The sequence below is a fragment of the Vicia villosa genome, linkage group LG4 (genome assembly GCF_029867415.1).
Source record: "Vicia villosa cultivar HV-30 ecotype Madison, WI linkage group LG4, Vvil1.0, whole genome shotgun sequence".
NCBI lineage: Eukaryota > Viridiplantae > Streptophyta > Magnoliopsida > Fabales > Fabaceae > Vicia > Vicia villosa.
Window position 1 is genome coordinate 193,322,388 of NC_081183.1, and position 144,179 is coordinate 193,466,566.

The following is a 144,179-nucleotide window of genomic DNA, read 5'->3' on the forward strand; positions in this document are numbered from 1 at the left end:
ATGCGTTCTATGTAATTTTTTTAAGTTTTGATATTGATGAATTGCTTATTCTTATTGTTTGTTTTATATTGGCTACCTAAAACATACTTTCATAACATGCCTTGATATTCAAAAGGTACAATCACTAACAAATCCAAAATTTTCATCTATTGGATATGCTAAAGTCTAAACATATATTTAGGTTTAGTATTAGGATTAACTATTGAAACTTAATGTTGTCGTATTAGTTAATAGTTTGAGAAACTACAATTAAATAATAGGATTGATCTCATGTCGTTGACTTAGTCACGAGTTGCAAAGAGAACAATGTGTGGTAATATTAATATTTGATTAAAATTATAAATTAACGATCATGTACATTACATAAGAATAGATCAATAAAATCTAACCCCACGACTTTTTTTAAAATGTTATGACAACTTTTTGAACGAAGATGTGATAGAGATATGACAACTTTTTCTTATGATCCTGGAGCATTAGGGAAAATAGATGCTCTAACTTTGTGTTCACTAACTTTATCTAACTTTAAGCATTTTTCTTAAGAGAGAAGTGAAAAACGATGAATAAAGGGATGAAAAACCAAATGAAATAGATTGTTGTTGTGAATTCAATGCCAAGAACAAAGTATAAACCAAAGAAGAATAAAGGACAAGGAAGAAGAAGAACACACGAATTGGTTATAACTGCTATTCTTTTACTTTCTCTTAAAACAAGATTACAAGTTTACAAGAATAACAAATAACCTCTCTCACCCTAAATTAGGATTTGCAGCTTAGCAATGATGAGAGACTAGTATGCTATTTATAATAAAACCTAACATACTAACTAATGGGCTTTTTCCACAAGGCCCATTACACAAGCCAACTTAATAAACAAGCTAACTTAACAAATTAGGGTTTAAACACTAAAACCTAATTTAACATGCTAACAACCCTAGCATCTTCGACACAAGCATGTGAACAACCTTCGGCATCATGCTTAACCCTGTCGAACCAAGAAGCTACCTTTCGGCCATACTAGAGTTCGATCCAATATCTCACAAATCTCCACCTTGGATCTAACTCTACAACATCAAGGGAACACACTAGCTTTCTTCATGCAGCTTTATCAACTGCATACAGTGGAAAAACTTGCAACTCGGCAATGTCTTGGTGATCATATCAGCAGCATTGTCTTCAGTCGAAACCTTCAGCACTTGGACTTCTCCACGCTCGATTACTCCTCTGACGAAATGCAGCCTCACATCAATGTGCTTAGTTCGCTCATGATAGGCTGAATTCTTCGACAGGTGTATTGCACTCTGACTATCACATTTAACAGTAATACTTCGACCTTGAAGTTTCAGCTCCTTTGCAAAACCTTCAAGCCACAATGCTTCTTTCACAGCTTCAGTTAAGGCAATATACTCCGCTTCAGTGGTTGATAGAGCAACAACCTTCTGAAGTGTTGCTTTCCAACTAATTGCAGTGCCAAACATAGTGAAAACATATCCAGAAATAGATTTTCTGGAATCCATACAACCTGCATAATCAGAGTCGACATATCCTTCGATTACTGCTTTACTATCTTCACCTAAGGCTCCACCATAAATTAGGACTCTATTCAGAGACCCATTTATGTACCTTAAAATCCACTTCAATGCTTGCCAGTGACCCTTTCTAGGATTCGCCATGTACCTGCTTACAAGACTTACTGCGTATGCTATGTCGGGTCTAGTACAAACCATAGCATACATCAAAGAACCAACTATATTAGCATACGGAATGCTATTCATATAGGCTCTTTCGACATCAGTACTGGGACACTGATCAATACTCAGCTTGAATTGAGGGTTTGTTGGAGTCACAACTGGCTTCGAATTCGACATACCAAACTTTTCAAGAATCTTCCGTAGATATGCCTCTTGAGATAGACATAACTTCGACTTCTTTCCATCTCTTCGAATGTCAATTCCAAGAATCCTGGAAGCAGCTCCCAGATCCTTCATATCGAACTCCTTATTGAGTTCAGCCTTCACCCTCATCACATCTTCAACATTGTTGCTTGCTATGAGAATATCATCCACATAAAGCAACAAAATAACAAATGAATTACCAGGTTGAAATCTGAAGTAAACGCAGTGGTCGAACTGACTTCTAATGAAACTTATGCGTGCCATGAACTTGTCGAATCTCCTATTCCACTGTCGAGGAGATTGTTTCAGCCCATACAAAGATCTCTTTAACTTGCACACATAATCTTCCTTCCCCTTTTCGACATACCCTTCAGGTTGCCTCATCAGGATCGTTTCATCTAGATCACCATACAAGAACGCAGTCTTCACATCCATCTGTTCCAGTTCAAGATCGAACTGTGCCACCATGGCAAGCAACATTCGAATGGACCTATGCTTCACAACAGGAGAAAACACATCATTGAAGTCGACACCTTCTTTCTGAGTGAAACCCCTTGCAACTAACCTTGCCTTGTATCTTTTCGACGTCACTCCTTCAATTCCTTCCTTAACTTTGAAAATCCATTTACAGCTGACTAACCTTGCCCCAGCAGGTTTCTTAATCAGTTCCCAAGTATGATTATCATGAAGAGATTTCATCTCATCATCCATGGCCTTCAGCCATTCAGTCTTATTTCGACTCCTCATAACTTCCTTATAGTCTCTAGGTTCTTCGTCTAGAACCTCACTTGCAGAGATTAAGGCATAAGCTATAAGATCTGCATATCCAAGTCTCTGAGGTGGCTTGATGACTCTTCTCGACCTATCTCTCGACAATAGGTAGTCATCGTCAGTTTCCTCAACTTCAGCATCTTCTGGTTCTTCTTCGACTTCATCTGGGATATGCAATTCAGCATCAACATGCTCCACCTCAACAGGAATCTCTACCTGTTCCAGCTCTTCGTCAGATGTTTCTGTACTTCGACCAACATCATCAGTTTTCTTAAAAGCCATTTCAGCTTCATTGAAAACTACATCTCGACTGGTGATACACCTCCTGTGACCTGGCTTTAGGCACCATAGCTTATAAGCTTTGACTCTTTCAGGGTATCCCATGAACATGCATTTCAGAGCTCTAGGTTCGACCTTGTCTTGCCTAATGTGAGCATAGGCTACGCAGCCAAATACTCTCAGTTTGTCGAGATCTGGTGGATGTCCCGACCAAACTTCTTCAGGTGTCTTCATATCTAACGCTGTCGAAGGACATCTGTTTATCAGATATGTTGCTGTCGAAACAGCCTCAGCCCAGAACACCTTTGTTAACCCCGCACTAGTCAACATGCATCTGACTCTCTCCAAAATAGTTCGATTAAACCTTTCAGCCAAACCATTTTGCTGTGGAGTACCTGCAGTAGTTCTATGCCTTGCAATACCAGAGGCAGCACAGAAACTGTCGAATGCCTCATTGCAAAATTCAAGGCCATTGTCGGTTCTCAACCTCTTGACCTTTCTGCCAGTCTGATTTTCAACCAGAGTCTTCCAACTTTTGAAATTCTCAAAAGTTTCATCCTTAGTCTTCTGGATGAATACCCATAATTTTCTGGAATAATCATCTACTATGGATAGAAAATACCTTGCTCCTGAATGTGATGGACACCTTGCAGGCCCCCAAAGATCAGCATGGATGTAATCAATGGATCCATGTGTTCTTTGTTTGCCTTTGTTGAACTTCACTCTGCAAGATTTTCCAAGTACACAGGGTTCACAAAACTTCAGCTTTTCGACTTTGTCTCCACCAAGCAGATTTTGTTTCCCTAATTCGACCAGACCCCTTTCACTGACATGGCCCAATCTCATGTGCCAGATTTTTGTTTTCGACAAAGGTTTCATGGATGCAACATTTGTCGAACCACTTACAACTTCAGCCTCAAGGGTATACAAGCCTTGTTTCTTCACGCCTCTCAAGACTTCCTTCGAACCCTTCATGACTCTTAGGATACTTTTCTCTCCTTGGAAAACATATCCTTTCTTGTCGAATTCACCAAGAGAAAGCAGATTTCTCTTCAAATCAGGAACATACCTGACTTCAGTCAACAACCTTATTGACTCATCATGGAGCTTGAATCTCACAGATCCAACACCTGCAATCTTGCAAGCCTTGTTGTTTCCCAGCAATACTGATCCACCATCTTGATCACATAATTCCTCGAACAAGTCTTTGTTTGGAGTCATGTGCCAAGTGCAACCTGAATCCATAATCCACTCCTTCTTAGAGTCACTGCTTGAAACCACAAGAACATCAGATGATTCGAAATCATCTTGAACAATGGCAGCGTTGCCATTATCCTTACCTCCATGATATTTCAAGCGTTCAGGGCACACCTTTCTTGTGTGACCCTTCTTCTTACAATGGTAGCATCGAATGCCAGATGCTTCGCCACTGTAAGTCTTCGACTGGCTTTTGCCTTTCTTCTTGTCGAACTTACCATCCTTTCGTAAGAGTTTTCCTTTAACGGCCAAACCTTCGCCAACAGTCGAAGGTTTATGCTCCTTTCGTTCATTCAAGTCCTTAGAGTACAAGGCCGATTGAACTTCTTCAAACGTCAGGGACTCCCTTCCATACAAGAGAGTTTCTTTGAAGTGAGCATGTGATCGAGGCAAAGAACACAATAGTAACAGCGCTTGATCTTCATCATCGATCTTCACATCAATATTTTCAAGATCAAGAATCAGCTTGTTGAACATATCCAACTGCTCAGCCAATACTTTGTCTTCAATCATCTTGAATGAATACAAAGCTTGCTTCAGGTAGAGTCGATTTACCAGCGATTTGGTCATATACAAACTTTCAAGTTTCACCCATAACCCTGATGCCGTCGTCTCCTTTGATACCTGCCGGAGAACCTTATCACCAAGGCTCAACAAAATTGCGCTGTGTGCTTTCTCGATCATATTTGTCTTCTCCGCTGCCGTTAATTCTGCATTCATGGCTGCCTCTCCCTTCAACGCTTCCAAACAACCCCGCTGAACCAGTAGGGCTTTCATCTTCAAGCGCCACAGACCGAAATCATTCACTCCGGTGAACTTTTCAATCTCATACTTTGTTGAAGGCATCTTCTCCACGCTCACCGCACCAATTTGTTGTGAATTCAATGCCAAGAACAAAGTATAAACCAAAGAAGAATAAAGGACAAGGAAGAAGAAGAACACACGAATTGGTTATAACTGCTATTCTTTTACTTTCTCTTAAAACAAGATTACAAGTTTACAAGAATAACAAATAACCTCTCTCACCCTAAATTAGGATTTGCAGCTTAGCAATGATGAGAGACTAGTATGCTATTTATAATAAAACCTAACATACTAACTAATGGGCTTTTTCCACAAGGCCCATTACACAAGCCAACTTAATAAACAAGCTAACTTAACAAATTAGGGTTTAAACACTAAAACCTAATTTAACATGCTAACAACCCTAGCATCTTCGACACAAGCATGTGAACAACCTTCGACATCATGCTTAACCCTGTCGAACCAAGAAGCTACCTTTCGGTCATACTAGAGTTCGATCCAATATCTCACAATTGTAATAGAGAGGGATAGAGAGAAAGTTCAGGTGCAGTTTCCGCAAAAAAGTTAGAGGATCCAGATCCATTTTTTTAAATGTTATGACAGCTTTTTGGACGAAGATGTGACAGAGATATGACAACTTTTTCTTATGATCCTGGAACATTGGGGAAAATGGATCCTCTAATTTTGTGTTCACTAACTTTCTCTAACTTTAAGCATTTTTCTTGAGAGAAGTGAAAAACGATGAATAAAGGGAGAAAAAACCAAATGAGATAGATTGTAATGTTAGAGAGAGATAGAGAGAAAGTTCAGGTGCAGTTCCCGCAAAAAAGTTAGAGGATCCGACTCCAATATTGGGTGTGTTGCTGCTCTCGAGTATCTCATACTCTCAATATTCTTTCCTAAAAAAAAAATTTATTTCATTTATCAATTGTAATATTTTTAAGGCTATTGTATTTTATAAATTTTGTGAACCCACATGTATCAAACATCTTGATTACGGAAATTTTCTAAAATGTATTTCTTAAAAATATTAAGAAAGAATAATTTTCAACACATTTTTTGGACAGAATAATTTGAACACATTAACTCTTTCATTTAATAAATTCCTGTATAGATAAGGAGAAAAGGAACCTCAATACTCCCCAGCTTTTCTCTCTCTAACTCACCTCAACTCTCTCTCTCTCTCTCTCTCTCTCTGTCCATATTATCTCAGACCTCAGCAGCTTCCATAAATAAATACTAGTACTACCCTTTTTCACTAACCTTTCTCTCAAACCACCATCCCCAAAAATACTCTGAATTTTTCTCTTCCTCTTCATTTAATCTCCCCTTTTCTTTTTTCATAATCTCTTCTGACTAACTCACTACTAGTCTCTGAAAAATTTAATTCATCACTGCTACCTAATAATAATATTATTAAAAATTCAAACACACTTCTTAAATTAACCCTAGTTGAATTCCTATATATCCTACTTTAAAAGCCTATAGTTATAGTATATACCTCATCAAAACCAATGCAAATAATGAGTCACTCATGATGATATAATCACTCTTTTTCACTCTCTTCCTTCATTCATTCTTTCCTTCCTTCCTTCATTCATTCCATTCTCTCATATCCATCATCATTATCATTATGCAAACTCTATTTTCATCTTCCATAGAACCTGACCTTTCTTTAAACATAAGTCCACCTTCTATTTCAGATTCTCTAGTCCAAAAAATGGAAAACTATAACAAAGGAATAACAAAAGCACTTTATCATCATCATCATAATGATAATAATAATAATATATGTTCAATATCAACTACTTCTGATTCTGCTAGTAGTGAAAGTGAGTTAAGCCATGAAAATCCCTTCATCCATAATCATCATCATCAATATCATCATGAGCCAACATTGAGATTAGGTTTTGGAAACTCAGATTTGATGAATCCACATCATCATAACCATCATCTTCACCATCATCAAGCTCACGGCGTCTCGAGAAACTTCATCCAACCTCACATCTACGGCCGCGATTTCAAACGTAATACACGAACCGGTGTCAAAAGAAGTGTTAGAGCTCCGAGAATGAGATGGACTACAACTCTTCATTCTCATTTCGTTCACGCTGTTCAACTTCTTGGCGGTCATGAAAGTAAGTACTAGTTAACTGAACCATAAGATAAAACAGTATCATTTTTTTCATTACGAAAAATGAATCTATCTAATTATGGAGGATTCGTGATTAAATTAACTTGCAGGAGCAACACCAAAATCGGTGTTAGAGTTGATGAATGTGAAGGATCTAACCCTAGCACATGTCAAGAGTCACTTACAGGTGGGGTAAATTATTCTTCACCATCCATAGTCTTTGAGATTAATGAGTACTTTCTGAATGAAGTTTCCATTTTCACCTTTAAATTATTTTCTGACAAAAGAAAGAAAGTGTTATAAGAGTTGGTTCCATCCAGTAGTGGAGAAAGTAGAACAAGCACTAAGGACAAAAGGGTATCTAGCTATAGAAATTCTAAATGTTAATCTTTAACTTTGTGGACTTTTCTCTTCATCATCATCTTCTTCTTCTTATTCTTGATCTCATTTTTTTATTTTATTTTTCATGCAGATGTATAGAACAGTGAAAACCACTGACAAATCAGGAGCAGGTAATTATGTTTTCATAATTTCTATATTAGTATTATGATTTTTAAATTCAAAAAGCATGATGTGATGAATAATTAAGGTGATTGTTGTGTCTGATAAAGGAAGAACAATGGCTATATGTTTGTTGATGCAGGTCATGGGATGCTACAGACACAAGGGATTATTAATAATGTTCCTTTGCATGGATCAGCTTGTGAGAGAACAATTTTACCACAACAAAGGTAAAACTTTACTATATGCTAATTTTCTATATATTTATGTGAAAATATCGAATAAATAAGGACACGTCTGAGTCCTTAAAAATATTGGTGTATGATAGTACTAACATAACATATGTGATTATATTTAATTTATTTATTTGTTTTAAATTTTTTATCAGTATCGACGTGTCAGAGTCGTGTTTTAGAATCTAGATCAATTTCTTTGATTACTAGTATTGAGTTATTACTACTGCATTATTTAACACAGGGCTATTAAAAGCTATATTAATGTACATGCACAAATATTCATACAAATGCCTTGTGTTTGGCCTTTTTTAATAGAAAAATATATATTTCCTGTTTGTTTTTAGTTTTTTTTTTCTGTTTATTTTTTTTATTACGAGTTTCTATGACAAGAAGTGTACTGGAACACATTGAATTTGATGAAAAGTGCCTAGGGCTTTTATAGGTATGTGGGTTGTCATTTTTTTACAATGATACTTTTGGATTACTCATTCATTACATCTTCAATGTCTTGATCCCAATTTGTAGCAAAAAGTCTTGCTTTTGGTGCACATTTCCATGAATTTAAAAAAAAATTGTTTTAGGTGATAAATAAACTGTTAAAGGTTTACTACAAAATACTTTCCCTCTAGTCTTTAATATGATTTTTTTTTTAAATTCATAATTAATGTATCTGAATTATATATGATACAGATACATTAATTCTTTAATAAATTTAAAAAGTAAAATTTCTTTTTATATTAAAGATCAAGAGATAGTTTTTTTTTTTTTTTTGCACCAACTACTTAACATCTTAAAAACAAATAAATATTTTTTTAAAATATAACTATTTCTACGATTTTTATGCTATGAAATAGCTACAATGAATCATTTTTCGTCTTTATGTAATTTGAACATTTTTAGAACATAAATAGAATATTATCTCATCATTTTAAATTTTAAGATTATCAACAATGTTTGTACTATTTGTTTAGATTCATGTTTCACTTATCAAAATTAAGATTATCAACAATGTTTGTTAAATCTAACTAATAATGAGGATTGCTTTCATAGTTCAAAAAAAAAAAACTAAAACATGCCTAAATTTTTTTTGAATATTTTGATGTTGACAGTTAAAATAATCCATCACATATATACCTTCAATAGCCAATCACAAATTTCTGGCGATGCCATTTTGAACTTTACATATTTGGAATTGGAATTATGATTTTCAAATTTGAGTTTTATTTACAATATTTAATTTATAAATTAATTCAGGACATCATGGCAAGCATCAATAGAGACAAATACAAACAATACTGAAGAAAAATCTGAAATTGGTTTGACGTATTCACATTTCAAGGAAAATGATACCATGGTAAGTTTTGTGACATATATATAGGACCAAAAACTGGTTCTACCATGTGGCTTTGTTTTTTAATATTGTTTTTTGAATAGTTTATGACATTAACATTAGTGTATATACTATTTATTAAACAGGTGAAATGTTCAGACTCTATGATTGACTTAGAATTCACACTTGGGAGACCAAATTGGGAAAAAGAAAATGGTGAATCATCAAGAGAATTACCTCTTCTTAAGTGTTAATCAAAGACTAATCAATTAATTAATTAACTTTTAATTTCTTCTTTGTTGTTACATTGCTAGGAAATATTCCATGTGAATGGCTTAAAATATTTATATCTAAGTTTTGTATGAAAGGGAAATGAGGAATATTGAGATGAATATTGCTAAAAAACATATGCTTGAGTCCAAAGAATTTCAGGGTTTGTCTTTGATGTCATTTTCAGTGCAAGGTATGTAACATTAAAAAAAAAAATAGAAGGGCTATTTCATAATATGGACCATGACTGTTAGTTAGGCAAAATAGGACCCATTTGGGACCTTATATTGGACATGTGGGTCACGGTTTATTGTCACACTAGCTATCATAACATCGTTCTCAATATATATGTAATGTCTCAAGAGATTTATATAATATAATATTGAGGTTAGAATCAATTCAAATTGTTTCTCATGAGGATATCTTTAGAGAGGATGTTGGTAATTGATACAACATTTCTTTTATATATTTAATGTTGAATTTTCATATTTTAATGCAAAATTGTAATATATATATATATATATATATATATATATATATATATATATATATATATATATATATATATATATATGAAATGGAAAATAATTAGAATTTATAGAATATCTTATATTAGGGGACAAACAAGTTAATTTTCTTAATATGGTTTTACAATTAGAAAAAGAGAGAATAAAAATTGAATGAAATGCTTATGTGAAGAGGAGAAGTGGATATAATGCTATTTTAGCTTTTAAGGTTGGAGAAGGTTGGATCAAAGGGGTGTTCGATGTTAAGGGAGAAGTTGTGAAGCAATTCTCAAATCCGGTAGACTTTGTCTTGATGGTGTTTTTTTTTTCTTTTTTTTCGAAAAGAAGATAATTTTGCTTTGACAACACCATTTAATCTCTAGGAGTTAGATCTTGTTGTGTCTCGTTGTGAGAGCAATCAAAGTCTAAATCCGGATGATTTTAATTTCTCTTTCTACAAAAGAGAAGAGATGGGTATCATGTTTGATTTGTTCTATTGTTTTGCATTTCTATCTCGTATTTTTGCATCCTATTTTGTGACTTTGATTTCTAAGGTTAAGTCCTTATCTCAGTTGGGTTACTTTAGACCAGTTTCTTTGATGGGATTTTTATATTAGTTGGTGGGCAAAGTGCTGGCGGCTAGGCTATGTATGGTGGTTAATAACTTTTGTTGATGAGCGGTGTCTATCAATGATGTGGTGTACTAGGCTAAGAGATATAAGAAAGTTTGTATTACTTTTAAGGTGGATTTTGAGAAAATGTATAATACAATCACTTGAAGTTATCTTAATTATATGTTTATGAGGTTTGGGTTTAACGTGAAGTGGTTTTGGATGAGATCTTGTGTGTAATCTTGATGTGTTGGTTAACGGGTGCCCCATCCAAGAGATTAGAATTCAAAAGGATTTGAAATAAGATGATTCTCTACCTCATTTCCTTTTCCTGTTTGTGGCTAAGGGCTATCCTTAGAGGTTTCAAGCAGGATTCAGGTTTTCGGATAAGTGGAAATGGAAGTTACTTATAGGTAATTTAGGTTTTTGGTATGATATTCTGGTTGCTAAGTATGGTACTTCGATGGTTTCTTCTCTTTGGGTGTGAAGGTCATCGTGTTTTCGTTCTACTTTCTCTGTATGAAAAAATGTGTCCCTTCTTGGGTCCAACGAGCATGACCCATCTGACGGGTTAGCTAAAGGTTTCCTAAAGAAAGTGGGTTCAAGCCTCCAGACTTATTTTTGGAAGGATTCGTGGCTGGATTTCATTCACTTAAAGGATAAGTTTCCTGGTCTATTTTCAAATTCTATTCAACCTGATAGATTAGTGGAAGAGATTGTGCGGGTGGTAAATAGGGGGCTTAATTTGAAATCTTAGGTGGAGGAGACCATTCTTTCTTCGTGAGTTACTGGTGGTTGATAATCTTCTTTCTAGGCTCCAAGGCGCTACTTTCTTTTAGGAAAGAGATATGTGGATTTGGACTCATTCTAGAAATATTATATTATTTGTTTCCTCTGTTTACCTTGTCCATATGGCTCTTTTTATTCCTTCTTGAAATTATGTTCTTTAGAAGGAAAGATGTGAAACATAATACCTGGCATAATGTGTACAACAAGATGATTACGTAGTAGACATAATTAAAGTAAAATATAAATAACACGTGAATCAGTAACTCGGTTCATTGCAAAATCACCTACGTTTGGATGGCGTTAATCCAATGAAAGAAAATTCACTCTTAATAGTCAGAAGTAAAATTTGGTCTTAGTTAAACCCAATTGGTTCAATACCTCTTTTCCTAATACTACCCATAAATTTCTATTCAGGACTTCCTATAGAAAGAACTCCACTCTTAATTGTCAAGAGTACAATTGGTTTTATCTAAATTCACTTCGTCCAACAACGCTTTCTTAATACTACCTGTGAAAATTTGATTAGGGCTCCCTCTGAATCTGAGACACCTCTCACTTTCACTGAAACACTCTCTCAAGTGTTTGAAAAATTATAACAATATAACATGGATGGTTTAAAAACCTTACACTTCAATACTCTAATCAGCTAATTTAGAATTAATTCCTAGGAATATAATTTACAAAATACAAACAAAAACAAAGACTCAACTAAAATGAAATTTTCCTAATGAGTAGATATTTTCTCTTGAGGCCCAAGGCTTCTAAAAGAAGATTGCCTCCTTATATAGTAGCATGAAGTTCACCTCCAAAGTCTTGTAGGATCTTCATCTTATATATAGTTGATCTTTTAAAAACCACAACAGGTAAATATTGAATAATGTAGATTTCGAATCTTGATTTACCGTTTCCAAATTAATCTGAATCTCTAAATCAATATTGTTGCATTTTGTCCAAATCATATTTCCTAAAAACTCACATAATCAATCAAATCTTTATTATGAAGATTGAGATCCTTGATTGATACAAACCTTGAACAAATAAGCACTCCAAATGCAACCTTGCTAATTAGATCTTTTACAAATCCAAACACATGCTAACACACTTATATCTTTGTTATAACAGAAGAGGAAACAAATATTAAAAGGAAAATATATACTTCAATTTATCTTGCTCTCCAAGAAACCAATCTCAGATAAGATGTCTCATAGATCCTGGAACATTTGGATTGACATCTGTCCACTTAACAAATTTCTGAATCTTGAACAAATCAAATAAAATTTTAACTTGATATAAATCACAATTCCAACTTCTCAAGTAAAGGATTCAGAATAAATCTATTGATTAAATCTTTGATTGGATATAAAAGGAAACAAATTTCCTTTAAATAAATATGTTCCAAATCTTTTAATAAATGCAAATTCAAATGTCTTGTTTAAACCATATTCAATTAAGATATTCTCCAAATAAATATATGATTTAATCATATATTTGACCAAACTGATTTGGATTAAAATGCATCTTTTTAAATGCAATTTCAGCTGATTTTTGGAAGGATTAAAACTTAACAAATTTTGAATAAAATTTGAAGTGAATCAGAACCCAATATGTGAAGAATATGTGCCAAGATGTCACATTACATGTTCAGAACATCTTGCTCAAAAAGTTGCTTACAACCAAATCTTTCTTTCAAAATAACTTCAGTAGAAACTTGAACTAAACAAACCTGAACTAGCTATTGTAATAACCTCTAGAATTAAACAAAGAACCAAATAAGCTAAGATGTGCTGAACAACTATCGCGACATCTTAATTTTCATTTTACCTATAAAAATAAGTCAATTTAAATGTAATAACACTTTCTTACACTCCCACCTGGTAGGGAATATGACCATTCCCCTCACCTTGGTTAGTTGGTTTCCTCCTAAGGTAATGATCTTTTCTTGACAGCTTGTGCAAGATAGCTCCCTTCTAGAGAGAATCTCGTTATAAAATGGTGATAGTTGGATCTAGTGGGGTCGTTTGTCATATGTGTGGGATTTTGAGTGAGTCAATCTCCCATCTTTTTGTCAGATGTGAGTTATCTATGTTAGCATGGTATATGATCTTTTAGTGGTTAGGTTGACAGTGGTTTTCCCTAATTTCTATGGACTTTTTTTTAGTTTTTCTTTTCTTTAGGTGGTAGGCTCAGTCTAGGAGTAGATTTGGTATGATTTGGCACGCTGTAGTTTGGTCTATTTGGAAAGCTGTAATAATGTTATTTTTAATGATGTTTCAACAAATGTGAAAGAGATGGAGGAGAAGTGTATTTTTTAATCTTGGAATAGTTTCTAGGTAGATCCTAGGTGTCTCACGCCCTTCCCCTTTCTGGTTTCAAAACTCCTACCTCTACATTAACCATTAGCAAATTAAGTGTTTTCGCTTGATTTTAAGGTTGGTTGTGGCATTTGTGATTTTCTTGTTCTCTTGGTAGTTTTTGATCAGTTAATGGTGGTTGTTGCAGTTTGAGCTCTAATTCGATTCCTATGGGGATTGTTTTTAGTTGCTTGGACTATTATTAGTTGATTTTTTTTCTGACCTACGTTGTTGTTTTGTTGATTTTCTATTTTGTTGGCTGCGGGTTTATTCAGTTTATGTAGTTTATTTTTTTTCTCTCTTAATAGTTCTTGTTGCACTTCTTGTACCATTTGCTACCTTTACTTTGTACTTTGGCGTATTCACCTTTTATCTATATATTGTTTTGTAAATCTTGACATGAATTATACATTATCAATATCAAGTATACTAATATGATATTTTATAAAATAAAGTTTTTCTCATTTATTATTGCGCACTAGAACAACAAAGGAATGATATACTATGACAGTAGTTTGAGTCATATAATATGGATTTTTATGTCTAAAAAATATTCTTATTTATAGAGAAACTCACAACAATTAGTGATTGAAAACAACCTTTGAAACACCATATGATCAAAGTGAACAATTATATATTAACAATGTTGATTTTATATGAACCACTGCAATGGTTTAGTGGCTAGCATGTGTCTAAGCATTTCCTTGATACATGACAACTAAAGTTGGACATCAGCTAGAGTCGGTTCGGGCCCCAACCCCTTAACCGATTTTAACCTCGGGTGTAAAACAAAGACCCAATTCCAATCAATTTCAATTTCAATTTTTTCAAGTTCGGTTTGAATCGGGTTCGATTAGTTTGAATTGGTTTTTTTTAGTAGTGCAAATCAGGTTGATTCAGGATTCCAATTTTTTTTGTTTATTGTAGGTTGGGTCTGTATGAGATAGACATGATCCAAAATTTTAATTTTTTTAGTTTATTGTAGGTTGAGCCATTTGCAATTCAAGTCCAAATCCAAACAAAATTAAATCTTTTTTATATTTATAAATTGTGATTGAATAACTAAATCATTTTTATCATAAAAAATTGGGTTATTTTTATATAAATCATTAGTTCTTTACAACAAAATAAAAATCATAAATATAATAAAATATGCGTGTGCGTGGTCTAGTGATGAAAGTTTGGGTTTTGAGAGTGTGCTTCCCTCAATATCTCAGGTTCAAATCCGACTAGGAACAAATTGTCTACTAAAAAAAATTAAAGTATAATATCTTCTATAATAAACTTGAGAAAGCATATTACCACTATGTGGAGAATTGCCACAATCTTTCATATAACTTCATACTTTATATTTGTGATTGACAATTCCCATATATTTGAAAAAAAAAAGAGTATGGCAAATATAGTATTTCTCCTATAGTGCAAAATCTACAATTAAAATGTAGTTCTTTTAAAAAAAAAAATACAAATTGTCATATATATAACTGTTTCTACAATATTTTTTCTAATGAATTGCTAAAAAAAATTATTAAATTTTACAATTTATATACATAATTATTATTTATTATTAATTTTTGAAATTTAACTAAAATACACTGAAAGTGCGTCAGTGAATTATAATCGTTAAATTTTTATAGATGTTTGACTTTTTCTTTAATTACATATAAAGTGTTTCTTATGAATGATTGTGATGTATTAACTGAATAAAATATTTTATATTCACATTGCATAATAATTATTATATATATATATATATATATATATATATATATATATATATATAGAGAGAGAGAAGAGAGAGAGAGGAGAGGAGAGAAGAGAGAGAGAGAGAGAGAGAGAGAGAGAGAGAGAGAGAGAGAGAGAGAGAGAGAGGAGAGAGGAGAGAGAGAGAGAGATGAGAGAGAGAGAGAGAGAGAGAGGAGAGAGAGAGAGAGAGGAGAGAGAGAGAGAGAGAGAGAGAGAGAGAGAGAGAGAGAGAGAGAGAGAGAGGAGGGTTATATTTACTCCAGGAGTAAGTTATTATAACTTACTCCAAATCTAGACCATTGATTCTTCTGAATCTAATGGTTAAAAATAATAAGTAATAGTTTTCTCTCTCCACATTTAATTACTTATTATTTTTAACCACTAGATCAGAAAGAATCAATGGTCTAGATTTGGAGTAAGTTATAATAACTTACTCCTGGAGTAAGTTATAATAACTTACTCCTGGAGTAAATATAACCCTCCTCATATATATATATATATATATATATATATATATATATATATATATATATATATATATATATATATATATATATATATATATATATATATATATATATATATATATATATATATATATATATATAACTGAATCAAATTACACTTGAAGAGTCATGATTTACACTCGTTGAATAACTTCACATCGAATAATTATTTTTTAAAATCATTCGTTGGATTGAAACATATCATATAGTTCATTCGTATAAAGATTGAGATTAATCTATAATGATTTACTAGGCCATCAAGATACACAAAGATTAATGTCAAAATATACTTTCATATAACGTTAATTTTGATATAATTCGATGACATAGTAAATTATTATAGATTAATCTCAAACTTTATACGTATGATCTATATGATAATATGTTTTAATCCAACGGTTAATTTTAAAAATAATTATCTGAATAACGTCAATTTATTGAGCGAATGTAACTCATTGTGTAACTATTTGGGTATAATTTGATCTCTTATTTATATATATATATATATATATATATATATATATATATATATATATATATATATATATATAATCACATTGGTACAAATCCAAATAAAGTAAAATATTTATGGATTAAATAGTATGTTGATCCATGCAAGTTAACGTGTTTTTGGTTTTAGTTTCTAATTTGAATTTTTTAAAAACAGTTCCCGAATGTTAATTTTTTGTTTGTTTTAGTTTTTCAAGTTAAAATCCGCACGCAGGTTTTTTGAAATTAAGGACTAAAATTAAAAAAATTTAAAATTCAAGGACTATTTAAAAAGTATGAAGTTTTGGATAAAGTTTGGATTACCTTGCCCTCTAGGTGTAGAGGGCTATTTATAATGTTCTCTTTTGTGTTGGACTAAGTCTACCTATATTTGTGGGTCTGGGCGTAATTTTAGAGCCCAGAATATAGGAAACCGTTGAACATGTCTTAGTTTTCCGAGCAAAGGGAACTAGCCGTTGGCGGGGAGGGAGACCTAGCGTGCTCGGATAACCCTATGTTATGGGGAACCCACTGATTAGCCGTGCTCGGTCGAAAGGGAGATTTGCCCTCTGCTTGCTCCATGGAGTGAGCCAATGCTTATTGGACCTCTTCACACTTATGAGTAGATTAGGCCAATTAAGATAACCGGGCTAGTCCAAAACACAAATAATTTAAAAAATTCAATCTGGTTTGACAGTTAATATGATCATTAAAGATTGACAGTGTAAAATTAATTTACATTATTATCACATCATCCTTTTTTTCTAAAAGTTATATTGTCATAAAAAAATCATTTAAAACAAGTATTTCTTTAAAATATTTTTGACATAAAAATAGAACATTTATAATTTTTTTTTACATTTCAATATTTTTAGTTTTTATCCTCTAAATGAATTATCAAAAAATAATAGTCAGAGCATACAATTTATAAATTGAATAATTTTTTAATGAAATTAGTTTATTAATTTTTATATCTTAAAAATAAAAATTAATAAATAAAATATAATTTACTAAAAAAATTCATACATAATACAAAAATTTATCACAAAAAAATAATTAAAACTAATATTTTTATACAGTCGGATTATAAGTAAGAATAATATCGTACACCAACTATAAATGAGAATAATTAAAATACAATGAGTATAATATTTTTTATTTTTGAGTTTTTTTAAATAAGTCGCTAAAGAATCCTTTTTTCTAAAAATTATATTGTCATAAAAAATTAATTTAAAATAAGTATTTATTTAAAAAAATTTGACATAAAAATAGACCATTTATAATTTTTTTACATTTCAATATTTTTAGTTTTTATCCTCTAAGTGAATTATCATAAGAGTATAGTCAGAGCATACAATTTATAAACTGAATAAATTTTTAACACAAATTAATTTATTAATTTTTTATATCTTAAAAATATAAAATATGAATTAATAAATTAAATGTAGTTTATTAAATAAATCATATATGAGACAAATATTTATCATTAAAAAATTAATTAAAATTAATATTTTATATTGTCGCCTTATAAATAAGAACAATACCGTACACCAACTATAAATGAGAATAATTAAAATACACTGAGTATAATATTTTTCATTTAAATATTTTTAAGTTTTTTTAAATAAGTCGCTAAAGATGTTATTGATACATATGATTCATACTTTAGAAAAACATCTAATAAATTTTTTGTATTTGTATACTAGCTATTTAATAAAAATTAGAATAGTTGTATAATTTAAGTTTATTATACAAAGGTTTAATAACACTTTTGGTCTTCGTGTTTTGACCAACTCACGAATCCGGTCCTTCCATTTTAAAACTGAACAAAGCAGTCTCTAATCTATGTTGTTGGTTGCAATGTTGGTCTTATTCCTCATTTCCCCTCCAAAAACGCTGATGTGTCCAAATTTTAGATGACGTGGTAAATGAACCCCTCCACAAGTATTGACATGTCATTAAAATCAGAATATGATATTAAATAAACACAAAGATAAAAATTCAGAAATTAAAACAAATAAAGTTAAAAAACAATTGATATTTAATTAATATTTAACTAGAAGATGGATCTCCATCTTCTCCAACCACCTGCAACCTTTGGAAATTGAGAATCACCCTAAAGCTAAACTGAACACTTCCAAACCTCCACCAACACATAGATCTGACCCCTCTTATTGCTAATTCAACCTTTAAATTCTCAAAACAAACAATCAAAACAAAAACCCTAATCTTCAGATTTAGATGTCAGTGAGACGACACAATCAAAAATCAAACACACATGATTTCTGTTAGAGCTTCAATGATATTCTTCAATTTCTGTTTATACTTGGTTGTCGTTGAATTCTTGATGTATTAGTGATTCTATTCTCCTATTTAATTAGTTCAACTTCACCTTGACTCTGATTGTTTAGGGATTGAAATTTCTTCTCTGAATCTCACTCTATGTTGGTTGATGTTATGTTTTGTTGTTGTTGGATTTGAGGTTCTGGATTTTTTTCTTTTGAAATTGGTAATAGATTCGGTTTTGAAATCAAGATTTGGTGAGGTTTTTTATGTTATTGTTTGTGTGTTTGATTTTTTTACTGGTTTCCATGGCCGTTTTTCTCGTACGAAGAAGGAGACGATACAGAGGAAGAGAAATTTGTTCTTATGTGAATATATCACATTTCTTGTGTTTTTGTTCCTTTTTTTTTAAATAAAATTCAATATTTGGCATATGCTAATTGGTTGTTATGAATCCAATAAAACCAACAATTTATAAGAAAATTTAGAGGGAAGTTGGGACGTAGAGTTCCTATTTTTTCTCCCATTTCTTTTATTTTTTATTTTTTTAACTTTATTGTTTTAATTTAGAGGGAGGTTGGGATTGTTTTTTTAACAATGGACTATTTTTTTAAAGAAAAAGAGAATTTTAATGTTGATATATGAGATGTAAAACAGGTCAAATTAGGCAGAAGGCACAATCTTTTTTAGCTATGGACTCAGAAGAGGTTCTAGGACCTCAGATTAAGCATGGAAATCTTCTAGAAGATCAATTGATGAAGAATAATATTGAACAAGGAGAATCATATCACAAAATGTTTATTATACAAGTCATACACAAGACAAATATTTGATACTGCAAAATAGTTAAAATTAATAATGTTCCGAGCTGGAAAGGCAATGGAACAAAAATAAATAAAATTTTCACTTTGATTGATTGATTGATGTGATGTCAAATAGGTTACTTTAGGTGAAAGACATCACCTTTCCAACAATGAAATCATGGAAGGTTCTGGAACCTCGGACTAACCATGGATATGCCCTAGAAGAAAACCGATGAAGGAAAATGATTGAACGAGGAGACTCGGATTACAAACTAAATAACATTCAAACAGCTGTCTCTCATTGGACAAATTTTTGTCTCTTCTTAGATAAATGTTTTGCATAAAAGGTTTTAGGTTCTCAAAATCCCAGGACCTTAATATAAAAAAAATATGTAAGACGTCAAATCAAAATAGACATACTTTTACTCTAGAATATATATCTCTCTCTATTAATGATCACTTACTTGAAGGTAGAATTGTTTGCATGTACCACCCATTGACGTCATACCAAACTTAGAGAACATATGCGAATTCCCAAAATTCTCCATTTTATCTGACTCGTTTTTCACTCTCATAAGTAAATTTATTCTTCATAAGATCGTTAGTGTAGTCTATGAAAACGTTCATCAATGTTTTACCACATCATCACCATTTGAATGATGAATCACATGATAAGAACTACTCATAACTCCAATTGCCCCTGTCAAATTGTTGCTAGCAAAATTATTTGGGTCAACCACAACCATAAAAATGAACTCACATTGTCCTCTTCACACCATAGAGTGTCGATCTTACCATCGACAATTAAGGTGCTCCCTACCTATAATTTGCATCTTTCACTTTCGACAATCTTCATACCAAATTAAATCATTTTTAATCATAACAATTAAATGTATGTTTTCAAGATAAACACATGATGATCATAATAATTCAATTCAATTGTTATAAAGAAGTTAAGTTGTTTGATCAAAAGCACTTGCTATTATTTATTTTTTATTTTCATCATATCTATTTATTTAATTAAATCAAATATATTTATTATTCTAAATTTTATAAAATTTAATATAATAATCATATTAATGACAAACCTGTGCGATAGCACAAGTATTTTCCTAGTTTAACATAATATTGTTGATCAAATAGCCAACATAAATGTAACAACACAACCAACATAATATTGATTCACATCTCTCATTTCAAGTTGAATTAAATAACAATGCTTCAACTTGATTGTTCTCCTTAGACATTATGTAAAAGAAACAACAGGTGACAATTACTTCACATAAAATCATGTATTGAGTGAAATAGTATAGTTATTACATAAGCTCAACTATTGTAAAATACTTCGGTCGGTAATATTTACTACATAAGCTTTGGTTATTAATAATTGAATTAAGGTATAAGAATTAAGTACAATCACTACTATAAATAATATATTTTATGATAAAGTTTTTACCTTAACCCATCAATAACCGAGGTATATGTTCGGAAAGCGCAATCATTTATTATTATTATTTTTAAATATATACAACTTATAGCTCTGATTATTACCAAAATCAAAAGAATATAACTATGAGGGAGTTCGCTTCGAATCCCAGTTACTGTATTTTATGTTTTATATTTATTTTTAATTAGTTTATGGTCACATGACGCTTTTCTCTTTTCCTTTTTTTATTTTTTTATTTGTATTACCCTCAGTTATATTGGCTAGCCGAGGGATAATATCTTTTACATCAACATTTTCAAATACTTTTTTTTATTTTTTTATATTATTTTTAATTATCAATTAATTTAATACTTCAGTTTTGTCTAAAAATCGACGTGATAGTTATTTTAAATGAATTCTTAGAATATGAGGCATTTATATATATATATTTTAAATTTTTAATTGAGATATTCCCTCGATTTTGTCCAAAAAACTGACTTGTTCGTTCTTTTACATGAATACTTCAAAGAACTAGACTCTAACTTTTCATTTACCTATCAACAAACACTTTATCATCACTCTCTTCACAAGAACCCTAAGCGATATTCATCAAAACTCTTCCAACATCAACTCGATCATCATTTCTTTTTAACGTCAACTCTTTCAACATTAACTTGAACATCATCTATTTTCATAACTCGTTGAATCTTTGTCATCACGTTTAAGGTGCGTAACTCACCAAAGAAATGTTCATAGAAATGGTAATACCGCTGAAATGTTGTTAAAAATATTGTTACCACGAAATTGTTGTTTGATAATGTGTTAGAAATGTAATACCACTGAAATATTTCAACATCACCAGAAAGGCTTCACATATATCAACATGACAAGGCACCTATGGATCAGGTTGATCATGTGCCTCTGTATCAATCTCTAGAGCGACCAGCTTAACCAGAAAGGCTTCTGCCTCCTCAATGTCAACCTCTAAAGCGACAAACTCTACCTCATCTACAACAAAGACTACGCGGTACCCTAGTTTCTTGGATCCTTCAAGGATGAGAACCAGTAGGAGCTACTCTATTGGCCCTATTACGCAAATGACTGTCTCCATCATCCCCGTCATTTTTGCTAGAGCTCTCAACAACATCCCTAACGCATTTTTCGCTTAACCTTCGTAGATGCTGTCATCACTTCCTTTTGTCCTCACTTAAAAAACAAACAATTAAAAAAATGAAAAATATGATACCTATCAGGTTTTTAAAAAATTCAGAGTATCGAAATTTCCAAATATCTAGTTGAATATGTGTAATCATTGATCCTATTTTTTTAAATGCCGATATAAACCATATGAATTCCATCGAAATTTTTGAAAAATCCGATATAACTTACAAAATTCTATTAGCAATTTTGAAAACTGCAGTAAAACTTAATAATTCGATACCAGTATAAAATTCGGTATAAATCTATCAAACACCAAAAAAAAAACATGTTTGCTTGTGAATATTTGATAAACTCCTAAAAATGCCGATATGTTACAATATTTTTAGAAATAATGAATTTTACTTTTATATATTCACCTATTTTTATTTAAAGAGTATTTTGATCATATAACCTAATTTGGGAGGTGTCAGGTTGAATTTGAGGGTGTGTCAGGTAGAAATCTCTCTATTTTGTCTAGAGTCCAAGTCCAAGCAGAAGGCCACGCCCATATGTTCCTTCTCATGAGGGATGGACCTAAGTTATGCATGTTGTGGCCTGTGGGTTAGAACCCCACTATATTTTTGAAATAAAAAGATTGATACTCTAATAGAAACATTTTTGTTTTCGTTATTGTTTAATTATTTACCTAGCCTAATATTCTCTAGGCCTGTCCCGGCTTCTCATCATGTCATATATGAATTTTAACATATTTTTTTGTTCAAAATAAATAGATCAAATCATGTGTAAGGTCCTCTAATTTTATTTCCTTTGGATTTATCATTTATATGATATTATGTTAGCACTGTTAGACTTTTAATTATGTCTTGTTGCTTTGTCATCCTCTATGCTACATTATATATTCATGCAAATCACAAGTTTTGTTCCAAAATTAAATATTAACTAAATTCATGTGTCCATTCATTATACCTCATATTAGAGATGAATGACTCACTTATTTGGGTTTGTAAATTTGAATAATTGCTCTTGATAAAAACATTGTTGAAAAAAAAAAATTAAGTATTCTGATTTTAAAGTTGAAAAAAAAAATTAAGTATTCTGATTTTAAAGTTAGATCATTTTATTTTAATAAAAGTTAGGTCCGTTTATTTTTAAAATTATAATAGAGTTTAATTGACAGTATAAAATAACTTTACGCTTCGTCCAATAAAAATTCATCAATTTATCATGTCATATTACTAATTTAAAAACATCAGTATAATTTACAAAAATATATAATAATCATTGAATAATAGTATAAAATTATTTTCCCAAAAGATGAACATCTTTATTTTCTGTTAAAACATGATCATAGTAATATTGTAAATATGTAATAATTGGAGTCAAATAGATTCATAATATTCATGATATTGCTATTGTTTGAATAAATTATTGTTGCAGTCTATCTATTATATCAAACCACCAAACTATAATTGATCATATAAAATTGAACATTCCTTTTCCCATTTTTGCAGAATGAACAACCCAAATTATAAAGTGTCAAAATAGTTGTACCGGTTATTAGATGAATGTTGCAATATTTGTGAAAACCCATATGTTTTAGAGAAATATATATTTGTGAATTTTTTTGTCACAAGGCTCAATAGAGAAAAGAAGAGAGAAGAAAAATAAAATTTTTGAAAATAAAATTTCTTCAACCTGCTGCAAGGATATTGATCAATTTGGAAGGAATATCAATGTTAGCCAATGTGTCGTATTTTACCCTAAAATTAACATTTTACTTAAATTTTCAAAGGGTGTGAATAACTCTGCATTATATTCTCATTTAAAATATTTTCTTTTAATGGTTTTTTTCTGAGTAACTATCTAAACACATATGACAAAGTAATCACGAGTAAAGATGTAAAACAAACTTAAACTACAAACTCTTATTTAGTAAATCTCATATTCAACCTCTTTTTTAGTCTCCACTCACTAATTATTAATTTCTTTTGAAACTTAAGCAAAAGACTTAAGACTCCGTTTCTTTGAAAATATTTATTTAGAATAAAATATTTTAGTTTTTTTCTTTCAAAAATAATAGTTTTCTTAATTATAAAAAAAATTGAATAGGATAAATTTATTTCAAAAATACTTTTTAATTATATTGGTTTGAATAGTCTTTTGGTCCATGTAAGTTGGCGTGTTTTTGTTTTACGTCGCTGTATTTTTATTTTTGGGGATAAAGTCCTCAAATGTTAAATTTCATTTGATTTTAGTCCCTAAAGTGAAAATCCGCAGGAAAATTTGCAGGTTTCCTGCAAATTTTCCTTTGAATTTTCCCGTGAATTTCAATTTTAAGGACGAAAACTAAAAGGATTTTAACATTCAGGGATCATTTCCAAGAAAAATAAGATATAGAGACAAAAATAAAAAATACGCCAACTTACCAGAACGAAAAACTATTTAAGCTTTTTTTTTTTTAGAAAAAGTTAAGTTTGTTCTAAGAAAACAATTTTCAAAAAAAATAAATTAAAAGATGTGACTATAAGTCTGTAATAGCACGTGTATCTCGAATTGTAAGGTAATACAATCCCTCTATGAGCTCCACCCTACCTTCAAACTCTTCATTTCATGTATTCAACATTTATCAAAACATATATAAGGATGTAACTGTTATCAAGACAAAGTTTAGGAATAAAAATCAAATATGAATTGAAATCAATGTCCTCTGTCTTCTCCATGGAATTTATCATATATAAGTGTTGTGAATTCAATGTCACGAACAAAGTATAAAATAAATGGATGAATAAAGGACACGGAAGAAGAGGAACACAATAATTGGTTATAACTGCTATTCTTTTACTTTCTCTTAAAACAAGATTACAAGTTTACAAGAATAACAAATAACCTCTCTCACCCTAAATTAGGATTTGCAGCTTAGCAATGATGAGAGGCTAGTATGCTATTTATAATAAAACCTAACATACTAACTAATGGGCTTTTTTAGCAAGACCCATTACACAAGTCAACTTAATAAACAAGCTAACTTAACAAATTAGGGTTTAAACACTAAAACCTAATTTAACATGCTAACAACCCTAGCATCTTTGACATCTGCATGCTAGACCCATCTTCGACTACAGCATGCACACTTCGACACCAGCATGTGAACAATCCTTCGACTTCATGCTTAACTCTGTCGAACTGTCGAACCAAGAAGCTACCCTTCGACAATACTAGAGTTCGATCCAATATCTAACAAATCTCCACCTTGGACCTAACTCTACAACGTCAAGGAACAAACTAGCTTTCTTCATGCAGCTTTATCAACTGCATACAGTGGAAAAACTTGCAACTCGGCAATGTCTTGGTGATCATATCAGCAGCATTGTCTTCAGTCGAAACCTTCAGCACTTGGACTTCTCCACGCTCGATTACTCCTCTGACGAAATGCAACCTCACATCAATGTGCTTAGTTCGCTCATGATAGGCTGAATTCTTCGACAGGTGTATTGCACTTTGACTATCACATTTAACAGTGATACCTCGACCTTGAAGTTTCAGCTCCTTCGCAAAACCTTCAAGCCACAATGCTTCTTTCACAGCTTCAGTTAGGCCAATATACTCCGCTTTAGTGGTTGATAGAGCAACAACCTTCTGAAGTGTTGCTTTCCAACTAATTGTAGTGCCAAACATAGTGAAAACATATCCAGAAATAGATTTTCTGGAATCCATACAACCTGCATAATCAGAGTCGACATATCCTTCTATTACTGCTTTACTATCTTCACCCAAGGCTCCACCATAAATTAGGACTCTATTCAGAGACCCATTTATGTACCTTAAAATCCACTTCAATGCTTGCCAGTGAGCCTTTCCAGGATTCGCCATGTACCTGCTTACAAGACTGACTGCGTAAGCTATGTCGGGTCTAGTACAAACCATAACATACATCAAAGAACTAACTATATTAGCATACGGAATGCTATTCATATAGGCTCTTTCGACATCAGTACTGGGACACTGATCAATACTCAGCTTGAATTGAGGGTTTGTTGGAGTCACAACTGGCTTCGAATTCGACATACCAAACTTTTCAAGAATCTTCCGTAGATATGCCTTTTGAGATAAGCATAACTTCGACTTCTTTCTATCTCTTCGAATGTCAATTCCAAGAATCCTGGAAGCAGCTCCCAGATCCTTCATATCGAACTCCTTATTGAGTTCAGCCTTCACCCTCGTCACATCTTCAACATTGTTGCTTGCTATGAGAATATTATCCACATAAAGCAACAAAATAACAAATGAATTACCAGATCGAAATCTGAAGTAAACGCAGTGGTCGAACTGACTTCTAATGAAACTTATGCGTGCCATGAACTTGTCGAATCTCCTATTCCACTGTCGAGGAGATTGTTTCAGCCCATACAAAGATCTCTTTAACTTGCACACATAATCTTCCTTCCCCTTTTCGACATACCCTTCAGGTTGCCTCATCAGGATCGTTTCATCTAAATCACCATACAAGAACGCAGTCTTCACATCCATCTGTTCCAGTTCAAGATCGAACTGTGCCACCATGGCAAGCAACATTCGAATGGACCTATGCTTCACAACAGGAGAAAACACATCATTGAAGTCGACACCTTCTTTCTGAGTGAAACCCCTTGCAACTAACCATGCCTTGTATCTTTTCGACGTCACTCCTTCAATTCCTTCCTTAACTTTGAAAATCCATTTACAGCTGACTAACCTTGCCCCAGCAGGTTTCTTGATCAGTTCCTAGGTATGATTATCATGAAGAGATTTTATCTCATCATCCATGGCCTTCAGCCATTCAGTCTTATTTCGACTCCTCATAACTTCCTTATAGTCTCTAGGTTCTTCGTCTAGAACCTCACTTGCAGAGATTAAGGCATAAGCTATAAGATCTGCATATCCAAGTCTCTGAGGTGGCTTGATGACTCTTCTCGACCTATCTCTCGACAATAGGTAGTCATCGTCAGTTTCCTCAACTTCAGCATCTTCTGCTTCTTCTTCGACTTCATCTAGGATATGCAATTCAGCATCAACATGCTCCACCTCAACAGGAATCTCTACCTGTTCCAGCTCTTCGTCAGATGTTTCTGTACTTCAACCAACATCATCAGTTTTCTTAAAAGCCATTTCAGCTTCATTGAAAACTACATCTCGACCGGTGATACACCTCCTGTGACCTGGCTCTAGGCACCATAGCCTATAAGCTTTGACTCCTTTAAGGTATCCCATGAACATGCATTTCAGAGCTCTAGGTTCGACCTTGTCTTGCCTAATGTGAGCATAGGCTACGCAGCCAAATACTCTCAGTTTGTCGAGATCTGGTGGATGTCCCGACCAAACTTCTTCAGGTGTCTTCATATCTAACGCTGTCGAAGGACATCTGTTTATCAGATATGTTGCTGTCGAAACAGCCTCAGCCCAAAACACCTTTGTTAACCCCGCACTAGTCAACATGCATCTGACTCTCTCCAAAATAGTTCGATTAAACCTTTCAGCCAAACCATTTTTCTGTGGAGTACCTGCAGTAGTTCTATGCCTTGCAATACCAGAGGCAGCACAAAAACTGTCGAATGCCTCATTGCAAAATTCAAGGCCATTGTCGGTTCTCAACCTCTTGACCTTTCTGCCAGTCTGATTTTCAACCAGAGTCTTCCAACTTTTGAAATTCTCAAAAGTTTCATCCTTAGTCTTCTGGATGAATACCCACAATTTTCTGGAATAATCATCTACTATGGATAGAAAATACCTTGCTCCTGAATGTGATGGACACCTTGCAGGCCCCCAAAGATCAGCATGGATGTAATCAAGGGATCCATGTGTTCTTTGTTTGCCTTTGTTGAACTTCACTCTGCAAGATTTTCCAAGTACACAGGGTTCACAAAACTTCAGCTTTTCGACTTTGTCTCCACCAAGCAGATTTTGTTTCCCTAATTCGACCAGACCCCTTTCACTGACATGGCCCAATCTCATGTGCCAGATTTCTGTTTTCGACAAAGGTTTCGTGGATGCAACATTTGTCGAACCACTTACAACTTCAGCCTCAAGGGTATACAAGCCTTGTTTCTTCACGCCTCTCAAGACTTCCTTCGAACCCTTCATGACTCTTAGGATACTTTTCTCTCCTTGGAAAACATATCCTTTCTTGTCGAATTCACCAAGAGAAAGCAGATTTCTCTTCAAATCAGGAACATACCTGACTTCAGTCAACAACCTTATTAACTCATCATGGAGCTTGAATCTCACAGATCCAACACCTGCAATCTTGCAAGCCTTGTTGTTTCCCAGCAATACTGATCCACCATCTTGATCACATAATTCCTCGAACAAGTCTTTGTTTGGAGTCATGTGCCAAGTGCAACCTGAATCCATAATCCACTCCTTCTTAGAGTCACTTCTTGAAACCACAAGAACATCAGATGATTCGAAATCATCTTGAACAATGGCAGCATTGCCATTATCCTTACCTCCATGATATTTCAAGCGTTCAGGGCACACCTTTCTTGTGTGACCCTCCTTCTTACAATGGTAGCATCAAATGCCAGATGCTTCGCCACTGTAAGTCTTCGACTGGCTTTTGCCTTTCTTCTTGTCGAACTTACCATCCTTTCGTAAGAGTTTTCCTTTAACGGCCAAACCTTCGCCAACAGTTGAAGGTTTATGCTCCTTGCGTTCATTCAAGTCCTTAGAGTACAAGGCTGATTGAACTTCTTCAAACGTCAGGGACTCCCTTCCATACAAGAGAGTTTCTTTGAAGTGAGCATGTGATCGAGGCAAAGAACACAATAGTAACAGCGCTTGATCTTCATCATCGATCTTCACATCAATATTTTCAAGATCAAGAATCAGCTTGTTGAACATATCCAACTGCTCAGCCAATACTTTGTCTTCAATCATCTTGAATGAATACAAAGCTTGCTTCAGGTAGAGTCGATTTACCAGCGATTTGGTTATATACAAACTTTCAAGTTTCACCCATAACCCTGATGCCGTCGTCTCCTTTGATACCTGTCGGAGAACCTTATCACCAAGGCTCAACAAAATTGCGCTGTGTGCTTTCTCGATCATATTCGTCTTCTCCGCTGCCGTCAATTCTGCATTCATGGCTGCCTCTCCCTTCAACGCTTCCAAACAACCCTGCTGAACCAGTAGAGCTTTCATCTTCAAGCGCCACAGACCGAAATCATTCACTCCGGTGAACTTTTCAATCTCATACTTTGTTGAAGGCATCTTCTCCACGCTCACCGCACCAATTTGTTGTGAATTCAATGCCACGAACAAAGTATAAAATAAAGGGATGAATAAAGGACACGGAAGAAGAGGAACACAATAATTGGTTATAACTGCTATTCTTTTACTTTCTCTTAAAACAAGATTACAAGTTTACAAGAATAACAAATAACCTCTCTCACCCTAAATTAGGATTTGCAGCTTAGCAATGATGAGAGACTAGTATGCTATTTATAATAAAACCTAACATACTAACTAATGGGCTTTTTCAGCAAGGCCCATTACACAAGCCAACTTAATAAACAAGATAACTTAACAAATTAGGGTTTAAACACTAAAACCTAATTTAACATGCTAACAACCCTAGCATCTTCGACATCTGCATACTAGACCCATCTTCGACTACAACATGCACACTTCGACACCAGCATGTGAACAATCCTTCGACTTCATGCTTAACTCTGTCGAACTGTCGAACCAAGAAGCTACCCTTCGACAATACTAGAGTTCGATCCAATATCTCACAATAAGGATGTAACTGTTATCAAGACAAAGTTTAGGAACAAAAATCAAATATGAATTGAAATCCTCCCTCTTCTCCATGGAATTTAGGGAGACGTTATTTGTTGAAAGTATTTTGCCATAATTTTGTGGAAAGTCATGTTTCCTATAACAATTGTCAACAATATGACCACTCTTTTCACAATGAGAACAGTCTTTGTTCTTGTAACCAAAATTGTTTAATCTATTGCCTGAATTGAAAGAAAAGTGTCTGATCCACGCCATTTGCCTTTGAATCTTTACACGTCACTTCGATTGTTAAGTACCTTAGACTTGTCACAATGAACTGAATTACATTTGAAGGTGAAAAAAATACACAAGAAGGAGAGTTGAATTGTGTATCTAATAACTTTTACTTTACTAGAATCAACAACTTCTGAATCTGACTAAGTTCAAATTCTAAGCTAGAGTAAGCAGCAGCGGAATAGTTTAAAGTGCAGAAGCAATAAGCAAATCACACGCGAGAGTAGTCTAGTCTCCTTGTGACACAAAAACTTTTCACTATAACTAGAACCTGATTACAACTTGCTTAGACACACCAGTTCAAAATTTCCTACTCAATCACACTTGAAAGACACATTCCTATTTGTTGAGATTCAGTTTACAAACTAGTGTCCTTTTTTTTAGGCTGCGGAAAATTTAAAGCAGCAGGAGTGCAAAGGAGTAAAACAACTGTTTATCGAAAACATTAATTATGGACTTGATTTGTTTCTAACTTATGTGCTAACATTGTCTATTTTCCCTTGCCTTCTTATCAAAATATACTAAATCACACAGTTTAGGCACTTGGTACACTCATCGAGCATTTCTTTTTTACTTTCCCATTTCAATGTTGTTTGTATGTGCTGATTTAATAGCTGATTAATATTTCCATCTCTTTCATGTATGCTCTTGTTTTAATTTCCTTGTTTAATGTATGTGATTTTATCAGAAGATACATTCCACTTGTGAAAATCTTAAACTTGAAATCAAGAAAGTTGATCACCATAGCAATCATTTCTCTTTTTTTTTTTACTTATACCAGCATTTTATTTCACTGCAAAGTATGGTATGCAGGCTGGCTAATGTTGTTGAGATCTTTCTTAGGGTTAACCACTAGTTACCTCACAATCTATGTTTTCACTTTCCACCTAAAGGTTACAAGGTGGGTGTGTTTTAACCAACCTAAGTGGCTGTGCAGGAAAAAAAAGTAAAGGGTGTCTCACTTAAGTAAGTTGATTTCACAATTTATTTGAATCTAATGATTCAAGCAGCTGGATACATGTTTTTTTTTTTTAGATTTGTGGAAATAATTCAGAACATAACCATTAGTTGTGATCTATTTATTACAAAGTTTTTCATGATTTATTATGAAAAAAACTTACTGTTTATACTAAAAGAATTGAACCATATTTTCTTTTTGATTCTATAAATAAATTATACATTTATATTTAAGTTAGTCTTAATGCATGCTATATTTTATTGCCATATATATTTTTTTTTAAAATTAAGCTAAAAATAGTCTTCTATATGTTATTAATTTTCTTCCGATAATTTAAGTCTGATGTGTCCAATAGGGAGAAGAATATATATATCGATACAATATTGCTGGATTTTTTTTTTTTTTAAAATTGTGTAAATTATGGTGGTTTTAACTTCCCGTATTTACCATACATAATTGACATTTTGTACTAATAATATTAGGACGATTTGTATGGCAGTTGATGAGAAATTGCCGTTTTTACCTAGCGGCAGCCAAATGACATTAATAAAAAACATCATTTTTGTAAATAATGGTGATTCAAACCGACGCAATAGCACTTTTTTAAGGGCCACAATTCACGCGTTTTTTTGTAGTGTAATATTTTTCACCACAGTTGATAATAACGACTGTGATGAAATGTCGGTACGTTTCACAACAGTTCCTATTTTAGGTCATGGTGAAAGGTATTTTAATTTTAATATAAATATAAAATTATAAGTGACACACGCATTTTGTAACAAAAAAATGGAAAACCGTTGGTGCTATGATTTAAAGCCTATCACTCCAAGTACCTTTTATTACAATTGATAAGTTTGATCGTGGTGAAATGTCTTTTAATAAATAACAATTAAAGGCGCCTAAAAATGAGTTATTACTACGGTTGACTAAATGACCGTAGTAAAATGATATTACGAAATATATATTTTGTAGTAGTGAAAAACTCACCCCAAATATTATTCTTAAGGGTTTTGCCAATGAATTGTACACCAAACATGTGGGGTGAGTACCAAACCTTCTTCTTTATGGATATACGAAGTTTTACCATCTTCATATTTTAGCTTGTTTTAATAGATGAATTTAGTTCTTAAATGAAAGACACCTAAATAACAAGCTACATCGATGTCTCTTTTTGGATGAATTAATCAATTTTTTTTAAAAATTATGTTCATTGATTTAGGACACACACCATTGTTTACATAAGTCTTTGAACGCTCAAACACGTTTTCTCATGTTATATCATTATATTTAAAGTGGTGTTAAGAGTTATTTGTCCAACAATAAAGCCACGCATTTGAATTCTCAGCAGCTCAATGTCTCCTCCTGCTCATTCTGTTTTAATCTAAACCTTTAGATTCATCTAATGACAAGAGAGAGGAAAAAGTAAAAAGAATATAAACCACTTGATTTAAATCCAATGGTCAAGCATTGCACATGAGAGGTGGCTGACTGTAGACAAAACGCAGGAGGAGATCCATATCCTAAAACCACTTGATTTAAATTCAATGGTCAAGCATTGCACATGAGAGGTGGCTGACTGTAGACAAAACGCAGGAGGAGATCCATATCCTAAAACCACTTGATTTAAATCCAATGGTCAAGCATTGCACATGAGAGGTGGCTGACTGTAGACAAAACGCGGGAGGAGATCCATATCCTAAAACCACTTGATTTAAATTCAATGGTCAAGCATTGCACATGAGAGGTGGCTGACTGTAGACAAAACGCAGGAGGAGATCCATATCCTAAAACCACTTGATTTAAATCCAATGGTCAAGCATTGCACATGAGAGGTGGCTGACTGTAGACAAAACGCAGGAGGAGATCCATATCCTAAAACCACATCCTTCAATCCCACAAATAGAGATACCTCAATCAAATTCATGCATACATGTTTTCCTCCTTCCCAACCACACCAAGAAATAAAACCACATCCTTCAATCCCACAAATAGAGATACCTCAATCAAATTCATGCATACATGTTTTCCTCCTTCCCAACCACACCAAGAAAATCAGCGGAACTAAATGTCGATCTTTCGTTAATTAAAAAATTCATATGTGCATCTTTTTATATATCAATCCTACCCTTCAACCAACATGATGATGTAATGAATGCTTTTGGTTTTTCTCTATTTGCGAGGAAACAGTCTTTAACAATAAAATAAAATGTTTTCCAAAATGGTCCATAGTCATACAAGTTCTGCCTAATATGCATGTTTTTGAATGTGGTCCTTGGTAGATGTTATAACTATGACCACATGGTGGAGACAAGATAATCATTACCCGAAAAAGGATTGTCATCATTATTTCAAGGATGGCTCTAATATCATATCTTGGTATAAGTTTTGTTATCATGCATGGTGATCGATCCATCATCTTTCACTCATGATGAAACACGTAGAATTGTCATGGAGTATAAGTCAAATTCAATTTTCATAGATATATAATAGTATTTATTTGACTAATTCTCTATGAGTTTACATCGAGTTTGAGATTGAGTTTTGTGGTGTCATTGGGTTGTTTTTGAAATAGATGATGATTCAAAGTTCTAAGATGAGTAAAGGACATTTTCTATCACATGGGATGTCAATTTTGGGCTAATTATATGGTTGGGAAAATTGAATTCTCACTAGTGATCATCACTATATACGTTCCCATATGGTTCGTTTTTTTTCTTCTTTTTGGTATGTAATGATTCTCCTTTTCTAGAGTGTTGCTTTGTATAAATGTTCCACAGGTGAGGTCTATTTAAAGAACTATACATAGTTTATCATGCAGCAATACATATTAGTTTATAAACATATTAAATACGCTTATAATTTTATTTATTTAGAATAATTTTTATTTGATGTTAAGTAAATATTTTATAATTATTCACAGGAGCAATTAAATAAATAAAAAATCCACTAACAGTGTATAGGGGCATGTATCCAACCAAGTCATATTTTTAATTTAAAATGTTGATATAACATGACAAAATGTTATAATTTTATTGGATGATAGTGTAGAAATACTTTACACTACACTATTTTTGATGTATTAAATAAATCATGTTTTAATTAATCATTATATAGATAAAACTGGTGAATTATATATACTTTATAATAATGATATAGATCATCTCCTACTTTTTCTCTTCTATTGTTTTTATACAATTTTAAGTCATTAGATTGATTTTTTGGTTGAACAACAAGAGAAGAAGAAAAGGACACTTAGAAGAGAGAAACATGTGTATTTTCTTCTTTATTTTTTGAGATTAAGAAAACCGTTTTCATTTTTCTTTTCTTCTCATAAACAAGATAGTTTTAATTTCTCTCTCTTCTAATTAGGGTTGGAAATGAGTTGAGTCGAGTCAAACTCGCCTCAGTTCAGTTTGACTCGTTAAGAATTGGTCGAGTTCGAGTTCGAGTTCATGACAAATTTTTTTTCCAGCTCAAACTCGACTCATTAAAAATTGACCGAGTTTGAGTTCGAGTTCGAGTTTATCTCGAACTTTTTTTCTAGGTCAAACTCGACTTGTTAGAAGTTCACGAACATCTCGATTCAGCTCGTTAGGTTTATCTTGTTAGGTTCAACTCGCTTATTTGACGGACTTAAAAGTAATTTTTTAAAGTCTATTTTTTTACGTATATTTTGACATTTTAAATTAATATTTTTTAAATAAAAAATATAGAAATAAAATAAAAGTTATAAGATTAGAATTTAATGTTAATTTTATTTGTATAATTATTTGTAAAAATATTTTGCTCACTAGAGAATATAAATTATCAATTAAAATCGTTAGATTAAAATAAATATGATACTAAGATTTAGAGCAAATATTTAAACATACTCTTAAAGACAATATAATCTATCTCATATATAATCGAGTTGACTAATGAACCTAACGAGTCGAACTATGTATAATTCAAGTTTAGCTTATTTAGTTAACGAACTTAATTTTTAGCTCATACTCAGCTCATTTAGTTCATGAACCTAGTTCAACGATTTAATTTTCAAATCGAATTTCAAACTATTTTCAAATTAGTTTGTTCCATTGTCAGGCCTACTAAAACTAAATTACAAAAATTGGTTCGTCGCGGCAATCATTATTGATGATTACAAAAATTTATTTCATAATATCTGAAATTGTAATCATAATCTCACAACCATAGACAAAATTAAACTTCCTTTCTCTTGCCCTATTCCACACCAATGATTAACAAATGAGATATATAAGATCGTTTTAGCATTAAAAAAATAATTTTTTTTTGTACTTTTAAAAATGGTTTATATAAACCTTTTTTTTAAATATTACAAAAAAAAAATTATTCATTTTTATTAATTTGAATGATTAATTTTAGGCTAAATTACAGTTTTGGTCCCCCTATTTTGGTCAATTCACGAAATCAGTCCCCCTATTTATTTTTTAAACAATTTTGGTCCCTCATGTCCATTTTTCGTCCAAAAAATGTTAATTTTTCAGTTTTTTGTATTCGTGGGATACTTTCTGAACGAGAGAGAACGTAGAGAGCATTTTTTTGGAGAATGAAAGAGATGAACGAACAACCTGGGAGAAAAAGACGACGATCAGAGAAGACGATTAAAGCTAGAAAACATCGTCAATAATTAATATTTCTTATTCCAAGTCAATAAAAGTATGCTACATATCTAAAACATAGTACACAATAGTGTTTTTTGAATGAAAAATGGATATGGGAGACCAAAACTGTTTAAAAAATAAATAGGGGGACTGATTTCATGAGTTGGCCAAAATAGGGGGGTCAAATCTGTAATTTAGCCTTAATTTTAATATTCTTTTATAAAATTTACATTATTGAAAAATCAAAACATAGTCGAAATTATAAATTTTTTAAAAAGTTGTATTTCAAAAATGATTTTCATAAAAAGTTAATTAAAATAACTTCAAATTAAGTGAACTTTTGAAATTTTGATATTCAAAAAGAGTTTCAATATCATAATAAAATAATTAAAATAATATTTTAAGAATAACTATTCAAACCAAATCTTCATTCGAGGTTTTTATGAACAAAAAAAATTATCCATTCTTTTAAAACAATTATATAACACTATAAAACTTTTTTAAAAAGTCAAAACAAACCAGTCTAACTTTAATGTCCAAAGGGCCGATCTAAAACCTTGAACCTCCTCGTTGATGTTTGGAATATCTTTAATTTAATTATCATCATCAAAGAATTTAAAATACATCATCACTGACTTCAACAAATATCAAAATTGTAGTCGTTAAAACATGAGGATAAATTAGGATAACCAACAATATTTAAATAATTAACTTCATACCTAAAAAAAACTGCATTGTCATTGATCTTACCGATTGATCAGAACCTGAATTGGACCAGAGACTTTGCGAGCAATGTTAATGTTGAGGAGGAAGGAGTATACCTGCAAGACACTCCGACGCTAAAGTCAGTAGGAGCACAAATACATTTTAGTGTTTTTAGAATAAGATTTGAATTACCCGACTCTCTCAATGGAAAGGTTTTTGCAAAGCCCCCAGCACTTGCCCATAAGTCCATATTTTGGGTTGGATTGAGGATCTATGTCCAAAATATGTTACTTCCAGGAATTTAGGCGTAAAACTAGGAATCCTTGAGGGTTGCTCGATACTAGCCGTTGGGACGGGCAAAGACGTATTTCTGGCCAGCGATGGTGCCCAGCAAGCAGGTGGTCATTTGTCCCTGAATGCGGGGTAGAATGGATGTCTTGATGTTGGCGTAGGTGGAGGCCTGGCCGAGGACATCGATGGTTTGCTGGCCCTCAGGCCAGGTGATGACACATCCCCGACAAAGGGGCAGGAGGAAAAATGTTTCCCTTTTCCCCTCAGTTGGTTGGGCCTAGATTATTGAATCATTCTGAATGCAGAAGTGGATTGGGCTATGCCTAGCCATTGGGCCAATCCAGAACAGAAGCCTCCCAAACCGTTGCTTCCGAGCATGAGAGTGATGACTTAAGAGTAGCCCGTGATCTTGAAAGAAGTGTGCACGGCTGGTGCCCGTTACTAGAGATGGGAACGTTTTATGGTGTGTGAGGAGAGAAGTGTCCGAGGGGTCCAAATGTTGCTTTGCGTATCCGGCACACGGGGAGTTGAGCACTTGATTGGACTCAAAAGGGTAAAATTACACGTGTGCATCAAGCTGAGAGCATCGCCAAGAAGGCTTGCCGATTTCAACAAGCATCATAGCAGATGAGTCCCTGCTAGTAAAAACGAGAGTCCTTTTCTACTATGATCTAGGAGATGACTTCAGCTTCTATGCACTTTGTGAAATAGTTCACTCCAACAATTATGAACTTTAGTTGGTCTGGTGTTAGGAGGAAAAGGCCTAGAATTTCCATGTTCCATCAGTAGAATAGCCAAAGAATCGCGATGGAATGAAGGAGTTCAATGGTGCATGGTGTAGATTTGTGTGCCTCTAGAATTTGTCACATTTCCTAATGAACTCCATATTGTCCTTCATTAGGTAAGTTCAATGATAGGTTGCCCTTAGCAACTTTTGGACCAGGGCTCTCCCACCAATGTGACTGCTACACATTACTCGATCTACTTCAGCAAGGACTAGGGTGACTTCATGTTCCCTTAGGCACCTTAGCATGGGAAAATTTTTCCTTATTTTGTAGAGTCTCACTGAATTAATATTGTACTTTGATGCGTTCCTACATGTCTTCTTTTTTGTTAACTCATTATGCGGTAGTTCATCTGATTGAAGATTGTGTTTTATGGGCGTCATCTAATAAGAGTCAATATGGGGGGAGCCCCATTTTCTATTGGAGAAATGAACTCTGCCAAAAAATCAACCAGCACTTATGACTTAATGTTCCCCTGGGTATATTCAGGAAGTCAACGCTAAGATAATTTAACTGCCCATGATACCATTCTTCCTGCTAAATTTGGCTTTTTAAGGACTTGTCAAATGAGATAGTTGGTTTTTGTCATTACCTAGTGCCCCTGAAAATAGGGTCTGAGTTTCCTCACGCTTACCATGACCTTTAGAGAAAGTATCTCAATCTTTGGATATTGGGCCTCAACGCCCACAAACAGCTTGCTTAGGAAATAGACATGTCGCTCCACCTTATTTATTTTTTGGATGAGTACTAAGATCATCGTCTGGTCAGTACAGGAAAATAAAGGAATAAGGGCGATCCTACTATCGGGCGTGTTAAGTTGGGCACCGACGCTAGAAAAGAATTTAAGTTTGAGAACGCCTCCTTGCAATCGCCCATCCACTAAAAATTTTCCTTTTTCTTTAGAGTGGAAAAGAATTGGAAAACCTTGTCACCCGCACAAGAAAGAAAACAAGATAGAGTGACTAATCACCCTGTTAGTTACCGAACCTCTTTAACAATGGAAGGACTCCTCATATGAATGATGGTGGAAAACTTGTCTAGATTCACCTTTATACCTCTCTTGGTAAAAAATCAAGAAACTTTCCAGCTTGCACGCCAAATAAGCACTTTGTGGGGGTTTAGGAGAATGTTGTAGTACCTAATTGACTCTAGGATATCGTTCATGTCTGTTATGTGACTTTCCCCCTCTGAGGTTTTAACTATCATGTCATCAATGTAGAACTCCAAGTTGCACCGTATATGCTTTGGGAACACCATGCCCATGAGTCTTTAATTGGTGGTGTTTTTGTTCTTTAGCCTAAAAGGTGTGACATTATAATAATAATTGTCATGATTGGACGTGAATGTTGTATTAGGTTGTTAGGAGTAAATTAATGGTAAATTCATGTGTTAATATAAGTGATTTCTTCTCTAAACCAATGCAAAAATGTGATGAATCCATAGGTTTTTATTAAGAATTGAACTGAATAAGTTTAGTTCGTGCGTAAAGCAAATCGAATCACTTGTGGGTGTTATTGTTGCAGGTTTTGAGCTGAATAAGAACTTAAGAAGAACATGAGGAGGAAAGAAAGCTGGAAGTCTCAAAGGCTGAAGAAAAAGATGGAAAGTACAAAGGGCGCGCCGCGAGAGTTCCTAGGCGCGCCGCGAAAATACTTCTGTTTGAGGGGCGCGCCGCGCCAGCCCGTTGCCGCGCCGCGGCCTCGGCGTTAAAAGCCTAAAAGTTCTGTTTTAAAGCCCTAGTTTTCCAAGTGGTAAGGGATACTTTTGTGGGAGCGAAATTAGGAGAGCTATCTGATTCTGAAGCTGAGAACAACAATTGAAGGTGGATTCTTTACCAATTGAAGACATTCTATTGATGAAGATGAATTCCTCCATTGATTCTTGTATGTTCTTCATGTCTATGGAGAGCTAAATCCCTCTTGTTGAGTCTAAGGTAGTAGTTAACCTATGAATATACATTACCATTGATTAATTCCTGTGAACAATTGTTTGAATTTATTATCAATAAGAAACCTTGCTTTTAATTTACATCATTGTTGAATCTTTGATCGAAAGAAAGGATTTAACTTTTGCCCTAGGTTACTATATTGATTCAATTGCAATTTGCAGAGATGGAATTGTAATTGGGTTTTCATAATTATCGTTCTTAATTACTATTATCGTTATTGTGATTTGGAGAGATCGAATCTCATACCGGTAAAAGTTATCTAATTTGATTTGCAGACATGGAATCTTATTTGAGGATAAGTGAAGATAATGATTCAAAGGATTGTTCTATTGAGAATTAATTGATAATTGTATAGGATTAGGTTGATGAACCCTAAAGACTCAACATCTTTCTTTAATTGTTAACACAAAGTCCTTTACTTGCTTTTATTTTATTATTTGCTTTTGATATTATTATTAGTATAAAACAAACCAAACCAAATTTCTTAACTCAAAATAAACAACTATAGAACGGCAGTGATATTAACCAATCCCTGTGGATACGATATATTACCGAAAATATTTACCCACAAATACTTTCAACAAATTGGCGCCGTTGCCGGGGATTGGTGTCAATATTGCACGCATTGCAATAGTCGTATTATTTTGAGTTATTTACTTAATTTTAGATTTTTTTGTTTATTTACTTAATTTTAGATTTTTTTTGTTTAGTTACTTATTTTTAGATTTTTAGTTTAGTTCCTTTAGTTTAGATTTTTTAGTTAGTTACTTTATTTTCGATTTTGTTATTGCAATAGTTGTTTAATTTTAGTTTTTATTATTATTATTATTATTTTTTGTGTCGTGTTATTTCACTTGTTTGCTAGTTTTGTAGAATTTTCTTTGTCGACATGTTCGACCCAAATATAAATGCTGCAATTCATGCTCAAAACGAGATCCTATTTCAACAAATGGAGTATCTCATTCAAAGTATGTCACAGTTCACACCTCAAGTTAGTGAGTTTTATGATAGCAGATGGGGCACACCGGAAGATACGATAGAGTATCATATGGCTAACCATGAATATCAACAACAAGCCTTTCAACCTTACACTCAATCGTCGCCACAACAACAAGGAGGACAATCTAAGTTGGAAGAGACCATGAATCAGTACATACAAATGTCAATGACAAATCAACAACAAGGGCCTTCACACTATAATCAAGGTTATCAAAGTGGACCCTCGGAGTTAGAGGAAACCATGAATCAATTCATGCAATTCTCTTTATCCATTCAACAAAACCGGGACACGCAAGATGTTCAATTTACCAAATTCTTCACCGAGCAAAATGTAAGTCAGGCTTCAACCTTTCAAAACCCTATGACTTATGTAGAAACCTGCAATGCTACTTCTATAAGGAGTATAACAGTGATTGATGAGGAAGTTGAAAACAATGATGATGACAACGAAGATGTTGTTGAAAAGGAGAATATGGAGCATGTAAACATCAAGAAAAATATAGAAGTTGAGTATGAGCTTTCAATGAAGCTACCTTATCCAAGACCTCCTAAAAAAGTAGAAGACATGTGCGTCGAAGGAACAAAAAATGAGGATATAATTAAAGAAGTTGTGCATGAGTTAGAAACTTCAAAAGTTGAAACTTTTTCAAAAGAGAAGATGGTGGACTTAGAGTTGAAGAAGAGTAGTAATGCAAATGAGCATAAACTCTCATTGGAATTACCTCCTCCACAAGTTCCTAATAAAGAAGGGAAGGAAAGTCATTGCTTTCGGCCAATGGAAATGTTTAGCCGTTTGCAAATCACCATCCCATCTTTAGAAGGTTTAGAGTTTAAGCCAAGATGTGTCAAATTCATCAAGGATAGGTTCTCACCGACGAAGAAATTAACGGGTAAGGAGGTTATCTCTCTTGAGGAGAGGAAAAAACAGATGAAGGAAGAGAGATCGCGAGTTGAAGTGGTAAGAATTAAGGATAAAGAAACCAAACAAGCAAACATGAAATACTTTTGGGGCTTCACATTGGTAAGAAAAGTACCAAGGAAAAGAGACATTGGTTGATGATTCAACCATGAACCGTCGAGCCATGCGACGTTAAACGAAGCACTTCGTGGGAGGTAACCCACACTTCTAATGTTTTGTTTTGTTTAGTTTTTATTTCAGGAAATAATCAGGGAACCCGTCTGGTGAAAGCCAGGAGGCAGCAATTGACATTGCGTTACTCTCTGTAAGTCACCCTATCGGACTTGTTACGAAACATTGAGGTCAATGTTTAGTTCAAGTTTGGGGGGTGGAGCTATTTATTTTTGAATTGTTCAAATTTTCTGTTTTTTTTAATTATGTACTCCCAGTTAGAGTAAGTAGTCCCATAACAAAGCAAGAACCTCAAGCGAAGTATCAACAATGAAGCAACATGTATGAAAGTGGTAGTAAGTGAATGTTCAAAATTTTTCAGTTTCACTTTCTTTTTCAATAAGTAACAAAGCAGGTATGAATTTTTGAACTCAAACTCTTAATGTGTGCAATGAAACTTAAGGTGTTAGTAAATACTGTCAGAAGTTCTTTATGGTACATTGTTTGTTGGATCGGCTTAGCCTTAACCATTGTGAGGAAAGCTTTCCATTGTTTACTATATGCAGGAAGACCATCAATTATTTTTGACGTGTTCGTATCATGCTAAACCGGTTGTTGCATCGTCTGTGGAAATCTGTGGAAGTGATTTAGGCAATTGTTTGAATTTGAGAGTTCTTTGAGCCGACTCCACCGTAAAAATTATCTTCTTCTGTGAGAGTGTGATCCTTTGCTAACCATTCTTTGAGCCTGAGGTCAAGGTAAGCATTATAATATACACCAAGGAAAATATCTGGTGAGTTTTGATCTCAATAAAAAGTTTTGTTCTGGACCATCAACCATAAAATTTGGTGATGTGTTTTCTCTTTGACCTTTTTAGAAAGTAGGGGAGCATTCATATAATCTGAATACAGGTTGATCTCCAAGTTGGGGAGAGTCACATTTAAAAGAAGAGTAAGTACTTATGGTAATCGGTGAAAGATAAAAGAAGTCGTAGCTTGAAAAAAAAAAAGAGAAAATTGATGGAAAAAGAACAACGTTTGAATATAATAGTTGTTGAAAAAAAAGTGAGAGAGAAAAACCAAGCTACGAATGGAAAAGGATGAACGGGTGAGAGAATTAAAGTTATAGAAAAGAAGGAATGAGTTTTGAATTGGATGCTTCCCTAGATTAGGAACAACCCTTGATCATCTTCTTTTCTTTGAATCTAAACCGCATTACAACCCGAGAAAGACCTTCTGATTCTCAGATTCCACAGGACTTGATGCTAGCAATTCGGTGAACGTATGATATGGATTTTTGTTGATTTAATTGTGTGGATGAGTGTTTAACCCCTCTTTTATTCATCATACTTTTTGATGAGAGTGATTAGTGCTGATTCAATTACAATTGTGTAGTGTTTTGAACTTCTGGAGGTAATTTGCTTTCAACGTTTGTTTCATGTGTATATTCTGAGTTTGCAGGTAGAAGAGGAGTATTTGACTTAGTTACTGGATTGAACCACTTGAGAAAAACTTTTTTTGAAAAACTTGTTGCTTGATTGTCGGTAAACTTTGCTGGAGGTAAGTAATTTTGTTTAGGGACAAACGAAACTCTAAGTTGGGGAGAGTTTGTTAGGAGTAAATTAATGGTAAATTCATGTGTTAATATAAGTGATTTCTTCTCTAAACCAATGCAAAAATGTGATGAATCCATAGGTTTTTATTAAGAATTGAACTGAATAAGTTTAGTTCGTGCGTAAAGCAAATCGAATCACTTGTGGGTGTTATTGTTGCAGGTTTTGAGCTGAATAAGAACTTAAGAAGAACATGAGGAGGAAAGAAAGCTGGAAGTCTCAAAGGCTGAAGAAAAAGATGGAAAGTACAAAGGGCGCGCCGCGAGAGTTCCTAGGCGCGCCGCGAAAATACTTCTGTTTGAGGGGCGCGCCGCGCCAGCCCGTTGCCGCGCCGCGGCCTCGGCGTTAAAAGCCCAAAAGTTCTGTTTTAAAGCCCTAGTTTTCCAAGTGGTAAGGGATACTTTTGTGGGAGCGAAATTAGGAGAGCTATCTGATTCTGAAGCTGAGAACAACAATTGAAGGTGGATTCTTTACCAATTGAAGACATTCTATTGATGAAGATGAATTCCTCCATTGATTCTTGTATGTTCTTCATGTCTATGGAGAGCTAAATCCCTCTTGTTGAGTCTAAGGTAGTAGTTAACCTATGAATATACATTACCATTGATTAATTCCTGTGAACAATTGTTTGAATTTATTATCAATAAGAAACCTTGCTTTTAATTTACATCATTGTTGAATCTTTGATCGAAAGAAAGGATTTAACTTTTGCCCTAGGTTACTATATTGATTCAATTGCAATTTGCAGAGATGGAATTGTAATTGGGTTTTCATAATTATCGTTCTTAATTACTATTATCGTTATTGTGATTTGGAGAGATCGAATCTCATACCGGTAAAAGTTATCTAATTTGATTTGCAGACATGGAATCTTATTTGAGGATAAGTGAAGATAATGATTCAAAGGATTGTTCTATTGAGAATTAATTGATAATTGTATAGGATTAGGTTGATGAACCCTAAAGACTCAACATCTTTCTTTAATTGTTAACACAAAGTCCTTTACTTGCTTTTATTTTATTATTTGCTTTTGATATTATTATTAGTATAAAACAAACCAAACCAAATTTCTTAACTCAAAATAAACAACTATAGAACGGCAGTGATATTAACCAATCCCTGTGGATACGATATATTACCGAAAATATTTACCCACAAATACTTTCAACATAGGTGCGTCCACATGATCCATCTTAATTTGGTGGTATCATTAGTAGGCGTCCATGAAACTCAGAGTTATATATGTAGCTCGAAGATCTGTCAGTTAGGTGATCTATGTTGGGTAAGGGATACAAATCTTTAGGACATGCGGCGTTAAGATCAAGGAAGTCGATGCACATGGGCCATTTGTTTGATGACTTCCTTATCAAGACTATTTTTAGCCAACCAAGATGGATATTTTACCTCAGTTATAAAACCAACGCTTGTCAACTTTTGCACTTCTTTATCAATAAATGCCTTTTTATCTTTGCCTACCTTGAGTTTCCTTTGAGATATTGGTTTCACAGTGGGATCAATGTCGAGCCGATGGCATACCACACTTATATCTGTGCCTGGAAAATCCAAGGGCGCCCAGGCGAACAAATTGATGTTCCTCCTCATGAGGGAGATAAACTCTTCCTCTTCAAATAAAAAGGTGTCTAGCTTGGTGAATTGGTGTTCAAAGGGCCTAATCTAGACTTCTTTCACGTATTATGTTAGAGTGAACCTTTCATTTTCAGTTCCCATTCTAGGGTCCCACTTTGCTACATCTATGTCACGTGCTTCTAAATAGGGGTGGCACCCTACGAAACAAGCTCCCTTATCATTTCTAGGTCGTTTTGATAGAATTCTTGGACGGTCTTCTGATCCCCCCGAATTGATCTTACTCATCCATTAGATATACCAATAGAAAATTCGAGAACCACTATTTACTACAAGATGAAAAAGTTCTGTTACACACATGCAAAGGTAAAAACTTCATTACAAAAAATCATGTTCTTAACTGTTATAGCTCGTTCAAGGTTTGTTGTACAAGAAAATGATTTTTTCTAGAAAAATTGGTATATTTCTTTTTGTCACACAAGAGCCAGCAAAAATAAATAGTATTAATAGAGTCGCAGGAAAACTAGAAATCAAACCAATTACTTCATTTAATAAACATGTCATAAGGACATACTTGATTGAGAAAGTCTTACTCGCCATTAAAACAAAATGACCGAGAGATGAAAAGGGATTTTTAATATTGATTCAACAAGACAATTTAAGAACAAACATTGATTGTCACGATGAAAAATTTTGTAGAGTAACTTCACAAACTAGATTTGACTTTTGAATAATGTGTCAACCAACAAATTCACCAAATTTAAATATTTATATCTTTGATATTTCAATGCTATTCAGTTCTTACAACATATTTTTTTACCATTGAAGTCAAATCATATATATATATATATATATATATATATATATATATATATATATATATATATATATATATATATATATATATATATATATATATATATATATATATATATATATATATATATATATTTTAACTTTGCAGTCGTGTTCGATCGAAATCATAAAGACTAAAGGTTCCCAAAAATATGAAATTCCACATTAAAAAATAAGAAATGTTGGAGCATCAAGGACAACTACCAACAAAATTGAAGTGTGATCCTACATCAATGCAAGATCTTCTTGGATATTTAAGTTAATTTCTTAAATTATTTTTAATTTTATTCATAATTTCTTGAACATTATTGGAATTATTTTATATAATATTAATTCCTTTTATTTTCCAATCTCTAATACTCATGTAAAGGATGATTTTTTTTTTCAATCTCTATTAATTAAGTATAATTAATCTACAATTATTTTTGTAGATCTTTAATGTTCGACTTTGAATCTTCTCCTTTTATTTTTTTTCCTCTATTTTTTTCCTTTTTGTGTATCTCTCTTAATCTCTCACTGTTTTTAAAGTAAAAAATAACTTTTTAATAAAGAAAAATAAAAAGAAAGAAAAATGAAAGAAGAAGATGCAAATCTATTAAATATATTTTACATAAATTTATATTTATAAATTAGTTCAACTGTTATATAGTTATTAAACACTACTAACTTATTCGTCTACTATAAATAAGTTTATAATTAATAAATTATTAATTATAAATTCATCTACTATAAATAAGTTTATTTGGGAGTCCACATATGCTAATCCAATTTGTTAAAATAAAATTTAATCCGAAATAGCCCGTCTAATCTAAAGATAAAAATCAATAATTGAGCAACAAATCACACTTTTCAACCAATACTTGTTAAAGAATTTGTTTCCTCTAATATCCAAATTACAAATTGAGGTTTCAATTTCTTACACCTAGTGAGACAAATAAAGCAATTAGACAGTACCCGCAGTCCCGCACCATATAATTAACTACCAACAACTAACAACACTACTAACTTAACCATGGTTAACTTAACTAACCATGATTCCAAAACTGCCAGTTGGAAACATAGAGCGTTAAATCAAAAAAATAATTTAACGATCAACCTCACAAAACTAAATGCATGCGAAATCAATATTATTCACACACACGATCCAAACCCAAACCTGAACTCAATGCTAAGAGGCGAAATCGTCGGTTCTAAAAGCGCGAGGCACACCGCCACCACCGCCACCGTATCTAACAAAGTTCTCGTGGCGGTTAAAGCGGACAAGGTGATCTCCAACACCGCGTTAGCATGGGCACTCACTCACATCGTTCATTCCAGTGACTCTATCACACTTCTCGCCGTTTATTCTACCGAAAAAACCGGTAAATCGAAAACGATAATTGGATTCGGTTTTAATCATTCATCGAATTTTCTAAACTGTTTTCATTTTGATTACAACTGATTAGGATTTAGCTGATTACGCTTGATTTGGATTTTTTAGGTAGAAGATTCTGGAATTTCTCGAGACTTGCCGGAGATTGTTCGAATGGACGCGCGGGAAAGTCGCCGGAGCAGATTTCTGATATCTCTGAGTCTTGTGCTCAGATGGTTTTTCAGTTGCACAATCACATTGAGGTAATTTTGAAATTTACCGCGTTTTTTTACTGTTTACCGCGATAAATAATTACGGTTATATATGAAACCGTTATCGTACCTGAAGAAATTCTCTGTGAGTTCCGTTTAGGATTTGTGCTGTCGTTTTCGAAACTGGTTTCTTTGAGGAATTAGATTTTGTACTGTTACAATATGCACAGTTTGATATCAAATCAACGGTTGATAATATTTTAATATGTAAAATTGATGTTAAATTTTAATCTGTTCAGCAAGGTAAAAACCGGTCGCGTAAAAGTTCTGGCAAATTCGGTCGGTACAAGTGTTACAACACTGATTGCGGTGGTTATTGTGTGATCACAATTTTTTCTTTCACATAAAACCAGGAAATAGTGATTTTAGTATTGATATGTACCTATCAGTATTGTATTGTCGTGGTCGTTTTCCTAATTGCTGACGGTTTTTTAAAGTCAATTTCAAATAAATAGATAAGATTTGTTACAACATAAAATCTTGAACTCAAATGGTTTCAATTTGAATACTGATTTTGTTTTTTAAAATAAAAAATTTCAAACAAAAAATTGGGATAAAAAAAATGTGACTATCTCCTGATGATTGAGTGCGCCAAAATTTTAGTGTAGGCCATGTATTATTAATCAAATTCAACTCAATAATTTGATTAGCAACTTTTGGTCTTTTTAATATTATGCAATTTCATTGATCCAAAAAATATACTAGTATATATATTCTAGCGTGACTGAGTTTAGGAAGTTTCTGATCTGTACTGCCTTAACTTTAGTTTATTCGATTCCCATGTGCTTCATGATTCTAGTCTTTCTCTTGCAAAATTATTAATTAATTTTTGTCTTGATTATGATGCATCAATAACTACACATGCACGAAGCTTCTACACTAAAATAAGTTACAAGGAGTGAGTGTCTTTGTATGTATTCTGTAATTGATTTTTTGAACAATTTTAGGTACTAGTCCCCACCTTGTAACAAAATAAAATAAAATAAAATAAGACTAACTTATTTTTTTCATTCCCTAGTACTCTCTTCTCTTATCTATTTTAGCCATTTCTCTTTAAGTTTCTATTTTTTATTATATAACTTTCACATCACTCTCAATTTCTTTCTCTACCTTATATTGTGAGAGTGAGGCAATAGTAGATAAATCTGTTACAATGATTAAGGGCATTCTATTGGAACAAGTTGGATTTTTTGTCCTTGTGCTGCCTCCTGTTCTACGTAAAGACATACCAGTATTCCCCCCACCGGGCCTTATATTTGTACATTTACAGACCATTCCACAAGTCATGTCAATACAGCGAACAATGCTGTGTTTGTAAGTTGGAACTAGTGGAAGAAAACTTGCTTCAACAGTACGCAATTGAATCTAATGGCAAAAGAACAAATATTAATACTATTCGGGAATGGATTAGTCTTCTTTGTAATGTCTTACCTTAAGAATACTTTGGCCGTATCAAGACCTCTTGATTTATGATGCACTTTTTTTTAAAAGATCTTTCATATGACTTATCTAGATTGAATTATATACTTAAATATGTTTGAAGTTATTTCTAAAATCTTATGATTATGAATGAGAATGCCAATGACCAGCAGACAAATCATATATTTATCTCATAAAGTGAAACGAGTTAAGAAAATCTGAATGGCTTTCAACTACTAAATATTTATGTGTCCTATCTTTTCATGTAATAAGTCATAAATTCTTCTCAACTTAACCAATTAATCGTCCAAATTCCCTACCAATTCCTCCATTCAAATTCTTAACCATTTTCTCCATTCAAATTCTTACACTATCCTATTTTGGTATGGCATTGTATATTTGTTGAAATTGGCTTATGTTATAGTTTTTATAACTGCAGGTTAGGGTGAAGATTAAGGTTGTCACGGGATCTCCCAGTGGTGCTGTGGCGGCTGAAGCTAGATGGAGTGGTTCCCATTGGGTCATACTGGACAAGTAATTAAACATCAAAAAGTATTTCTTTTTTCTGAGCTACATTAGTTTGTGTCAAAAGTTAAATGCAAATATGTTATTTTGCAGCACGTTTGCATTATGATTTTTATTAGAGGCTTCAACAACATATTAGCTATACTTAAGCGACTAATATTAGCTTGTTTGAATAACTGCTGTTCGTTAAGGGTAATCATTTAATTGATATAGGCAATTATTTGTTAGTTAATAGAATTAATAAGTACAACGTTTTGGTGCTGCTGCATGCCCTATCAGTGAAATATTTGTTAGTGAACTCCTTAACTTTACTGAAACAGGAAACTAAAGCAAGAGGTAAAACATTGCATGGATGAACTTAACTGTAGCATTGTGGTGATGAATGGATCACAGCCTAAAGTCCTCAGACTTAATTTAGGAGGACCCTCCGATGAACTCCAAACACCATTTTTCTCTACTTCCTCTTCACCAGGTCTAGAAATCAAAAAGCTAAATGGACGCAGATTGAAACATTCCACCCCAGTGGGTAGCCCTGAAGTAGCAGGCTCATCTGTTATAACCAATACTGGATTAGATTCAGTGTCAAGCTCAGACTCAATGACTTCTCCGTTTCTGGTCTATAAAGAAAACCCACTGTATAATGGCCAGGGACCTCGCAAAAGAACAAGCAAACCAATCAACAAGCCAAAAGATTTCAACTTCCAGCCACCATCATACTTTAATTTGGAAAGGGATAGCCCACCCCCTTCAAGGAAACTCCTAACATCATCTGTGGCTAGTGATAACAACACTGAAATTTGGATCTCTCAGAACCACATTAATAACGATAAGCTTCAAAGAGCTGAAAACAGAATGATTCAAAGAACTAAATCTCCAAATTCTAAAACTTTACTTGAGACTTTTTTACACTCTGATCAAGAGAAGAGAACAGATGAACTTGAGTTTAACAAAGCTCAAAGTGTAAGTTATGTCACCAGCTCAAGCATCAGAGATAGCCCTATTCCTTTGGGTAGAAATTCCTCTATACCTCCTCCCTTGTGCTCACACTGTCAGAATATAGCACCTGTATTTGGAAACCCTCCTAGACGGTTTTCTTACAGAGAGATAGAAGAAGCTACAGACATGTTCTCAGATTTAAATTTTTTGGCTGAAGGTGGATTTGGTGTGGTTCACAAAGGAATACTGAAAGATGGCCAGGTTGTCGCAGTCAAACAAATTAAATTTAGTGGCTCTCAAGCAGATCTTGATTTCAGCAGGGAAGTTCGGGTTTTGAGTTGTGCCCAACACAGGAATGTTGTATTACTGATAGGATTTTGCACAGAAATCAATGCGAGGATATTAGTCTATGAGTACATATGTAATGGATCCTTAGACCTCTGCTTACATGGTATGATATTTACTAACTTTCTACATTTGTTTCCGGTTTCTTTTTTATATACAACAATTCTTAGGACTTTTAAATCTCTCTATTAATATTAATACTTTGATGTTTGTATTTGAATGTTCTTTGCAAAAATCCTGATCACATTGAGACTCTATCATTTGTTGTATATTTAACAGGCAACAAGAGCATACCTTTGGACTGGAACTCGCGCTTAAAGATTGCAATCGGAGTTGCACGAGGCTTGCGCTATCTCCATGAAGATTGTAGAGTTGGTTGCATTGTGCACAGAGACATTCGCCCTAAAAATATTCTCTTAACGCATGACTTTGAACCCCTGGTAACTTACTGAGCCTCAGCCAAAAGCTTACTTCAAATTTATGATGTATAACCGATCAAATAAAAAGAATAAGCATTAAATTGAATGATGTACCATTCATTTAGGTGGCTGATTTTGGGCTTGCTAGATGGCAATCAGAATGGAACATAAATACAGAAGATCGTGTTATGGGAACTTCAGGGTAATTTTTGTATGCAGGCTAATGAGTCAAAATAAAATATACAAATAAATTTTTCGAATCTAATCAAGCTTGCCTTGCATAAACCTTACCTAGGTACATTGCACCAGAGTATCTTGATGCTGGAATTCTTACGTGTAAAGTAGATGTATATGCATTTGGAATTGTTTTATTAGAGTTAATAACTGGTCAAAGAATTTGTGAGTTGGAACAGTTCAATGAACACTCGTATCTTTCTGAATTGTTTCACCCCCTACACATGTTGGACCCCAATCATATCTTACAAAATGTTGGATCTCTCAACCCATGGTTGGATTCTAACGGGTCACTAGAATTTAATCTTCAATTTCAAGCCATGGCACAAGCTGTGTCACTTTGTCTACGTCTGGATCCTGATAACAGACCCGCAATATCAAAGGTGTGAATTATTTAGTTTCTTTTATGTAACTTGTTTTTTTTACTAATTTATGATTAAATACAATATATTGAAAAATATCTCCTTTTTTAACATGATTGTAGATCCTCAGAGTGCTTGAAGGGGGCAATGCAGTTCGTTCTTTGGGTTTAGACATCAATTCAGTTGGTAACATAAGTGGTCATTTAAGTGGTTTGAGTTCTCATACTCCTCCTAAAGGTAAAATAAGCCATTCTCGTAAGTTATCACATTGATATCTACAATGGCTTTTGAACTAGATGATTTTGTTTTTGTCAATATGGTTCTGTTTGTCAGCTGCGTCGTAAATGCATGTCTCTTATAAGCATACAGAAACTTTGACACAACACAAGCACAGTATTTGGTGTTGAAAAGTCAATATCTCAAACTACTTAAAGAAATAAAGGTTTGTAAGTGATACAATGGGAGGTTAAGACATCATTGCTAAAATTTTAAGAACTCATTTAAAGTTGCGTTACCATTTGCCACAATCAAGTGATTTTACAAAGACTGATTATACTTATATAGTTCATCCATATTTTTCTTCTAATGGTTAGATTTTAAGTAACCCTTAAGCAATCCATTTTTATGATATTTTATTTCCACCATGCCTGTCTGGTTTCATTTTATTTTCATCATGCCTGTCTGGATTCAGTACTAAGTGGCCACACACACTACTATACTACAACAAATTGTTCGTTTATAAGTTCCATCTGATACGTTATTTAAGGTATCTGTTAAAGAAATTATGGATTGCAATTTTCAACCTGAGATTGCTACAATAGAAAAAAATGTTAAATATTTCTTCAAGATTATGGAACTCATTGTGTAATTCATTAGAGATTTTGTTATATAAAAATTAACCAAGATAAGCTGAATTTCTACATTAAACAAATCAAATCACAAATTCAGCTTTGACGAAAATGAATAGAGTTTATTCACCTTAATTTCTTCATTTTCATACTATTAATTTTTGCATAGCATAAAAGAAAAAAGAAAGAAAAAAACCCATATTCTTAGACCGAGAATGACTAAAATTGTACAAGAAAGACAAGCAATCACGGCGCCTCCAAGATAAAACAACTCAGTTCTATATTGTAGAATTACTACTTTCACGGTAGATAATCAATCTTAAAATAAACCATCTTATAGTGCAAAGACCAGTTGAATATAGTATAAATATCATTCATAATATCTGATATAGAGACTAGTCGTAATAATTTCAAAAAATGGGGAGAAATTCAAATAATTCTCCAAATAGAATTCAATGATTGTTTGATCTCACAAAATAATTTTTCAAACAAGGAGAAATTCAAATAATTTTTTTAAAGAGAATTCAATAAAATACACAAAAATTTTAATGAGTAGAAAGAAAGGGGGAAAAATTGGCACTTCGACAATTTGAAAACGCAGAGTAAAGCGAGTGAGAAAGGAAAAACTCAAAAAAAGTTTTTTTGGCTTGTTTACGCAATGCGAGACTTAGAGTTTTCTCAATTTACACACAAACGCATAATTTTCTAATAATATGGGACTTAAGAAAAAAATTGCAAAGTCATCTCCATATTAAAATATTAACATGTTTAAGTAATTCCCTACTTGAACTTGAAAAAGTGTTTCAGAAGGAACGCTAGACATTTTTAAGATTGTGCATAATTAGACGTGTCTACAACTTGAACTTTTATGTAGCAAGTAGGATTCCAATTCAATAAGAGTGACACAATTGTCTTGAACTCTATCTATGGCAACTAACCCACACAGAGTCTTTTTATAAGTTGTATTCTAAAAGTTTGTGCTTTAATGGTCATGAACATCTATCTCAATTAAGGGAGATGTATTTATAGAGGCCTTTTGGGCCTATAGTTTTTTGGGAAAGACCCACTTGGTTAATATTGAACCGTTGAATCCATATTTTCTAGGGAAACATGAATCAACTCTTAAGACTCATTTCTCTCTACTCAAAAAACGTCTTATCTCTTGTTTTCCCATGATTGTGCAAGAGGAAAGTTCTAGGGTGAGGCGTTATCTCTTTGAAGGCGATGTAAGGGTTGTCTCCCTTCTTGGGGGTGGCACATCTCCCGACCCTTGAAAAGTATTTTACAAGTATACCTCTACAGAAACAAAAACTCAATTTGCATTTCTCATGAAACTACTCACATTACTGCCCTTGTTTGCCCACTCATGACACGATAAGGTCTTTTCACATTTGCTTTAGTAAATTTTTGATTGGTAATACTGAAGATCGTCAAGTCAAATAGAATTCATTAAATCTCTCTTATATAATTAGTAATATTGACGGAAACTGCAATCGACCGCCTACCCTCTCTGGTTTTGGTGGGACCATCTGTAATTTACTAGAGGTTTGGTAACATGCTTCTTTGATTTTATTCATGCCTCTTTAGATATTCTTAAGGTCGAACTATCATCTACCATGGTCTCTCATTACCGAAATATATGAGTTTTATATACGCAATATGGTATACTGACTTGTCCCATGGTATTAGCCTGATCGAGTCTACCACTCATAAGTTTCATAAATTTGTCTTGTAATTTAGGACAACAAATATATTTAATTTGAACACAAACATCTCAGAGTTACACATACTCATTGTGAAGGAAACTAAGACATAGATTTTATAACCAAATTTGGTGTTATTTCAAATTATGACAATATGTTACATGTCACTTCCTATCTTTCAGATTGAGCTAGATTCTTATAGTCAATGTAGCATGAACTTTCTTTTTATAATTATAATTTCCTTTTTTTATCTTTATTCTCGTAAAAAAATAAAACTTAAAAATAATACTACCTCCGGTCTCATTTATAAAAAAAAGATTCACTTTTTAGATACATTAAATAAATAATACTGTGGCAGGACATGATTGAATATAATCAAACAGAATGAAAATGAACATAACATAAATTTTATTTTATTCTATTGTTTTGATATTTTACGACGGTGCGGAACTAATATTTCATTCTATTATTAGAAATTGAAAAAATTATAATCTTTTATTCCACTTTTACTCTTTAAATTTGAAGGACAAAATTATAATGTTGCTACTAATTTATTTCATTCCAATACACTATAATTTAAAAGAATTAAAAAGGATAAACTAATATAATATAGTGGTATTAGATAGAATGTGTCTCCTCGCATTCCATTTCATTCCCCTATTTTTTTTAAGTGAAGCAATAAAACATGATATACACTTCATTTCATATATCTCAATAGAATCTAAATTTTTTCTATCATTCTAATTGGCACGGTTCCTTCTCTTCTATGATTTTCTTTCTTATCTTACTACATTTTGATATTGCAAATCTCATAACAATCATGATTAAGTTCTATGATCTCTTCATATTTAACTAATTGTCCCTTTTCCTACAAATCCAAATAAAAACTAAAACCCATTATTGCTGTATCCGATACACTAGTATTAAAAATTGTCTTACTTATCATCATAATCAAAACCAAGAAGAGACAATGGAATGTGAATGTCTTCAATAGAAAAAGGAACCACCTAAGCTGTAACAACCATATATACATCGTATCTCTAACTACTTTGATGGAAGAAAAGTCTAAGAAAGTCGAGTTATTTTTATAGATCCAGATTCATATTTAATATGAAAATACCCATCAATGCATATGCACAGTTCAATTTCATAATGTATCATATAATATAGTATTATTTCTATATCTCACTCACACACGATCCAACATAAACTATACAACCACATTAAAACAAATCTTTACACAAATTATATTACATTACATTAATAAATATCATACATATACATCTTCCAGCCTTACAAAAAAAAATCAATCAAAGTCAATTAACAAAAAAATAAAATAGAGAAACAACAACACAATCATCCCAAAAGAGACGTGGCAGTAGAATCACACCGGCCCATAAAAAGCCCAAACAATAAACTACATTGGGCCAAAAAGCCCAACAAAAGCCCGTTCAATCAATGCCGTTTATTATGCCCGGCCCGACTCGAAGAATAACTACCGTCCGATTCAGAAGGCACCGAATCAGAATCAGAAGCAATCCTGTGATGCTGCAAACTCTCAGAAACACTCCAAACTTTAACAGATTTATCCAAACTTCCACTATACAACACCCACCGTTGATCTCTCCCACCAGCATTATCACGATCTTGCTCCACCGCTAAACACTTAACGGGACCGTCATGTCCCGTTAAAACAGAAACACACGTGTGAATAACGCCGTCTCTTTTCCACACGCATATGGTTTTATCAGCTGAACCGCTAAAAACCAAATTCCCGGCCGAAGCTAAACACAAAACCGCTAATTTATGACCCTTCAGAACCCCACCGTGCGCAAATTGCTTATCACGTTCCCAAAAATTAACCAACCCATCCGAAGCACCACAATAAACCATTGAACCGGACGAGTCGACCGCTAGAGCCGTAACCGCACATTCCTGTTTCAAAAGCGTTTTAACCGCCACGTGCTTCGTTCCTTTCCCACGTGCCTCTCTTCTCCACACCTTAACCGTTCCGTCAGCGGAACCGGAGAAAACTACACCGTCGTTGCCGCACACGACGGAGTTCACCGCGTCTTCGTGTGAGGTTATGGATTCCAAGCACTTCGAATCGCTGATTCTCCATACTTTGATTGTTCGATCCCATGAAGCGGAGTAGAGGTAGGTTTTGTCCGGTGAAAGGCTGAGACATGAAACGGCGTCGGAGTGTTTGATCCATAACGCGGTGCGGTGTTTACGAACCTCGACGTAGTTGCTTGGTTTAATGGAGCTTTTGAAAATGTCTTTGAGCGTTGGTAATGTTCCGGCGCGTTTGTGGATGCTAGGGTTCTTGACGGAGACTTTCCAGACTCGAATTTTTCCGTCTTGGTGACCGGTGAAGATTTTTTGACCGGAGATTATTATTGCTTTTACTAGTCCACTGTTGGATTTGAATCCGCAGTATTCTTGAAGATTCTTCCACACGCGGATGTTCTTGCTGTCGGAGCCGGTGTATAATAAGTCGCCGGAAGCTGCCAATGAGTAGATGTGACCTTCTTCGCGAACGAGAGAGCCGATTAGGGAATTCTGTGGTGGTGCTTCTTCGCATTGTGACCATTGTGGCTTTGCGAATGGTGAATTTGTTGTTTGATTCCATGGTGACATCATCATTGGTGAGCCCTCACCACTTAACCTGAATTTCATATTTCTAATTTTTAATTAATTATAGATTAGGAACCATTAATCATTGTGCGAGAGTATATTGTAGTATATTACAGAGTCATATTTGCGTGAGTGATTATATTGTACAGAGCCATATCAAATGGCTCCATAAATAAATTTAAATCATCTACGTGAGTGATTATATTGTACGGAGTCATTTACATCAAATGACTCTGCAACAAATTGATTAAGTATGGTAATATATTGCAGAGTCATTTCATTTTACATTAAATGACTCTGCAACAAATTGATTATAATTCACGCAGATGAATATATTACTATTATGATTATGTTAGTAGTTTATAGTTCAAAGGTGTTTATCTTTTTAAAAACTAACAAATGAAGAGAAGAAGATGGAAGAGGAGAGACCTGACAGGGTCATAGTAGTAAGGGCTCATGGGAGAGGCGGCGCTGCTGCTACGCTTTGCATAGTCGTCGTCTGAATAGGCATCGGTAGTGGAAAGCCGAGGTTCGGATTGCATGAATTGAGGACGAGGAACATTGTTATTGTTATTGTTACCATTGTTGCTGTTGTTGTTTTTTCTGTTGTCGCCAAACATGATGTCCTCTTTTCTCTCTTTTCTCACTATCATTCAAGATATGTGTTTTTTTTTTATTTCATTCACCGATTCAGACACCAGGATCAGCTCAACCACCGGAAAATGAAAACCAGAGATTAAAGAAAAGAAAGAAAGAAAAGAAGAAAAAATGAAATGAAGACTTTGATTGATTAGTTAGCCAAAAGAAAAGGGAGAAGAAGATGTTAAGTTGTGTTGAAGAGGGAGAGAGAGGAACGAGAGGTTATAGAATTGTGTAAATATGGTGTGGAAATGAATGGTGAACAAATTATGTGTGAACACGTACGAGAAATACATTTCCTAAAGAGGTTCTGACAAAATATAATTTTGGGTCCGGGATATTCGGGTTTCTTTGGTAAAATATAGGATTGCTTCTATGGGTAGAAGAACATGTTTAGAATTTATGGGTTGTTGTTGACACTTTGTGGTCTGAATTTGTTGTTTTGAGTGCTATTTTAAGGTAGAGATGATAAGTTATTTTAGCCATACGGCAAATAATTTATCCCACAATTGCAATGCAAGTGGAAAATAATGTTGAATGTATGGTTGATTATATAACATAGTACATATGTATATATATTTTTTTGAACTGTTTTGTCTAGAAATAATTTGGACAAAAAATAAATTGTAAGACTTGGTTCAATTAACAAGTGTAGATATAGTTAATCTTGACAATCTATTTTATGTTAAAATATTTATTTTTCATGTAACCAAAAAAAATATATTTATTTTTCATCTTTTAAAAGGAAATATATAAAAAGTTATACTCCTCTGCATTATTTATGAATAGGGATATCAATTTGTATATGTTTATAGGAATCTCGGTGAGAATTATCTGTTCGAAGTTTTGTAGTCGGAGAATTTTTCTTCTGCAAGGATGGGGATGAAATGAAAAGTTCTTCCGATGACACTTTAGAGCATGATTGAGGAAGTAACTTCTGCTCTGCAGATTTCTTGACCCCGAACGTAGGTGTTGTTTGCATCGAACTGAGTTACTAATATTTGGCGTTATTTATTTCTTTTACATTGCCTTTGTGTTGCTATCCATATGTGTGTTAAGTCTGATTTAACTTGTTAGATTCGTTGTTCCAACATCTTGTCCAACATCTGTCCCCTCAAAAATAGAATTTCAATTATGGTATTCCACGATCTAGAGACGAATATATCCTAGAAGTACCACTACTATAAATAACACATTTGACCTCAGCCGGAAAATGCATTTAACCTCAGCTACATAAGCCAGATAACGAAGAGCGTCATGAAAAATTGTCACTTTACCCTCGGTTAATAAAAATGAGGAGTTAAGTTTTCTGCACATGGGTTTGAACCCCAAAATCTACACTTTAATTATTTTCAAAACCAGCGCATCATACCTCTCGGTATATCAATAAAACCGAGGGGAAGATAGATTTTTTTAACTTGTTACATTGTTTACACATAATATTAATAAATTAGATACATATTTTCTGCTCAAATAAGTATATACAAACCTCAAACCCAAATAATTTTCTGCTCTTGCAATCCATCATTGAAATCTTTTCATGCCAAATGCTCTTGTAAACCTTAAAGTGGTGGATGTAGATAGTTTCAAGCGATTTCTGATGTTTCACTTACTTTTTGATATTCAAAATGCTTTTATAATGGAAGTTTTCTATGTTTCACGCGGATCACTAATTGTAGTGCCTTGAGCGTTGATACACATGAAATGGACGACACTGACTTGTTTAAGGATGGTGATTAATATCCTCAATAATCACGCCAAAATTATCCCCTCAAATTTGATAAAAACCGAGGTAAAATATGTTTACCCCTCGGTTTTAGAAGAAATCGAGGTAAATAATCCTTTTTTAAATATTATATCGTTTACACAGAATATTAAACAAATATAGATACATCATCATCATCGTTGTAATTCCATATTTTGTTGCATATCTTGTATGCATCCAACTTCTAATCTTTTCAAATGTTGAACTCCCTTCTTTGTTTAATCTGAAGCAAGAATGATTTTCTGCACTTGCAATTTATCATAGAGAACTTTTTCAACATTCTTTAATTAAGCGTTGTTCCAAAAATATAACAACATCAACACCATCAACACCATCATGTCAGATTTATTGTAAGGGAAGAAAAATGTTTTGTTCAAGAATAAAAGAACATTGAATATTTTTTCCATCTTGCAATTCATCTCAAAGACTGATGCGTACAAATTTGGGACAGTTACATATAAGTTAGGATTATAACAAAATCTGTTCAACGAGTGTTTTTATATAGTAAAATCTAATTATTTTATCCATCGATTATTCCGAAAACCGAAGGAATATATCATTTAGTATACACTTATAAACAAATAAAAGCATAAACTACAATAACTGGGATTCGAAGCATGTCCTGAATTATTTTTCCCCTCAGTTATATTAAAAACCGAGAAAATATGTAATTTTTTAAATAAAAATAACATGGCACGCCTTGACGTTATAATTCTGTTTTATTTTAATTGAAGTGAAAATTTTATTATAAAATATATTATTTATAGTAATATATACATGATCAGCGTTGGCAAGACCCTGAGGACTATTAGGAAGATCCTAAAGTCCCACATTGGTTGGAGATAGAACATTGAAAGATTGAAAGAGTATATATAGAGGGACACTTCTCACATTAACAATCGGTTTTGTAAGGATGAGTTAGGTCAAACTCTAATATGGTAGTCAGAGCCTATCGATCGGACCATGCACCACGGCCAAAAAGAGTTATGGGCGTGAGGGGGTGTATTAGGATGATCCTAAAGTCCCAGATTACTTAGAGATAGATTATTGAAAGAGTATATATAGAAGGACACTCCTCACCTTACCAACCGATTTTGTAAAGATGAATTAGGTCAAACTTTAATAAAAACAAATAGATGGTATTTTCAAAGATCGTCCATCACACAATTGTAGTAGACATAAGGTTTAAGGTACTTATAAAACTCTACGACCTTTCTATTAAAGGTAGACTTTGAATCAGATTTAGATACACAAAGTTCTAACCTAAAAAATCTTACACTAACACGTGTCACTTAGTGTCACTTACATAAGATTAAAGTGTTTGCAGGTACATTTTGAGTGAAGTTGAAAATGATATCAAAATACACGGTTGAATATTTATTCATTTCCTGAACGTGAATCAGAAATATCCATCAAATAGTAAAAGTGAAAACATCAATAGTATATAATAAAACTATATAACAAAAATTATTTTATATTTTTATTTACTTTTTAAAAGATATGTTTATAGAGGAATGGTCAAGTGATCGGTTATTTCAGAATATAGAAAAAGTAACATTGGATTTCTGTGGTGTAAGTAACATTAGATTTGTGTGGTGTTGAAATCAATGAGAGAAAAAAAAAATTCGCAACTACACATTGAATTTTGTTATCTCGAATTTTTAGTTAATGCTTGAATGAGGCACATAAAGTGGGCTAACAATATGATGACCATAAGCTTGTCTCTTAAGGGAAAGGTTAGATGTTAATGGAAAAGCGTTTCAAGAAAAAAAATGTTATTGGAAATGGCCAGAGGTGCAAAGAAGTTTCAGAATATGTAACTAGTTAAATCGAGAAATGTATAGCTAGCTAGTAAGGTAAACGTCTTCACTTTCTAATATTACTATAAGAATAAGATAAATTTTTTCTACTCCATTCTGGTCTGTCCCAAAATATATAGTTTCAAAATTCAAGTAAAAGATAGTATAATTTCCTATTCCTTTGCTTGAGAGCTAACCATCAATGGGCATGTGTTCTCATCACAACTTACGTCTCTTGTTATTTTTTTATATCTCATTTATGCTTTTTATATTTCTCTTTTTATTTCTTTGGGAGATTTTTGTTCAAAATCTATTTTTAAAAAGTCCAAAATACACCATATTAATTAAACGAAATGAAGTGAATTTTTACTAGGTATCACTACAAGAAATTATCCATTTTGCGACACTTGCATTGTGACACTTGAGAAAAACTGTCCTTATTCCATATCTACGACGGTTGTCGCGACAGTTACAAGCAACTGCCTCAAATTTGTGAAAAGAAAATTGGGACCTCACTCAATATTCGCGACTGTCACCTACTACCGTCGTATTACACGGAAATTAAAAAAGCGTTTCAATATAATTTGGTGCCCGCGTAAACATTTTTCTTTTTTTTACATATCTTTCAAAAGCCCTAAATCATCTCTCTGGTACGATCGAATACAATTGTTGCTTATCAAAAAAAAAAAAAAACAAAACACCAAAATTTATATTCCTTTGAAATCTCTTTCATTCTTCTTTAGCATATCAAGTGAGTCCTTTCTCAGTATATCAAATCTCTTCATCTCCTTCTACTTTTGATTTAGGTAGTAAATTGAATCTATTTTTAATTGAGGTACAACATCCAATTAGTTTTAAGTGAAACTTTTGTCTCAATTCAATGGAATCAATTGAATGTAAAACGCAGTCGGAGTTGGTCGTTCATAGGAAAGAAAGCCGCCGGAAATAGTGAGAAATTACAGGTTCTCCTCCTTTTTTTTCCAGTTTTTCCTTCGTCTCTCCCGACACTTCTCTGTAGCGCCCACGACAATGAAATTTCATCATGGTAAGCAGCCACGATAGCACCACGTAGCTGTAGAGCTTCACTCCGCCTAGCAGATGCACACTAATGCCGCAATTTGTATATTCGAATTGGTATGCAATATATAAAACTTCAGCATCTTCAGTTTTACAATCATGAACTAAATTAGCTAGATTCTTCATACTAAACCAATTAAATATTAGTTTTATTTTTCCTCAATCGATGTACTTTTTTCTATCCATCTCTCTTTAATATCTAGTTGTCTGAAATTCAACATGTTATTGGAACAAATTGAATTTGAAATGTTTAATTTTTGCACTCACAAGCTGTTTGTGAAAATGTCTCAACGAGTTTCACAAGATTATTTTTTTATATGTACATTCGTAGATCTAATACATCACAACTTGCTCAAAGCAAGGAACTTATTCACATGTTGGGTTTTCTTTTGAAGAAAATGGCAAAGAAGAATTCCAGATTCCAAATGATGATGATGATGATGATGATGAAGATGCAGCTTATTTTTGTTCTAGAAGGTATATCATTAGAAATTCACAATCAAATTACTTTTCCATATAACTCATCCTACATCTCAAGTTGATACATTAAACCGGTCGGAGGATTGGACCTTTATTTATTGCTAAGATAGATTGGACACTCTTTTCTCTACGCAGCATATAACCCATACTATTGCTTGAGCTAATTTTTTCTAGTTCATAGTATATCTAGGATTGTCAAGGTAGCTAATAAAAGCATGGATTATGCTTCCTATTTGAACTCATTGTTCTACTATCTTGCAGGTTAAAATCTAGTTGCATACTCAAAGCATTGCATGTCAATCCCGCTTCTGGTGTATCTATTGATAAAGGTGTTGAAGTCTTGAAGCCATCTTTAAGGTATATATTGTAGCTGCATGGAAATATTAAAATTATTACTATATGAACTAACCATACAAAAAGAGACAAGGTTACTAATAAATGGTCTCCTGCCACATTGCAAGAGAAAACAACCATACAAAAATATGCCAAAAACTAACATAACATAATAGCAACATACTAGAAAATAAACAGAATAATTGTAACAATTCCTTACTATTAGCTGAACCCCCTTGTCTGAATCATCAGTAGCTAGTTTATTCCTCTGCTCAGTATTACCACGTTTCCTAATGTACATACTACACTCCAAATGCAGGCCTTAGTATTATGTGTCAGTTGTCTAACACTGTATGTATGCTTTATTTACCCTTAGCTTGTACTACTTAATATAAAACTCTGTATTCTATAATTCAGTCTACATCTCTTTATTTTAATTATCATCTTTTAGTTTTCATTGCCTTAAGAACCAAGCAATTCCAATAATGAGCTCATTAGAGGCCAAGAAAAAGTTAAAGCTCAAAAAGAAACTTACAAAATTACTTATATTCAAGTGACCCGTGTAATGATGAAGGGCTCATGTTTCTGGAAGTTTGAATATGTAGGTTTGGCTTGTGTCAATTTCTTAGAAACTTGTGTGCTGATGAGTTTATAAACCATAATTTTCTTCTTAATCTTGATGGACTTTTTGTTGTTTAGATGATTTTTTGGTTAGAAGTCGTTTCTAATCATATGTTGGTTCAGTGGTATGTGCATGTGAAGGTTTTGGCAAATGTTTTTTTGGTTGAGAAACAATATCAGGGACTATTTGGGAATTGTTATTTCCACTTTTTTTGTCTGATGATTCTGCAGTATATGGTTGTTTGTATATCATGTGATGGAATCTTTGAATGGTTTGGAGAGCTTTACAGTGACACTGGTTGGACTGCAGTTGCATAAATGTTGAGAACTGCTTTTGGGTAGTATGAAATTTATGCTTTCTTGTATACTTATAAGTTCATTTCATCTTTGTTGTGTTCTAGAATCATTGGTATATTATAACTTAGGTACTATTTATTTATCTACAAAGTATTGACAAATAAAAGTATAGATTTATATTAGTCTAACATCATCTATCATTTTGGATGGATATGAATGCACCACTTAAAAACAAGTGCACCCTAAATGTCATATGCTGTCCCAAAACATGCAAAGGATAAAATAAATCCCATTGAAATAACGTCTGCAATTGTAAATAGAGTAACATGCTATAACAAGGCTTATCTCGAAGGTCATTGGCTGAACTACATGCAATATGGTAATTACTTTATATCATATGCCACTGTTTCCAAATGTTATCTTCTTGCCATTCTCGAGAAGCTTCTTGTCAAAATAAAGAAATCAATGTAGAAGTCTCATCAAAGATATTACATCTGTCTTTGGACCTTGTGATATTTTGTTAATCTTTTTTATAAGCCTATGTTTTTATACTTTCAATTATATTAATCAAAGAATCGATATAATTTTATATATACACTTGTGGGAATAAGCCTATGTTGGATATACTTGAGGGAATATGGATATACTGCAGAAATATTATGGTTAGTGATGCAATTTCTTCATTTGAAGTTTGGTGTTTCATGGTTGATCTGATTCTAATCCATTTATTTGACAGGGTATTCACTTTTTTGATAGGAAATTCCATTCCTTCTTGATGTACTTATGGAAGTCTTGCAATTTTTCCCCATTCTGCTAGCAGCGAGCTGAAGAGAGCAAGCCCGAGTCTCAGATAGTCAACATGCTGCAGGATATTATAGAAATTATTATACTTGATGTTATGGTGGATGGCCACGCGTATCTTCATAATTTTATGTTAGATATTACTCAAATATAGGTATAGGTAGTAGTTGAATATAATACAGGTTTACGACTACAAGCCTATGTAGGATAGGACTAGGGGACATTAAAATATATACAGGTTAATTAACTTCTATTATCATATACCGTATATGTAGCTTCAACAGTAGCTTTGATATTTTTTAATCGCTTTGATATGTAGCTTCAATTAAACATTACTATTGGAAGATTAGAAAATATTTTATATTATCTTTGATATATATAACAGTAGCTAAGTAATATATTTTTTAATTTTATAAATATGTTATTTGTGAGCAGAATAAAAGATGTGAATTTTTATTATTATTTTCATTTTTTTATAAATTAATCATTTTAGCGGGGGTTATAACCCCCCTTAGATTGTCTTAAACTGTCACAATTAACATTAAAAACAAAACAACTAATAAAATTCACGACGGTTTGAACCGTCGCAATCCACAATGAAAATAAAAATGAAACGAAAATTCACGACAGTTTGTAACCGTCGCAATATTCAGTTTACATCAGTTTCCCTACCCGTCGTGAGTGAGAACGACGGCTGGTGTGGCGGTTTTGACAACCGTCGCGAAACAGCCTTGGGACACACGTTTCCGCGACGGTACAACAACCGTCGTAGATAGCAAATTGCGGCGGTTTTAACCGTCGTAACCAGCCAAAATAACCGTCGTAATCTGCCAATTTTCTTGTAGTGTATAAGTTTATTGCGAATTTCGTACAGTTTTATTCGATGATTATCTTTATATTTTTTTGCGTTTTGAATAGGGCAAGAATTGTGATTGAGTTGAGGTGGCGATTTTATAAAGTGGGAGACAGACGAATTAAATGCCAAACTCATCAATGCGTCGTTGTACAGGATTTTCGTACACGTGGCCCTAGCTTCGTAGATTAGGGCATGGCATTTTTCTTTAGGATGCTCGTGTGTACTCAAGTATAGGTGTGTTTCTAAGGTAAGATTTGACTATTACTTTTTGTATGCCCATTTTTCTATAACTTGGATCGTCGATTGAATTGGCATGCTCCACTATATAAAGATGGCCTGACTTTCAAACGAAATCATCGTTCCCATTGCCCCCTAAAGTTCACTGCCTTTTCGCGACCTTGTCTTTCTCTCACGAGCTCCGGTGACCTTTGACCTCCTTGTTATCTCGCTTGATTTAGGCCCGTGTCTGTTGAGACACTGTGTTCTTCGAGCTTGCTCACTATTCCTATTCTTTCGACTCATTTTTCTTTCTCTCAGGTACCTTTTCTATCCCCCTCATTCGCATTATATATCTCTCACTCCTCTTGTAATGGCCAACTTAGGGGATGTACCCATAAATGTAGCAAAGCCTGATGGTGGTGAATCCTCGTCATCAGCTGGGGTTGAAAACAAAAAATGTTAGACATTTTTCATGTTGATCTTTTAGAGGTTAATTAGCCCATCCACGACCCAAACGTGCTCAGTGATGGTTCCAAGTTTGGTTTAGATTTAATGGAGGATGGCAACGACCCTGACACATAGGATGTCATTGTTCATATCTTCTCCCTTGATCAAGCTTACTCAAATCTAGGTGTCGCCCTTGTTGCCTAAGAGGAGCATCGGGTCAGTTGTTCCATTCGATCCTTTGGGGCGGTGAATAGAAGGGGCCCAACCAGTACACAAATTAGGGATTACACTAATTTTTAAAGTCCTCTTGCTAAACATATGACATGATTTTTTCATGAAAACTAATATTTACCATGTAGAATATTTTCTAAATCATTTCTAAAATGGTTTTATTCCTCCTAATGTTAAAATGCACATCATGACTCAGATGATACCTACCAATATACAGAAACACTAAAGTATTCTAGTTTTGACATCATGCAAAATATCTAACGAAAAAGTGCACTCACTCAAATGCATTCCACACAGACATAAATTTAACATACATTTCATCTGCATTTCATGCTAATTTCATTATAATTCCTAATCAAGGATAAAGAAATATTGTTCACTTGGATCACCAAAATGAGCACACTGATTGCATCTTCAAATTCCACAACTAGAAAATTCGCTTTTAGTGACCGAATTAGAAACCAAAAAAGCTTTAAAATCGTTCACTAAAACGTTTAGCGACCGATTTAGAGACCAAAATTTAGAGACCGATTTTAGTGTTATTTTTCATAAAATAAAATTAAAAATTGTGATAACTGGAATCAAACTTATGACCTTTGTGTGTTTTAACAAGAACTTGCCACTACACCACTTAACATCTTTTGTTATATTTTATATTCAAACATATATACATATATTTTTATATAAACATATTATATGTTAAAATAATAAAATATATAAATATTTTAGTAAAAATTAAAAGCTGAAAAAAGAATTAAAATCTTTAAAAAAGAAAAGGAAATAGTAACATAATAAAGAGGATTAAAAATAAAAAAAGAAAATAAAAAATATTAGTGATCGAAATTTCGGTCTCTAATTTATATATATAAATTAAATTATATATAGAAATATTTTTTGTGACCGATTTAGTGACCTCTTAAAATTGACTCATGAATATTAAATTTTGGTATCTAATTCGGCCACTACAATGATCGAAATTTCGGTCACAAAAATTTGGTCTTTAAGCCGGTGGCTAATTTATTTTAGTGACCGATTTAGTAACCTCTTAAATTTTGCTCATAAATATCAAGTTTTGGTGGCTAATTCGGTCACTAAGTGATCGAATTTATTTTGTCACTAAATCAGTTACTAAAAGCGAATTTCAGTGGTGTTTCCTCCAAACTCACTTGTTCCTCTTTGCTCTCTATTTCCCTCTCTTTTCCACACTCTAATTTTCATTCTATATATATATATATATATATATATATATATATATATATATATATATATATATATATATATATATATATATATATATATATATATATATATATATATATATATATATATAATAAAGCCCTCAATAGTGTTTGGGGGGAATCACAAATAAACTCTGCAGAAAAAATGGCGTATACTTCCTCCAAAACCCCACTTCAAAGCTCTATTCAATGACCATTAGAGTTTTTCTAGGGATTAGGTTTTATGGAAAATGAAGGGTTACTTCTGATACCATATTACAAAAAGATTGAAAGGGAAACTTGACTGTTGCATTCATTCTTTATTGAGAGAAATCTTGAATACCAATAAAGTAGAACAAGCTGCAGATATATAACACCAATAAAGTTGAACAATTTGACAAACTAAAACAAACTTCATAACTATCAAAATAAAATTCCTCACATATTTAACAAACAAAAATTACTTGATGATCTATTTGTATTCCAATAATGTAAATAGTTACCTTAATACTTTTTTAAATAAATTTCTGTCCTAAGATTTATATCAATTTAGGGAGTTGTAGCCTAACTTTTAAGGCCCAAAAATATAAGAGCTTAAAATTTTAGGATTTTTCTTTGTAGATACTCTTATATGGGAAAATCTCTAGCGAAGACTTAAAAATACTCCTACTTTGGAAATGTATTTTCGAAGTAAATTTTTTTTCTAGATTTTCTCAGAATTCGAAAATGCATCTCCGAAAATATCAAATTGGGAGTGTTTTCGGAGATGCATTTCCGAAAACACCTTTCTCACATTTTTGAGTGTTTTCGGAGATACATCCCTGAAATATGCTTGTTTTTTTTTTCTTTTTCTAAACAACGTTTAGTCCCGTATTTTTAATTAAACGACAATGCTTGCAGTAAACAGTGCTTGATATAAATAAAATTTAACCCGAATAAAATAAGCGACATATTAGCATAAAATACTAATATTATATATACAACTAATAGTGGACGAAAGTGTACGTAAATGTCAAGATTTACAAGCAGAATACAATAAAGTCAAAGAAAAATAAACCGGAACCCCCTACTGAGTATGCCTAACCCTAACTCCATGGGACCTCCTCTGCCTCGTATATGCCGCCGCGCCGCCCGCGTCACCGGCCATCCTCTCTATGACGGCGACTGCCTCTGGACCGCCGTGCGCAATGATGCCTCGGTCCAATGCGTCCCGCCCAAGCATCTCTATCCGCTGAGATATCGGCAGGAGATCAGTGGCATGGTCATCCTCGGCCTACTAGTTCTCCAAGATCTCCTCATATGTTGGACTAGGAGCTCCGGGAACGTCGGGTGTCATCAGAGGATGTGACACCCGATAGAACCATGTCATGTATCCCTCTACACAATGTCACTCCTAGGTGGCCTGCATACGCCGATATTCCTCCGGGACCAAATGATGCGCCCAATCCTCAAATATAGCAGTGAGCTCCACTCGGGTAACTGTGTAGGGAGCATCCTCAAACGGTGACCTCAGTATCATTTGCACACGTCCAAACTGCCTCATGCACCGCTCCGGCAGATACCTCATCATGGTGTTGGCCCCTCATGCCAACCAGCCAGAGTATAACGCGATGCGGTAAATGGGACAACAACAGTGTAATCACTGAATGACGTCCAACGAATGTCATCGAGAGCTGTATGGTCGAGGTACCCGCGATATGGTCCCACTGCGTTGTTCCCCCTTTGGAGAACGTATCGGGCGGCCCTGGGCAAAGCGTCATCATGGATGCGGGGGAAATAGGAGATGATACAGCCCTGAAATACAAACACGATAATGTATTTGAAATAAATATGAATCATAAAGTAATGTGTAACAATTAAAAGGAAACATACCGTCAAGAGTATGGCAGATCCAATCAACTGCCTGGTCCTCCAGTTGGAGACTTCATTCAGCTTCTAGTATAGGTATATCAGAATAGATTACCCCCAGTTCCACTAGTGAATGGTAGTCAGGTCCATGAAATAGCGGAGAAAAGTCACGTCGACGTAGGTTGCACTCTTGTCCACAAAGAGTGCAGTGCCTACTAAGAACATGAACCAGCACCGTAGAGCGCAGGCACGATGATACTCCGTAAAAAGCTCGTCCTCCTTCTGCTCGGAATCGGCCGCCGCCACCAAGTGGTTCTCATACAGCTCTCTCAAGCTGGAGAACAGGATATGGGCCCCATTAGTCGTCCGACACTCAAAATCAGCCATGTGTGGGTCCATACCCAGATAGTTGACCAGCCACTCGATCGCCTTGACCCTCTGTATCAGGGAATGGTGCAGCAGTCTCCCTATGATCGGCAAGTGGAGTAGACTGTGAACATCGTGCAAGTGGAGTAGAAAGAAGACGTCTTCCTATGCCACCTCTCCACAAAAGCCCCCTGTATGCCATGGATGATAGTGGTACACCCGGTCATGCATAACCCACCGAGCCCAGAAGCAGTCACCACATCGTTAAACTACTGCGCCTCTGGTTTAAATAGATAAAAAATATTTCGCGCGTGGTTCACCATTTTTAGCGTCACCCTTTCTTGTTACAACAAAAACAAAAAAGATTGTTAATTAGAGCGTGAAGAAAATGTGAAAAAAAAGCTAAATAAAAAATAGTTAAATAATAAAGTCGGTTAAATTAAAAAAAATATCTCTCCGTTCCAGACACGTCGAGCGACGTGCTGGTAGTAGGAAATCAACACGAAAGTGTCCCTAAGACCCCCCCGGGAAGCCATCCTCCTCCTCCCCGTGCGGAGGGTCAGTATCAGGTATCTCCTCATCCTCCTGGTATCTCATCTCCACCTCCTTCTCCCGTACCTCCTCCTGCCGGGAAGAAGACGCTCGAGCCAGCCGACTCCTCGATCCAGATGAGGAACCAACCTCATCCATCTGGACGGGTACTCGTACTCTACCTCGTCCCTACATCGATGCCAGCTGCGCCGCTCGCTCGTGTCTAGCCGACGATGTTTGTGTCTCTCTGCCCTGTCTAAGTCGTGCGGGGTTGCCTGCCATTTTCCTAAAAAATTGAAATCCATAAGAATGCAAATCACTCAAGGAAATAAAAAAAAAACATTTTTGGGTAAATTTCGGAAGTGCATTTCCGAAACTGGTCAGGGAGGTGTTATTGGAAATGCACTTCCGAAACCCCCCAGCGACACCATTTTTGCAGAACTTGAAATCCTTGCCCTAATGCATCAAAATCAAATTTTTACTAATTTGTAACACCCTTAACATATCCAGTGACATATAATAACTTAAATGTACTACATTATACTAATTTCTAACACCCCTAATCTCAATTTCAATCCTAAATTGAAAGTTTTAAAAACTTACAGATTTGTGGTGTTGTTGGAGGTGCTTTAGAAGTGGTCTATGAGCCTTTGAATAGCAAATTTATGGTATTTGAAGTAGCCTTTGGTGCTTCTACAAATGCTTGAGTAGTAATTTGAAGGTTTGAAATATTTATGGTAAAATGGAAATGGGGGAGGCTGTTTTGTTTAAATAGCAAAACGCGCATTTTTCGGAAATGCATCTCCGAAATGTTGTTTTCGGAGATGTATTTCTGATATATTTTTTTAAGTGAAAAAAATGTGTTTTCGGAGAAGTATTTCCGAAAACACGTTTTTTTTACTTCGGAGATGCATTACCGTAATAAAGAGGCACTCTGGGAAATTCGCCATGGGTGACCAAAATGAGAAGGGGGTCTTTAAAAAAGTTCTCAAATTTTAAAAGAAATGAGCCCAAAATAAATAGGTCTCTTAAGCTAAAGACTCCTAAAATTCAAGTACCTTGAGGCCCCCAACTTTTCTACATGTTATTTCTAATTTTAAAAATATTTTTATAAAATTATATTATTTGGAAAACAAGAATTTTTATTTTCTAAAAAAAATCGGTTTTTTATTTATTTTAGGAACAATTGACTTTTTTTTTTATTTTGGGTAAAATTGTTTTTTTTTTAATTTTGGAAAAAAATCGATTTATTTTTATTTTTGGCAAAAATTGACATTTTTTTATTTTAAGAAAAAACAATTTTTAATATTTTCGAAAAATGACTTTTTTCATTTTCGAAAAAAATTGACTATTTGTTATTTTTGAAAAAAAACGACTTTTTTTATTTTTGGAAAAATCACTTTTTTTTATTGAAAACTACTGGATTTTAAGCCACATTAGACAACATAATAACACATGTTAGACAAATTATACTATGAAAATTTTAATTAACACAAAATGAAGTTGGTTTCTATCAAAATTCAAAATATATATTTGGTTTAATTAAACAAAATTACCAACATTTAGATATATTCCCAACTCTTTTATAGAAAAAAATATTATATTGTTTGAAAGATCTAAATCTATTAATTATACTATACTACACATTGTGACAATCATTGTCATTGTGCTATGATTAGGTTTCCAGCTAACGGGGATATAACTCTGTATTTGAAATTTCGTTGATTGATTCTTGAGCTGAACTAATATCTTGAAAGTTTTGAACATCCATATGAAATGCAGGTTCTGAAGGAATATGGAGAGTGACAGAAGGACTGTTAAGCATTACTACAACAGAATTCATTGTTGGTCTGCTTGCTACATTCTCTTGAACACAAAGTAATCCAATATGGATGCATCTCATTATTTCATTTTGTGAATCATTATGTAATGTGGGATCTATAGTATTTGATATCGTCCCGTCCCTCCAATTTCTCCATGCCTACACAAATTTTCCCAAATACAAATTTCATACTAAGTTAGACATAATTTTGTTCCAAACAAATTTAAACTAGCACAAAATATTCTAATTCCATGCTTATAATGACTTCGAAAATATGATGAAATAAAAAGTATGACTTACAAAGCTTGAGAGGTACTCTATACTTTCTCCATCACGAACACCACTATTTTTCATACCGCTTACAATTTCAAGAACCAATATACCAAAACTGAAGACATCCGACTTCACTGAAAATTCTCCATGCATTGCATATTCAGGTGCCATATATCCACTGCATAACAATATAGATATATAAACTCAACTAAATTAATTTTTTCACAATCACACATGTTCAATTTTATACCAATTTTCATTTATAAGCATAATAAAATACTATCAATAATAACTTATATTTATTTTGAATACTTACTAGGTTCCCACAATTCTTCTTGTGTTTTCCTGAGTTTGGTCTACACCAAAAAGTCTGGCCATGCCAAAATCAGCTATCTTAGGATTCATATCTTCATCTAAGAGAATGTTACTTGCTTTGAGATCACGGTGAATAATACGTAGTCGAGAATCTTCATGGAGATAAAGAATTCCTCGAGCAATACCTAAAATGATTTTGTAACGCATTCCCCAATACAATTGTTCTCTCTTAGCTTGATCTGCAAATAACATACCCAACCATTTTAAATCTTGTTCCAATGTAATTACTAATTAAAGTATTCACCCACAACTAAAGTAAGACATATTATCCACTTCGATGAACATTAAATTAAAACCTACCAAAAATGAAGTAATCGAGACTTTTGTTATGAACAAACTCATATACAAGTAACCTTTCTACTCCTTCTAGACAAAAGCCGAGTAGTCTAACTAAATTACGGTGTTGAAGTCTAGCCACTAAAAGCACCTCATTTTTAAACTCCAAATCACCCTGTCCAGAATCTCTTGATAACCTTTTGACAGCTATCTCTTGTCCATTGGAAAGCTGACCCTAAAAATTTAAATTTTCATAATGATAAGTTTTCAAATCAAGTTTTATAATATATTATTTTAATTAATGACTTGGTATTTAATTGTGTTATTTTACCTTGTAAACAACCCCGAATCCTCCTTCTCCGAGTTTATTAGAAACAATGAAGTCATTTGTAGCATTGAATTGCAGTGACTCAAATATTTCAATTTTGTCGTCTTGATCTTCTTCTTGAATTTCTATAAAAAAAGTGGTTTAAAAGAAATTATCATATGTGATAGAAAATTAATACATTTTCTATAAGAATTTTCGTTACTGCATAGATAATTAAGTACTTCAACCCTAACACACATAAAAATGTATAAGCTTTTTTTTTAATGAGAAAATAATATATCACACAATAAGTGAAATACAAGGGGAAGTTCTACTAATTATAACATAAAACATGGCCAATAAGGGAAATCCAAACAAAAAAGCACAAAGAAAAACAAAACAAATAAAAAGAAAAAGAGCAACACAAATAACAATACTAAAACAATATAAAGAAAAAGTTTAGAGAACAATACTAAAGTAATACGTAGAAAAACCACCTTACACCAAACTAATAGACCAAATACTAAAGCCTACAAAATAAGGCTCTTAAAAATAATAAGAAGCTGAGAGACTAGCCTGTCTAAGATCCTAGGCTGAGAAAGTTAGAGTTTCTTTGGGCGAGTACAAAATAAAGAAATCTCGTCCAAGAGGCGCGACCGAAGTCTAGCCTAAGAGATTTAATTCTAAGTTTTTTTTGAGGGCTTGATAGAAGTCTCGTCTGAGAGGTTCAACGCCTCACCTGAGGAACGTACGGTCTCATCAGTCAGGATTCATATAACTTGGCCTTTTCTCGGGCGAGACCAAACATAGAAATCTCTCCCAAGAGGCACACTTGAAATCTAACATATATAAGAGACATGATTCTAAGTCTTGTCTGAGGGCTTGATAGAAATCCCGCCTGAGAGGTCCAACACCCTACTTGAGCGACTTATAGTCTCATCAGTCAGGCTCCATATAACTTCGTCTAAGGGACTTGTAGATCTCATCAGCCAAGCAATATAATCTCTCATAAAATTCCAAAGCCTAATCGACATGGATCATCATAAAACTTAGGGTCTTATGATACTCCCTAGTTCCATGGCCTAAAAACACTTTGTCTTCTATCAAAGCCCTCGTGCTTGAGAGATTGTGTAGTGTCATATTTGCAAAAGATCTAGTAAGGGCGGGAACTATGTCGCCCCCTCAAAGGCAAACTATCATAAGTCGCATTCAGGTCTCTCCCCAGTGCTTTCCTTTCGCCCAGTCATAGAAAACATATGATAAGATGTTGCTTGGACAAAGAGAATTCCTAATCTATAGTTGGTCCACTCATGATTACCACTTCATCCATCTCTAATCACAAATCTAAATCTAACTACCACTGTAGCCACCACCATTCACCACTCTAACCATCGTTCTCACCAGTATTACAACCTCACTTTCATTCTAATCACAAATCTGACCATTGTAAACTACCATGGAAAATCACCCCTCTAATTATTATCAATGGTAACTAGAGGTGTCAATTTAAGGGGCCAAAGAATTTGAGCCCTAGCCCACTTAATGAGGGGGCCTAAAAATATCTAAAACTAATGAGCCCCTAAACATATAGGCCCCAAAAATATAAGGCCCTAAAATTTAGAAGGAGGGCTTGGGCCCCAAATAAAAATTTAATAAATTTTTTTTGAAAAAAATAATTTCGAAAAATAATATTTTCAAAATAAAAAAATGAATAAAAAATATCTGAAAAATAACTTTTTTTACACATTATATGGATTACTTTTATTCATATAAATCATCTCTTTATATAGAGATACTCTATATATTTAGGTCAATTAGTGCATTATAAATAAATTACTTCTATTCTTATATATTTTCTTTTATTTTCTATAGTATAATAAAATTCATGGACATAGAGCTTTTCTAGAAACACTTAAATGTCCCAACAACTTCTCATACATTTTCTAAACTAAATGTACGAAAAAATAAATATGAAAAAGCATGAATATGAGCATATATAAAATTCTAAATTTTTATTATTACTTAAGATTAAGATATATATATATATATATATATATATATATATATATATATATATATATATATATATATATATATATATATATATATACACCAACTGCATTAAGAATGAAGGCATAACATCTTTTTATATATTATAGTTACATCAGCAAAAGCTTTATTGATAAATCATCTATTTTGAATTTATCAGAGGTGGAGTTTCTTTGTGTGGGGTGCAGTTTTCGCAATGAAAAACGGAGGAAATTGTGAAAAGTTACTGCAAAAGTGAAAATTTTAAAACAGAATAAGGCCCCTTCAGTTGGGCCCAAAAATAACACATTAACTAAGGGGCCTAAAATTATGGGACCTAAAAGATTTCTCATTAGCGAGGGGCTTAATAAAGTTGGGCTTTAGTGGGGCCAAAAAATAAGAGCTTTAAAAAATTGGACTTATTTGACAGTGGTAACTACTCTAACTAATTCTAACTACCACAAACTATCACTTTAACCAAAGTCATCTACCACACTGAACACCCACACTGAACACCGCTCATCACTACTTCCACACATATTTGGCAAAATCATCATTTTTAATCTCTATTATTAAAATTATTATTAAATAAATGCAATTTATATTTACAATATTTTAATTATTTTGTAAGTCTAATGTTAATTTTTTAGATTAAAATTAATCTATGATGAATATTTAAGTTTGATTTTAATTTAAAAATATCTCATTACACAAAATTAAAACTACCTTTAAGTTTCAAACTAAAAAAGTCCAAGTTTCACAGTTTAAAAGGTCCAAGTTTCACACTCATAGCCAAAATTGAAGATATAACGTATATTCGTGTTTCAAAAGTAACTCACCTTCAAACCTTTTCTTTGACTTCCTTCTTTTAAAATAGACGCATAGAAAAATGAAGACCAAAGCAACAATAGCAACTGGGACCGCCACAACAATGCCAATTGTACTACTCTTATTACTTTTTCCTGCACAAACCAAATCTCTCAGTTTGAAATAATAATATATTAATAAGTTCATAATTCTTGTAACAAGGTTTAGTGTAATTACCTGTGGTGTTGGGTGGAGGAGACAGTGCTGACGGTGGCGGCGGCGATGATGATGATGCTGTAGGACTAGTATCATAAAATTCATAAGATGTTTCAAATCTCATATTACAACTAGGCCTAACAACTCTTCCACCAATCTTACCCTTACAACAACTTGGAATTTGTTGAAGACTCTCAACCAAACATGAATTGCACTTAGTTTCAGACAAATCAGGTGTACACTGAACCAAACCATATATAGTCTCGACCGAAGGACCAGGTAAACTATCAGCAGCATATTTCATCCTAGAATCACCTTTCACTGCTTTACTTGTTAAATTATTCAACAAAGTTGTAACATCTTCATTAGACAAATTAACATCAACTGAATCATTTTCGTTATTTGAATGAAACGTAGGAACATCTTCCATGATACCAAATATTAATCGGTCGGAGTAACGCAACATACATCTTTCGTTTTGAGACCAAAAAATTGCTTCTCTTTGATTTGGACAAACGCTTGTGAGATTGTCTCTTGAGCCGCTGAGGCAACTGCGACAGTCATTCGTCAAAAGATCCCCTCGACAGAGTCCAATTGAATAGACTCTGTCGTTGTTTTCGCCAAATGAAAAATTGTAGAAACCGTAGTTGATATCTGTGTTGGAAGTGAGAGTGGTTAAGAGTGTGTTGAGGTTCTTGTGATAGGTGCTATTGGCTGTGTAGTTAGCTTTGTTGTTGCTTTGATCACAAAAGTAGTGGTAATTGTTTATTTCGTCGTATACAGCTTTGGTTTGATATGTGAAAGTTATGATTAGGAGGATTTGGAGAGAGAAAAGTAAGGAAGAAATAGGCATAACCATGTTGGTTGTGTTTGTGTTCTATTAGGACAGGAATTGAAGCTGTTGTTTATTATGATGAAAGTAATGAAAATTGAAAACTTAGCAATATGAATCGGGCTTTATGTGGTAGATGTATGAAAAGTCATATCTGCAATTATTAAATTTTGAACAACTACTCCTCTTACTTTTCAGCTCTTACCTTTCAACTCTTATTAGTGGTTTTTATTGAACCATGCAAATCATGTATATCTAGAGCACGATGATAACATTAGCATCTAACTTGAAAATCAGTTAGAATGCTATTAATTGGTTGTTAGAATTATTTATACACTAATATTAGGATAAGGTTATCTAGCTAGTGTGGCTGTAGTGAGTTTAGTTAATAGTTAGTTACAACCGATTACATTGTGGTGTAACTAACCTTGTAATCAGCTCTAGCATATATACTGAGCTGTGTACTAAGTTCAATTTCAATGAAATAAATCACAGTGCTAATTCTCTTGCTTTTACTCTTCCACTTCACTGAGTGAAGAATGGTTTGTGAAACTCTCTCCTCTAACATGGTATCAGCGGTTCCGATCGCCTTCGCTTCCGTCACTTTCACATTGTGATTCCGTCTCATTCACCTTGCGCCTTCAATCTCTCTAACCCTTGCTGAATCAACTTCACTGCGCTCCCATGGCATCTGAACACCCTGAATCGGTGACGCAAAGTCAAGATTTCTCATCAACGTTCACTGCGATGAAATCAAATACCTTTGGTCCCAAACTCTCTGTCAAGCTGCAAGAAAACAACTATCTCCTATGGAATCAACAAGTAGAAGGTGTGATTCTTGCACAGAAGATGCACAAACTCGTCGTCAATCCGCAGATTCCTTAGAAGTACAAGACAACGCAAGATCGTCTCTCAGGTGAGATCTCTGATGAATATGAATCTTGGTTAGCTCAGGATCAACGGTGTTTATCTGGCTTCTTTCTACAATTTCTGAGTCTGTGCTACCTCGTGTTCTTGCGTGCAAGCATGCGTTTGAGGTCTGGGATAAGATTCACCAACTCTTTAACGCTCAAATGAAAGCAAGGGTTCGCCAGCTACGTGTGGAACTAAAATCCACAAAGAAAGGCAATAGGTCAATCACCGAATTCGTTCTCCGAATCAAAGCTATTGCAAATTCTCTCCTAGCTGTTGGAGACTCTATTACTGAACAAGATCAAATTGATGCCATTCTCGAAGGACTTCCAGAGGAATTCAATCCCTTCGTGATGCAAATGTATGGTTGTCCTGTGCCACCCACACTGTGCGATGTTGAGGCTCTTCTCTATGTACAGGAGGCCCAATTAGACAAATTTCGCCAAGAACTCGCAGCTTCAACAATTGCAGCAAATGTTGCTCACACCAGTCTTGAAGAATCTGGCTCCAGAGGAGCATACTCAGGTGGTCGTGGCCGTGGTAACAGGTTCACTCGAGGACGAGGTCGTGGCCGTGGAAGATCCACATCTGCTAATCGACCAACTTGCCAACTTTGTGGCAAATATGGACATTCTGTAGCCACCTGCTGGCACAGATTTGATGAGAACTACATGCCTCCAGAAAATAACAACAATCAGTCCAACAATGCTTCTAAACAGGACACTAGCACAGAATCTGCAAAGAGCTCTCAAGCTATGGCTATGATGGCTACCACTTAGGAGTACTCTCTTCCTTCAGAGATTGAATCACAAACCTGGTTTGCTGACTCAGGTGCCTCTAATCACTTGAATCCTTTTGCACATCTTTTACACACAAAGCACAAGTATAGTGGCCCTAACAAAGTCTGTGTTGGTAATGGCCAAACCCTTAATATTCAATCTGTTGGGTCTATTCACATTAACTCTCATAGTAGATCTGGTCATAATTTATAACTCGTAGATGTGCTTCATGATCCTTCAATCACTAAAAACTTGTTGTCTGTCTCTAAACTGTCTAGTGATAGCAATGTCATGTTTCAGTTTTTCCCTAACAAGTGCTATATTATCTCTCAGGCTTCTAAATAAGTGATTGTTGAAGGAGCCCTGGATGAGTGTGGTTTGTATTGCTTTCCTCAATTGTCTCTGGATCTTACAAGTGCTTCCAAAGCTGATCACAATCACAATCACACCTTGGGAATTCACAGTTAGGTTGCTTCCAATATTTCTCTTCACAAGCCTGCTCTTATTAGTACTACTTGTAATAGTGCCACACTTTGGCATCACAGATTAGGTCACACAAATTAAAATTCTGTTGCTCATGTTTTGAAACTTTGTAATATTCCTAATGCTAATAAACAACATCCTGATTCTTGTACTTCTTGCCATCTGGGCAAAGCCCAGAGACTTTATGCACCTTTAACTAGTATAGTTTATAAAAGTCCCTTTGATTTGATTTATACTGACCTATGGGGCCCTTCCCCTAATCCCTCTAGTTCTGGCTATAGGTACTATATTGCTTTTGTAGTTGGGCATTCCAAGTACACATGGCTGTACTTTCTTAAATAGAAATTTGAAGCTCTAGCAGCCTTTAAACTGTTTTTTACTTTTGTTCATACTCAGTTTGGGACAGTTATCAAATCAGTTCAATCTGATTTTGGGGGTGAATTTCGATCCTTTACCACATATCTAGCAGAACTTGGTATTACACATAGGCTTACATGCCCTCACACATCTCATCAAAATGGAAGTGTTGAAAGAAAACATAGGCAGATTGTTGAAATGGGTCTCACCCTTCTAGCTCATGCATCTTTGCCTATAGAGTACTGGGATCATAGTTTTTCCACCTCTGTATATCTAATCAACAGGCTCCCTACTACTGCTCTTCCCAAAGCTATATCTCCCTTCTATGCCTTGTATGCTAAGCAACCAGACTTTAAGTCTATAAGGGTATTTGGTTGTTCTTGTTTTCCTATTTTAAGGCCCTTTAATAAACATAAACTCCAAATGAGAAGCCAAAAATGTATATATCTTGGAGTGTCTCTTCAACATAAGGGCTACAAGTGTCTAAGCAAGGAGGGTAGAATTTATATCTCTAAAGATGTGAAATTTAATGAGTTCCATTTTCCTTATCCTACTATGTTTCCAACTCATGAGGCTGTGACTACTTCACCAGATTTAGGTATCTTGCCTTTTCCTTCATCTGCCAGGACAAGCCTGTTCCCATCTATTGGTGTCACTTCATCTGGTCAGTCTAGTGAATTACCTCCAAACACAGAGGTACCAATTGCAACCAGCATGGCTTCCCCTGCTATTAATTCTGGTCCCACAAGTCAGTCAACTCCTCTCATAACTCCCTCTGCACAGTTACCTTTGAATAATAATGTGCATCTTGTACCTAATGCTCAGATTCCCATTAGCACCACCAGTCAAAACTCAACTGTGTCACATTATCCTGAGGATAATGCTCAGCATGTCACAATAGAGGATATCCCTCACCCTTCACCCAATTATCCTGAGGATAACAATATCTCTCACTCTGCTATCCCTTCACCTATAAATCAATGTAACTCTCAAGACACCAATATGAATTCTAACTCAACTGGGTCTATTACTTCCTTAATGTCTCCCTCTATTCATTCATCTCACTCACCCATCATTACTCCCATCAATAACCATCTCATGCTCACAAGAGCTAAAACAGGGAATTCCAAACCCAAAGCCTTCCTTGCTCACTCTGAAACTGAAGCAACCAGTGTCAAGCAAGCATTATCCTCCTCAGCATGGACACAGGCCATGAAGGCTGAGTTTGGTGCTCTCCTGGCCAACAAAACCTGGACTCTGACTAGTCTTCCTGCAGACAGAAAAGATGTGGGCTGTAGGTGGGTCTTCAAAGTGAAATATAATTCTGATGGCAGCCTTCTTAAGCACAAGGCCGGACTGGTAGCCAAAGGCTTCCACCAGGAGCAAGGTTTTGACTACACAGAAACATTTTCCCCATTTGTCAAACCCATTACTATTAGGGTGATACTCACTTTAGCTATCTCTTACAAGTGGGACATACAACAAATTGACATCAATAATGCCTTTCTTAATGGCACACTCAGTGATGAGGTTTACATAACACAACCTCGTGGATTTGAAAGTAAGGATAAGACTCTTGTGTGTAGACTGAACAAAGCTATCTATTGCCTCAAACAAGCCCCAAGGGCTTGGTATGAGAAACTAACTCAAGCTCTCATTCATTTTGGGTTTGCATCTTCTAAATGTGATCATTCTCTCTTTGTCTACTGCAAGCACGGACTGACCATGTATGCTTTAGTTTATGTTGATGACATACTAATCACTGGCTCTAAATCTTCTTTAGTTCATGATCTGATCAACAAGTTGCATCATAAGTTTGCTCTGAAAAAGCTTGGCAGGCCCAGCTATTTCTTAGGGATTGAAGTCAGCTTCTGCACAGATGGATCCCTTCTTCTAACTCAGTCAAAGTATATCAAGGATCTTCTTGCCAGATCCAAGATGTCAAATGCCAATGGGGTTCCTACACCAATGCTCAGCACCTACAAGTTAAGTAAACATGGCTCTTCACCCTTTTCTGATGCTTCCTTATATAGATCCACTATTGGTGCTTTACAGTATGTGACTTTAACTAGGCCAGATATAGCATTCAGTGTGAATAAATGTTGTCAATTCATGGCTTCACCCTTGGAATCCCACTGGTCTGTAGTTAGGAGACTCTTAAGATACCTTAGTGGTACTAACAGTCATGGTCTCACCTTGTCTCCATCTGCCTCTGCACCAAAGTTCTCCCTTCGTGCCTACAGTGATTCAGATTGGGCGAGTGATCCGGATGATAGAAGGTCTACTTCTGGAACCTGTCTTTATTTTGGTCCTAATCTTGTATCATGGAGCTCTAAGAAGCAGTCACTAGTTGCTCGCTCCAGCACTGAAGCTGAACAGGGCCCTTGCTCATTCTACTGCAGAAATTCTTTGGTTAGAATCCCTTCTATCTGAATTAAATGTCTCTTTTCATACTCCTACACTCCTTTGTGACAATTTAAGTGCTGCTCTGTTATCTCACAATCCGGTTCTACATGCTCGCACCAAGCATATTGAACTTGATATACATTTTGTTCGTGAAAGGGTTGTGTCCAAACGTCTTGCCATCCAGCACGTCCAAACGTCTTGTTCTTCATACATGAAAGTATTCTTCTTCTTCTTCTTCTTCTTCTTCTTCTTCTTCTTCTTCTTCTTTTTCTTCTTCTTCTTCTTCTTCTTCTTCTTCTTCTTCTTCTTCTTCTTCTTCTTCCTTATTCTCTCATTTTCTTGTAGTTTGAAGTTATGTTTCACATGATTTTCATATGATTTTTCTTTTCTTCATTGTCATTAGCTTTGTTGTTGTTCATAAATGTAGATAAATGTTTGTTGACATGATTTTCATATTATTTACTTCGGTTTCACATGTTTTGTTGTTTCTTGTTGTTGCTGACAAACCATTTCTTCAGATACGTCTTCACCACCTTAACAAAGCGCATGCATGACTATCGTACATATGGTTTGCGTAGCTATGAAAAAAAATAAGAAATATGAATTTATATTGTGGAAACTTCATCCACCTTATATTTCTTTTTCAAAGCTTCACAAATTAGATGAACTTCATAATTTGTTATAGTTCCACGATTATTTTCAATAAAATGTGCATTCTTGAAACAATTTATTATATGCCGTTAGTGTTTTGTTTCTAAAATATACTCCCCCGTCTAATAATAGGTGTCCTCTTTGAAATTTTCACACTTTTTAAGAAAATGATTAATTATGTTAATTTCAATGATAAAATGAATCTCATTTACTAAAAAACCTTATTAATAATAGGTAGAGGAGTACTTAAATGAATTAAAATACAATAAATAAAGGTAAGTTACGGAGGAAATATATTTTATTTATTTATTTTGTTGCATGTATTTATTGTGTTAAATGGTTAACATTCTTAATCAATTGAGATAGTGTAATCCGTTCAATTAGCGTTGTAATGGATTTTCTGGTGCAGTTTATGATCTATAGGCTGCTGCTGTGAATTTATTTCTTCTATCTCATGCTAGAGTTTATTTATTTAATATATCACCCTTTGCTTTTCAAAAAGAAAAATTGTCAATCATACACTTCAGCGTAGATTTTCACTAATCAGATATATTATTGCAATATTTAATTTAATTCTAAATGTGGAGTTTAGGTTGTTAATCAAATCAAATAAAACATAATGGAAGATACTAAAAAGAAAATCAATCAAAGAAAGATCGCATGAAGTTAAGATTTGTGTGTTAGAATTAGAGGTGTCAGTTTAAGGGGTCAATTAATTTGAGCTCAGTCCCATAATGAAGGGGCCTAAAAAAATCAATGAATAGTAGGCCCTCAAATACATAGGCCCAAAGTTAAAAGGCCCTAACATTTAAAAGAGGGCCATAAGGCCCCAAATAAAATAATTAAAAATTGAAAAATAATAACTTTTAAATTAAAAATAAAAAAAAATATATTCAAAATTATAAAAATTATATTAAAAATTAAAAAATAATAAAATTATTAAAAAAAGTAAAAGAAAAATATAATAAAAAGTATTAAATAATTCAATTATGTGACTTATATATATATATATATATATATATATATATATATATATATATATATATATATATATATATATATATATATATATATATATATATATATATATATATATATATATATATATAGCTTAAATACACTTTTCATCCCTGTAAGTTAGCGTGTTTTTTATTTTCATCCCTGTAAGTTATTTTTTTGGGTTTTAGTCCTTATATTTCAATTTCGTGTTCGTTTTAGTCCCTAAAATCAAAATTCGTAGGAAATTTCACAAGAAAATCCGCAGGTAACCTGCAGATTTTCCTACGGAATTTGCCTTTAGGGACTAAACCTCAAGCAAAAAGTAAGATATAGGGACTAAAACCCAAAAAAATAACTTACAGGGACGAAAATCAAAAACACGCTAACTTACAGGGACGAAAAGTGTATTTAAGCCTATATATATATATATATATATATATATATATATATATATATATATATATATATATATATATATATATATATATATATATATATATGGGATAGGATCAAATGACACCAAGGTGTCAAAGTTTAATTTGACACCAAATCTCAACCGTCAAAATAATTGATCAAACGGTGATAGTAAATATAATAAAATAATAATTAAAAAAATATTTAGCATATTTTTCTCCTAAAAAATAGGCTATTTAGTATCATCGTTTGATCAATTATTTTAACGGTTGAGATTTGGTGTCAAATTAAACTTTGACACCTTGGTGTCATTTGATCCTATCCCTATATATATATATATATATATATATATATATATATATATATATATATATATATATATATATATATATATATATATATATATATATATATATATATATATACTTTTAGACTTTATATTCTTTCTTCAAACAAAAGCAATAATATTATACATCTCATACCTGAGTAAGACTTTATATTCTTTCTTCAAACTCAAGCAATAATATTATGCATCTCAATTTAGAAAAAATACTATGTGAACATATGTTTTCAAAAAGAAAAAATATCATATTCTTCACTTACAGCTAGAGGTGTCAATTTAAAAGGCTAGGACCTAATATTTAAGGCCCTAAAATATAAAGGGCCTAAATTTTTAAATGTAAATGAGCCCCAAATTGAATAGGGCCTAAAAATAAAGGCCCCTAAATATTTAGTAAGGCCTCAAGGCAACCTTTTTCATAAAATATTTTTCACCAAAAAGTAACTTTTTAATTTTTCACTAAAAAATATTTTTTTTTATTTTTAATAAATAAATTATTTATTTATTTATTTTTTAAAACCGATTTTTTTTTATTTTCACACTTTAAATTTTCTATATTTTCGAAAAAAATCGTTTTTTTTACAAGAAAGTCGACTTGTATTTTCGTAAAAAAATCGAGATTTTGCCGAAAAAGTCATCTTTTGTATTTTTGACAAAAAATCGATTTCTTTTCAGAAAAAGTCGATTTTTTATATTTTCAAAAAAATCGGTTTTTTTTCGGAAAAATCGATTTTTTAAATTTTCGAAAAAAAAACGTTTTTTTTGTCGGAAAATCGACTTCTTATATTTTCGAAAAAAAACGTTTTTTGTCGGAAAGTCGACTTCTTATATTTTCGACAAAAAATGTTTTTTTCCGAAAAAGTAGACTTTTTATATTTTTGACAAAAAACGATTTTTTTCGAAAAAGTCAACTTTTTATATTTTCGATAAAAATTCAGTTTTTTTAAAAATAAACCAACTTTTTATATTTTTTGTAAAAAAATCGGGATTTTGCCGAAAAAGTCAACTTTTGTATTTTTGACGAAAAAGTCGTTTTTTTTATTTTCAAAAAAAATCAGTTTTTTCGGAAAAATCGATTTTTTAAATTTTCATAAAAAAATGTTTTTTTGTCAGAAATCGACTTCTTGTATTTTTGACAAAAATCGATTTTTTCCGAAAAAGTCTACTTTTTATATTTTCGATAAAAATCGGTTTTTTCCAGAAAAAAGCCAACATTTTATGTTTTTGATTAAAAAATTTTTTTCCAGAAAAGTCGAGTTTTTACAGTTTCGGAAAAAATTGATTTTTTCCGGAAAAGTCAACTTTTTCTTTTTTGAAAAAAATAGATTTTTCGATTAAAAAATCGATTTTTTTTCCGGGAAAAGTCGACTTTTTTATTTTTGAAAATAAAACGGTTATTTTTTTTAGAAAAAGTCAATTTTTATGTTTTCGACAAAAAATCCATTTTTTTCCCAAAAATATCTATTTTAAACTATTTAGTTTCAAACAAATTATAATTTGGGGCCCTTACTTAGACCCCATAAAAAATAAAAATATAAGGGGGCTTTGAAATATAGGGCCAAAGAATTATTTATATTGTAAAGGGTCTAAAAAAGAAGGGCCTTATAGGGGCCTATTTGTTAGGGCTTTATATTTCTGGGCTTTTTTGACCCCTCTACTTACTGCCAGACCATTACACTCCATAAACATATCACTGAAAGATATTTGTCAATATTCCTGACATTTGACATTCGAAATTGAAAAAAAAAAATACAAACATAAACCAAAAATTTCATAAACAAAGACACTAATCCAACCAAAAAGACATGAAAAGATCAATTCAACAAACACAATAAAGTATATGGCACTAAAACTTGTTCTCCACATCAATCTTGCAATCCAAATGTATGTTGAGTCGTTGTCACCTCAATATTGCTTTCATCGTTAGTGTTGATATCTTCCTCATCTTAAAAACACAATAAACCATACTTAGATACAGATGCAACAAAACAGTGACATGAGTATATCATAAATATGAACAAATAAAAATTAATAAAATACAAAGTATTATTACCATTCATATCTTCAGAAAATCCATGCAACCAGCTTCGAGTACAAATTAACATTTGGATGTGTTCTGGAAGAGTAGAACTTCTGTATTTGGTAAGAACACGTCCACCGATACTAAAAGAAGACTCGGATGCTACGGTCGTGATAGGTATGCTTAGCACATCACGTGCCATTATGGAGAGTATCAGAAACTTTTTCTCATTTAACTTCCAATAAAGAAGTACATCAAAAAATTTAGAGTGTTCTTCATCGAGCTCCATTAATTCATCGTCAAAGTATATATCTAGTTCACTTTTGCCAGGGACAAACCTACTCTCAATTGAGTTCCATGTTTTAAAATCCAGCGAGATATATATAACAATCAATATATGGAATAATTTAGAAATATCATGAGTGTGAAAATTTAGTGGTCAAATCTCCTAGAGAGGAAACAATCATGTCTAATTCACACATGTATTTTGGCATGCAGATGAAAAACACATTTATTTGTGCAGCAGAAATCCAACATCATGATAATCCAACAAGCAAATGTAACCAAACTAACAATTCTACATCCAAATGATACCTATTTAACTCTAAACTAGATTAACATGTATACTACTTTTATTATTATATCTAAGAATATGAGTAGAGAGCATTTCAGCAGTTTTACACTAAAAAGAGCATATTTTTTTCTCCTGAACATATTGCAGTTTTACACTAAAAAGTACAAATGATATCAATTTGCTTATGAAGAGGAGCTTAACCAACACATACAAAAAAGCACATGAGGACAATAATATGTTGTAATTTTTTGTTGTCTTATCCTTTACCATGTTGCCAAAACAGGAAAAAGAGTAGTTGTCGACTCATAATAGTAGTTAGCTAATGAAATATGCAATCCAATTTGGTACTAATGAAATAAGCAATCAATTAGACAATTGTTTGCTTCTTCCTCACAGCAGTATAGTTTAGACAAATTGAAGCTTCTCCTACTTAAGATCAAATATCCAAAACTTATATTCTAGTAATTAAACAAATCTCTTATGGTTTGTTTTAGGTCCTTTTCAAAGGGATATCTAGTTTCATGTACATTTCCTATCTTCAGAGAACTTGTTTGATATGAGAAAACAATTCTTAACATCTTTCTTACACTACAGTCACTTCACAATTCCTCATGAATATTGAATAAAACAATTACTAACCAAACCATACAGACAGTGAAGCACTAGAACTAGAAGGATTGCATAGAACTATTGCATTTCTATGCAATCCAAATCAATACAAGCTCAGCATAGTTCTGAGCTAGCATTAAAAATTTAGAAGACTAGTACCATCAGTAAAAGACCAGCTGAACATGGTAATTTAACCGATAGATTTATGCTAACTTAGAACTCACACTCCGTCACAAGAGATTGACATTTGAGATATTTAAGTTATTCAAATGTCATACATGATTTTTAATTCACACTATTAATATTTATGATGTTTAGATTATTGTTGTGTGTAGTGTTTTTATTTGCTTAATTACAGGGTAATTTATTTTAAAATCATAAATCATTACTAACAATAGGTGTAATATTTGAAGCTATAATAATTTAAATTTTGTAAATTATTTATTACCACAATTTTTTTGGTGAATTGCTATCATAATTTATATCACAAAAAGGGAAATGGATTAGTTTAATATTTGTTCACATGCTAAACAAACTATAAATGAGACTGAATTATGTGTCACATTATACTATGAAATTTATATTTAATACTAACTGTAACCGATTTCTATCACAACTCAAAAAATATAAATTTGATTTACTTAACAAGATAACCAACGTAGATATATCCATAATGCTTATATATAGGCAATATTGTAATGTTTGAAATACTTAAATTTAACTATTATAATGAACTTGTTTGTCAAAAAAAAACTATTATAATGAACTACGTACCATCACAATAATTGACATTGCAACATTTATTAAATTTCCAATTAGCGAGGATATAACTCTGTAATTGAAGTTTCATTGACTGATTCTTGAGCTGAACTATGACCCCATGACTTAATATCTTGAAAGTTTCGATTATCCATATGAAATGCAGGTTCCAAAGGTATTGGGAGAGTGACAGAATCACTATTAAGCATTACCACAACAGAAGTCATTGATGGTCGGCTTGCTATATTCTCTTGAACGCAAAGTAATCCAATATGAATGCATCTCATGATTTCATTTTGTGAATCATTATTTAATGCGGGGTCAATGATATTCATTGTCATCCCCTCTTTCCAATTTCTCCATGCCTGCAAAAAAAATTCCCTAATAAAAATACCATACTAATTTAGATATAATTCTAATTTTAAACTAATATAAATTTGCATAAAATATTCTAATTCCATACATTAAATGGCTTCAAAGATATGATGAGGTGAAAATGAGACTTACAAAGCTAGAGAGATACTCTATATTCTCCCCATCACGAATCCCACTATTTTTTATACCACTAACAATTTCAAGAACCAATATACCAAAACTGAACACATCTGACTTCACTGAAAATTGTCCATGCATTACATATTCAGGAGCCATATATCCACTACAAAAAAAATATGGATATGTAAAGACAACTAAGATAATTTTTTTTGCATTCACAATATGATACTTCTTTTAAAAAAACTTACTAGGTTCCCACAATTTTGTTTGTGTTTTGCTGAGTTTGGTCTTCACCAAATAGTCTTGCCATTCCAAAATCGGCTATCTTTGGATTCATCTCTTCATCTAAGAGAATATTACTTGCTTTAAGATCACGATGAATAATGCGTAGTCGAGAATCTTCATGGAGATAAAGAATGCCTCGAGCAATACCTAAAATTATTTTGTAGCGTATTTTCCAATATAATTGCGCTCTCTTAGCTTGATCTGCAAATAACATACCTAATCATTTTAAATCTTGTTACACTGTAATTAGTAATCTTTGTATTCAAAAACAACTAAAGTAAGAGATTTTATCCATTTCGATAAGTATTAAAACCTACCAAAAATGAAAGAATCGAGACTTTTGTTATGAACAAACTCATATACAAGTACTCTTTCTCTTCCTTCTAGACAGAAGCCGAGTAACCTAACTAAATTACGGTGTTGAAGCTTAGCCACTAAAAGCACCTCATTTTTAAATTCGGAATCGCCTTGTCCAGAATCCCTCGACAACCTTTTGGCAGCAATTTCTTGTCCATTGGAAAGCCTACCCTGAAAGTTTATGTTATTTAGGAATGATACATTTTCAAATCAAGTATTAAATTATATTATATTTTAATTAATGAGTTGGTTTTTAATAGTATTATTTTACTTTGTAAACAACCCCGAATCCTCCTTCTCCAAGTTTATTAGAAACAAAGAAGTCATTTGTAGCATTTGATATGGTGTTGAAGTTGAATTGCAACGGCTCAGATATTTCAATTGTGTCGTCTTGATATTCTTCTTCTTTTACTTCTACAACAAAATGGGTAAAGATAAATTATCATATGTGAGTGGAAACTAATTCCTTTTTTAAAATGGGAAAGTAATATATCAAACATCAAGTGAAATACAAGAGATAATTTTATCCATTACAATAGGAAGTATGTGAAATAAAGGAAATCCAAACATAACGATTTTTTAATAAGACTCCAAAAACAAATATAGAAACACAAACAAATCCTCTAAAACACCTAGAGAACAAAACAAATAAAAATCATCATATATCAAATTGTTAGACCAAACACAAAAGACAACAAAAATAAGGTTCTGATGAAAATTATAGAAGGTAGAAACACCAAAAGGAAACAAGAGTCACTTAAATCATATCTAACAAAATAAGAAGATGGATCTTCTATCCATATTCATACTAAGAATATTGGTGAGGCTGGCCAAAATAACCACTTCTAAGAAGACAATTAAGTTATATCCTCATTTTCTAAATATTATCAACCTTATCAAATAAAATAGCTTCATTCTGAAACATCTAACTATTTCACACCACCACATACCAAAAAACGTTAAACTATTCTTCAGCCGAGAATCATCTTAACTAAAAGAGAAAACTATTAGAATAATAATGCAAGTGTGAGTAAGTGGAAAAATAGTCCCACATTAGATAGAAATGTGGTTACTTGAATATTTATAAGTAGGAGAATCCACTCACCTATCACCTTATGGCTTTGGGTGAATAAGTTGTGTGTCTCTCACAATGGTGTCAAGTCCTATACTATGTATCAATGGTCCCTAGTGAAAAACTCTCCCAACAAATTATATCAATGATCCCTAGTGAAACACTCCCCGAACAAATGGTATCAGTGTCTTTGGTTAGAGAAATGGGTCAACTTACTTGTATAGAAAGTATCTCCACATGGTCGTGGGTAAGTGTCTCGCATGTGAGTAGAGTGTCTCGTTGATGAGTGTCCAATGACAGCACAAGTGTATGTGGAAGAGAGATATTTTTCCACTTGAAGGAGATCATTATGGACTCACACTTGAGGAGGAGTGTTATATCCCATTGAAATACCTAAGAAGAGGTGTCAATGGTGGTGCAAGTGTGAGGGGGAGCATTGTGGACTCACACTTGAGAGAGAGTGTTAGAATAATAATGCAAATAAGAGTAAGTGGGGAAATAGTCTCACATTGGATATGAATGTGGTGACTTGAATATTTATAAGTGGGAGAGCTAACTCACCTATCACCTTAAGTTTTTGGGTGAATAAGTGGTGTGTCTCTTACAAAGATGCCTAATCCTACACTATGTATCAATGTTCCCTAGTTAAAAAAACTCCTTCAACGAATTATATCAATGTTCCCTAGTAAAAAAACTCCCCCAATAAAAACAAGGAAAACGTAAAAAAAAGTTTGGTGATATAGCTATATGCCATCATAACCTCATAAAAATGAATAGAAAATAAGTGACTCAATGACTTTTGTGACTAACCATACAAAATACACAACCCGAGCCACGATCAATAACCCTTCGATGTAGCATATTAACTAAAGTAAACACATTTTCTAACAATAGTTGCTAAGAGAAGATAATGATCTTAGATTGATTAAACTTTTTAAAAGTTTTGTTAGGATACTAATATCCTCACTCAAAAGCCATTGAGACCTTGGATAGGTAGTTTCTATTACCTTTCACAAAGAGATAACATAGTATAACCCATTTGGGTCAAGCATTCAAGACTAGCTATAATCCACACACAACAAAGATATGCATCGTAAAAGTCATTAGATCATCCACAAACTAGCCTTTCCAAACAATGTCTTTCATCTTCATCGGATACTCATTACCCCTTGATCATACTCCTAATGACTAATATGAAAAATAGGACATCATTGTTGATCAGAGACTGAAAAACCCTTAAAATCACAAGCATAAAGTTTAATTACCTACCTATGACAACCTTTGGTCATCATTTTATCTATTTATGATCTTCAATCTTTATGATCTTCAATCTGACCACCATTGACTACCATTATGGCCACCAATTGACCATCATCAACCACCACTATTAACAATCTTAATCACCACTCCATCATTCTAACCACCATAAGTCGCCACTTTTACCATCGTCGACCATCACTCTTACCACCTGACTATCAATTTAACGACCAGTCCAATCACCGTAAACCACCACTAAAAAGCACCACTCTGGTCACCACCACTCTAATTAGGATTGACCCAACACATCTCGAGATCTGAGGCGAAATTTTAAATTTAAAATTTATAACATAGTAAAATATTTTTCTAAAATTATTATATTTTATATTTTTTAAGATTTAAAATTATTAACTTATTACAATCAAATTCGTTTAACATTTCATTTCTAATTGATACTAAAACTAAGTCAACTAAATAGTTTTTCAATTATTTAAAAAAATAATAATGAAAAAACAATATAGAACTTATATATATATATATATATATATATATATATATATATATATATATATATATATATATATATATATATATATATATATATATATATATATATATATATATTATTAAGTCTCTTATTATGTAACAAAAACACAAATTTTTTTATCTATGCATGTAATTTTTAAATTAAAAAAATAAAAAGAATACACATGGTAAATGATTGTTATTATTATATATTTTTAATATGTGTTATTATTTAATTGACATATAAAATAATTTAAAATATTTTTTTTAAATAACATCAATTAATTAAAATTATATAAATAAAAAGTTGATCCCTAGACGGTAATTTTGGTGTCATACCCCTAGGGCTAAGCCCTGATTGTAATCACCACCGATTATTACTCTAATCAATATAAACTACCACTCTAGCTACCACGAACCACTGAATTGGCAACTAATGATAACCGTTCTAAAAATTTGTAAAAATGACTATTATAAAGTTGAGCTATCAAAATGAGCTATCTGATCCTAAACAGGTCGATCCTGACGGGCCTCGAGTTTTTTAGGAGCGGGCAAAAAATGCCATGTTGTAATATGGACCAGAAAATTACGACCCGAGTTCGGCCCTAGATGGACTCTGGGCTATCATTTTTTTTGTAATAAAATAATTAAAATAAAAACCTATAATATTTATTATAAATACAATAAAAAATTATATTATTTTAAACATAATATATTTTCAAGTACTATATCATCTTTAATAAATATTATAATATATTTTTAAATCCAATTCATGTCTAAATTGTATAAAATAATGCTCGAATGTTTTACATAAGAGAAATTAATATAATACGAGAACAGAGTGTTGATTATATTAATGTATAATATTTAAAATAGAAATATTGAATAGAATAGTGATAAAATTTAGTGAAGTGAAAAAAAATTAATGTGTTATTTTGTAGTAACACAATATAATAATTAATATAATTTTTTAAAAATTTATAGTTGTGTGGGCCTAATGAACTACCCACAACTCATAAGGGCTATCCCTAATGAATATCAGTTTTTATAATTAGGCTACAAAAATTCATAAAAATATTGACTCTAATTTAAAAGTCCAAACCCTATGATTTTTTAGGACGGGCGGAAGGGCCTTTATAAACTATTACATTTTGCCCGTTCTACTTTTAAGGACTATAATTGAAATTACTAGTTTTAAATAATCCTATATATTTTAGATATTTTAATTATTGAGTTTGATATGAATTATTTAAATATTTAAAAGGTTAAATATGTTTTGGTCCCTTTAAATATCTTAATTTTGACTTTTGGTCCCTATAAAAATTAAAAAATATATTGACTTTTAGTTCCTATAAAATTAGTTTTGCACTCACTTTTGATTCCTTTATATTGACTAAAACGGACTTCAAAAGTAATTTTTTAGGGACTAAAAATTAATATTTTTTTATAGGAATTAAAAATTTTTTTGATAATTTTATAGGCGCAAAAAAAAATTTGGGCCGCCAAAATCCAAATTTCCTTCAAATTTAAAAAAAATTTAAAATCCAACAAAAAGATATTTTTGTTTTAAAATTTTTTAAGGCGTAAAACATAAATTCATCCCAAAACAACACTTAAACTAACCACTCTCCACAAAAGAATATGCTCCAAAAGAAGAAAACTAAAGATAATAATAATAATAAAAGTGGAGTTATTTAGATTATCTAATGTGCAATTGGAAAAATTCAAAGTCAAGCATTCATACACAAACTCATCTATAACAATATTTAATAGAATTAATTTAAAGGTATATCAGTGTTTCAACATACCTTCAAACTTTTTCTTTGACTTCCTTAGTTTAAAATAGATGCATATCAAAATGAAGACCAAGCCAACAATAGCAACTGGGACCGCCACAGCAATGCCAATTGTAGTACTCGTATTGCTTTTTCCTGCACAAACCAAATCTCTTAGTTGTAACATGACATCATAAAATATTAATAAGTTCATAATACATGTAACAAGGTTTCGTGTTATTACCGGTGGTGTTGGGTGGAGGAGACGGCGGTGGCGGTGGCGGTGATGCTCGAGGTTCATAAAAAAGATAAGATGTTTCAAATCTCATGTTACAACTAGGCCTAACAACCCTTCCACCAATCTTACCTTTACAACAACCTGGAATTTGTTGAAGATTCTCAACCAAACATGAATTGCAATCATTTTCAGACAAATCAGGTGTACACTGAACCAAACCATAGATAACCTCGTACTTAGGACCAGGTAAACTTCCAGCAGCATATTTCATCCTAGAATCACCTTTCACAGCTTTACTTGTTAAATTACCCAACAAAGTTGTAACAACTTCATTTGACAAATTAACATCAACCGAATCATTCAAGTTATTTGAATAAAACATAGGAACATCTTCCATGACACCTAGTATTAACCGGTCGGAGTAACGCAACATACATCTTTCGTCTTCGGACCAAAAAATTGCTTCTCTTTGATTTGGACAGATACTTGTGAGATTTGACCTTGAGCCGCTGAGGCAACGGCGACAATCATTCGGCAACAGATCACCTCGACAGAGTCCAATTGAATAGACTCTGTCGTTGTTTTCGCCGAATGAAAAATTGTAGAAACCGTAGTTGATATCTGTGTTGGAAGTGAGAGTGGTTAAAACTGTGTTGAGGTTCTTGTGATAGGTGCTATTGGCTGTGTAGTTAGCTTTGTTGTTGCTTTGATCACAAAAGTAGTGGTAATTGTTTATTTCGTCGTATACAGCTTTGGTTTGATATGTGAAAGTTATGATTAGGAGAATTTGGAAAGAGCAAAGTAAGGAAGGGAGAGACATATTGGAACAAAGGATAAGAATTTTTGTTGTTGTTGTTGTTGATATGGTGAAGAGAATGAAGATTAAAAACTTTGCAATATGAATAAGGTTCAATGTGGTAGGTGTATAAATAAAGGGGTGATAAAGGCATAGTAAAGAAGTTATCTTCGAAAAATTATTATATTTTGACAAACTATCACTTAATAGTCTTTCATTGTTTCATTCACAAACAAAATTTATTAAGTGTGATTTTCAAAGTTCAACGAACTTGTCATTTCTTAACTAGGAAAAGTAGTCGTGCCTTGCACCAGTTTGGTTTTATTTTTATTTTTATTTATAATGATGTTTATAAAAATATATGGTAATTTTTTTTTTGAAAAATATATGATATTATTAGAAATAAAAAATAGAAGTCGATAAAGAATGGACATTTATCTTCTAATGATAATTGTGATGGATCTCATGTCAAATTTGATATATTAGTCTCAGCGAAGCATTCAGTGATGGAGGTGTATTTGCAAGTACTCTAAGGATCAAGTCACTGATAATGGTCTGCAAGTACTCTAAGGATCAAGTCACTGATAATGGTAAGAGTAAAAGTGAGATGTAAGTCTAGAATAATGTGTACTTCATACTTTATTGTCCTTTAGATTTTATAGCAAGTTCCTAGGTTTCGAGACTCTAGAAACTTTTTTTTGAGGATATACATGTCTCAGAAGATAGATGTTAATGAATCATATAATCTTGGTATCTAACCTTCCATGATGGTTATGCGGCCTTGATCGAATGTATCTCTAGAACGAGTGTATCTTTTAGACCACGTTTATCGACAGGTTTTGGGTGCTCATCAAGATCATAATAATAACCTTTTAAGTCTTGTTTATAATTCTATTCAAATTGGGTCGGTCCTTTTTTGGACAATTACAATAACTAAGGCCTATGAGAAGCTTTAATACTTGCCATGGATGCCACATGCTTATACATAAAGTTTTTCCTCGAATATCTAGTTTGGATCTAATCAAACTTTACATTCACTATTGTCATGGTTACTGTCAAGATGTGATAGGACTTATTAAGTCTTTTGGTCTTCCTTTTTTATTGTCACATGGCCCCAACTCTACAACATGATAACATATGATGAAGCGTGACATGATTAACTACATGGGGATCATAACCGTCATTATGATCCTAACTTGGAACTAGGTTTCTTTTTTGGTGATATGGCACTCGAAAATTGGTCTATCGATGGCCTCATGGATCTTTGACCTTTTTATATTCATGATTTTCCCATATGGCGATGTCTCATCCTTTAACTAAAGGCGCTTCGGTTAAATGGGTGAAACCAAACCTTTTAGGTGGTGAGTCCTCAATACATTCTGACCACGTTTGTTTGATCTTTTACTGAATATTCATGAACGTGGACATTGTTAGGCATTTGTTTGTAGAAGCTCACGCTCTTCTAACAATATTTACATCGATTTTATTACTTAAATTTTTTACTATAATGTGTTTCTGTTTGTAGGTTTTAGTAAAGAATTCGAATATTCATGGAAAAGACTAACAAGAAAAATTGAATAGTATTTTTCTAGGAAATTTACGATGAAAAAGCAAGGAGGGGAATGAAACACAGAGAATTGAAAAAATTAGAGAAAAGTACTTGAGGCATGCAAATTGCGTCAGACCCATAAGCATTGTAGAGAGGTTCAACATCATCAAGTCATAGAGACGCTCAAAAGACTCGACGACATGATTCAAACTTTAAGCCTGAAGTACAAACACAAATAATGATCAAATTGTGTGCACCTATAAGCCATAATGACAAGGCCAAAGCACCACACCCATGAGCACGTCGGTGTGATCTCGATATTTTGCCTAGGCATGGAAGCATTTTAATTGATTAATCGAATCATGGCTAGAGCAAGGCGCGGCACGAGCTTGCGAAATTTGAGTTTTACCTATAAATAGAAAAATGTGTTAAGTCATTAGGGGTCCGATTTTAAATAGTCTAAGGTATTTTTCTAAGCTAATGAAATGTGAAAATGAAAGCTATCATTAGGAGCTTATTCTTAATCATTATAAGTCTTTATATTTTCTTTTCAATTTTAAAAACCATGAATACCCTAAGGATGGGTGGCTAGTCTCGTTTGATTATATTTCATAAAGATGATTCTACCCTAATTATACATGTGATTCTTCTAATTTTTAGAGGCCTTTCTCAAACAAGTCTTTCTTTACCATTATAAAGTTTTATTTGTATTTAACACTTTCTCCCATCAATAAAATTGAGAGATTTGATTTTGATGGAAAGGGCACTTAGTGGTAAATTATTTATATGATTGGTAAAACTATGAGATTTTAATGATAGTTTGCGTTGCAATAGGAATAATCTCGATCATTAGTCTAGTTTTATGCTCCATCATACCTTCTTTGTTGTGGTTGATGAATACCAGTAGCTAGGGGTTGCTTTGACGAAGAAAATTGCCTTGTGATTGAAGACTTCTAATAATTGGGAGATGCAAGGTCATAATATCGTGTTTGGTAACATTGTCTTCTTATTTTCCGCACCATAACTTATGTCATTGCAATTGAATACTTCAAATAGTTAGGGTGTTACTTTGACGAAGCCAGCTTTTTTGCGATTGAAGACTCATAGTAACTGTGAATTGTGAGGTCATAATTTTGTATTTTGTAAAATGTCATAATTAAAATATAATTAAGGACTCATAGTAACTGTGAATTGTGAGGTCATAATTTTGTATTTTTGTAAAATGTCATAATTAAAATAGATCAGGATAGGATGAGAAGTTAGAGTTCTCACATGTAAGATTGATGATTCAAAATTGATACTTAATCATTTCTATTATTATATTTGCAAACTATTAATTAGTTATTTATAATTACATGTACACCCAAATCAATTGCGATCTCTGTACCCTGTTTCAGATACTCACTTGCTGTGCTAAATTTACCAGTACAATTACTTTGCCTTATACAAAATTAATATAGTTTTCATGAATAAGATAATTTTATTGGCCACTTTATAATTTTGTTGGTAAAATTACTGCGATTATAATTACGGGAAGAAAAAAATAAAAAAAAATCTTGCGCGGTTTTATTAGAAGAATTGTAATCTTTACTATATATGTATCCATATTTATTTCTTTATAAGTTAGTTTGACTTCTTCTTAACTTGTAGATTCGTTTATGCCACAGCTCTACTTGACAAATTTAAGAGATTGAAGTTTGATTTCCACATTGACTTTGTCTCTGCTTACTTAAAGTGCTTTTGTAACCACCCCCATTAGTGATTTTGGAAATAATTTTCTTACTTGATTTGGACCGTCTCCTCCTTATTCTCTTTTGTCAAACATATAATAACTACAATTAAAATCACATATTTATTCCTAACACTACTAGCGTTACACTTATTAAAAGTTAGGTGCCACTAAATGTTTGATACATACTATTATATTTTAATAGTGATAAATAGGGTACTAAACTCTAAATAGGAAATTAATTTTATATTTATAGTCGGCCTATGTAGGGGTGTTTCCAGTTTATTTTCGATTGGTTTTGAGATAAAAATTTATTTGCGGTTTAATTTGATTTTGGATGATTAACTAAAAAAATCCGATCCAATCAGTTACATTTTCATTCAATTTATTTTGGATCGTTTTTGGACATCTAAATTAAATTTTTATTATTGATTAAGATTATAAAAATGTTAATGAATAATAGATTTGATTTAATATATAACATATAATATATTAAAAATTAATATTACAAAATAAGAATAATCGATTATGGTTGAAACAAATGAAATAATAAAAATAAATTTTAACTAAACTAAGAAATAAAATTAAGAAAATAAATATTATCGACTAATAAACCCTAAATATTTTGTAGTAACACAATATAATAATTAATATAATTCTTTTAAAGTTTATAATTATGCGGATCTAATGAGCTACCCCAGCTTATAAAAACTATCCCTAATAGATATCACTTTTTATAATTGAACTACAAAAATTCATAAATATATAGACTCTAATTTGGAAGCCCAAACCTTTAATATTTTAGGCCGGGCGGACAGGACTTTATGAACTATTCCGTTTTGTCCGTTCTACTCCTCTTCTATTCTTTGCTGATAGTATAGTCAAATACTGACAATTATTAAACCTGTTGGTCTTGGTCATGTTGACTTTTCATCTTAGTTCCGTTCAGATGAATAATACTTTTACATATAGTCTCTTTCCTAAAGACTCACCAAGAAAGAAAGTACAAAAAGACTTAATAGTATTAATCTTCTCAACATTATTTACACACATGACATAGCATAATGTTCTGTCTTAAGACTTTCTTCAAACAAAGTACTGATCTAATAGATACACACAAACTACTTATTGACAAGAAAACCTACTTTCCTTTTTGATCAAACAACATCTTCTAAACTAAACTACTCTCCAAACAACCACTTAAATATGTTCTTAATTCATGTATACCATATCTTGGCTGAGTATATTATGACTATACTCTATACACAATCAAAATCTAGCGAGGATATGGCTCTGTAATCGAAACCTGATTTATCGATTCCTGACCTGAGTTATACTCCGATGATTGCATCATTATATTTTGAAAGTCTACAGCTCCACTACCTACATAAAATGCTGGTTCTGAAGGTCTTGGTAGACTGAGAGAATGACTATTAAGCATTAGTACTACAGAAGCCATAGTTGGTCTGCTAGATGCATTTTCTTGAACACAAAGTAACCCAATGTGGATGCATCTCAATACTTCATTTACTGAATCATTGATTATTGTGGGATCTATAATATTTGTTGGTGACCCGTCTCGCCAACTTCTCCATACCTACAAGAATTTTTTCAAATGAAAAATGTACTATAAATTAGAATTCACTTCTAGAGTAATGTAATGTACTAGTAACACATAATCTTCTAGTTCCATGCTTAGATTGACAAGGAAGATATCAAGGGAATAAATGAAAAGACTTCTTACAAAGCTTAGAAGATACTCATTAGTATCCCCACGACGAACACCACTATTTTTGTGACCACTTATAATCTCAAGAATCAATACGCCAAAACTGAATACGTCTGACTTCACAGAGAACTGTCCATGCATTGCATACTCAGGTGCCATATATCCACTACAAGCAATACGGATAATTATTCCCGATCAAATGAAATATTTCAAAGTCTTGCATCTTCGGTTAATGATATCAAATCAATCAATAGTTCTTTTAAATATATATACTTACTAGGTTCCCACGATTCTATTTGTATTCTCTTGAGTTTGGTCCACTGCAAACAGTCTAGCCATACCAAAATCTGCTATCTTTGGATTCATCTCTCCGTCTAAGAGAATATTGCTTGCTTTGAGATCACGATGGATAATGCGTAGACGAGAATCCTCGTGAAGGTAAAGAATTCCTCGAGCAATACCTGCAATGATTTTATACCTCCTTTCCCAATTTAAACACGCTCTCTTGGTTTCATCTATATAGAAACATACAAAAGAGATATGAACCTCAAAACCATGTATTTAAGCTGTCTTTAATCAAAACTAACGGAATAGAAACAAACCTACCAAAAATGAAGTAATCAAGACTCTTATTGGGAACAAATTCATATACAAGCAGTCTTTCTCTTCCTTCTATACAGAAACCGAGTAGTCTGACTAAATTTCGGTGTTGAAGCTTAGCCACTAAAACAACTTCATTCTTAAATTCTAAATCTCCTTGGCCAGAATCCTTTGACAACCTCTTGACACCAATCTCTTGTCCATTGGGGAGTGTACCCTGAAAATATATACAGGTCACAAATACTAAGTTGTGAACAAATGTCTAAGCATTACTTGATATTCAATATAGTGGTATCTTACTCTGTAGACAGTTCCAAATCCACCTTGTCCAAGTTTATTTTCATCACAAAAGTCATTTGTTGCATCTCTTATTGTATCTAACTTGAATTGCAATGACTCCGAAATTTCAATTTCATCATCATCTTCTTCTTCTTCTTGAACTAGACACACAAGAACAAGTTAAATTATTAAAGTTTTCATGTGATATGTGACCAACATTTACAATTAGATTCATTATTAAATGAATACTTCAACTTACTTCTAAACTTTTTACTTCGCTTCCTTACTCTTAAATAGATGAAGATTAAAATGAGCACCATAATAGCAACAACTGATACTACAATGGCAATGATTGTGGTAGTTTTGCTTTTTCCTGCACACACCAAACATGAGACATTGCATTGCATCCAATAGAATGATTCAACTTTCAGATAATGTTATTTTTTCTAATTGCTATTTGACAACGATTGTATTTTTTTCTTTGGTTTTGAAGTTTCGATCATATTATAATTTTCTGTTTTTGTTGTGTTACTTTATTAACAAGTGACGTTGAAAAAATAGAATAAGCATTATATTTTGATTGGAGACATCACCAACAAATGTATGTATGGTTTTGTTTTGTCCTTATCGTATTAGTTACTAGTAATTGACAACAATGTTGCAACTGGGTACGTGGTTGACCATAACACAACTTTTGAATAATCCATCACAATTATTGTTATTTCTCAAATTTAATTCATCTATTATATAAATATGATAAATAATTACTAAATTATATAAAAATCTATCACTTTATACGCAACTCAAGAGACAAAAGCCAATATTACTGAGTTGAACATCAACACCAGAGTTTAAACTCTCGGTCAGAGTTTTGTGTTTGAGTTTCTAGCGATTACGATCACTGATAAAAAAAAAATATAAGAATTTAATAAACATAATAACAAGTACCTGGTGGAGGAGGCGAGGAAGTGTTATTGGTGGTGGAAAGAGGTGGTGGCGGCGTTGCTGTAAGATCATAGAATGGAAAATTGGTTTCAAATCTCATGTTACAGCTAGGCCTAACGACTCTTCCACCAATCTTATCTTTACAACAATCAATAGGTATACGCGCAACAGACTGAACCAAACAAGAACTACAATCTGATTCAGACAAATCAGGCGTACACTGAACAAGACCATATATAGTTTGATCATTAGGACCGCGTGCACTATCAGCAGCAAACTTCAAACTAGAATCACCCGACGAAGCTCTCTGAGTCAAATTATCCAGCAGGTCGCGGACAGTTTCATTGAAAACTCTCAAATCAGTTGCGTTAGCTAGGTTGTTTGCATAATAAGCAGGTCCAGTTTCCAATAACCGAAATATGGATCGATCTGAATAACGCAGCATGCATTTTTCGTCTTCGTACCAACCAATTGCTTCTTTCTGGTTTGGACAAAGCTGTGTGAGATTGTTGCTTGAAGATTTGAGGCAACGGAGACAGTCGTTTTGGCTTTTAACATCGCCTCTGCAGAGAGCAATTGCGTTTACTTTGTTAGTGTTTTGGCCGTTTGAGAAATTGTAGAAACCGTAGTTGATTTGTGTGTTGGAAGTTAGAGTTGATAAAAGTGTTTTGAGGTTTGTTTGGTAAGTGCTGTTGTTTGTGAAGTTACCTCTATTGTTGAAATCACAGAAGTAGTGGAAATTCTGTGTGTTGTTTGCTGCGTTGGCTAGTTTTGATGATGAGAAAATGGTTATTATTAGGAGAAAGAGAGAATAATGAAAGGAAATAGAAGCCATGTTGAAGTTTTTGGATAGAAATTTTGAGTTTCTATATTAATAAGAGTGTTCATCAAAGGAAAGGGAAGTTGATCTTGTTAACCATCTTTGTTATTGGTTGGTTTCAAATAAATTATATAGTATATACCATTGTTATTGGTTAGTTTCTAAATTTTGACATTTTATTAAACATATATTGATTTTAAAGTCAAATAAAATAAGCAATTGTTACATATCATTGTATATCTTAATTCAAATATTATATATTTTTTCTTAGTAAAGTAGCTGATGTGACAAATAATAATTGTTAAAGAATTGTGAAGTTGAAAGTTTAAGACCATTCTAGTTAAATGTTGAAATCTAAATGATATAAATCGACTCAAAATAATAAAAAATTGCAAAAATAAAAATAATTATATAATTAACTTTTTGTGTGTGTTAATTGATCAATTTTTTATTTGATATTACAAAATTATATCGAATGTGTATATTGTTTATTTTCAAGTTTAATGTAAAGCTATGAAAATAGAATGCACAAAACGCATTATTATAAACAATATTTAGAAATAAACTTTATTTTTATTAAACTTGTTTAAAAAGTTAAATTATACAAAGTGGCCCTCAATCAACTATATTCAAGTGGCTTGATTAGCTCTCAACAATTCATTGCAACAACAAGCATTTATTATTATCATGTAAAATCCATCATCATCAACTTACATCAACACTTTAATTCTCATGAATCAACAACTCAACTTAATTCCATGTTCAACAACAACAAATAATTTCCAAAATCATCAACACTTTAATTCCACTTTTAACCACAAATGTTCATCGCAAAAACTCCACAACTTTGATATATTCTCAACAATCAACAACAATCAATATCATCGTCAATTAACAAATAACAATTCAATTATCACTAATTTTGTCCTTAACTCATGAACAACGACAATTTATTCAACAACAATTAAATCTCAATAATGCTTAACAACAACTTGCATCAATTATGAACATCAATTCACAACATACAACAACTCAAACAAATTTCCAGCATCATTATCAATTCACATTAACAACAATTAACATCAAACATTCAAGAGTCTAAAGCCATTACCGAAATCGATGGAAGCTTGAACCGAAACGAGACGATCGCGACAAGGATTTGCGATTGGAGAGAAGATGCAACACCAGAATCACGAGCGGAGGGGCAGAAGAAGAAACCTCCGTCGCGCGGTAGAGGAGGCTTGGGATCGCGACCAGTTGCTGGCGGAAACGGAGGGTTGTTCGGCGGGGATGAGACCGGAGGGAGCAATGCTGGCCGCGATGAGTAAAGGTGGTGGTTGATCAGAAAAAGAAGAGGAGATTTGAAGCTTTGATGCGTTTTTGTGAATTTTGTTCTTGAGAAATTGATATGAAATTGTTGTTATATTCTAGAGGAAATTATGAATTTGATTCAAGAGAGTGAAAAGAGAGAATAGAGAATGTGTTTGTGAAGAGGGAGAGTAGAAAATGAAAAATGAGTGTGAATGAATGAAAGAGTGCGGGAAAAACTATTTAAAGGTCTCCCAAATTTAAAATTCAAAAAGTGCGCCAAAACGCATTTTGAGCTCTGTTTTTTAGGAAACGTGTTTCGGTGCAAAAGTCGAAATCAGGACCAACGACAAATCGAAGATGACAAAATTTGTAAACTATTGCCGCCGGAACAGACTCAATCCGATAAATGGTGAAGACGTTATGCGGGTTTGAACAACGAGAAATTCATTTGGTCATTTGAGGCGGAAAACTTAACAGTGCAAAATTTCCGTGCGTACCGCTCAAAGAACGCAACAAAACTCGATCTTCCGATCAAAATATGAACTCGAGGCCTGAAGATAAATGGATACATTAAAAATTGAAGAAGTTACGCAATTTTGAATCTTGTCGAACAGTGCCGGAAACTCGATTTTGACAGTTAAATCATGATGCTTTTGCAATATTCTGGAATTCATGGTGCAGAATTGGCCTTAGGTCCCAACATACGAAATGTCGGGGACGTCGCGATGGAATTTGTGTTAAAATTTCAGCCATACCTGATAAACGGTGCAAGAGTTATGAATTTTTGATCGTCCAGAAAACAGCGATTCATCACACTTTTTCACTGTAAAACTTCAGGTAAATTGCGAATTCGGAGATCTTCCTCAAAAAATCAATTGTCGACCCCAACATACTCAAGATGAAACTTTTGGAATATGGTTCACTTTAAAATGATTTTTCGGTCAGAAGTTATGAATTTGATTGTACAAGGTAAATAAATTTTTCTACAAAATATATATAAAAAAATAAACATATTTACAATAAGAAAATAGTAACAAGATCATGAACTATATTATATCGGTTCAAACATATTGAGAGTAGAACCTGGATATATCATTACTTGCATTGTAAGGTCTCGTGCTGATAACGTGTTATGAAATTAACAAAAATAATATAAAGATGAAGGAGAGATAATGAGAGAAAGAGAAGAGAGAACGTAATCTTATATTATCATCTTCAAGTCCATTTAGCATTAAACAACCATATTTATAGTACATGACCAATAAACAACCATTAATTTAAAAAATACATAAATATTAGAAAATTAACTCATATGAATTAAAAAAATATAAAAAGTTGGATAAATGAACACCTACGTCTATTTATTATTGTTCATAACATTATGTGATGTGTCACCAACATTTACAATTAGATTCGTTGTGTAATCACAAAGGAATCCTTCAACCAACGTATTTCTAACTCTTTGACTTTGCTCCCTTACTCTTAAATAGATGAAGATTAAAATTAGCACCATAATAGCAACAACTGATACTACAATGGCGATGATTGTGGTAGTTTTGCTTTTTCCTGCACAAACCAAATATGACGTTGAAAAAAAATAGTATAAGCATCATATTATGATTGGAGACATCGCCAACAAATGTATGTACGGTGTCTAAGTTCTGTCCTTATCGTATTAGTAGTTACTAGTAATAATGGTCAACAATGTTGCAACTTGTTTGAATAAATAAAGTTATGATACATGGTTGACCATAGTCCATAACACAACTTTTGAATATTTCATCACAATTTATTATTATGTCTCAATTTTATTTATCAATTATATAAATATGATAAATAATTGTTTAATTATATAAAAATCTACTAATTTAGTCATCAGACAAACATCAACAATAGGGTTTAGACTCTAACTTTTATTGTTGTGTGTCAATTTCTAGTGATTGCAACTATTTTCATCGATAGATAAATAAATCTATCATTTTAACATTTTAATTATGATTTTAAATTGCAGTCCGCAAATATTATTGTGTTTGTAATATTGTTAATGCAGTAATCTTTTCAATCACAATAGACTGTCATTGTAGTGTGATTTGAAACCATCCACAATAGCAACCGCATTTGACAAATTGGTCTAGGTTTCTTAAGTTTTTTTAGTCAAAATTCAAATTTTAGAACCCAAAACTCAATTTAGTTCAACAAAATTTGGCATTAAGTGTTTTTAACCGTGTATTTCAAAATCTTTTCATTCAAAATTCATGTTGCACATCCGCAATATACATCGTAACAACCGCAAACGCAACACTCTCAATTTAAAGCCACGATCTCAATAACAAATACTAAGTTAATAAAATTTAATGAGCATAATAACAAGTACCTGGTTCAGGAGGGGGAGGTGGTGGTGGCGTCGCTGTAGGATCATAGAATGGGAAATTGGTTTCAAATCTCATGTTACAACTAGGCCGAACAACTCTTCCACCAATCTTGTCTTTACAACAATCAATCGGTATACGCGCAATAGACTGAACCAAACACGAATTACAATCTGATTCAGACAAATCAGGCGTACACTGAACCAAACCATATATAGTTTGATAATTAGGACCGAGGGTACTATCAGCAGCATACTTCAATCTAGAATCACCCGATGAAGCTCTCCGAGTCAAATTATCTAGCAAATTGCGGAGAGCTTCATTGAACACACTCAAATCAGTTGCATTATTCATGTTGTTTGCATAATAAGCAGGTCCTATTTCCAAGAATCGAAATATGGATCGATCTGAATAACGCAACATGCATTTCTCATCTTCGTACCAACCAATTGCTTCTTTTCTGTTCGGACAAAGCTGTGTGAGATTGTTGCTTGAAGCCTTGAGGCAGTTAAGACACTCGTTTTGCTTAACATCGCCTCTGCAGAGACCAATAGCGTATGCTTTGTTTGTGTTTTCGCCGTTTGAGGAATTGTAGAAACCGTAGTTGATTTGTGTATTGGAAGTGAGAGTTGATAGAAGGGTTTTGAGGTTTGTGTGGTAGATGCTGTTGTCTGTGTAGTTGCCTCTGTTGTTAAAATCACAGAAGTAGTGGAAATTCTGTATGGTGTTTGCTGCGTTGGCTAGTTTTGATGATGAGAAAATGGTTATTATTAGGAGAAAGAGAGAATAATGAAAGGAAATGAAAGCCATGTTGAAGTTTTTGAATAGAAATTTTGAGCTTCTATATAAATATTGTTAGTTGAAGTTGAATAGAAATTTTGAGCTTCTATATAAATATTGTTAGTTGAAGACTTGAAGGACTTGCATAAGCGTAGGAAATTGATCTTGTAAAAGATGTTAGTTATTAGTTAGTTTATATTATATTTTATCATAAAGAAAAACTCATTTTTGTCATTCACAAAAATGCAGAATTTAGATTAATCATAAAAAAGAATTATTTAAGTTCTTATAAAATTAAACCAGATCTAATCCTCTGAATTATTGAATCCTTTTTAAACTATTGACAGGTTAATCTATGTGGTATTAAGTTTGTTAGTTAAATTCCACCATAAAATTTAAATAATTTTTAAAGAGATAAGTTAGTCTCTTGTTTGAATAAAAATTAAAAAAAAAAATAAAGAAAAAGAGTTGACCATTTTTTTCATGCAAGATAGAAAGAAAAAGAACTATGGTTCTCTATTGATGCGGAAGTGCGCGCTGGATCTTGTGTTGGATAATATTATACGGATATGGGAGACTCACTCTAGAGAAGAATGTTGGGTACAAGTGTGATGGTTAAGTCCTACTAAAAATGGGTGGAATGCTGAATTTACTATAGAGATGACTCATATACCTAATGTTTTAAGATTTTGGATGGAGATGTGTTATCTCTCTTGTGGTTATGGATTATTGGGCACCCGTTGTTGCTCTCGACTTTTCCAAACTTCTCAGTGTATATCAATAATTCTATTGGTGGTTTTATCCGAAACTTAGAAAAGTACATTCCTTTACTTGCAATTATGTGTTTCAACACTCGAATAGCACTTCTATAAAATGATAATGTTCTCTTTTAACTTCTGTAGGACTTTATGAACTATTCCGTTTTGTCCGCTCTACTTTTAATGACTATTATTGAAATTACTAGTTTTAAATAATCCTATATATTTTAGATATTTTAATTATTGAGTCTGATATGAATTATTTAAATATTTAAATTAAAATATAATTTATAATGAATATTTAATTTTTATATTTTTAAACACTCAAAATCCAAATTTCCTTCAAACTTTAAAAAATTTAAAATCCAACAAAAAGAGATTTTAGTTTTAAAATTGTGATTAAATTCCAAGGCTTCTTTGCTGATAGTATAGTCAAACACTTATGATTACTAAACCTGTTTGTCTTGGTCATGTTGACTTTTCATCTTAGAATGTTACTAGTTCCGTTCAGATGAATAATACTTTTACATATAGTTTCCTAAAGGCTCACCAAAAAAGAAAGTACAAAAAGACTTCATAGTAGCATAATCTTCTGTCTTAAGACATTCTTCAAACAAAGTACTGATCTAATAGATACACACAAACTACTTATTGACAAGAAAACCTACTTTCCTTTTTTATCAAACAACATCTTCTAAACTACTCTCCAAACAACCACTTAAATATGTTCTTAATTCATGTATACCATATCTTGGCTGAGTATATTATGACTATACTCTATACACAATCAAAATCTAGCGAGGATATAGCTCTGTAATCGAAACCTTATTTATGGATTCCTGACCTGAGTTATGCTCGGATGATTGCATCATTATATCTTGAAAGTCTACAGCTCCACTACCTACATAAAATGCAGGTTCTGAAGGTCTTGATAGACTGAGAGAATGGCTATTAAGCATTAGGACTACAGAAGCCATAGTTGGTCTGCTAGTAGCATTTTCTTGAACACAAAGTAACCCAATGTGGATGCATCTCAATACTTCATTTACTGAATCATTGATTATTGTGGGATCTATAATATTTGTTGGTGACCCGTCTCGCCAGTTTCTCCATACCTACAAGAATTTTTTCAAATGAAAAATGTACTATAAGTTAGAATTCATTTCTAGAGTAATGTAATGTACTAGTAACACATAATCTTCTAATTATTGAAGAGTAATTCAATATTCAGAAAATGGACTGATCTTCTGATGGTTACTCAGAAGATAGTATTGACCAGAAGATGTTATCTGGGTCCCATTAGCTTAGTTGTTTAGTAGTAAGGGTACTTTGGTATTTTTGTAGTACTGTACTGTTTGTACCTTAGACTTGTTCACTAAGTTTACTGTTTTAGGGCTTATGTGGCAAGATTTTCTTTTCTTACAAATAGCCTTGTAATAGCTATCATTAATAGAAGAATACAACATTTATTCTCTCATCTCTTTTGCGCCGTTATTCTATTATTCTCTTTATCACCATCTTTATTCATTGTGCACCAACAATTGGTATCTAGAGCTCTGGTTCCAAACACAGAGAAACACGAGTGAACGTGAGTTTGTGTGACTGTGTGATTGATTTTGTTTCTGGGAAACAAAGTTGTGTTGAATCACATTTTTCTTGATTGTTTGTGGGTTGGGAAACACTGTGTGAGTGTGAGTGAAATCTGTTTTTGTCTGCACAAGTTTAAAGATGAGTGGAAGCAACTTGAATACCAAACTTCCAGTTCTTGATGGTAAAAACTGGAATAGATGGATGATTCAAATGCGTGTATTATTTGGTGCTCAAGATGTTCTAGATCTTGTCACTGGAGGATATATTCCGGTTGCAGCGGATGCAACGGAAGAACAAAGAGAAGCGCAGAGAGAGACGAAGAAGAGAGACCAAAAGGCGTTGTTCTTCATCCATCAGTGTGTGGATGTGAATGTGTTTGAGAAGATTGCTGATTCTATAACGTCAAAGGAGGCGTGGGATATACTGGTCAGGTGTTACGGTGGTGACGTATCAGTGAAGAAGGTGAAGCTTCAATCCCTGAGAAAGCAATATGAGAATCTCAACATGAAGAACGATGAGAAAGTCTCTGAGTATATCTCTAGAGTGATTGTGATCACTAATGAGATGAAGGCTTGTGGAGAAACTCTTTCTGAACAAGTAATCATAGAGAAGATATTGAGGTCACTTACTCCTTAATTTGATTATATTGTTGTATCCATTGAACATTCTAAAGATCTGGAAACCATGAGAATAGAAGAGTTGCAAAGCAGTTTAGAAGCACAAGAGTTGTGTCTGACTGAGAGAACTTCTGAGAGAGAAGTTGAGCAAGCTCTGAAGGCTTCTTTTGTCAAGAAGGACCAGAAGCATAGACGTGGTGATAGATTCCAGAAGGAAGCCTCAACTTCTGATGAGAAGAGATATCAGAAGGGAAAGGATAAGAAGAAAGTTCAATGTTACTGTTGCAAACAGTTTGACCATTTTGCTAGAGACTGTTTGGCAAACAAAGGAAGGAGATCAGAAGAAGCAAATATAGCCAGAGGAGGATCAGATGATGAACCTGTGCTATTGATGGCTTCAGAGTCGGACAAAAGATGTTCGTCAGAATGGTGGTATATGGACACTGGGTGTTCAAATCACTTGACTGGAAACAAACAATGGCTGATAGACTTTGACTCTGAAAGGAGGACAAAGATCAGATGTGCTGATGATAAGTACCTATATGCAGAAGGTATGGGAAATGTCAAAGCCAAAGTGAAGAATGGAAAGACTGTTCTGATCAAGGATGTTTGGTATGTTCCTGGAATCAGAAGCAATCTGATGAGTGTGGGTCAGCTCATTGAGAAAGGTTTCTCAGTTGTTATGAAGAACAACCTCTTGAAGTTGTATGATTCCAATCAGAAGTTGATTATGCAATCTGAACAGGGAATCAACAGAACATTCAAGGTGAATGTAGAAACAGCTGAAACAGAGTGTCTGAGTGCTGAAGGCTCAGAAGGTGATAGTAAGCTGTGGCACAAGAGGTTGGGGCACTTGAACTATAGAAGTCTGGGGCATCTAAGTTCTAAGAAGCTCGTACGTGGCATTCCTAAGATTGTAAATCCTGAGAAGTCATGTGAGGTATGCATGAAAGGCAAACAACCCAGATTGCCATTTGTATCAGAAGTTGCTCCAAGAGCAAAGCATGCTCTGGGAGTAGTGCACTCTGATGTGTGTGGACCATTTCCAGAACCTTCACTTGGAGGAAATAGGTATTTTGTGTCTTTTGTGGATGAGTTCACAAGAATGGCGTGGGTAACTCTCATTAAGTTTAAGAATGAGGTGTTTACAGAATTCCAGAAGTTCAAGGTGAAGGCTGAGAAGCAGAGTGGTCAGAAGATAAAGATTCTCAGAACGGATGGTGGAGGCGAGTATAACTCTACAGAATTCCAGAAGTTCTGTGATGATAATGGAATTGAGCATGAAGTTACTGCTCCTTATACTCCTCAACACAATGGTCTTGCTGAACGTAGAAACCGTACTTTGCTTGATATGACGAGAAGTATGCTTAAAGAGAAGAAGCTTCCTCATAATCTATGGGGAGAAGCTGTTGCTACTGCAGCATATGTGCTCAACAGGTGTCCAACGAAGAGGCTGAAGGAAATTGTTCCTTTAGAGAAGTGGACTAAAGAGAAACAGAGTGTTAGTCATCTGAAGGTTTTTGGTTCTGTGTGTTACAAACACGTTCCAGAAGCTAGAAGGAAGAAGCTGGATGATAGAAGCAAAGTGATGTTATTAGTGGGGTACCACAGTACAGGTGCATACAAGCTCTATTTTCCAGAGACTAACAAAGTTGAAGTCAGCAGAGACGTCATTGTGAAGGAATCTGAAGTTTGGGATTGGAGAAAGTCTCAACCAACTTCTGATGTAGAGATAACTTTTGAAGAAAAGTTAGAGTCAGAAGATGAAGAATCTTCTGAAGACGAGTCAGAAGATGAAGCATCTTCTGAAGATGAGTCAGATGGAGAACCTGATTCTGATCCAGATTCTGATGATGATCCAGAGTCTGGTGGTAGTCATGATTCTGGAAGGGAAAACTCTGAAGACATAGGGTCTGGAGGACAAGCTTCTGGAGATGATCATGGAGGTGGTGACTCTGGAGTAGCTGACTCTGAAGTAGCTCAGCGACCACAAAGAGTCAGAACTATACCAAGAAGGTTTGCAGATTTTGACATGTTGCAAGACACAGAAGTTGACTCAGAAGGAGAGGTCATTCAGTGCGCCATGTTAGTAGATTCTGAACCAGTGAGTATAGAAGAAGCGCTCAAGAAGAAGGTATGGCTGAATGCCATGAAAGAAGAACTTGAGGCTATAGAAAGAAACAAAACTTGGAAGCTGACAGAACTTCCAAAGAAGAAGAAAGCCATCAGCGTCAGATGGGTTTTCAAAGTAAAGTTAAAGCCAGATGGATCAGTTGGTAAACACAAAGCAAGGCTAGTGGCTAGAGGTTTTCTTCAGAAACCTGGACTAGATTACTTTGAGGTGTTTGCTCCTGTAGCTAGACATGAAACAATCAGACTGGTGATTGCGTTAGCTGCGAACAGAGGTTGGTCCTTGATGCATCTGGGTGTAAAGTCTGCATTTCTGAACGGTCCATTACAAGAGGAGGTATACGTGTCACAACCCCCTGGCTTTGTAAAAAAGAATAAGGAAGGGATGGTGTACAAATTACACAAAGCTCTGTATGGATTGAAGCAAGCGCCCAGAGCTTGGAATTTGAAAATTGATTCATTTTTCAAGAAGCAAGGGTTTCAGAAGTGTGAGATGGAATATGGAGTTTATGTGCAACATTCTGGATGCAATATGATTCTGTTGTGTCTTTATGTTGATGACATATTGCTTACGGGGAGTTGTCCAGAAGATCTGATGAAGTTCAAGAAGGTGCTAATGAATGAGTTTGAGATTACAGACCTTGGGAAAATGTCATATTTTCTAGGGATGGAGATTTATTACTCAGAAGATGGTATCATTCTGCATCAGTTGAAATATGAGTTAGAACTTCTGAAGAAATTCAAGTTGGAGAATTGCAAAGCTGCTGTTACACCGTCAGAAGTGAATCAGAAGTTGGACTCTGATTCTGAAGGTGAAGATGTTGATGCTACGATATTCAAACAGCTGGTTGGTTCTCTAAGGTATTTGTGTAATACCAGGCCTGATATATGCTATGCAGTTGGATTGGTTAGTAGGTTCATGAGTAAACCTAAGTGGTCCCATTACCAAGCTGCTGTCAGAGTCTTGAGATATGTCAAGGGAACTCTGAAGTTTGGCATATTGTTTCCTTTTGGGAGAAAGGAAGAATCAGAGTTATTGAGTTATTCTGATTCTGATTGGTGTGGAGACAGAGTTGATAGAAGGAGTACTTCTGGATATTTGTTCATGTTTCTGGGAGGCCCTATCTCTTGGAGTTCCAAGAAGCAACCTGTTGTTGCTCTATCAACCTGTGAAGCTGAGTACATCGCAGGCGCTGTAGCTGCATGTCAAGTTGTGTGGCTTCTGAATATATTAGAAGACCTGAAGATTAGGGTGAAGAAGCCTCTGAAGCTGATGATTGATAACAAGTCTGCAATCAATCTTGCCAAGAATCCGGTGTTACACGGAAGAAGCAAGCATATTGAGACTAAGTATCATTTCTTGAGAAGCCAAGTCCAGAATGGAACATTAGAAGTTGTGCACTGTAGCACTCAGAAGCAAGTGGCAGATGTTCTGACGAAGGCGGTCAAGACGGATCAATTTCTGCTCTTGAGGGATGGAATTGGCTTTGTCAGTTTTGATTGAAGAATATGAATTAAGGGATGGTATTGAAGAGTAATTCAATATTCAGAAGATGGACTGATCTTCTGATGGTTACTCAGAAGATAGTATTGACCAGAAGACGTTATCTGGGTCCCATTAGCTTAGCTGTTTAGTAGTAAGGGTACTTTAGTATTTTTGTAGTACTGTACTGTTTGTACCTTAGACTTGTTCACTAAGTTTACTGTTTTAGGGCTTATGTGGCAAGATTTTCTTTTCTTATAAATAGCCTTGTAATAGCTATCATTAATAGAAGAATACAACATTTATTCTCTCATCTCTTTTGCGCCGTTATTCTATTATTCTCTTTGTCACCATCTTTATTCATTGTGCACCAACACTAATTCTATACTTAGCTTGACAAGGAAGATATCAAGGAAAAAAATGAAAGAATGCTTACAAAGCTTAGAAGATACTCATTAGTATCCCCATGACGAACGCCACTATTTTTGTGGCCACTTATAATCTCAAGAATCAATACGCCAAAACTGAATACGTCTGACTTCACTGAAAACTGTCCATGCATTGCATACTCGGGTGCCATATATCCACTACAAACAATACAGAGAATTATTCCAAAGTAAACAAAATATTTCACAGTCTTGCATCTTGGGTTAATGATGTTAAAACAATCGATACTTCTTTTAAATATATACTTACTAGGTTCCCACGATTCTATTTGTATTCTCTTGAGTTTGGTCCACTGCAAACAGTCTAGCCATACCAAAATCTGCTATCTTTGGATTCATCTCTCCGTCTAAGAGAATATTGCTTGCTTTGAGATCACGATGGATAATGCGTAGACGAGAATCCTCGTGAAGGTAAAGAATTCCTCGAGCAATACCTGCAATGATTTTATACCTCCTTTCCCAATTTAAACACGCTCTCTTGGTTTCATCTATATAGAAACATACAAAAGAGATATGAACCTCAAAACCATGTATTTAAGCTGTCTTTAATCAAAACTAACGGAATAGAAACAAACCTACCAAAAATGAAGTAATCAAGACTCTTATTGGGAACAAATTCATATACAAGCAGTCTTTCTCTTCCTTCTATACAGAAACCGAGTAGTCTGACTAAATTTCGGTGTTGAAGCTTAGCCACTAAAACAACTTCATTCTTAAATTCTAAATCTCCTTGGCCAGAATCCTTTGACAACCTCTTGACACCAATCTCTTGTCCATTGGGGAGTGTACCCTGAAAATATATACAGGTCACAAATACTAAGTTGTGAACAAATGTCTAAGCATTACTTGATATTCAATATAGTGGTATCTTACTCTGTAGACAGTTCCAAATCCACCTTGTCCAAGTTTATTTTCATCACAAAAGTCATTTGTTGCATCTCTTATTGTATCTAACTTGAATTGCAATGACTCCGAAATTTCAATTTCATCATCATCTTCTTCTTCTTCTTGAACTAGACACACAAGTACAAGTTAAATTATTAAAGTTTTCATGTGATATGTGACCAACATTTACAATTAGATTCATTATTAAATGAATACTTCAACTTACTTCTAAACTTTTTACTTCGCTTCCTTACTCTTAAATAGATGAAGATTAAAATGAGCACCATAATAGCAACAACTGATACTACAATGGCAATGATTGTGGTAGTTTTGCTTTTTCCTGCACACACCAAACATGAGACATTGCATTGCATCCAATAGAATGATTCAACTTTCAGATAATGTTATTTTTTCTAATTGCTATTTGACAATGATTGTATTTTTTTCTTTGGTTTTGAAGTTTCGATCATATTATAATTTTCTGTTTTTGTTGTGTTACTTTATTAACAAGTGACGTTGAAAAAATAGAATAAGCATTATATTTTGATTGGAGACATCACCAACAAATGTATGTATGGTTTTGTTTTGTCCTTATCGTATTAGTTACTAGTAATTGACAACAATGTTGCAACTGGGTACGTGGTTGACCATAACACAACTTTTGAATAATCCATCACAATTATTGTTATTTCTCAAATTTAATTTATCAATTATATAAATATGATAAATAATTACTAAATTATATAAAAATCTATCACTTTATACGCAATCAAGAGACAAAAGCCAATATTACTGAGTTGAACATCAACACCAGAGTTTAAACTCTCGGTCAGAGTTTTGTGTTTGAGTTTCTAGCGATTACGATCACTGATAAAAAAAAAAATCTAAGAATTTAATAAACATAATAACAAGTACCTGGTGGAGGAGGCGAGGAAGTGTTATTGGTGGTGGAAAGAGGTGGTGGCGGCGTTGCTGTAAGATCATAGAATGGAAAATTGGTTTCAAATCTCATGTTACAGCTAGGCCTAACGACTCTTCCACCAATCTTATCTTTACAACAATCAATAGGTATACGCGCAACAGACTGAACCAAACAAGAACTACAATCTGATTCAGACAAATCAGGCGTACACTGAACAAGACCATATATAGTTTGATCATTAGGACCGCGTGCACTATCAGCAGCAAACTTCAAACTAGAATCACCCGACGAAGCTCTCTGAGTCAAATTATCCAGCAGGTCGCGGACAGTTTCATTGAACACACTCAAATCAGTTGCGTTAGCCAGGTTGTTTGCATAATAAGCAGGTCCCGTTTCCAATAACCGAAATATGGATCGATCTGAATAACGCAGCATGCATTTTTCATCTTCGTACCAACCAATTGCTTCTTTCTGGTTTGGACAAAGCTGTGTGAGATTGTTGCTTGAAGCTTTTAGGCAACTGAGGCAGTCGTTTTGGTTTTTAACATCGCCTCTGCAGAGAGCAATTGCGTTAACTTTGTTAGTGTTTTGGCCGTTTGAGAAATTGTAGAAACCGTAGTTGATTTGTGTGTTGGAAGTTAGAGTTGATAAAAGTGTTTTGAGGTTTGTTTGGTAAGTGCTGTTGTTTGTGAAGTTACCTCTATTGTTGAAATCACAGAAGTAGTGGAAATTCTGTGTGTTGTTTGCTGCGTTGGCTAGTTTTGATGATGAGAAAATGGTTATTATTAGGAGAAAGAGAGAATAATGAAAGGAAATAGAAGCCATGTTGAAGTTTTTGGATAGAAATTTTGAGTTTCTATATTAATAATAGTGTTCATCAAAGGAAAGGGAAGTTGATCTTGTTAACCATCTTTGTTATTGGTTGGTTTCAAATAAATTATATCTCATTGTTATTGGCTAGTTTATAAATTTTGAAAAGTGAAGGCAATTTTCAGCTTTTGAGGAGTGTGTCACCACTTTCATGTGTGGGGTGAATGTTCTAGATTGCACAAGCAGCATCATTTTGATCGATCTTATCATGTACCCTCATTTGATGACATATGAACCATTGGATCATAATTTTGCCTCCAAATTCATTTACCAAGCCTAACTCCAAACCACCACTAATCCCAAGCCTAAATCCTATAAATAGAGGCATTCACCTCTTCATTCAATAAGCTTTGAAAGCCAAAGAAACTCTTGCCTTTTCTCTCCTCGTCCTTTCCAAACCTCTCACTCAAAGTTCATTTCCATAAAATTAGTAAGATTCACCTTGAATCCTACTAATTTTGAACCAAACCTTCATCATTTCACTCTTTTCTTTTGTTGTTCATCATCAATTGTGGAAGATCAAAGCATTTGTGGTTGTGTTCTTCAAGTAGACTCAAAGTTTGTGAAAGAAGTGGTAATTCTCTTGATCCATTCCATATTCCAAGATGTGATCCTTTGTTGTTTGTGTGTGATGCACCTTTGGTGCTACAATGATGATATTTGCTTGCTTCTTTGATGTATTTTCGTGCTCAAGTTGATACAAGATTACAAGGTGTTTGGTTTTATGCTTAAACAAGTTTTCTCCCTTTGTTTGCTGTTTTTTTTTTTTTTTGGAAAAATTGCCTAGTGCAATCGATTGCTCTCTTCATTCAATCGATTGCACAATTGAAAAACTGCGGAGATTTTGAAAACTGAAGAAGGAGCAATCGATTTCACCATTAGAGCAATTGATTGCTTGCTGACATATTTGTGTTTTTTTGCCTTTTAAAATTGTTTTTTGTATCTCTTCTTCCTCTACTTCCTTAATATCATTGGATCTAGGATGTTGATAGGCTTGAAAGAACCAAATCCATAATATTAGATGAATGATATTAATGATAGTGTGAGTGATTTTATTTTTATGTATTTTTTTTCTTGTTCTTCTTATTTTTTCTTTTGATCGATGAAAGTCTTTAATATCTTGAGAATTCTTATGGATTCTTGATAAAGACGAGATCACTACCTATTTTCTTTTCGTGCGGTATTACTTTCGGAGAGTGATCTATATATCACTTCTCTCACATGCATTAGCACATAAATTGTTGACCGGCCTCGTTGTAGGGTGATTTCTACATAAATCACTTGGCGGTCTGCTTAACATAGCGCAACATTTTGTGTCCCGAATAAAAAGATCCAATATGGAAGAGAATTGTATGCGGTTGATTTAAGACTTATGGAAGTTTGTCGTGTAGTCGCTGTGATTTTATCAAGCTTCTGATAAGCTTCCATTAAATTTAAATCCGAGAACATCCTTCACTCATCATTGATCTTTATGACTAACACTTTGATGATATACTTGACAAGTTTCAAGATGGTCATCTTTAACATTTGACAATTAACTTTAATTTTCGCACTTTATTATAATATCCTTTATATTTCTCGCTTTATGCTTTATTTTATCATTCATCATGTTTATGTTTCCTCTATTTTCTCTTTGTCCATTTGGACGCTTTGTTTTAGTGTCCGCTATTTTCTCTTTGTCCATTTGGATGTTTTATTTCCGTTATTTTCTTTTTGTCCATTTGGACCATACTATATTTTTGTGCTAAAACATTGATAAACAATTCAAATCTAAAAAACACTTAAGGTCCTATGGACTATTGGTTACTATCCCGAGCATTTTGGAGACCTGGACTTGTTGGACTTAGTACCTCTGGACCCTGTTATGCTGACGTTATGCTGTTGTTATTTTGTCTGTTATTCTGTCTGGAATTGGATCGTTGTATGTTTGTGTGTGCAGGTATTTCCTCGAAAGCCCTTGATGGTTAATTCCAAGGCGTCGTGATAAGGATTTTACCCAAAAACAGTCAGTACTCTGCCCAATTTTCGTCAGAATTTTAATGTGCTTAATGCAAAGTGGTGCTAAAGATAATAAGTTCATCTGGATCCCCAAATGGTAATGCGTCGGTTTAGTGTTGGTAGTCTAAAGGATGAGAAATCTACCTTGACTCTTAATGTCAAGTGTTGGCTTCTTTTTTGTTAGATCGTTCTTTTCCTTAGCTTTTATTTTATGCTCTAGGATAGCCTCTTCATCTCCTACCCTTCTAAGATTTTCAAAATCTCCTCCCTTTTTCAAAAAACTTCTTATGTTTGCAACTTTTTTATATCTTTCTTTAAAAAATATCTTTTGTCCTTAGTGGATTTTCTTCAAAGTTTAGACATGATTAATTGTTGTAGCGAGTTGTGATACCCCACGATTTTTATATTGATTGATATGATGGAGTCCTTCCAACATGAGAGAGCTAGTGACATACTCGTTGATTTTCGTCCGAGTTGGAGCCCTTCTTTCATTTGTGATGCAAAGAATCCATTTGTCTGATATGGGCCATCTAATAGCAAGTGCATATGATCGGGTGTGTGTCGATTTGACGGGATTTGGACTATGTGAGACATTCTTTCCACTTCATAGTCGACCGCCATTGGACGCGTCGAGCCGCATCATATGCATCGGGTATCTAAGATCGCGGCACTTCGTGCAAGTGTTTTTGAAACCGGGGTGTCCTATACCGGATACTTCTTGTCAATGGACGGCACATCATTCAAATGAGGCGGAGACTTGGCCGGATCCTTTCGTTTCAAGAATGGCGGAGTTTGAAGAAATGATGAGCCAAGAGCGCGAGCGAAATAGAGAGCGGTCGAAGAACATACCTATTTTAGATTTAGGATCCACCGATTGGTTCGGTGAATTTTAGTTTGTACCGGACCGTTATTTGTTTGTAAGGACCATTTTTGTATGTATTGTCGTTTACCATATAAAATCGAACCGATTCAATACATATATATTATAAGTATGTTTTATGTCATCATTGTCTAATTTATGTCTATTTTGAATGCTTTTGTTATTTTTTACACAAAACACTAAGCAATCAACAAAATGCAAAATTTACCTCTGTTTCTGCATAATTCGGAAATGAACTTCCGAAATATACTTGTTTTCAGCCAATTTTTGGAAGTTCATTTCCGAAAAGACCACTGAATGCAGGATAAGATTTGTTGGGCCATTATTGCTCCAATAAGTCTATAAATACAACACACTCTTCTTCATCCTCTTCACACCACAAAACACAAATGACACAAACCTACCCCCACCTAGCGTTCGTCTACTTCACCACGAGCTACCCGATGCCGTTCCAATTCCGCTTCTCGCGCGACACGCCGTTTGCGGAGTTGATAACGTCGCTCAACACGCTATTGCAATATCCGGAAAATCGAAAGGTTGTCAAGCTCGAGTACCGCTCGCCATCGCTTAACGTCGACGGAGACTTTGAGTTCACACCTTTTGAGATCAAGAACGACGAAGATTTAGCGGTTTTGTGGACAACTTTCGACCGATTTTCTTCGAAGGGTCCGATCGAGTTGGACGCGAAGCTTCAAAGATCGGGGGACAACGTTATCAAAATGTTGACTCATCCTCACCTACCCGTGTTTAACAATATGTAACTTTAATCTTATGTAATATGATCGATGTAATCTTCATCCGATTAAATAAAGCGAATCGTTGTTGTTTGTTATATTTCTTCTGTCCAGACCTTATTTCGGAAGTACATTTCCGAATTCCTCAAGGGGGGTGAATTCGGAGATGAACTTCCGAATACACCAATTTTCTGGAAAACAACTTTATTTCGGAGATGCATTTCCGAAATCAATGTTTTTCATAAAAAAAAAACTTTTTCGGAGATACATTTCCGAAAACACCTTTTTTTTCAATAAAAGTACGTTTTCGAAAATGTATTTCCGAAACAAGAGGTATTTTGATAAATTTACCAGAAGTGACTAAGAAGGTTAAGAGGTGGATAAAGAAATTCTCATAATATTTGACTTAGATGACAAGAGAGTAAAAAAAAAAAATGAAAATTTTATAGTTGTACAAGTTAAGCACTAACACCTCATAGATATTACCTGTCAAAATGATTTTGAACCAATTCAAGTTCCTTCCTCGATGGCTGTAAGACAATGACTTCTGAAGACCCAAGTCATTACGTTCCTCCTTAAACGCACTTTGTCTGTTCTCTTGTCTTATGCGTGGAGCGCGTCAATATTGACTAGCTGAAGTTTCTTTTGAAACAATTTATGATTTTCAATTAAATGGAACTTTTCAAACCTTTTTTAAATAATTCCAAATAAATTTTTCAAACCTTTTTAAAATAATTTCAAATAAATTTTGTTATGATCTAAACTGAACTGTTGAGTTGAATCTAGAAAATAAAATTGATGGCTTGCATAATATTTTGATAAATTTACTAAAAGGAGATATAAGTTGAAACGTCAAAGATCATTCTATAATAAAGTTGGTTTATGTTATGAACAGAAAAATAATGCTAAGTCGTTTAGCAATATTCGACATATTAATAGAAACTCTAAATATAATACGCTTAAAAGTAAATATTCCAGTAGTGACTCTCAAAGATGGTGAGTGAATAAGTTGGTGAGCATCTTGAATTAGTATATGTGATACGATATCTACAAACATTTTAGCGCTAAAATTATTAAGCGGACAAGTAGTGATAGGTGTAGAATCCCATTGGCGAGTACCTACATAAACATTCTCTCATGTATTAAAGTCTGGTCTAATTCATCCTTATAAAATCGGCTTATAAGGTAAGGAGTGCCTCTTTATATAAATTCTTTAGAGTTTCTATCTAACCAATGTGGGACTTAGAATAATACACCTTCTTACGCCTAACGCTTTTTTTGAGTTTGGTGTGTAAATATAAACGGTGGGTGGCTCATGGTCCAATCGATAGACTTTGATACCATATTAGAGTTTGGTCTAACTTATTAGAGTTTGACCTACATTTTGGACTTGGTGTGTAGATATAAACACTGAGCGATTCATGGTCCAATTGATAGACTTTGATGCCATATTAGAGTTAGACCTAACTTATTAAAGTTTCCCTAACTTATCCTTACAAAACCGACTTGTGTGAGGGTGTCAATCTATATAAACCCTATATAGGCTCTATGTCTAACTAATGTGGGACTTGAGATCTTCCCACTACACCCCCTCACACCTAACACTCTTTTTGAGCTTGGAGCATGAATATTAACGTGTGGACGGTCCATGGTTTGATCGACAGAATCTGATATCATATTAGAGTTTGGCCTAATCCATCCTTACAAAACCGACTTGTAAGGTGAGAGGTGTCACTCTATATAAACAATTTCAAGAATCGATCTCTAACAAATTTGGGACTTGAGATTTTCCCAATACGCCCCTCATGTCCATCACTCTTTTGGGCTTACTGATTAGATTTAAATGGTGGATGGCCCAAGGTCCGATCGACATTCCTCTGATATTAAGTTTCTGTTATCAAGTCTCCCACAATTTATTTTCACGCTCCAGATGTTCAGTCATGAGCGTGAGGGGGATGTGTCAAGAGTTCCACATCAAACAATATATGTCATAAACATGTGCTCATAAACATATGTCATAGGCAAGAACAACAACATCAACATCATTATCTGAGATAGATTGTAAGGGAAGAAAAAATATTTTGTTCTAGATAGAAGAACATTGAAGATTTTATATATCTTGCAATCCATCCCAAATAATGATGCATGCGAGTTTGGGGCGGTTTCATATAAGTAAGGATTAGGTTACAATCTTTTTGACGAGTGGTTTTATAGTGAAATCTGATTATTTGATCTATCGGTTATATCGAAAAATCTAAGGCTGTGATTTGAAGCGTGTTCTGATTTGTTTTTTCCCTCGGTTTTCTTAAAAATCGAAGAAATATGTTGTTTTTATTATAAAAAAATAACATGGCGCGCCTAGACATAGTACCTCTTTTTTTTCTGACTAAGGTGAAAGTTTCGTCATAAAATGCATTATTTATAGTAGTGTTTCTGTCTCCTAAATTTATTGCTTATCTAGATGTTGAGGGGGTGTACCTTCGAAAAATATATTTATGCTTAAGTTAAATAGTGTGCATGCAGTAGATGAAGAGTGAAATTACTGTGTCATCATGCTCAAGGTGGGTTATTATCACTACTTATGTGATCTTGGGAATTGTTAGTCGATAAATGAAGGATATTTAACGTACCTGGCTCCAATTTAGGTAGTAAGATTTATGGTGAATTCTTATTTACCCAACTCAAAAAGTAGGGTAAGGTTATCCCTAGTGTAAAATGTTTTGGAAATAACAAACTATTCTATTATTTAATAAATAATTAAACATGTTAAAATTAAATGGTACCATGTGATTGGTTGAAGATACACTACCCAACTTTTTGTGATGGGTAGAGAAGTTTTTACCAAGATTTATTGAGTTTGATTCACCCACATGGATGTACCGTTGTGATATTTATGGATGTACCGATGTGATATCTGAGGCCACTGGGCTTGCAACTTGTGATATCTTTTTGGTAGCCCTAATGAATAAGAATTTTATAGTTAAGTGTGTTTGATTTAGAATATTATTTGGATGGGTGATCTTTTGGGAAGTTTCTTGAAAAGTGTAAGTGCAGACAAAGCATGCTAAAAAGAATCGTGTTGGTTTGTGGGATCAGTCAATAATCTTGAAAGCAGTTTGGGGCGTTACAAGAGATGTGACGTCTGCCACTCTTGTGCTCATAGAGCATTGGGTACCAGTCGATGCTTGTGTCCTCCCTAGACTTTTCAACAAGTAATATTAGAGCTATGGTTCAACTTTGTATTCGAGCGGGAGCTGAATCCTATGTTGGATAATGTTATAGGGATATGGGAGACTCACACTAACGGGTGAGAATGTTGGGTGCAAATGTGATGGTTAAGTCCTACTAAAAATGGGTGTAATATTGAATTTATCATAGAGATGACTCATATACCTAATGCTTTAAAGTTTTGGATGGAGATGTGTTATCTCCCTCTCTTGTGGTTCAGAATTATTGGACATCCGTTGTTGCTCCCGACTTTTCCAGATTTGCAATTATGTGTTTCAACACCCCTAATTAGAGATCTTGAATTTCAATTAAGTCATGGACACACAATACTGATAAACCTATTAGGGCAAGATTTGCCGTCTAATGTAATTTTTTTATTCAATATATTAGTTTTTACAACTATACATAGAGAATATCCGATTTATACCAATTATGTATTTCAATGTAATAATTTTATTTAGTCAGGCATTATTCCTCATTATTCTAAGGATGCCTTTTTCAATAATAGAACAAAACTTTCTTCTATATATTTTCTTGGTGTTCTTCAATGCTCCTAAATAATAGCCACTTAGAAATTGATCAAAAAGATGATAAGAATGAGCTCAATATAAACAGCATCAACTGGATTATACCAGCTGCATTTCTTGACGTGTTGCCTTTATCTGCAAAAAAGTACCAATAGATATAGTACTACATATATTGAAAAAATTTCTATAGATCAATTAAGAAGTATATATGATAAATACCTGAAGAGGGGGAAGAAGCAGTGTTTTGTGCAAACGGAGGAGGAGCTGTTAATGGCGGCACCGTTGATGGTGGCGATGGCGAAGGTGATGGTGAGGTTGAATCTGGTGTAGTAGTATGGTAGAAGGGTGAATTGATTTCATATCTCAAATTACAACTAGGTCTAACAATTCTAGCACCTATTCTATTGTTACAACAATTTGGAACTTCTTTGATTGATTGAACCAAACAATCATCACAAGATGTTTTCGACAAATCAGGTGTGCATTGAACAAGACCATATAATGTTTCATTATTATTCAGACCAAACTTATCACTTCCAACTGCATATTTAAGGTCATTGGATGAAGCTTTGTTTCTTAAACCATCCAACAAATTTTTCACCTTTTTATCAAACTCATCTTCATTTGTTGCGTTTTTCGAATTCCATGCAAAGTAAGCAGGTCCAGTTTCTTCGAGATTAAATATGGATCGATCTGAATAACGTAGCATGCATTTTTCGTCTTCGTACCAACCAATTGCTTCTTTCTGGTTTGGACAAAGCTGTGTGAGATTGTTGCTTGAAGCTTTTAGGCAACTGAGGCAGTCGTTTTGGTTTTTAACATCGCCTCTGCAGAGAGCAATTGCGTTTACTTTGTTTGTGGTTTGGCCGTTTGAGAAATTGTAGAAACCGTAATTGATTTGTGTGTTGGAAGTGAGAGTTGATAAAAGTGTTTTGAGGTTTGTTTGGTAAGTGCTGTTGTTTGTGAAGTTACCTCTGTTGTTGAAATCACAGAAGTAGTGGAAATTCTGTGTGTTGTTTGCTGCGTTGGCTAGTTTTGATGATGAGAAAATGGTTATTATTAGGAGAAAGAGAGAAAAATGAAAGGAAATAGAAGCCATATTGGTTGTGTTTTATTGTTTTGTGTTTGGGATATAAATTATGAGCTTCTCTATATATATTGCGCTGGTGAAGGGATTGCAAAAGCATGTTCTTCAAAGGATCTCTCTTATTGGTTAATTTCATGTTAGTAAAGTCAAGTAAATTAATGAATAGTTTGTTATTAATAGTTTGGTATTAGGTGGTGTGGATAATTTGATAATCTCAAAACGATATTATTTTCAAACAAGACATCAGTTGTTGAGGACTCGATCAACTTGTTATCTTAAAAGACTATCTGTTACTACTGCACTTTCTTTGAATAGGAGGCATATCTTTTCCTCTCCTTGAGTTGATAGATACTTGTGGCTGATAAATGATAATTTATAGTTGATGGCCCATGGTTGAGACTAGGGGTGACAAACGGGCATGCCCGTTCCGTTTAGGCCCGCTCCGCAAAAGTCCGCGAAAAAACGAGGTGAGACGGTGCGGGTTTTTTTAAGAGGGAGGGGCGGGGAAAGTCCGCGGGCATTCGGCTTTTTAGGCTTAAAAAAGTAAAATTCTATGAAAAAACAAATGCCAGCAAAAGCCCACAAAAAAACGGGGCAGGACGGGGCGGACACATTAAAGAGAGTGAGCCTAAAACCTTGCGCCGCCCCGCGAAAAAGTGCGGGTAAAACGGACTTTTCCCGCGGGCCGGACCCGTTTTGTCACCCCTAATTGAGACTGATAATTGATAAGTTAATTGAAATGTTTGATAAAATTAATTGTTCAACTTATAAATGTAAAGTGACATAAAAGTTACTTAATACATAATTATTTAATTTGAAATTAAAATAAATTATAAAGAATAAAAATGAGTTTATGCTAAAATAATAAGGATAAAAAAAAGAAGAAAAAATGATAAGGTATAAGTTAAAATGCTATTTAAAGTAGCGTCTGAAAAATAAGATATAAACTAGTAAAATAAGCTAATAAGTTAGTGATAAAAGACCATTACCAAACAAATCTAAATTGTCATACATAAGCTCAAAATTATGTCTTATCAAACAGTGCCGTAATAATTATAAAAACTATATAAAAAAAGACTTCAACTAAATAATTCATTTCCTACATTTTTATACTAACACTTATCCTAATAAAATTCTTGGCAACATATTTAAATCATAAAAATGTCTATATCAACTATGTCACACTATATGAGTATAAATTCTCGACAACATATATTTAAACCGAATTAAACAGAAAAAAAAAAACAATAAGTTTATTCACAAACTAAAAGTGATCTTTATTGGATATTTCAAACATCATATTGTAAAACTCCTTCAATTTTAAAGTAAGCTCAATTGTATGGAGAAATTTTAGTTCTTATCTATTATTTTAATTAGTCTAACTTTTTAATATAACCTAGATGACAATTTTGTCTCAAGAAAAACATAGTCAAGAGTTGCTATCATTAGTAATAGGATAGATAGTGACTTCCGAAGTCTCAAAGTAATTACATTCACTTTAGTTTTGTGAGTGGAGCACGTCAATATTGACTTGTTCAAATTTATTTTGAAAATTTTATGATTTTCAATATAATTGGTTTATTGTAATAAAAATTCTTTAAAAAATTCACTTTTTAAAGTTGTATGTCATTCTTAAGATAAAATATTAGTTATTTTTACCATAAAATATATTAATTTTAATACATAAATTTGAGAATCAATTTAAAATTGGAGTTAAACTTTTTTACATTTTAAGTTGATACTTGATAGGTTCATAATTTTGAATTTTAAGAGTTGCTTTAAATGTAAGATTTTAGTAGAAAAACTTTGAAAAAATAGAAGTCTAGCGGTAGAGAAATCAGACTGCTTGTATAAATGTAAAGTAAAGTCAAGAACAAAGTTGTTGTATTATTCAAATTTAGCTTTAAATTTTATGTAGAATGTCTCAAGGACTATAAAACCTATTCTTAGAGTTTAAAAAAAAATCGTTCATAATGATTGCGAAAATAGTCGCGACAAAATGGTATCGACAGATCTTGATATCAATATTGTTATAACTGTTTTATATATTAAAAAATAAATGAAGAGGGATTTTATATCGGACAATCGCAATCAATATTATCACGACACATGTATCGATCAAAATCATGAAAGCCTTAATGCGACTTCGACACTATGTCATTTTTAAAACTTGCCTATTCTGTTTAGAAGTTTTGAATGGGGGCTTGAAAGGGTTATTGAGGTTATGGGTGTTTTGGCTAAGTGCATGAAAGGAAAGGAACCATTTGAAAGTTATGGGTGTTTGATTGTTTGATGGATTCAAACAAATTGTATTCCCCAAAATGTGAGGTTGGAAATCTCACATTCTCATATTTGTTTAATGTTTTAATAAATTATACTTAAATATTTTGTCTACCACTCTCTCATTGACAGTTGAGGACAATACAGTTGGAATTAAGTATTCATATTCTATCCTCTAAAAGATTTCTTTTTGGCTATAAAAGGAATACTTAGAAGATTGAAGACAACAACAATTCTCTGCAAAACTTACGCTGAAATGATGCTCAAATCTCTCTGATATTCGTAAAGTTTTGTAAACACTAGAAACTTTTGTTGTTAACTTGTTAGCAGTGAGCTTTTGTTCATTAACTTACTATTAACATTGTTGTGTTATTTGATTGTATTTAAACATGTGTAATCTGCTTTTAAGAAGTAACCTTGTAAATACACTCATTGTGGTTCAACTCTTAGGTTGATTATTCCTTGAGAGACTAAGTGTTAGTCATAATTTCTCAAGAACACATTGACGGGTAGTCTTTGTGATTTGCAACATTGACAGTTGATCTTTATTGTGTGTTTGTAATCATTTCAGTTATAGTGGATTAAGTCCTTGTTTGTGAAGGAAAAATCACCTTGACTGGACAGGATTAATTTCGTTAACAGTGAATCAGGATAAAAATAATTGTCTCAATTATTTTAGTTCTCGTGTTCTTAGCTTTTGACTTGGGAAGAATTTGTTTTAAATCCTAAACCCAATTCAAACCTCTCTTTTTTGTGTTTCTCGCATCTTCATATATAAGAGTTTATTATAAAATATGGGATTGCTTATTTTTCTTTGCCCCTCATTAATCATATACAACAATTCAAATAGATTTTTAAGATAATAATCTAAAAAATTAAATTATTCTTGTAAAACAACTTAAACAATCCAATTTTTTCAAATTGCATGCATATTGTAATTCATGATTTTTTTTCACTAACCCATAGAATTTGATTCAATCCCACATTCTTTAAAGTAATGTTGATGAATGAATGTCTTCTGAGTCGTTCACACAAAATTTGATTTCCTCTTCTTTTTCAGTTTATTTTTCAAACATCAAGATTTGTGTGAAAGACTTAGATTGACATCCATTTATCAACATTGTTTTGAAGAATTGGTGGCATTGAATCAAACTCTACAGGTTAAAGAGGAAATTATGATTTACAAGACAGGTGCAATTCGGAAAAAATATTGGATCATCAAAGTTATTTTTCAACAATAATTTAATTTTTCTGATTATTAAATCAAAAATCTATTTAAATGAATGCACGTTCAATAAGTAGTTTGTTAAACAAGCAATTACATATGATATAACAAACACACTAACAAAAAAATCAAATAATTAAGACAGATTGGAAGAACTTGATAACTAACCTTCTTGTAAGCTATGAAGAGTTGAAAACATGTGTTCTATATGAAAATATTATATGAAAGACTCATATAATATTTCTACAACAAACACAAGTTCCCAACTGTCTTAAATTCATGTTCACTGATAAGTATTTCCAACTGCATCACTGATAAGTAAAGACCTATAACCACTTGATAGATGCACATGAAATACCATTAATTAAAAAATAATACAAACAACATCAATAACAACATATAACAACATACAAATAAACACCTATAAATCGAAATGAAAATAGTTGCGAGTGGATAACCATAGAAATTATAACTTACAGTAAATTATGAATGAAGAATATAAATCACTTACTTATTATTTTTTCCATATTCCTTTTTGATGTTCTTCATATGAAGTAGGCACAAGAATCTGCACATAGAATATAAAAAAGAGATAAGAGATGATCTAGTAATAAAAAAAATAGACGTTCGCAAAAACATAAACAAAGTGAATTTAAGCATAGTCTTAAAGATAGTCGAAGTCATATTCTTGATGCATAGTCTTCAAAGTAGATTTCTTCTTATAAAAATGGGTAAATGTAAACATCCAGATCGCGTTACAACTAAAATTCGTAAACATAAATAATATAAGTCTGAAAAGATGGATTTTAAGAGGAAGATTACCAAGATGATGAAGAAATCAGCAAAGGAAGAGAAGCAGAAGTCTTAGGAAGCTTCAAAGGTTCAGAAGTTTGAAGGAGTAGGCACATTTGTTAGGGCCTCCAAAGTGGAAGAAGAAAGGGATAAAGAATAAAATTATTTAATGTAGGCACATCTGTTGAGGATCCAAAATATAATTCCTTCTTAATGTATAAAAGAATTTCCTTCTCTTCGTGTCTGTTGCCATATATTACTTCCTTTAACAACACCAAAACCTAAAAGATATCAACAACCCAATAATGAGTTTGTAACTACACAAAGTTATTGTCAAAAAATTGAAATAAAACATAAACAATACACACCACAATGTCATTATGTTAAAAAATAAATCCTAGCAAAGAGCATTAACTTTTAGAAAGAAGTACCATTACCTCAGAGAGAGAGAGAGAGAGAGAGAGAGAGAGAGAGAGAACAAGAAATGAACAACAAACAAGGTGAATATTTAATAAATTCATTTTCAGAAAGAAATTTGTTTCCAGAAATGAATGAAGATGGTGAAGATCTCGCTATCGCCGACGTCTCGTTCGCTAGAGCACCCTTGTGTGTTATGAACGAAATAAATTGCTTGCTATGTTTATATTAAGTGAAAAGAATTTCACAACGGTTGCAAGAAACAACTGTAACGAAATATGGAACAAATAATCATGGTTGAATGAAACAATTGTGGTTGTTATACTTTTAATTTTTAAATAACAAAAAATATTAAGGGTTACACGCTTATTTGTATTGAAAAAATTTGATGCTGGAATTCTAAGCTTGTCACAAACTTTCTATGATCACGGTTATATTTAAAAAATGGTAATTAAATGTTTTCTCATAAAATTTAAAAAATAATGCACGTAAAAAATAATATATTATTACGGTGAATGAATAATTGTGATAATATATCATCAGTGTAGCCTGTAGGTATGTTTTATAATAGTGACAAGTTTTTTTTCTCATAAGTGAGTAACCCCACACGCTCGTGTAAAAAACTTACTATGCACAACGAATGTGGAGGAACTAGTTTCAAACATTTCTCTGGGTTTCATCAAACACAAAAAAAAAATCAATTACATTAACAACTTTATGTCTGAACATTTCAGCGTTAACATAATTAAAGTTTTACTAATTTGTGTTTTATAAGTACAAGTTAAAAAACATTTAAATATGTTTACAAATTTCGTTATAGGGTTAAATATATTTTTAGTCTCTATAAATCTCCAAATTTAATTTTGATCCCAATAAAAATAAATGACATGATTTGGTTCCCACAAAATTATTCTGCACGTAGTGTTAATCTCTATTATGAAATCAATATGTATTTTTTAATGGTTCTTTTACAGACATGTTTAGAACGTTTTAAAAAATTTATTGGAAAAAAAAGAAACTCAAAATTATTTTTAAGTCGAGATTTTCATTACTTTTATCTTTATTTTTAAAAATTTACAAAATTCATATTTAATTCTTCGCATTATAAAATATTCAAAAATTTGGTAAATAAATATTTTAGAGTATTCTAAACATGTATAAAAAAATTATTCAAAAATTTAAAAAATTTATAGGGTAACTAGTAACAAACCCGTGCATACGCACGGGTTCTGTTCGGTAACGCGAATTTGGATACATTATTTATTTTAAATAAAAATGTTAAAAAAGAGAAAAAAATTAGATAAATAATTGATTATTTCGTATATAAAAATATTTAGATTAATAATATATTTTTTCCCGTATACCATTTTTGAATTAAAAATATTTAATCATATATATCATTTCTCCTATATAAAAATATTTAGATCAATAATAGTTTTTTTTCGTATACAGACTTCATTTTTGTTTAGGTATCATATACAAAATTATTCAGATCAATAATAAATTTCGTATATAAAAATATTTAGATCAATAATAAATCTTTTCCCATATACTATTTTTGAATAAAAAATATTTGAGTCATAAATACAATTTTTCGTAAATAATAGATTTTTTTCCGTATACAAATATTGTTCTTGTTTAGGAATCATTTACAAAAATATTTGGATCAATATTAAATTTTCGTATATTAAAATATTTAGATCAATAATATATTTTTCCCTGTATATCATTTTTGGATTAAAAATATTTGATCATAAATACCATTTCTCGTATATAAAAATATTTAGGTCAATAATAGATTTTTCTCGTATACAGACTTCGTTTTTGTTTTGCCATCATTTACAAAAATATTTGGATCAATAGTAAATTTCGTATATACAAATATTTACATCAATAGTAGATTTTTTTCCCGTATACTATTTTTTAATAAATAATATTTGGATCATAAATAATATTTTTCATAAATAATAACACAAATATTATTTTTATTTACGTATCATTTGCAAAAATATTTGGATCAATATTAAATTTTCGTATAAAAAAATATTTAGATCAACAATATATTTTTTCTCATATACCATTTTTGGATAAAAAAATATTTGATCATAAGTATCATTTCTCATATATAAAAATATTTAGATCAATAATAATTTTTTTTTTCAGTATACAAACCTCATTTTTGTTTAGATATCATTTACAAAAATATTTGGATCAATAATAAATTTCGTATATAAAAATATTTAGATCAATAGTAGATTATTTTCCCGTATACTGTTTTGGAATAAATATATTTGGATCATAAACACCATTAATATTATTTTTGTTTAGGTGTCATTTACAAAAATATTTGGATCAATATCAACTTTTCGTATATAAAAATATTTAGATCAATAATGGATTTTTTGGCCTATTCCATTTTTGAATAAAACATATTTGGATCATAAATAAAAAATTTCGTATATAAAAATATTTAGATCAATAATAGATTTTTTCCTGTATACAAACTTCGTTTTTGTTTAGGTAACATTTACAAAAATATTTGGATCAATAGTAAATTTCGTATATAAAAATATTTAGATCAATACTAGATTTTTTCCCGTCTATCATTTTTGAATAAAAATATTTGGATCATAAATACCATTTTTCGTAAATAATAGATTTTTTTTGTATACGAATATTATTTTTATTTAGTTATCATTTTAAAAAATATTTGGATCAATATTAAATTTTCTTATATAAAAATATTTAGATCAATAATAGATTTTTTGAATAAATTTTTTCGTATTTCATTTTTGACTAAAAAATATTTCGATCATAAATACCATTTTTCGTATAAAAAAATATATATCAATAATAGTTTTTTTTTGTGGAAGAATGAAGTGATAAAGTGATGAAAGAGAAAAAAAATAGAAAATTGAGAGAAATCGGATAAGTTTAATAAAATATAAGAGTTGTATTATTTTAATAATAAAATTAAGGACTTTATGGCGCTAAGACCAAAAAACCACAATTTTAATATGGTGGCAAAAAATCAAATAAGGGTATTTTTGACTTTTCCACACCATTAATTTTCTTATATTATAGATTAAACAGTTTTTAAAATTTAAAAAAATAGTAGAGACTAAAACTGCATGCATAAAAATTTAAGAAAGACCATTCATCGAAGAAAAAATTTTAGAAACTAAAAATGCAGGGTTGCATATTTATAGGGACCTCTGACATATTTTTATATAATAATCAATATCATCACATATGGCTCACAAACATTGTTTATGTCTAAACTCCTGGTGAGAGTTCAACAGTATTGTTTAATTGACGATTTCTCAGCCTATTAAACAATAAGGTAGCATTAAGAATTGATAATTTGTTGTGAAAGTTAAAACTAAATCTATGCCTAGAATTTAAAATCTAATAGATGTTTATCTTACATCAAGATTCCAACCGTATTTCTCAATATCAACTCCACTCTATAGTAAAAATACCTATAAAAACCATATTTCCTCTAGAGTAAAAATACCTGCAAAAACTATAAAAATCTGTCGTTAAATGGTTAACACGCTTGCTATCCTAACATAACCCTAATCTTATCAATAATTGGGGATGTTTTTATAAGAAACTTACAAACCAAGTCAACAAATGCCTTTTTCAATGTGATATAATCACATATTTTGGGTATTTATCAGTATACCACACCTTATAATGCTAGTTCGACATTTGTTCACCCACATAGTGATTCTAGAAGTACTTGAACGGTTATAAACCAGATCATTAGGCCAACTGGAGCAAGTTTGGTCCCTATTGTAAAAGTTTTTGAGACGCAGGAAAATAAAACTACAATTGAGATGAAAAACTTGTTATTGCTTGAGATAAACTTGCCTCCGGCAAAAGACCTTGTTGTTTCAGCGCAAAAAAAATATCGCCTGTAATAGTTCGACACACAAACAACCAAACGGTGCTTCAGTTGAGTAAAATCTAGGTCTAAATCTACATAACCTAGAAATCCCTGAGTCTCTGACTTATGGGGATAAGCTAGAGCAGACACACTTATCTGCTACGCTAAACCTTTAGTCTCGCACTTCTGACCGCCTCGTAAGCATCTTTTATTTTCATGCTTCTGAGTCGATGATCCATGCAGCGGAGACAGCAGCCAATCAAAAAGAGAATTTGATCGAAGCCTTCAAAAAAATTATTGAAAGCTACGAGTGTCACAACATGAAAAATACTCGAGCGTACAAACTCTCAAAATAAACAGAGTGGCCCCTGAAGTTTTATTTTTAAAGGGAAACACCGATAAAAGCCTTAAAAGACAAAAAGATGGTCGTCACTCATAGCAGATGTGTGACTCCATTGATGGAGAACAAAGAAAGGAAAGAATGTTCAGTGAGCAAGAAGAAGAAGAGAAAGTATCATTCATTGATTGAGTTATCATACAAGATACAATATGCTATATATAGCATCCAAGTATAACTGTCTTAGATACAGTTACAATAACTGCCATAACAAACTATCTAACTAACATGCAGAAATATTATTCTAATACAAGCTAGCTTATGGTATGCACCATGGTCATGCATCACATGCAAACCCAATTTCATGTGTCATTTGCTAATACCCCCTCACAAGCTTGAGGTTGGTAAATGTCGACCAAGCCAAGCTTGCCCAAACAGTCATGAAAAAGGCGAGCACCAAGTGCTTTGGTGAAGACATCCGCAGCTTGTTCATGAGACCGCACAGGAAGGAGACGCATAACTCCAGCTTGAAGCTTCTCACGTACTAAATGGCAATCGATGTCCAGATGCTTAGTTCTCTCATGAAACACCGGATTCGACGAAATTTGTATAGCACTTTGGTTGTCACAGTATAAAACTGGCAGTCTGGAAGGTTGTTGATGAAGATCATGCAAAAGAAAGCACATCCACTGGAGCTCACGAGTAGCAGACGCCAGTGCTCAATACTCCGCTTCGGTGGAAGAACAACTGATAGTTTGTTGTTTCTTGGATTTCCAAGATACTAAGGAATTACCAATAAAGAAACAATAATCGGAAATGGAACGTCGTGTGTCAATGCAGCCACCCCAATCAGCATCACTGAAACCAAGAATCTGCAAGTCAGATGTAGCTGAAAGAAAAACACCACGAGCAGGAGAACGCTTCAGATATCGGAGCACACGTGTTGCAGCTCTATAATGTGTCTCAGTGGGAGCACTCATATATTGGCTTAATTGTTGTGTAGCAAAGGCAATGTCAGGGCGAGTTGTGGTGAGGTAAATGAGCCTCCCAACAAGCCTTCTATATGCAGTCACATCAGGAAGCAAATCACCATTGTTTTGGTGAAGACGAACTGAAGCGTCCAAGGGAGTAGAGGCAGGTTTGCATCCAGTTAAACCAGCATCATTAAGTAATTCCAAGCAATATTTCCGTTGACAAAGAGTGATACCTTTGGAGGAAAGTGCAACCTCAAGGCCTAAAAAGAACTTTAAGTTTCCCAAATCCTTGATTCTGAAAGTTTGATGTAGAGCTTGTTTTAAAACAGCAAACTCGTCCAATGATGTTCCAGCAAGAATTATATCATCAACGTATACGAGCAAAGCTAAGAAAGAGGTGGAACTTGACCTTATAAAGAGAGTGTGATTCGCAGTAGCATGCTTGAAGCCTTGATTCTTGAGAAATGCTGTTAACTTCTCAAACCATTGTCGGCTAGCCTGTTTTAGCCCATAAAGCGATTTAGTGAGTTTGCACACTTGACCCGATTTTGGAGCTACAACACCTTTAGGGATCCTCATGTAAACTGCTTCATTTAAATCCCCATGTAAGAAAGCGTTGTTTACATCAAGTTGATGTAGATGCCAACCATGGATTGCTGCCAAAGCAAGTAGCACACGAATAGTGGTTAGCTTGGCAACCGGAGAAAACGTTTCAAGATAATCCAAACCTTCAGTTTGGTTGAACCCCTGAGCAACAAGACGAGCTTTGAATCGCTCTATAGAACCATCAGCTTGCCTCTTAATTTTGTAAACCCACTTGCTGCCAATAGTGGATGCATCTTGAGGCAAATCAACAAAATCCCATGTATGGTTGTTATTAAGTGCATCAATTTCAGCCTGCATGGCTGCAACCCATCGAGAATCTCTAGAGGCAGTCAGGTAATTATTTGGTTCAACCTCAGAGGAAAGAGCAAGGATATAGGCTTGGTGACCAGGTGATATGTTGGAAAAGGACAGACATTCTTCAATAGGATATTGGCAAGTGACATTGTTGGAATCACACACATAGTCATTCAGATGAGCAGGAGCACGTGTCAGCCTGCTTGGTCTTCTATTTTGCTCAGGTGTAAGAGAAGGTGGAGGAGCAATACCAGAAGGGGAAGCTTCAGAAGAAATGATGGGCTCAGACTCAATGTGTGATGGAGGCTCAATGCTTGCAGCGAGCTGTGCAGACTCATCACCAGAGGATATCGCTTCAGAAATTGAAGCATCATCCGAATCATGAAGGATCTCAGCATTGAGATCTTGACAATCATTGGAGGCATGTGGAACTGAGGGAATAAGCTCACTTTCGTGCGTACCTGTGCCAACATATATATCTGTAGGACTGTGTGCATCAGAGGATGTAGAAAAAGGAAAGATCATATCAAAAAACTTCACATTTCTGGACACAAATATGTCTTGAGTTGCAATGTCTAAAAGAACAAAGCCCTTCATACCTTGCTTATGTCCCAAGAAAGCACACTTGTGTGCTCTTGCATCAAACTTATGCCTATTAGTTGGAAGAGTGGATGCATAACTCAAGCATCCAAAAACTCTAAGAGAGCTCAAGTTGGGTATTGAGCCATACATGACCTCAAAAGAAGATTTGTTACCCAGGATTTTTGTAGGAATCCTGTTGATGAGATAAACAGCATGAATGATAGCATATGACCAGAATTTCTTTGGCAATTTTGACTGAAACATAAGGGCACGGCTTATGTTGAGAATGTGTTGGTGTCTCCTCTCAATCCGGCCATTTTGCTGAGGTGTATACACACAGCTTTTCTGATGAATAATGCCCTTTGAGGCATAAAACTTTCCCATCAAAAATTCAGGGCCATTATCACTTCGCACAACCTTAATTCGTTTATTAAACTGTGTCTCAGCCATGTTGACAAACTCCATTAACTTTTCACCAACTTCCATCTTAGATTTCATCATCACAACCCACACATGTCTACTATGATCATCTAATATAGTTAGGAAGTATCTAAACCCATGCACAGATATTGTATTAAATGGTCCCCATATGTCAACATGTATTATATCAAAAGAATTACATGCATTGCTGCTACTAACAGGAAAGGATAAGTGCTTTTGTCTAGCTTGTTGACATACATCGCAAGCCTTATGAATACTACTAGGGATATAGCTATATACATTGCTCATGCATTGCATCCTGTCATGTGACAAATGTCCCAGCCGTAGATGCCACAAGATAGCTGGTGAAGTTTCCTCTTTCCTTTTTGTAAAAATACTTGAAACAAAGCCTGTATCCTGAGCTCTATTCGCTGAGTATGGTTGAGCCTCCAGGTAGTATAATCCATTCAGCTCACTAGCTGAACCAATCCTCTTCAAATCTTTCTTTTCCTGTATGATACATTTGTTAGATTCAAAAACCAAACTGCAATCTTGCTCTTTGCAGAGTTTTGAGACAGATATCAAATTGACCTCAAACTGTGGTAGATATAATACATCTTGAATAATAAACTCTTTGGAAATCCTGACTTGTCCACATATAGAGGTGGATATGGAATTTCCATTAGGAAGGTTTACAATAATAGGATTGATCTTATCATGTTTTAAGAACCAATCAAGTTTATTGCATATGTGATGTGTGGCACCCGTATCCAAAATCCATCTAACAGCATTATCAACATTGAAACTAGCAATGTAAGATTTACCTCCCTTTGCCATATTGACTGAAGCTGAATTCTTCTCAAGCAGCATCATCAAGCTATTGTATTGCTCCTTTGTCAAAGTCAAATTTCCACTATCATTGGATTTCATGGATGCTTCATCTCCAGTTGCTTCTACTTGGTTGATGTGTGCTGTCCCTCGACTAGGATTAGGAGGATAGCCATGCTTCTTGTAGCATGTATCAATAACATGGCCAATTTTTCCACAATGTGTGCACACCTTGGAATTACTCTTGCCTCTTCCTGCACCATTATTTCCATTGATCTTAACTATTGCACTATTGCCTCTTCCTTTACCAAACTGCTTCGTGCTATCAACAACATTTATCATGCCACTACCTTCGTCTGCAGTGCTTCCTCCGGACAAGATCCCTCCAGTGCCACAGATCTTTCTTTCTTGCTGCAAGACCATGGAAAACACTTTGTTTATTTGAGGCAAAGGTTCCATCAGCAGCACTTGAGACACAACTCCATGGTACTCTTCATTCAACCCTATCAAGAATTGAATTATACGATCTTCTGCCCTAAAGCTTCTGCTATTTCTCATTGCAAGGCAAGCACAAGGTACAGGACACGTGCAGCTTGGCATTGGCCTGTATTGATCGAGTTCCTCCCATAAACTTCTCAATTCCGTGAAGTAATCAGAAATCTTTTTGCTTCCTTGCTTCAAGTTTGAGATTTCTTGATACAATTGCGCAACATGTATCTTGTCTCCTCTCATGAAACGATCTCGAAGATCATTCCACACATCCATGACATTCTCGATGAACACCACACTCTGTGATATTGAAGGCGTTATCGAATTGATAATCCAGGTGTGCACTAGATTGTTACACCTCTTCCATGCAACATAGTACAAATTATCACTATCTGGAACCTCTATTGTTCCATCTACGAATTGAAATTTGTTTTTCATGGCCAAGGCTCTTCTCATCTTCATGGACCATGCATGGTAATTATCTCCGGATAAGGGTGGTGTAACACATACCGTAGAGGAGTTCTCTGATGGATGGACATAGTATGGATCGAGTTGATCCTGAAACTGGTTGTTGTTCTTCTTCCCAGCCATTAGAAGGAATGGTGCAAAGAAAGGATGAATCAATGAATGAAAGAATCAAGATCTTCGTGAGTGCAAAGACTCACTGAAGAAGACTAGGTTAACGACGAAGAAAAGAGAAACATGAAGCATAAGCTTCAAATCAAATCGCAGCGGAAACAGAACGGGAGCAACCCGCTCTGATACCATCATAGCAGATGCGTGACTCCATTGATGGAGAACAAAGAAAGGAAAGAATGTTCAGTGAGCAAGAAGAAGAAGAGAAAGTATCATTCATTGATTGAGTTATCATACAAGATACAATATGCTATATATAGCATCCAAGTATAACTGTCTTAGATACAGTTACAATAACTGCCATAACAAACTATCTAACTAACATGCAGAAATATTATTCTAATACAAGCTAGCTTATGGTATGCACCATGGTCATGCATCACATGCAAACCCAATTTCACATGTCATTTGCTAATAGTCACAATCAGTATCGGGTTCGAGAGTCGGTTATGCGAGGGGGAGTATTAACACCCCTTACATCTGTTGTATTCAATAGGAATCTTCTAATTAGTTTTGCGAGTGTTTAATTTAAAAGTCTTTGAAGTTTATCGGTTTATTAACGGATATTTACAAAAATTAAAGGGGAAAATTTTAGTTTTTTTTATTAAGGGTGCTTGACAAGATGTTTAGTCTTGCTTCTAGATATTTCCAGGTGCAATGGAAAACTCAAAGCTTCGTAGTTCGTTGTATAAAATATTTGTGTGTTGCTTGTTTTTAGAGAATAATGTTTAGATTACATTCGGGTGGTTAAACATTTGCTTGTATTCTCTCACTATAGAGGCTGGAGCGTCTTGTATTTCGCGTTGAAATAAATAAAACACTATAATCATTTTATGAAGAAGTTTGTTCTGATTGTACAAGGGAAACAATTATTTTGGTGAGTTAAGGTGATTTTAAGATGCGGAGGATGAATAATCGGCTCGAGAAAAACATACGCTAAATCTTTGATTATTTGAGAAACAAATGAATGTACATTCATTCATTCTTTTTTTATCCTAAGTTTATTATGAAAATCATTTGTGGAAAACAAGTCATCGTTACTCGAGATATAAGTAAATGTACATTCATCCATTTCTTTTAGGTTAATTAAAGATACTTTAAATGGGATGCGAATAATCGATTCGGACGAAGCGTACGCTAAACTTTTGACTATTCAAGAAAAAAGTGAATGTATATGCACTCGTTTCTTTTTAATCCATATTTATTAAGAAAAAGGGAAATGGTTTAAAAAACAACTAAATTATTATTTTTGTCTTTCTAAACCTTATTTTATTTTTTGGTATTTTAAGATTTGCCATTTAAATTTTTAATAATTAAAATGCAAATGGGGTGCAAACAAGATAGTATGAGGTTTACAAGAAAAAACATGCAAATGGGTCTTGAGCCCAATAAAAAAACAAAATAACCAAAAGAGGAAGTGCAAATCATGAATAGGAGTGAATTAGCAAGCTGAATGGGCCTAAGTTCAATTCACCTTAACCCTAGTTATTTTTATACTATTAAATAATAATAAAAAGAAATTAAATTAAATTCAATTAAATTAAAGACAAAAACATATACTGCAGGGGCCAGGGGGCGTCCCCATTTGTCTCTTATTCTCATCTCAAAAAATGTGTGTCTGACATGCAAGAAATTTTTTAAACAACTTAGCAAAATCAGATGCTTGTGAATTAGTCTCATATCAGTATGCATACGGCATACTGAGGTACTAAAAGGTGGTTAATGTTTATGTTAAACTATGTAATTTGTATTGGGTTGCTGGTACTGCTAGTACCTATCCCTTTTTATTAATCAAATTTGCTTATCAAAAAAAAAAAAAGTATGCATACGGCATACGAATACTAGAACCAACAGACAGAGGAGCATTAGTTGAAAGAATAGGAGCAACAACATTGAATGACTTAGCCCTTCAATTTTTGCTTCCTTCCTTCAACAATTTCGGACATTGTGTTTTTCAATTCCTATTTTCCTATAAAAATTACATTCATAGGTACGAACACCAACCCTCCCTTAAGGTTCTCCTTTGTTGAAAGGAGAAGTAAAGATAAATGGATGAGATGTAATAATACTTTTTTCCAAATGCCAAGAAGAGTGAGAGTTGAGTCTAATTTTTTCTTCAAACAATTCATTAATGAGACAATATTGGAAAGAGGAGTAAGATGTATAGGATACCAATACACAGACCTTCAAAATCATTACAAAGAGCCATAAATAATTGAATTAAACATTGTTATTCTCTTTGATTATGGTATGTTTTGAGAACTTTTAATTCAACTGATTCCATAAGAGTCAATTGATCCCACAAAATAATTATAGTCGAATAATATTCCTGAATAGTCGTATCATTTTGTTGAAGAGCTCTAATATCACTTTTCAATTAATATAATTTTGCAAAATTAGACTTATTATAAACACCTTAAGTGGCCCCAAATATTTTGCTAGTTTTATACCTATTGGATGAGAAATAAAAGGGTTAAATATACTACACTCTCTGCCATTAGAGCGAGATTCGATTTTGTCCCCCTGAAGTTATTTTTTTACGAAAACACCCTTATAAAAGTTTTCTTCAAACAATTCATTAATGAGACAATATTGGAAAGAGGAGTAAGATGTATAGGATACCAATACACAGACCTTCAAAATCATTACAAAGAGCCATAAATAATTGAATTAAACATTGTTATTCTCTTTGATTATGGTATGTTTTGAGAACTTTTAATTCAACTGATTCCATAAGAGTCAATTGATCCCACAAAATAATTATAGTTGAATAATATTCCTGAATAGTCGTATCATTTTGCTGAAGAGCTCTAATATCACTTTTCAATTAATATAATTTTGCAAAATTAGACTTATTATAAACACCTTAAGTGGCCCCAAATATTTTGCTAGTTTTATACCTATTGGATGAGAAATAAAAGGGTTAAATATACTATACCCTCTACCATTAGAGCGAGATTCGGTTTTGCCCCCCTGAAGTTATTTTTTTACGAAAACACCCTTATAAAAGTTTTAATCAACTTTTACCACACCCTTTTACTCCAGATGCTGACTGGACTTTGACCCATTGGCTTAGGTGGCAATAAAATAACCATGTAGAACTTCAGAGTCATGAATTTCCCCCCAACAAACGGTTAAAATACCATGTAGAACTTGCATCAGTACTATTAACCAATCAAAATAAGACAAAATTCCTTGACTGGAATCATGCCTAACAAATTAACAAAAACACCTTGATGTTTATGCAAAGTACTGTGCGTGACGTATTGTCTGAAATGTTCTCCTAGTATTGGTTATGTTCGGACAAAACAACAATATTCCCAAACCTCCAATGACTATTCTGTGTGCATTTGGAGCGAACTAACAAACAGAAAATGACAGATGATAAATGTTTGGCACCACTCCTCATAAACGTTGACGCTACTATATACAACTAACCTTTGGCGATGCCTTCAATGTTCACATAATCTTCCTTCTACAAAAACCCCCAACACAAAAACACATTCCAACAACAACAAACCTTGTCTTTCTTCTCTTTCATTGTAACCATGTCATCGTCATCATCAGTAACACCGATTCTGAAAGGTGAACTGGACATCGTGATTCCAACGATAAGGAACCTCGATTTCTTGGAACAGTGGAGACCATTCTTCCAACCATATCATCTCATCATCATACAAGATGGTGACTCTTCTAAAGTCATCAAAGTCCCTCAAGGCTTTGATTATGAACTCTATAACCGTAACGATATTAACCGTATTTTGGGTCCTAAGGATTCTTAAATTTCATTCAAGGATTCTGCTTGTCGTTGCTTCGATTTCGCCATCTCCAAAAAGAAATACATCTTTACCATTGATGATGACTTCTTTGTATGTCTTCTTTTTTAGTTTTCTTCTGTTAAACTTTTCTATGTTTCTTGTTTGTGAGTTTTACTTTGTTTTGACTTGAACAATACTTCATAGCTATGTTAACATCATATGAGCATCGTTTGTATTCTCTAGATCCTTCCTTCCTAGGTCTGACGTATTATTGTTTTTTCAGGTTGCTAAAGATCCATCTGGCAAAGAAATTGATGCTTTGCAGCAGCACATTAAGAACTTGCTGACTCCATCAACCCCATTTTTCTTCAACACTCTCTATGATCCATGGACTCTGGCTTAATGTTCCTGATTATGCTGCTCCTACTCAGCTTGTCAAGCCTCTCGAAAGAAACACTAGGTATTTCTTTTGGTATCTCTGGAAAATTCAATATCAGCAGGCTCCTGGATAATTACCTAGCTGAAGTTGCAACGGATCCAAGGAAAGAAATGGAAATATCTCTTCCTTTGATGGTGCTTACCATTATGGTTATTATAGCTATGTCACTATCATCATTTGTGGGACAAGGGAACCAACTTTCTTACAACTACTACAAGAATGCATGTCCAAACTTGGAAAGTTTGATCGAGAAAAAATTGATAAGCCTATATATTCTTAACGGACGTTACTGCACCATCAGCATTTCTCAGACTCATGTTTCATGATTGCCAAGTTCAGGTAATTATTTGTTGGAAAAAATATTTGCTTACTTCTTTAACACTCAACATTTTTAGACAAATATTCCAACATACTTGTTTTTATGTCATTTAAGGTTTATGGTCCCTTCATTTGTTTCGTTTGTTGTATTAATTTTCAAGCAGGGATGTGATGCCTCAATTTTGGGGTTGCAGTGTTGTTGGTTTGCGAAGCGAGGAGATGGAAGTGAGTGGAGGAACTGAGAGGGAGAGAGATATTGGTTTAATGGTTTTGCGTTGAAGAGATCATGCAGTGGTTGCTATTCTTGCACATGGATGCATGATGAAGCAGTTTGGAAAGTAACAGAGGCGCAGTGTTGTTTGGAAAGTATTATTATTCTACAATT

General features: G+C 33.4%; 9 protein-coding genes, 1 long non-coding RNA gene and 1 pseudogene across 12 annotated transcripts; 4 read left to right on the forward strand and 7 right to left on the reverse strand.

Annotated features, from left to right (window-relative positions):
• The first annotated feature begins 6,164 nt into the window (after positions 1–6,164).
• Positions 6,165–9,883, forward strand: LOC131594175 (probable transcription factor KAN4). The gene is made up of 6 exons (XM_058866266.1): positions 6,165–7,143; positions 7,250–7,326; positions 7,612–7,651; positions 7,783–7,870; positions 9,131–9,230; positions 9,353–9,883. Exons 1-6 carry the CDS (start codon positions 6,639–6,641, stop codon positions 9,458–9,460), a joined length of 918 nt encoding a protein of 305 aa, XP_058722249.1. The 5' UTR covers positions 6,165–6,638; the 3' UTR covers positions 9,461–9,883.
• A 36,784-nt stretch (positions 9,884–46,667) lies between these two features.
• On the forward strand, positions 46,668–52,922 carry LOC131596555 (inactive protein kinase SELMODRAFT_444075-like). The gene is made up of 8 exons (XM_058869236.1): positions 46,668–46,985; positions 47,105–47,238; positions 49,106–49,200; positions 49,512–50,578; positions 50,752–50,912; positions 51,017–51,093; positions 51,187–51,508; positions 51,610–52,922. Exons 1-8 carry the CDS (start codon positions 46,790–46,792, stop codon positions 51,757–51,759), a joined length of 2,202 nt encoding a protein of 733 aa, XP_058725219.1. The 5' UTR covers positions 46,668–46,789; the 3' UTR covers positions 51,760–52,922.
• A 2,339-nt stretch (positions 52,923–55,261) lies between these two features.
• LOC131596556 (protein JINGUBANG-like) lies at positions 55,262–57,328 on the reverse strand. The gene is made up of 2 exons (XM_058869237.1): positions 57,105–57,328; positions 55,262–56,706 (listed from the first exon to the last, which is right to left on the reverse strand). The coding sequence occupies exons 1-2, from the start codon at positions 57,326–57,328 to the stop codon at positions 55,494–55,496; spliced, it is 1,437 nt and encodes a 478-aa protein (XP_058725220.1). The 3' UTR covers positions 55,262–55,493.
• A 4,035-nt stretch (positions 57,329–61,363) lies between these two features.
• LOC131594176 (uncharacterized) lies at positions 61,364–64,929 on the forward strand. The gene is made up of 3 exons (XR_009281299.1): positions 61,364–62,012; positions 62,351–62,432; positions 62,697–64,929. It is a non-coding gene; the product is annotated as an uncharacterized LOC131594176 (long non-coding RNA).
• A 6,792-nt stretch (positions 64,930–71,721) lies between these two features.
• On the reverse strand, positions 71,722–77,418 carry LOC131596558 (cysteine-rich receptor-like protein kinase 44). The gene is made up of 7 exons (XM_058869242.1): positions 76,328–77,418; positions 76,123–76,245; positions 73,280–73,401; positions 72,973–73,183; positions 72,614–72,851; positions 72,325–72,475; positions 71,722–72,183 (listed from the first exon to the last, which is right to left on the reverse strand). Exons 1-7 carry the CDS (start codon positions 77,163–77,165, stop codon positions 71,890–71,892), a joined length of 1,977 nt encoding a protein of 658 aa, XP_058725225.1. The 5' UTR covers positions 77,166–77,418; the 3' UTR covers positions 71,722–71,889.
• A 10,817-nt stretch (positions 77,419–88,235) lies between these two features.
• LOC131596557 (cysteine-rich receptor-like protein kinase 44) lies at positions 88,236–95,434 on the reverse strand. Of its 3 annotated transcripts, XM_058869240.1 has the most exons (8): positions 94,452–95,433; positions 94,241–94,363; positions 89,850–89,992; positions 89,539–89,749; positions 89,369–89,422; positions 89,185–89,281; positions 88,949–89,099; positions 88,237–88,806 (listed from the first exon to the last, which is right to left on the reverse strand). In XM_058869240.1, the coding sequence occupies exons 1-8, from the start codon at positions 95,263–95,265 to the stop codon at positions 88,498–88,500; spliced, it is 1,902 nt and encodes a 633-aa protein (XP_058725223.1). In that variant the 5' UTR covers positions 95,266–95,433; the 3' UTR covers positions 88,237–88,497. The 3 variants fall into 3 exon arrangements, with proteins under 3 accessions (XP_058725222.1, XP_058725223.1, XP_058725221.1); XM_058869239.1 differs by having other exon boundaries at positions 88,236–88,806; positions 89,185–89,422; positions 89,850–89,989; positions 94,452–95,434; XM_058869238.1 differs by having other exon boundaries at positions 88,240–88,806; positions 89,185–89,422; positions 94,452–95,430.
• A 4,024-nt stretch (positions 95,435–99,458) lies between these two features.
• Positions 99,459–102,998, reverse strand: LOC131596560 (cysteine-rich receptor-like protein kinase 44). Its single transcript, XM_058869244.1, has 7 exons — positions 102,076–102,998; positions 101,387–101,500; positions 101,149–101,288; positions 100,855–101,065; positions 100,526–100,763; positions 100,264–100,414; positions 99,459–100,116 (listed from the first exon to the last, which is right to left on the reverse strand). The coding sequence occupies exons 1-7, from the start codon at positions 102,905–102,907 to the stop codon at positions 99,796–99,798; spliced, it is 2,007 nt and encodes a 668-aa protein (XP_058725227.1). The 5' UTR covers positions 102,908–102,998; the 3' UTR covers positions 99,459–99,795.
• Positions 102,999–106,489: 3,491 nt separating this feature from the next.
• Positions 106,490–107,382, reverse strand: LOC131596562 (cysteine-rich receptor-like protein kinase 26). The gene has a single exon (XM_058869246.1). It carries the CDS (start codon positions 107,380–107,382, stop codon positions 106,555–106,557), a length of 828 nt encoding a protein of 275 aa, XP_058725229.1. The 3' UTR covers positions 106,490–106,554.
• A 1,075-nt stretch (positions 107,383–108,457) lies between these two features.
• Positions 108,458–117,164, reverse strand: LOC131596559 (cysteine-rich receptor-like protein kinase 44). Its single transcript, XM_058869243.1, has 7 exons — positions 116,177–117,164; positions 115,488–115,601; positions 115,250–115,389; positions 114,956–115,166; positions 114,627–114,864; positions 114,367–114,517; positions 108,458–109,225 (listed from the first exon to the last, which is right to left on the reverse strand). Exons 1-7 carry the CDS (start codon positions 117,006–117,008, stop codon positions 108,905–108,907), a joined length of 2,007 nt encoding a protein of 668 aa, XP_058725226.1. The 5' UTR covers positions 117,009–117,164; the 3' UTR covers positions 108,458–108,904.
• A 6,366-nt stretch (positions 117,165–123,530) lies between these two features.
• LOC131596561 (cysteine-rich repeat secretory protein 38-like) lies at positions 123,531–125,576 on the reverse strand. Its single transcript, XM_058869245.1, has 2 exons — positions 124,640–125,576; positions 123,531–124,555 (listed from the first exon to the last, which is right to left on the reverse strand). Exons 1-2 carry the CDS (start codon positions 125,517–125,519, stop codon positions 124,473–124,475), a joined length of 963 nt encoding a protein of 320 aa, XP_058725228.1. The 5' UTR covers positions 125,520–125,576; the 3' UTR covers positions 123,531–124,472.
• A 17,138-nt stretch (positions 125,577–142,714) lies between these two features.
• The window catches only part of LOC131594178 (probable UDP-arabinopyranose mutase 1), a 1,742-nt pseudogene continuing 277 nt past the window's right edge, over positions 142,715–144,179 (forward strand).

Bases quoted from the DNA above. Each gene is read 5' to 3' on its own strand.
- LOC131594175 (XM_058866266.1), top strand. From the start codon at position 6,639: ATGCAAACTCTATTTTCATCTTCCATAGAACCTGACCTTTCTTTAAAC. The intron at 7,327-7,611 runs GTGGGGTAAATT...TTTTTCATGCAG, and splicing joins ATGTCAAGAGTCACTTACAG to ATGTATAGAACAGTGAAAAC. The intron at 7,652-7,782 runs GTAATTATGTTT...TTGTTGATGCAG, and splicing joins CACTGACAAATCAGGAGCAG to GTCATGGGATGCTACAGACA.
- LOC131596555 (XM_058869236.1), top strand. From the start codon at position 46,790: ATGCTAAGAGGCGAAATCGTCGGTTCTAAAAGCGCGAGGCACACCGCC. The intron at 50,913-51,016 runs GTAACTTACTGA...CCATTCATTTAG, and splicing joins CGCATGACTTTGAACCCCTG to GTGGCTGATTTTGGGCTTGC. The intron at 51,094-51,186 runs GTAATTTTTGTA...AACCTTACCTAG, and splicing joins CGTGTTATGGGAACTTCAGG to GTACATTGCACCAGAGTATC.
- LOC131596556 (XM_058869237.1), bottom strand. From the start codon at position 57,328: ATGATAGTGAGAAAAGAGAGAAAAGAGGACATCATGTTTGGCGACAAC. The intron at 56,707-57,104 runs GTCTCTCCTCTT...TATGAAATTCAG, and splicing joins TACTACTATGACCCTGTCAG to GTTAAGTGGTGAGGGCTCAC.
- LOC131596558 (XM_058869242.1), bottom strand. From the start codon at position 77,165: ATGGTTATGCCTATTTCTTCCTTACTTTTCTCTCTCCAAATCCTCCTA. The intron at 73,184-73,279 runs GTAAAATAACAC...TTAAATTTTTAG, and splicing joins GATTCGGGGTTGTTTACAAG to GGTCAGCTTTCCAATGGACA. The intron at 72,184-72,324 runs GTAAGTCATACT...AAATTTGTGTAG, and splicing joins TAGAGTACCTCTCAAGCTTT to GCATGGAGAAATTGGAGGGA.
- LOC131596557 (XM_058869238.1), bottom strand. From the start codon at position 95,265: ATGTCTCTCCCTTCCTTACTTTGCTCTTTCCAAATTCTCCTAATCATA. The intron at 89,423-89,538 runs GTAGGTTTTAAT...TGTTATTTGCAG, and splicing joins TCTCGATTCTTTCATTTTTG to ATCAAGCTAAGAGAGCGCAA. The intron at 88,807-88,948 runs GTAAGTCTCATT...TTTTTTTTGCAG, and splicing joins TAGAGTATCTCTCTAGCTTT to GCATGGAGAAATTGGAAAGA.
- LOC131596560 (XM_058869244.1), bottom strand. From the start codon at position 102,907: ATGGCTTCTATTTCCTTTCATTATTCTCTCTTTCTCCTAATAATAACC. The intron at 101,501-102,075 runs GTACTTGTTATT...TGGTGTGTGCAG, and splicing joins TTCCTCGCCTCCTCCACCAG to GAAAAAGCAAAACTACCACA. The intron at 100,415-100,525 runs GTAAGTATATAT...TATTGCTTGTAG, and splicing joins AATAGAATCGTGGGAACCTA to TGGATATATGGCACCTGAGT.
- LOC131596562 (XM_058869246.1), bottom strand. From the start codon at position 107,382: ATGGCTTTCATTTCCTTTCATTATTCTCTCTTTCTCCTAATAATAACC.
- LOC131596559 (XM_058869243.1), bottom strand. From the start codon at position 117,008: ATGGCTTCTATTTCCTTTCATTATTCTCTCTTTCTCCTAATAATAACC. The intron at 115,602-116,176 runs GTACTTGTTATT...TGGTGTGTGCAG, and splicing joins TTCCTCGCCTCCTCCACCAG to GAAAAAGCAAAACTACCACA. The intron at 114,518-114,626 runs GTAAGTATATAT...TATTGTTTGTAG, and splicing joins AATAGAATCGTGGGAACCTA to TGGATATATGGCACCCGAGT.
- LOC131596561 (XM_058869245.1), bottom strand. From the start codon at position 125,519: ATGGCTTCTATTTCCTTTCATTTTTCTCTCTTTCTCCTAATAATAACC. The intron at 124,556-124,639 runs GTATTTATCATA...ACTTTTTTGCAG, and splicing joins TGCTTCTTCCCCCTCTTCAG to ATAAAGGCAACACGTCAAGA.